The following is a 121,896-nucleotide window of genomic DNA, read 5'->3' on the forward strand; positions in this document are numbered from 1 at the left end:
GTGAAATAAATTCATCAGTGCTTGCCCTAAGGATGTGCGTGTTATTTACTGCCTTGGACTACGCAAAATAAGTTATTTCAGTAGAGAGCTGGGCTTTGTGTCTCATGTGCCTGAAAGGAAACACCAGCTACACCACTCAAAGCAGCCTTTCCAAAGCCAGCAAGAGGAATTTTCACAGCAATAGGGTTCCCCACATCTTTATTTCATCTTGAATTTGTCTTTCATTAGTTTCATCCTGCCTTTTCATGAAACATCTACATATTCTTCTGAAAGCTTTACATTTAACATTTCAGAAGCCAATGGGAATTTAAAAAAGAAAAAAAAAGTCTTTCTCTTGAAGAGCAAAGTCAAGGAAGATGAAATTCAGGATGTGTAAATGCCTCCTAAAAAAGTGAAACGTGGTGGGGAATAAACTGAAAAGTGACCAGAATTTTATTTTCACTGAAAATATTTCATCGTTGCAGCAAAACAACCAAAGATTCATCCTTAGCTTTTCATAGTGTAATGAACACTGACATTTGAAGTCTTCTAAATGTCTTCAAAATTTTGCAAAAAATCTTTTTTTTTAAATACACTTAAGACAAATGTCCTTCTTCCTCCCACTCATTCATGTGAGAACGAACAGAAGGCCACACTGGAGCAGGCTGATTTCTGGTCAGAATAGTGAAGACTGGCTGCCTTTGGAAGTGTTTCAGCGTAAGGTGAATAAAGAAGACATCTGGGAAAGAGAACATCACCAGGTCCAGAACAGAAGCTCCAAGGACAAAAAAGCACTGTCTGAGTGCCATGTGCTCAAGAACAAAGGTAGGGATAAAAAAATGCTTTGAAGTCTCTGTGGCAGGAATTAAATGTGGATTATTTTCTGCCAGAAATGTCATCTTGACTGCTTTAATTATTGGGCTACTGTCCCTGGTGCCAACAGAGGTAGACCTGTCCCCATTTCATTCCTCCTGGCTGTTTGTACTCATGTTGCCATTGCTGAGGAAACAGACACAGGGAGCTGACACAGCCAAAGACCACTCGCTTTTCTAGCTGGGACAGTTTTCAGCTGGGGCATCTTCATGATGTAGGTTTTGTGTCACCTGTCGCACAAAATGTAATGATGCATGACAAGAGGCATGGAAATGATGGAAACATGATACAGGAAAACAGTATCCCCTTATGCAGAAGTAAGATAGCCTTTGGGACTACACTGAAGCCCTAGACCATCTTGGTATAACAAATTGATTCATACTGTAATCACAATTACCTCTGTAAAGAGATTATCTTCCATTTCTTGAAAAAATGATTTTTATTTTCCTTCACCAAATAGTAACTTCTAAGTGAGAGATTGCCATAGAACCTAAGTTGGCTTAGTCTCTTTCCTTCAAATATTTCCTCCCAGGGGAGACTGTTCCTGAAGGAACTTAATTATTACCTCAAAAAAAGAACCAAGCTTGAAACTGAATTCAGGAGGACTGCAGACATGATAGGAAAATCCACAGAATATATTCAGTACATTTGAATGTTCATGCAAGTTGCCAAGTTGCAGCCTGTGAGGGTGAGACGTGGGTTCTTTGGTGCATCCTGGACTTCAATAACCCATGGCAGAGATTTTGTTGTGTCAAGGGACCAATTTCTCTGACTGCCTGAAATAGGAGAGAAAAATAAAACAGATGTTTCCTTAGTAAAATTAAGACTAGGAGATACACAAGCAAAAATCTAAATAATTTCTATCGCATTTTTATGACGCATTTGTGAATTATTTGCATCACGCAATTGTAATTAGAGAGCAGAACAGATGGTAGAGCTTTAGTTTTAAAAAAATAAAGAAAATATTTCTTTTCAGAAACAGTGATGCCAAGGATTTATTTACTACAGCTGAGAGGTGTTTTTCCCTCCTCTCTATAACTGAAGTGTGTTCCACTGACATTAAATGGGAATGCAGTGAGACCTGAGGGCACGCCTGCACTTTAAACTGTGCATTTGCTGTATTCATTCTTAGTGATTCACAGCACACTGCACGTATCCACCATTTTCTTATTTTCTGATGAAAACATGGTCACAATGACAAATGCATTTGTGATGAAAACTATAGGAACTACACACCAATGTCATGTTTTGAAAGGAGCAGATAGAATTCTGGTCAGAAATTCCATGGTTCATTGACTCAAAATTGTGCTGTAGTCACCTTGGGGTTTTTCACGTTGCATGTTGCAATGTAAAGGAAATCCAGGTGATTGTGAGAAAAAGGCTGACCATTGGAAATCATACCGTGTGACCTGAACAAGCTCTTTGCTTTTGTTAGCAAGTGCCACATTGAAAATGTTGATGCACAGAAAAAACCTTCCATTGGTAACTGCTAGAAGATTGCAGAGATACAGATTATTGCAGATCAGATTATGATCATTTTACAGGGTCATGTTTATGTCATTAAGTGTATAGGAGAAAGGAGGAGAAAGACAGCAAAATAAAAACTATCAAAGTAATTAGATCATTCCACAAACATCAAGAGAAGCTTTATAGTCAGGAGTACACCCTGTTCTGAGAGCTGTGCTATAGTGAAATAAGTGCCACTAAGTGCAATAAGTGAGTAAAATGCTGCAGCTTGTCATGTCCATGAAATCGTATTAATTCCAACTCAGCCACAGACTCTGAGTATGTAAACCAAGGTCATAGACTGGTCCTGCTGCCATTGACTGGCATAGTAGCAACACAGTAGGAGGTTACGAGAATAAGATATGCCTTTGCAAATATGTACGAGTCATATAGATTGATTTTTGATATTACCTATGAATGACTACACATGGAAATATCATAATATTAGGAATATTTTCTGGTATTATTGATTTTGTATTCATATTTAAGAAATTAAATACACTGAGATTTAACTTCTAAAAATGAGCAGAATTGCTTTCCAAGATCTCAGCAATCTAGTCACAAAATAGATTAACACATTAAGGAGAAAGCAATATAATTTTTAAAATGTACCCTTAGTTTGCACGGCATCAGTATCTTTCTTTGTTGGTTTATTTTTTTTTCCAAAACCTTTCACCTCTGACTATGAAGACAGCTAAGAAAAGTACCGAAGTCCATAGTATGAACAGCATTTTAGAAAGCTCTTGAAAGTGTTCCTGAATTGGAGATATGGAAAACCACCCAAAGCAGGAACTTAATGAGTCAACATTGGGTTTAGATTAATGCATGGTACATAGCTACTGTAATTCCAGATGTAAAGAAGCTCAGTAAGACCTGTTAAAATTGAAGAATTAATAAAAAAGGATTTAAATAAGAACACCGTGTCAAGGTGAAAAATAACATGAAAAAAAAAAAAGAGTAGATTCATATACAACAACATGAAAGCAGCTGTTAATTACAGAAGCAAAATGAAGATGTTGATAGGGAGTACTAAGTTTAGTGAATTAATCTTTCCAAATTACATATTTTGTCACAAAAACAATATAAAGAAGAGTTGATTTTGGCATGAACTCAAACTCTGTATATGACTATGTAGAGATACACATATATGAATACAATCTTCCACTCGTCCTCCCAACTCCTTGAGCCCTCACTTCAGTGCTGATCACTCACTCTCCTTTCATCTCTACTTCAGGCTGACTTAAGCATATCTAGCAGAAAAAGCCTGCTTTGTTCTTTTGTTATATTGGCTCCTCAGCCATCACTGTCATATAAATACTAGGCCAAAGGGATCTAAGATCTTTAAACTTTCAGTGAACCAAAACACTGGTTTAGCAAAATATTTTGTCTAGAATTCTCTTGCACGGTTTTAGAAGATTATGTATGTTGATTCTATTTTTCAGAAAACTGTCTTTAATGTTTTAGAAATGTATTCTTTCCTAGAGAAATAAGATGAGCCATATCCTTATCTTGTATAGCTCAGGGAAAGGGAAAACAAAACAAATGGGAGGTCAATATCTGTCTGTATAAATTCTTCAAAAATGCAGACACCATAATGGTGAGAATGACCACAAACCACGTGCAGCTTGGCGGTTTAATAGGTCACCACATTTGTATTTGTCAAAGTAAATTTGTGTCTGATGGAGGTGGTTGGATGGCATTCACCAGCTAAACCAAGACAACTAGTTGACTTAAACTGTTCGGTTATATCTGAGTGATGTAGGTATTTTCCAAGAGTCCAGACCAACCATTTACAAGCAAAAAGAGTTTTGTACTTTGCGTGTTTCTCTTCCTTTCAGAAGTAGTGTAGGTGACCATCACTGAGCTCAGCCTTGCCTTGATAAGGCTCTTCCAGGTGCGACCTGACCTACTGCTTTGTATTCCTGTGCTTGACCATGCTCCTGTTTAGGTCTCCTCCTGTCTGCTGAGAGCAATTTGTGTCTGTTGCCAGATACAAGATTCTTGATCTCCTTCTGTAAAACTAGTTTGAATATGTAATGAAATTATTTGTGCTGCACCAGTAAGGCTGAATGTCTGTTTTCCTGCACTGCTGAAACACCTGATCTCTGCGTTTGGCAGATGGAATGTAAGGAAACTCATACAAGAGTTTTGCTAAATAATAACAAGCAAACAATCAAAGAAACAAAGACATAAATAAAAAACAATAAAAATCTAACAGATCTGTGCCCATCTCAAAAGCATTCATGACTGTCTTTTCAAGTTCCAAAAATAAACAAAAGGGATAACCACATCGCATGTTATGTGACAGACTGTCATGACCAAACCAACACCTTTCTGCAGTAAATGAAACATCCTGTTGTAAGGCTCACTGTTGTGTAGCCTTATGATGCACCTACTGCAAGAGACTCAGTTAAAAAGCTTGACCAAATGTTTATAAACAATGCTGCTGTGGTAAATTTTACTAATGCTTTCAACTGCTTCATTCTGTTTCCTCATAGTTCAAAATAACAGTCACAACTGTAATATTGATCATTCTTCTCTGTCTGCCAAGTGGGAATGTTACGTCTTTTTAAAAGGATTCTAAATGATGCTAAGCATCTAGGGACTGTAAGCAGCAAGTAATTTGCGGATATTTCAAGTTTCCAGAGGACGGGACACAATATAGACAAAACACCGGAGTTCAAGAGATTTGGGGTTTTCATTTGCATCTTGAGGACTGAAACCACAAGGAAAATCAGCACGAACAGAAGGATCACTGGGCAATGAAGAAACTACAATGCAAGTTGGATACAGCTCCAGAACAGATGTGTGCAGCAGTTGGAGGAACAAAGGGCCTTTCCTCACCGTTGCTGTTCAACAAGAATATCATTTTAGGTTTGTTGGAGCTTCTGCACTGTTCTACATCAGCACCCTCAAACTCTGCCCATGCAATTTTTCTCTGCCCTGTTCAGGTCCATCCCAAAGCTGAATCAAGGATGAATGCAAAGTAGAGCCTTCCTCTACCTGATATTCCTGCTCGTATCACACACATATATGCATATATCCTATGAGAAAGTCTCCTTATTTACATAATTCCATCATATGCTATTCACACAGGAAGAAATATTGTAAATCACAGACGAAAATATCATAAAATATAATTTGTCAGAATGGCTCAAATGCTTGAGGACACTTTCAGATGACCGACCACATAGTTGCTTCAACAACATAGCTCTGAACAGCCAGCACAGCTCTAGAAAGAGATGTATATGTGTAATGCGTGGGAGCAGGGCTTGGTCCAAATCCTGATCTGAGCTCAGCCATGCCAGCACAAAAACGTGAAAGCAAAGTGATTTCAAGCTCCATTAGTAGCATAGACAAAAATCAATAATCTGTATAAAAGGAGCATAAAAGAAGCAAAGAAATTATACTTCTGAGGTTATAATATACAATGAATAATAAAAAATACACAGGCTGTTTAAAAACTATTTAAAATCAGTCTTAAAATATGGTGATTTGGGAGTTGAGTTCTGGGGAAATTACTAGATGCTTAAAGCAGAATTTCTTCCCTTTTCTGTAACTGTAAACTCTCTCCTAGTTTATCCCCAGACACCTAAAAGCTACAATTGTCTTAGTCTTTTTAAAAAGGTAATGAGAATTAATCAGTTTTATTATACAAGTTTAAGAGTGTTTTCTTGAATTAGCGCAATTCAGAACAGTTGTTCAACAGCAAATACCCAAATCTCTTCTCACTGATAACAAAGAAAACAATTTGCAAGACACATTTTATATATATTATTCTCTCTCTCCACCATATATGCTTGTTAGCTTGATGTCCTGATGAGCTGAAAACCATCAACTGACAATTTGTGACATTATTTGCTGGCTTATAGGGCTGTTGTCTCAGACATGAACCTTCTGTACTGAAGAATTATTTTGTTTCCTTCTTTGTGATTAAAAAGATGATCAGCTGTTTTCACTCATAGTTCTGTTGCTGTTGGTATCTTCAGTAATCCTATCCAGCAGGCTTTGACTTGGGTGGTTTAGGCCTCTTTTGGGTAAGTAGCAAAGGCAGCCAATGAAATAATAATCATTCTTTTTAAGTAAATATAGGAGTTAAAGAAAAAATCTTTACGTGACAGAGCAGTCTTAGTTCTTGATCTTAAATTAAATGAAGACGTATGCTATTAGTTTAATCTCAGAAATACTTGTTTCTTTGTTCCACTGTTTTCTTTGTGCTTGTTATCAACATTTTATTAACAATAATTATCACTGTTCCTCCAGGGAAAAATAATATGAAGTAGAGCCATCTACTAACCTAGAAAAATTTTAAAAATTAAAAATGCAAACGTACCAGAACTTTTTGGCCTGTTTCTGGCATCTCATGAATCTTAAAGACACCTGACACACTCACTTCAGCACTAATATGAGATTATTCTACTAAAAATAATACTGAATTTCATTTGCACCAGTAATATCTCAATGTAACTAGCCCTGCTCACATCACATGCCAAAACCAAATTAGATTACTTTTTTTTTCCTGTTTTTTTTTTTAAAGGATCATACTATTTTGGAACAGCAAAGTATCACAGGCTGCATGTAATCACTGATGTAATTCCAAGTGAATCAATACAAGTTTCATTCAGGACCTAACACGTACATGACTTTAAATATACTTGAAGGAACCATCATGTGTGATGTTTCTTACTGAAGAGAAGGAATGTCAAACGCAAACTGAGTTTTCATTTTCCAGTTTCGCATATGCCATAATCCGAGACTGAATCAACTGAGCTTGATTCAGCCTTGCAATGAAGGAAATGCAAATACCTGCAAGTTCTACAGGAAGAAATAACATCTTTCTCATTTTTTCATCTCATTTATATTTTTTACATCATCACAGCTATAACAAAGCTATTGTTGTGCCTTCAGGAAGGGATCTGCTAGCATGTGCATTCAGCCCTGAGAGCCAGTAGGGACTAATTGTGCTATTAATCCATGTGTGATTTTCCTAAGACAAGTTGCTTTAAATTTCATTAAGTGTACAGTACAAGGGAAAAATATTCAGCAGAGTCTCCAGATGTAGTGCTACTGTGCACTTCTGAGATGTAATGAATGGAGTCACGTGACATAGGTCGTCAGCATTTGATGATTATATTAATTAAGTAGTTTAGAAAATGTCCTATCCGTTTTACAGGAGCAACCTGTGTTTCCTCATAAATCTTTGCGAAGATTTCCAACGTTACAATAGATTGCCAAATTTTAACAATCCAGAAATTGTCCAGAAACCCCCTCAAGCACAAAATGATGAGCAACCTTCTCTAAGAGCGAAAGAGTGGAGCAGTTGCAAGACATGATATAGAGAAATACACTTTTTAAATAAGTGATTAAGCTTGGATTGTCACATGATCTAAAAATACTTGGTTCTCTATAATCAGTGGCAAAAGCTAAAATCTTAATATTCGTACAAAGTACTTAAGAAACTTCTAGATGTCGTTCCTATCATGCTGTTAACAGAAGATATTTGTGGTTTGAATATTTAAAAGTTAAGTGAAGAAAACTTAAGAAGAGTTTCCTTTCTGCAAAATTGCAAAAATGCATAACAGTAACACCAGGAAGATGGTGCACTGAACTAGGGTGGATTCACAGAAGAACATCAAATAAATGGTTTATTACATCATCCAAGAATTAAAATTCTTTGCTTGCCCTGCTGGTACTTTGTCTCCTAGTCACATGCTGCTGGTGTTGTCCTAACAAGATGATCAACAGAGTGGAACTTTAGTCCAGCCTGGGGCAAATGTCCAAATACCTGTAATTAAATTAGAGGAAATAAATGATAAGAAAATGAAAATTTGAAATGGAAAATAAGTAAATGTGAGGAGTGATGTTTAACTGTGGTGGACAATACTACTGTTGGAAAACTCTTTAGTGGATTTGATCTGTCAGTCCTTATCTATGTATTTTATCATTATAGCATGCAGCTACAATGCACAGAGAGTTTAATTATTTCCTTAATAGTGTCCTGATTGTGTTGGAGAAGATATCTTTAATTAAAGGTCAAGCACACTGTATCACTGAGTTTCCAAAAGCCTTCTTAAGAGACACTTACTGGCAGTGGAACTCAATGAAGCTTCCACCGTTTTTGAAGAATACTTAAAAGCTGTGCGTGAAAAGTGTGGTATAAATGTCAATGATCATACAGTGTCATTTGTGTGCTCAACAATGCCATGACCCTTTTCTCCCTTCAAAAACTGTGATAGAACTGAGCCATTTACTGGACTTCATGCCAATTCAAGTACAGTACACATGCAAGTACAACAAAAGACATTTTTAGCTCCACATAACTCTGTTGATTGCTGGACTGGTAATATTTGATTTCTGCTCTAACTTGTTTAATTACTTGATTCACATACTCTGAAATGAAAAATGGCAGGGTCTAGACTGACTGCATTCAGAGTTCACTGGTGTTTATTCTCTTAGGTTACAGGTTCTGTGGGACATTCTACAGTGGAGAAACTAAATAAAACAACATTTTTGTTATTAAGGTTCTACTGCTGAGTTAAATAATCATACCTAGTGACATAGTGACATCTAGAATATTGTTAAAACCAATGCTTCCCTAAATTGAGGATTTGTTGCTGCGTTGCTGCAGTATTTCACTAGGCAAAGATACTCTGTATAGTAAAAAAAAAAAAAAAAAGGAAAACTGGAAACTGGAAGTAATATCTGTGTTTCAAATATTCTTGGGAACTGTTACAGGTCAATGTTCTATCCTGTGCTATCAACATCCTACACAACCTCAGCGTAAATACAAATTCTGTTACCATATCCGTTTTCCTCACATGCATGTTCCACAATCATTAGCCAACGTTAAAAACAAGGGATGGATGTAAAAATAAATCCTGATGTAAAAAATGGAGCTGTCCTACAGGAAAAAGAGAAAAGTCTACTACTGTGTATCCCTTATGTCAAGCTGTATTGTTAATCAATCGAAAGGACTTGTCAAATTAGTTAGCAGTGTCAGTACAGGTAGTATATTAATGCCATCATTTAACAGGAATTGTTTTCTACACAAGAAAGATTGCAAACACCAATCTGCTGGCAGATCCTTTCCTATAAAAGTGTCTGGGCTGTGCATACTTCATGTATATTAATTGCCTACCTGACTAAATGTGAGGGTGGGTAAGATATCTAGTTGACTGAAGTAGCAACAAATACGATTACATTGCCAATTATTAATTTATTTTACTACAGTCATGTAGTACTCTAGCTTCAATTATTGCTCAGAGCACATTTTTTTTAAATTGCGTATGTAATTTAAGTCAAACTGTTGTTGAAAGAAAAAATATTGGTACACGTGAGTATTAGAAGTTACAAAGGTTCAAAGATAATCCTTCTAAATCTGAATTCATGAAGTCAGTACAGCTCCATGAAAGCCCACTAAGGTTAGATTGAAGGATGTGGACAGCAAGGTCCTCATCTTGACTGATCTTCAGCTACAAGTTTTGTATTTTCTTGTTTTTTTCTAAAGTTCACGCATATATGCCCAAGTGAAATGTATTTCAAATTTTTTAACGTTTCAATAATTTAGTAATTCATGATTACACTATTTCTTCATCATCGTTCACTGAAAGGTCATCTATGCAGTACAAATTTCATATCACATTAAGCTAACTTTGTTTTTCAGAGAGAGGACAAGTAACAGCTGGTTTTTGGTAGTTCCCTTCAACACCTAAACCCCTGCTTGCCTTGGCGAACTTCCTTCAATATGATTATAATAATTAATGTATCCAGACACATTTATGGGTTTTAGATGGGAGGGGAGTTCAAGTTCCTTGGCATTACTGGGCACTACTAAGGTGTAAGGCAATGCTAAAGTGTTCTTCAAGAAGCAGCAAGAGAACTGTTTAGAAATAGGCAGCTTAGGAAGCTGTTGTTGAAGCCTCTTTTAAATGATACAGGAAGTTTGTATGCTCGTCAGATTAACAGGTTTTCATCTCCGGAATTTCAGGAATGCCATTTTTATTTGCACTTTCACGTGAACCTGAGATTCCTTAGTCATGAAATACAGCTGTTACTGGAGAGAACTTGGCTTTGCACAACAGGTCTGCAAATGTGGTGAGGAAAAGGGAAAGGGAAAGGGAAAAGGAAAAGGGAAAGGGAAAGGAAAAGGAAAAGGAAAAGGAAAAGGAAAAGGAAAAGGAAAAGGAAAAGGAAAAGGAAAAGGAAAAGGAAAAGGAAAAGGAAAAGGAAAAGGAAAAGGAAAAGGAAAAGGAAAAGGAAAAGGAAAAGGAAAAAAGGAGAAGGAAAAGCATGCTTAAGGGTACTATAGACATCACTACATTTCCCCAGGTTTATTTCCATCAATATAGTAGTAGGATTAACAGGATTTTCAGAATTATTATCATAACATTCACTGAGAACAATGCAATATATTGGTCCTACTGTTCTTCTCAGGAAAACATCAGGAAAACCAGAGCCCCAAAGAAAACGTGAGCTTGAAAGGCTGCATACTTGAACTTTTATGAAGAATGGTTTTCTTATGTACTCTATCCAATCAGTGTGCTTGGAGAGATGGTGGAAGCAACGACAGTTAAAGTAACGTAATTATCCATCTTTTCCGTACAACACAGGAAAAATCTGTTCCCAGAGCTTCTCAGGGGTTTGGTGGAACATGTCACAGTCAAACACGGGGTCTGAGACTGTGCTGCTCTCTCATGGAGATGGACTTCTGACTTCTCTGACTTCTTCAGCCTCAAAATGCCTTCTTCTCTGTTCCAAGTTCACACTACCAAAAATATTTTTATATTATATTGAAATAATTGTCAAGTCACTTCACACTGTTGGAATGAGATGAACTGAATCAAGAAGGCTACATAGATGCACTGAGCAAAGAAGAGATCGGTTTCACTTCTTTCAATGCAGCAATTCCTGTGATATCTCCACACATGTAACCAATTGCATATTTTACTGCAAGTGAGATTGCACTCTAAATATTCATGATTGGTGCAGTCTTTAACATGACCCGTAAATTCTATTGACATATTTGTACTGGTAATCAATACCCTGAACATGTGGTGATAAGTTCAAAATATATTGTCCTGTTATCATTAACTGGAAATGTTAAAAGCTTGTTGTTGATCATGATTAAAATGTTGATTTATTTTCCAAAGATTGTGCAGGTCTTTTTCAGGTACACATCTGTGTGTTGCTAAGCAGTTCTTAACATGGACATACAAATCTACAAGGGCCAATCTCCTAAACGAAGTATGGAGGTTTTCATACATCAATTGCTGCCAATCAGGTAGTACCGACTGGCTGCTGGTGCTTTGTATAATTATCGCCACAACCATGGAAACCTTGCCTTGAGAAATTTGTAATTAAATGAACGACTGCAGTACCCATTAGAGCCCAGAAAATTTTGTCAGGTGATAAATATAATGGAGATCTTTACATGCAACATGTATTTGTCAAGATTATTACAATACAGATTTGATGTGTGTATTAAAAATAGAGGGGTTTTCAGCTCAATTTTTCTATGACTAGTGATGACCATTTTAAATGTTAACCTACGTGGAAATGAAAATAATGAGCTGTCAGGTCAGTACTTCTTCTCTATTCCCTTGTCTTTCATTTACTAACAAAACAGACAAGTTTACAGGGTTTTTTTGCACATGTGTAAACGAAAAGATGAAATGCAAAGGAAGGGAAGAACTCAGCCCATTTGCTTATGTACAAAAGCCTGTAAGTATATAATGAATTTAACCTGTACTGTAGATAGTAGACATAAGGCTAGAAGGCATGCATTAGATGTCCATTATCTTCCAGAAACAAGCTTTTGACATTAACCTATAACCTATAACCATATAACACACTCACTATTGAAAGTATCTTATGTGGCTTGTACAAATTCATTGATCTTAAAGGAGGTATATACCATATGGTCTTGGGTTTGAAGACAGGTGGATTTTTTTTCAGCATTATATTTTTACAGAATTGCCCACATAATGTTTATCATACTGCCCTGTGTTCTTTCAGGTAGGACAAGTCCAAATCTTCTCACATGCCACTGGAACTGAGAAGTGCTGAGGCTTGGAGCAGCCACTAATCCCTCCAGATTTTTGTTCACAGCTTTTACAGCTGCCTCAGAGAAAGCTTCGTGTTGGAGTTTCCATCTGTTTCCATCTGCTCCTGAAGAAATGCGCTGTAAGTCCTGTCTTTGTTTTATGCTGCCAGACTAATCTTTGGATGTATTATGCCACACCATTGAAAGCTTTGAAGGAAGGAATTAAGACCTTGAATTTGACTAAGTAATTTGGGTAAAGTATGATGAGAACGAACAATGGATCTGGTAGGTTTGTAATAGCTGTGTTGCTAGAAACTTGTGCAGTAGCATTTTGTTTGAGCTGATTTCCCGTGAGGTGATGGATTTCTTTTGCAGGTTCAGTCCACTGCTATAATCAGAGCGACTGTGACAAGCACACGTACAGCTCAGGAAAAATCATCACCCGCAAGTACAGGACAATTTCCATGCCAGACAGAGGTGGTGGGTAATATTCCATACAGCAATTGCTGTGCAGGACCTTAGATAAGCAAAAATACTAGAAGCAATGTACCAGTATTGTATGTGCTTATATAAGTTTGTTTATTTATTGATGTATCTTTTCATATAAGCTTATTTATCTATCTACATTCAAGTCTTCAGACCAGCTTTTCTCTGCCTATGAGTGCAGTACCTGTCAAAGAAGTTTGGAATCAACGCAAGAGCTCAGCACAGCTCCATATTGCTGTCATTCATACCCTAGACATATATTGCTTTAGTGTTGACCCCTTCCCACTTTCCCTGAAATGAACAACAACTCTTCCATGTCAGCAAACGTGAGTGGAAATGCATTTGTTATGGATGTCTGAGGTTTTTAGGGAGCCAAAGTTTATGTATGTCACAGCTTTAAGATTAAAGCATTCCAGAGTCATTAAAAAGCTGCTTGAACAATTTTGCATGTTTTACACAGCAACCTTAAGCAAAAACTTGTTCTCCTCTTCATGACTCATTAATCTTTGTTCACAAAGCATAAATAAATATTTTTCACACATACGTTTCTAAGGAGGTGCAGCTCCAGGTAGATCTTACAGGAAATATCAGGTTGAGGTTTTTTTGCTCCTGACATGACTTTTCTGAAGCAGCAACAAAACAGTAGTAAATGTGCATAAACTAATGTGCATAAACATTTGACGCTAAATGCTGAGCTATGATGTTTTAGGGGGAAAGTTCCAACTTTCTTTGTGGGTCATATTCTACTCATTCTGACATCAATAACAAACCAACAAAACTTGGAATGGTAATGACTACTTCTAAACCACAAATTACTTTAGTGTCGTGATTTCACTCTGTGATATAAATTCTACACCAAAATAATCACAGAATGTCAGGGATTGGAAGGGACCTCGAAAGCTCATCCAGTCCAATCTCCCTGCTGGAGCAGGAACACCCAGATGAGGTTACACAGGAAGGTGTCCAGGCGGGTTGGAATGTCTGCAGAGAAGGAGACTCCACAACCTCCCTGGGCAGCCTGGGCCAGTGTTCTGACATCCTCACTGAGAAGAAGTCTCTTCTCATATTTAAGTGGAACCTCCTGTGTTCCAGTTTATACCCATTGCTCCTTGTCTTATCATTTGTTGTCACCGAGAAGAGCCTGGCTCCATCCTCCTGACACTCACCTTTTACGTATTTATAAACATTAATGAGGTCAGCCCTCAGTCTCCTCTTCTCCAAGCTCAAGAGACCCATCTCCCTCAGCCTTTCCTCACACGGGAGATGCTCCACTCCCTTCAGCATCTTTGTTGCCCTGCGCTGGACTCTCTCCAGCAGTTCCCTGTCCTTCTGGAACTGAGGGGCCCAGAACTGGACACAATATTCCAGATGTGGTCTCACCAGAGCAGAGTAGAGGGGAAGGAGAACCTCTCTGACCTACTAACCACCCCGCTTCTAATCCACCCCAGGTACCATTGGCCTTCCTGGCCACAAGGGCACAGTGCTGGCTCATGGTCATCCTGCTGTCCCGCAGGACCCACAGGTCCCTTTCCCCTACACTGCTCTACAACAGGTCGTTCCCCAACTTATACTGGAACCTGGGGTTGTTCCTGCCCAGATTCAAGACTCTACACTTTCCCTTGTTATATTTCATTACATTTTCCCCTGCCCAGCTCTCCATCCTGTCCAGGTCTCTGGATGGCAACACAGCCTTCTGGCATGTCAGCCACTCCTCCCAGCTTGGTGTCATCAGCAAACTTGCTGACAGTGCACTCTGTTCCCTCATCCAAATCATTGATGAATATATTGAATAGCACTGGTCCCAATACCAAAATTTACGGAGTGATCAAGTGATCAGGTGAGCTCAAACACAAAAATGGCACTGGGCAGCAGAAGACCACAGTCTCCTTTCCACACACACACCTAAAAAAAAAAAAAAAAAGGAAAGAAAAATACGGTGTTCTTTTCTTTTTATGGAATATAAATGTGTACATTTGTATTCCAGCAGAGAAGTCTAAATTCTGATTGATTCAGCAGAGTATACTCTAAACAAATCACCATCTGTGCATAAACAAAGTAAATAAAATGAGCAGCAGTTTCCAAATAAATGCCCACATACAAAGGCTGTGGATGCCAGACTGATACATGGGACTTCACACACCAGCGTGACAACAAATTCAATATATGCACATTGTTACCGCTGCCCCACAGCTGCTGATGTCCTGGATGTGGTGGGGAGTCCAGCGTTCCTGGACGTCTCATGTCCAGCCCTTTGGTTCCTTCCAGCGCCCAGGAGCTGTGAAGCACACGGCTGCCCTGCAGAGCTGGGGACATGGCTGTGACTCAGGACCACAGTCTGCACTCGTCCTCTGGCTGGGGACATCATAGCCACAGCAGTGTTTGGCACTTTTTGGGCTTTTTGGCTACCTTTCAGGCTAATCTCCAGAGCATGGCCTCGGCAGGTTTGGGAGTTGGGGTCCCTGCTGTGTGACCCAGCTTCTATTCAGACAGTGGCTCCTCCTGGGACAGGGAAGGGTTGGTTTAGTTGACACTGTCACAAACCCATGAAAACTGAGAGCTACAAGAGCAGCAGTCTTCAAATGCTATAGTGCCATCTTCTAAACCAGATCAAGTCTTGACAAAGAACAAAATTCCTGGGCTTTGTAAGTTGTTACAGCTTTTTGAATCAACAAAGGAAGAAATCTGCAGCAGCAGGATGGCATTTATTCATTATGCATAAAAGGTGACATTTCACATCCTTGTAATTCTGAAATTAAAACTTGTCTCACAGGTCAGTAAGTGCAAATATCTCTGGCAGATCAATTTCTCCTGCCTTTTTCTTTCCTTTCTGCTGGTGAGATACTTTTATATTCAGTCATATTTGCTATTATAATCAGCTTTACATTGACCAAAGGATAATTGGCTGCAGTGCTATTGTGGGCAAAGCTGGAGTTCGCCTTTAAACTCAGAGAAAGATCTCACACATCAAAGAAAACGTGTAAGAGAGGATCACTTATTTTTTATCATTTTTTTATCAGTACAACCTACAATTAGATGGAAGGCTTAGTTCAGATACTAGTGTGAAATTGTACAAGAAACATTCTTGACCAGGGTGAGAGAAAACACTAATAAGCACATCTTCAAATGCCGGCAAGCTGGGGAAGAAATGCTCCTGAATGTAGAAATGATCCAGGAATGTTTCATATCCATTATATGCTTGTTTTGATCACAGCATATATGACACGAAAAATAAAAGGACAACCCTTGAAATACCCATATATTTGCTTAAAGGGAATCAGAAGTGAGTTAGTTCATTTTTGCTGAGTTTTAATACTCAAAGAGTACTTCCATGAAGGACTGTAGGCAATAATACTCCTAGTAGGCTGACTGTAACAGTGGCCTCCAAGCAACCATCAGTAAACATGTTCCGAGCACTCCCCCAAAATACATATTTATTTATTTATTTATAAATTGTGTACACGAACTATTGAATTTCTAATATCTTCTTCCTACACTGCTCTTTGGACACCGCTGGACTATAGGCAGGCAAATAGACCCAGAGGAGAGGCAACTGTGACTATGTCACATAACTGGACAGTAAATCCACGCCTGCAAATCAAACAAAACAAGGTTCTGTCAAGATAAAGCAAGTTCTCTGTCAGGATCTTTTTTTCTTTGTTTTTTTTTTTTTTTTTTTTTGTTTCATACTTCTCACTCTCTGTATTCTTTTGGCAGGATTTCATAGCACCAGAAATGGCAAAGATACTTATATGGAAAGCTACACAGACATAAAGCTTTGAAACACAGCTCTCTCATAAGAAAATGTCAAGATTTGAAAAGTGCTCCAAACATTTGGAAAACATGGAAAGTGCTACTAATATCAAAAGACTTTTTGCCCTAAGTGACTGAATCAGACTAAAAACAGAATGAGGATCCCACAAGTCCTAGCTGGCTCTTCATGCGGTAAATGTACAGCTTAAAGTTAGGCATACTGTCAACTGTCTGAATCAAGGTTCTACTGCTCAGCAGTATCAAATATCCATTTAAGGGGAAAAAAGTATTAGAAAAATGTCATGCTTCTTTTAGGCATCTGCTTCCAGTAACCAAAAATGCCTTCATTTAACTTAGTTTGCTTTTATCGAATCAAAGATACTCAGGTCATAAAAGCTTTTTCCATATAAGATACAGAATAGAAAGCAGGAGCAGAACGCCACTCAATCAGGTGGAAGACTTTATTAGGAAGTTATTAATTTTCACAATTTGGCTTGAGAAACATAACAATCAACAAATCCTCTCTCCTTCGAGTTTTGTGGTTTCTTCAGTTAATTGATACTAGTTAAAAAGCAAAATAACTGGTTTTACTATTATCATAATCATTATTTTCATAGGTGCAATTATCATTATTAATATTTACCTCTCCCCTTCCTCTCTCACCACTCCATAAAGCCATTCCTGTGCCTTAGTACTGATTTTCTGCTGTTTCCAAAGAGATCTGAGTCATTGTCTCTCTTCCAAAACTGCTTAAGAAAAAGCTTGAAGGGACCTGAAATTGTCATCTCTGTTTGCCTTTCCATTTCCAAAACAAGGTCAGCTACACTTAAGGACTTACAGCGACATGTGTTTAACCTCTTCAATTCAGGTATGTAATTAACATCAAAACCAGCTTTTAAATATGAAGGAGGGAAAGCAAGATGGTGGAGGCTATGTTATTTTGTGTTTTAATCCTTTTTACACATATTTAGTTTGTGTATCAATTTTGAGAAACAACAAACCTTCCTGAATTCAAAGAGTAAATTTCAACCTCTCAGAGCACATGGTACCACCCCATGGGGGGGTGTCACTGTCCATTCGATGATGGACTCGTGATGGATCTTCTACCTTGATCTCAGAGCGCAAAATTAAGGCGACCAAATTGCCGAGGGGTTATAATTCAATCAAGCAGTGTTATTTTATTAATTTGCCCGTAAAGCGGCACACGATAGAGGGAGAGAATAAGAAAAAGAAAAGGGAAAAGAAATGGGGAAAAGTAAAAGTAAAGATGAGAAATGAGGTTGCGGTTCTCACCAGTCCAGTTCCAGAAGTGTCCCTCTTGCCTCCGGGTCCCGTGGAGTCCTGCCGGTCCTCCGTCGTGGTTCAGGATCTTCTCGTGGGAAGATCTTCAATGGTGTCCATTCTGGAGTCACCTTTTATGCTTCTTCACACCCGCCTTGCTCCCATTGTTTTAGGCCAGTCTCTGCCTTGATTTTGCAACCCAGGCTTGTACTACACAGGCTCAAAAGATTCACGCTTTCTTTTGCCAACGCTTATGTGTCCAGCGTTCAGGGGTCTTTCTCTGGTCCATTGGGTGACTTCAGGACCCTTGGTGAGCTTCTGAGCATGCTCCTTTTCATTGGCCATTGTTTGGGGGAGTAGGTGAGGGACACATGTAACTGAGGCTGCAGGTGAGAACACATTCTTCTGGACAGCAGCTACTGTCCCTGGTTCGGAGAGACCCTCATAACAATAGCCTTCAGGAGGCTGGGGCTGGTTTTAGCTGAAGCATCAGGCAAAGTCCACACAACATCCATTGTAAGCAGCAGCGCCCCATATCGGAGAAAACAGTGCAACACAATGCTTCTCCTCGGGCCTCTCTCCAAGTCATTGTCCATGCGTTCTTTCTGTCAGGGCCTCAATTCTCCAAGTTCTTGATGGCGATGTTCAGGCAAATACTGCTCCATCTTCAGACCGACTCTCACAGGAGGCCAAGGAAATCTGCCAAGACATGCTGCTCAAACAGTCCGCACCACTGCACTGAGCCAGCCTGCCCGTGAGCCTGTCACCATTCCTGAAAAATGTCCACATGAAAGGCAAGATTCAGGTTCATGTTGTTATGAGCTTCAGGTTACCTGTAGACCTGTAGACTACTACTAGGAGTGGTGTTATTCAGGTACTAGTGTTTCAGTTTTCATCTCTTTAGGACACTGTAATACTAGAAGGTGTAGGTATAGTATGTACTAATAATACATGTGTAAAATATGTATGTATATTGTCTATGATGCATAGAATAAGCTTCTCTATATGTGATGCTATATTTATATATATAGTACTATAAAAACAGTATCTCATTACTAGACAGGCTTCACGCTAAGGCTTCAGTCAAAATATTATTGTGTATTATTGCCCTTTTCTGGGGCACACTAATGAGACACCCATATCTATTTACAGTTCATGAATGAGTTAATGAAGAACAAAAACTTAATATATTTAAGTACTGTTCATTTCAATAAAATTGAAGGAATAGAACAAGAACCCAATACAATGTCCTCAGAAAATAATTTGATGGGCTTTAAAATCCCTTCAGGAATTCTAGGTGTTCAGTTAACAGTTATGGGAGTCACAGACAGTGACCATCATTTGTCCTCTGGGACAGAAAGTGTGTTGTATATTTACAGGCAAGTCAGAAGTGTTACATGGAAACTGCAACACAAGGAGACTTTGAGGAATCGCTCTGGTATGTTTGCACCTAGAAAGGTGCAGAACACGTGCATTCCTGCCATGGTTTAACTCCAACTAGCAACTAAAACTGTGATAGCCACTCACTCACTCTCCCCCACTGCCCCAGTAGGACAGGGAAGAGATATTATAATAGTAATAGTAATAATAATAATAACAATAATATTAAAAATAGTAGATTCTCATTGCAATTACTCATGAACACCAGCTGCGTCGAGCAGCCGTTCCCGGGAAGGGAGCATCCTGGTCCTGAACAACCGGCCATGGGGAGAGACAGACAAGTCAAAAGGTAGAAAGGGCAAAGGACAACTGCAAAATGTCAGAACGGCAAAAGGCCCAACTAACACTGAACTCCAACTGGAATGGAACAGAATGGAACTCCCAAACACAGTGACATTAGGGCTGCAGAACAGGTGTTTATGGGTATCTCACTATTTAGGGTATTATACCTTTCCTACTTTTTATAATCCTGTTTCTATGATGAAAATCTTTCCATGCAGCTAATTTTGTATTTGCCTCCCTGTCAGCTGATTTCAATATCCCCCTAATTTTTCTCCAAGGTTAAATTTAAAAGTCAGACCACCACGTTCAAACTGCAGCCATGCATTTGATTTATACAACAATATAAGCACTATAGTATTTTTCTCTTCCCCTCCTAGGAGCATAGTAAAGCGTAGTTTTACACTGAAGATTGTCTTTGAACAAAATGGTCTGCTCTGACTCAAACAATCCTTCCTGTACACATGCAGATTCATATCTACCACCTTTGCTGAGTGAAATAAATTATAAGCAACTCAGCAGTGCCAGCTCACCTACAGCAATATGGGCCGGATTCTCTCCTTCCTCATGCATCACTTACGGATTCAGCAGCAGAGTGCCAATTACAGGTTCTTTATTGCTGTCTTTGCAAGAGACAAAACGAACCTGGCTTGGCTTTCATATGGAAAATTGAGTTTGTGCATTTGCAATTTTAGGAGCAAAAATATTTTTTAAAAAGCAAGCAAAGTAATCTTTTCCACAGACATATTTAGAATTTGAAAATAATATGATAAACCAGGACTCAGCCATTCCTTTTTATAATATACTTTAGAACTGGACTGCATGACTGCTGAGGTGACAGATGAAAACATGAAGGCAATAGCTACAAACACAGTTTTGACTTTAATTGGGATCCAGGTGCTATATCACATTGATAGATATAGATAATTTTGAACGACAATTTTCAATATATTAGATACTTCCATTTTGCTTGAAGTGATGTACTAGATTAAGTGCATTGCTGGTTTGGGGCTTATTTATTCAAGGTGTCCAGTTTTTATGTTGAAGGTCATTCTACAAAACCCAAATCCTTCATAAGGATGCTCAAAGCAGTTCATATTTATAAGCCAGATTCACATTTTGGGAGTCGACTGATGTTTCATTTGCATAACTCCTTTATCTTGCTTCATCACATAGCCAAGGAAATTAATTGTGTGTTTGTTCAATTGAAGTTTTTATTTTACTTAGGGTTCCCTAGAGTATTCTGATTCATCTGCTACCAAAAGTGAAATTTCTTCCTGCTGTAAAGTGACACAAAACATAGTTACTTTCTCTGATTTCACTGAAATGTATCTATGTAAAGTGGAGGGTTTTTTAACGGCCTTGGGTAGTTCACAATTCCTTGGTTTCAAAAAAGAAGCTGTGTTTTAAATAAATTCCTGGAACAATTTCTTCCTCTAATTATACTAGAGAAATTCTCAGCACACCTCCTCACCTTCACTCACTGGAGACCTTTGTTGGAAAATCTGGGTTGGCTGTTGGCTAACCCCGTCATTAGCAGAACATCTCCAAAGTACATTTCATTTTTGACTCTGGTTCTCTAAAGCAGACTATTAAGATTACCTCGTGAAGCAATATTTGCATAATCTGAGTGTCATCAGAGAAGGGAGAAAATGCTACTACTTTATTGCTAACTTAGTTTACACTTTTCTTCCTGCACATTTCAAACCCATCCATTTAAAACATTTTGCCAGCTGCAGTGCAACTCAGAGTTGCAGACATTTACAGTCAGTGAATAATTGTTTGTCACGTAAAACATCTGGCATGCAAGTAGCTTAAAGAATCACAAATACTACATGGTGTGACCATCAGGCTGGTCAGTCCTACAAAAGTCTTAGTGTTTTCTGTTCCTGTTGTCCGTGATAAGTGTCCATAACACTGTCATGAAGAAGCCCAGAGGAAGCCAGCTGCACAACCAGACAGCTGTTGTTTTCCTTTGCAAAGCCTGAATGTCCCTTACTACTCATAATTGTTGTTTAGGAATCCAACATTTTAATTGGGTACTGAGGCACCAAAACATCATTAATTTACTCCTCTTTCCCAAACCTTTTTACCATTTCATTCTGCTCCAGTGCATTCACTGTGTACTCCATCCAACTTCCATTACCCCATTTTAATTTTCTGAAGAAAAAATTAATAAACTGTCCATACAGAGAAATAATTGTACTGTAACACACTATTAATATTATTGCTTGAGGTTTGCCATTACCTTTGTTTATAGATGCAGGATGATGCAACTGAAACTAGAGCAGTTCTGTCTGTATAAATACATACTTCTGGTCTATTTTAGTAGCCAGTATAGGATGAACACTCAAAAAAACCCATAGACAATAAAGTTCACAGAGGAGGAATGTGCAAAGCACATTTGTTTTTAAGTGGTGGCATAACAAAATGTACGTTGTGTCCTGTTGCAGCTGGTAATTCAGTCTTCACAAGAGGCATTGAAGCCTTGCTGCTTCCAAATAGCCACAATAGTCACTGATGTTGTAGTTACAATCAAATCTAGCATTTGATGCGCTAGATACAACATTTATGGAGAGGGTGAGTAGTAACTCTGGAGCCAATCTACCAGCTGAAAAGGAGGAGGCTCTTCTCCCTCTCTCCCTCTCCTCCTGCCACACGCACACTGTGCACTGGTTTGGGTACCTTTTGGATCCTTTGCTGATCTGAGTCAACCCATAAAACTCCCACTAAATAAACCTAACAAAAGCAAAAATTAGGGAAGAAGCAGCTGATTCACCTCAGTAAAAAATAAAAGGAGAAGCAAGAAGGAGGGATGGAAAGAAAAGTAACCATGAAATTGGAGCTGAGATGGGGAGAAGACAAAAGAGGAATAGCACTTTTCAGAAGTTGTAACCTGTCACATGCGTTCAGGCGTAACAAGAATATTCAGGGTAAGTCAAACTCTTTAAAATGCCGCCCAAGGTAACTGGGCAAAGTAAAGTAGCACACATTCTTTGAGTTATGCCTCCTTCCATGAAGAAGCCTATGAGGCTCCTTTAAAGAGCATACCTGCTATAGGAGAAAGACATTCATATTTATATATTTATTTATCTGTACACTAATGTGTTTCTAGCTGCCAGTGGGCTGCAGCAGCGAGCAGAGAGCTCAGGTGTTCAAATCCAGGGCGGAATGGCACTGGCTGTCAGTGTCAACCTCAGCAAAGAATGTGCATGAAGCAGATGGGTAGAGTTGTCTTCTCAGCACGGTGCAGAAAAGGAGCAGGAAAGTCTTCTATATTGTTCATTGCTCGTAGCACAATACCCCAGAGAACCATGTTGGTTTCTGAGTATTAAAAAATAAAAATCACTTTGTTTGTGGTGTACAGGTGCAGGCTGATCAGCTTCAGTTGCTAGACACAGTTCTGAGGACTGAACATCTGCAAGCAGTTTTAACAATTAAATCTGTATGCTTCAGAATATATACATGAACTGTTTTTTTGGCTGATCTCAACTAGAAAGAAATCTTGAAAATAAGAAAAATAAGGTAAAAAAGTACTTTAAAAACCTTACTTCAGGTGTAGAGAATATGCTTTTAAGTCTCTATTAGGTTCCAATAACTCTTGAAGGGGTATGAAAGAAGGGTATGTGGGCACAAAAGCGATAGTGGAAAAATGGATGGGGTTCAGTTACTCAATAATTCTTTACGTAAGAATGTAGCCAATTCAAACTACGACATTGAGTTAAAAACAAATTAAATTATTTATCTTCACCCAGCAGATTATTCAGCTATGTGGTTCTTTACCAGGGGATGTTATGATGCAGATTTTAAAATTAATCAAAAGGTAACTAGAGAAATACATGGAATAACTTGCGTTAGATATTATTGAACAAAACATGCCATTTGTCACTCAGGATGACAGTGAGACTGAAATTCCCTGCAGATGAGAGAATTCAGTGGGATTGTGGGGCTTGTTTTACTACATGTTCTCTTTATTAATTTCTTCTTCCCCAGACATCTCCATCTGGCCATGTCAGAAACACTGGACGATGCTGCATGGTGCTCTGAGGTGACATGAGACAGCCAGTCTAACACCTTAGGAGACCAATAGACGGGATGGTTATTGCAATAGAACTAACGAAAGGCCCTTTCCATCCAAGCATGTGGAGATCAGAGAAAGAAAGACTGACTCAATAAAACAAGAGAAATAAACATTTAATCTGAGGAGTGGTTAGGCCATTTTACTGCAATCACTGATAACATGGTGAGTGGAGTTCATTTTATTTTTTAGGTTAGAGTAGAGATATCCATGTTTATTTTGCACTCTTAAATGTGATGGTTCTCGTGGTAATACTTGAGAATCACAAATTTGATTCAATATTTTCAGTAAGGGGCTTTCTGTCTCGTTTTCTGTGAAGTTTTATCACACAGGAACGTGAGGTTCCTTCTGAACTGTAAAAAAAAAGTGAGTTTATTGTTAGGCAACAGGTAATTGGTATCTAGAATGCAGCAGATCTTGAACGGTTTGTGATTACTTGGCTTTAAGGCACTGAGTGGTCTGACAGACCATTTCTACACTGTTTAACAAGTAAATGTATCTTTTCACTATGTGAAGCTTTCTGCTGCCAGTACAGCTCTGCTGATAAGAACGGTTACTCACTTCACTGCAGTAGACACTACTGTGGGTAAGCATTAATTATCTATGGTAATAAAAACAGATACAGGAAATATTGTCTGAAGCAGTCAGTAACAAAGCCATCAATATTTTCAGTTCTTTCTGTGCTTCTATTCAACTCTTATGCAAGCTAACACTTTTTTTTATTTAGCTGGAGTTTATTATTTTCAGGTCTTCAGACACATGCAATTAATTCTAAACACACCTGAGCCCTTCCCTTTGCTGAAGAAAATCTTGTATAACAGTTTTTCTGATGCACAGCCAGCATTTTAGAATCTTCTCATGTTTTCTTGATTTTATTGCACGGTGTTAGAATGTGTGTGAATAATCAGTTTTCTCTTAGAAGCTATATTTTTCCATTTAAGTAGCATGGTATTATCACCAAACCATTGTCCCAAAAACCGGTGTCTCCCAAGGCACTGCTTTTCTTCATCGTACCCACCTACAGCTTCTCCACTGAAACTGAGATATTACTGGAAGTGACAAAGACAACACACATTACATCAAATTTACTTTGTATTTTTAACCTGAAAGGGTAACGTGGGAGAAGTACAGAGATTTTATCTGAGCATGCAGAGTTGAGATCAGGAGAGACACAGCCCAGATGGAATTGAATCTGTCCAGGGATGTCAAAGACAACAAGAATGGCCCCTATGAGTACATGGGTGACACAAGGAAGACTAGGGAAAATGTGGGCTCCCTACAGAACAAGGCAGGAGACCTGGTTACACAAGACATGAAAAAGACTGAGGTACTAAATACCTTTTTTGATAGTGAAAATGAATTACACACTCACTGGATGAACAAATTCTCCAAATAAAACAGCCTGAGGCATTCACCAGGTCTACATGGTTTTGCTTGCCATTTGTTTGTTAATTTTTGTTTGTATGTTTGGTTTTGATTTGTTTTATTGTTTGTTTGTGTTTGGGGTTGTTTTTGCTGCCTTTGTTGTCGGACGGGCTGCGGGGGTTAATGAAGCAGATGGAGTTTCATTTTACAGTGCTAGCAGGTGGAAATACATGTGCAAACAATACCAAGATTTTGTAGAAATCCATGTTTACTGGTTATTAATGCAATTTCCAAAGATATCTCAAAGTTTCCCTTTTTAATCCTTCTGTCTTTGACATGGACAGGAGTTGCAAAAGAAAGGAATTAAGAATTAAACACACGGAGTCCCAAAGAAGAGACAAACAACTTGGATTACTGTGGTTTTCTTTTTCTTTTCTCTGTTTTCTTCCATCTGTTTATCTGCAAAATCCAAAACTTACACAAAAAAATGCTTGTCTTGCACAAGAGAACATGCTGAGGGATTTCATAAGTAAGCAGATTTTTATCCAATTCTTCAGAAAAAGTGTCAGTTCCAACCCTTTTCCAAGCAAATGCAGACAGAAATTCATCTGATGCCAACTTGTCTTTCTAACTGCTTTCTGGACAGCCTGAGTGGGAGTTTTACCCGTTCCTGACTTCAGGACAATATGGACATTCACCATGGGACCATTTTTCCATTCCAGTTTTGCTTTGTTTTCTTTATTTTGCCATTGCAGGGAAACATTCACACTGACTGCAGAAAGAGACAATAAATCCAATGTAGATATAGACCTTCTTGCTGCTCAGAATAACCTCTTGCCTATTCAGAAAGAGAAACTCCCAGGCTCGAATCTAGGCTGTGCTTGATTCAAAGCTGTTTTTTCTGTCCGTCCTTTGGAACACAGAAGACTTGAGTGTACTGGCTGGTTTGCAAGGCTGCAAGAGGCCCCCATAAAGTCATACCAGACACATCATGAAATATCACATTCCCACACCTTCAGAAAATCATTTTTCCCTGCGTCAATGCTGTAAACACTCTGAGGCAGGAAGATACTTCAGAACGCATTTTGTATGCTCCATGCAGCCAAGGTGGGCTTCCAAATGTTTGTAAACACAAATAGTAATCATCACAAACCTAAGATTAATTTATTTTAAAGTTGCAATAGCAATTAACAGGTACTACTGTGTTAGGCAGTGCATACACACAGAGTGCTCTTCCCCAAGGAGTTTCTGTTGGAAGTGTGAGACACAGAACAACAGACTGATAGAGGCAAAATGCTACATCTTACGTCTATATGTATTTCAGCATATCCTATACTCAATTCCATCTTTTAATCTGATTATTAAGCCTTATAAACTAGACAACGAGGTAGAAAATTTATTGGAAGAGCACAGATACCAATCCTGTCACCTGTAATGTTAATATGTATATTAAAAAGTGCAGATATCAGTCTGGTCTCCTGCAATGCTAATACATCATATGTACCCTCTCTGGCCTCTAAACCCTTCCAGATACATCCTCACCAGAAGTGTTCAATGAACTCTAGAAAAGCACTTTGTTGGCATGTGTGTTTTGTTTTCACTTGTTGTGACTGTATCCAAGTTTGTACTCAAGACCTGAAACTTAAATTTTTTGAACAAAAATGTTGTTTTCTCTTATAAGCTTGTTTATCAAACATGGATGTTCCCTTTTCCCTCTTACTTGACACACTGAATTCGTGTACAGCAGCCAGGCTGTCTTCAAGGACAGTTATCGAAATTTCAGGTTCCTAAGCTCTGAGGGCCATCCAGCTCATGGTATCTCCCAAGTACAGGCAGACGCACACCAGTCCTGCTCCCGACATAATCAGCAGCACTGGTGCAACCTTAAATGCATTTCTTGCCTCCCAAGACACAGCAGAAATCTACTTACCCTGAATTGTCCTGGAATGGCAAAGCTACACAATTACAGCATTGAGCATTTCCCCTCTTTGCATATTAAACCATAACATCGCATTTTATCTGCCACAAGACTTTGTTCAGGGATTGTCTATCAATGAGACACTAAGAAAAGCTACTTCTGCTGGTCTCATCTCACAAGTACCTTAACCTTTGGGATTTGCCTGGTTGCTTTTACTTCTTCCATTTGAGATGACTTTTTTATGCCTTTTCTATGGTGTTCTCCCACAGAGTGCACAATCAGTCACAAACATTTGATGAGTTTGTTATTAAAAATAGAATTGTGATGTCAAATTTGTTGTAACAGTTTTCGCAGGGAGACACCGAATTCATTTGTGTTCCATTTTCAATGCTTCATTGGCTATTGCTTAAAAAATTCCCCATAAAGTTTTTTGCACATCACTGAATTCTCCTACCACTGTGCAAAGATTTGGAAATATATGTGTGTATGTATATATATATGTATATAAAATTGTACCCCAGTTGTTGTGCGCATCCCTCCATTTTAGGTGTGTAGCTACTTGAAAGCATAGACCCTACTGCTGTCAGCGTCACCTGTCAGCAGGAAAACATCACATCTGAACTATCACGTTCCCGTGTGAAGAGAATGCCATACATCTAAATGGTTTGTTTGTTGTTTGTTTGTTTTAAGCTTGCTTGTGAAATGATGAGTGAACACTAAGCAGGACGACCAAACAGTCTGTCCATCACAGCAATGTCCATCAGCAGTGCTTAGTAATCCTTCCTTTTTCAGTAGCTTTAAAGTTAGGCTGGATTGTTTTTGCCCACAGAGAAAGATGCTGGAGAGACCAGTGGGCTGTGGGAGGATGAGAGGTTGGAAAGGAATATAGCGAGACAGCTGACCAAAGCTGACCACAAGGATATTCCACACTGTAGGACATCATGTTCAGCAATGAAAGCTAACAGGAAGGAGAAGAAGTGAGGATGACATTTGTTATTAAGGCATTTATCTTCTGAAGAAACTGCTATGTGTATTGAGGCCCTGCTTCCCAGGAACTGACTGGACATCACCTGATGATGGGAAGTAAAGAATAATTTGTTTGTTTGTTTTGCTTCTGTGCACAGCCTTTACTTGTTTTTTCATTAAATAGCTCAAACTGTAAATCAAATTTGTCCATGTTTATTAATTTTGAGACCAGATCCAAATGCTATTGAAGTGAACAGTATTCTGTTAACAGCAGTATACAGTGTGTTAATCCAGAGGTGCAATGACTTTTGACGGCAAAATAAAGCATGGAGGACTTGATTCAAAAGGTATTCAGATGTGAATGCATTCCAGAGTAACGTTATCCATCTCGACACTGCACAAAACTAAGATTTTCACATTGTAATAACTCTCACAAATCCTTTTTCTAGAAAATAGATAGAAAGCTACCTCAAGTGATAAAGATTCCAATAAAATTTCAAGAGAAGTGACGGACTTGTAAGTTAGAATTGGCTTCGAACTAATTTTCTCCTCAGTCACTCCTACAAAAGGAGCCCAAACACAGACACAGACTGGGCTGTGTTCTTCGGGACTAGGGATACAAGAGGAATGCTCATTTGTGGATATGACTACGAGGTCACATAACATTCTGCTAAAGTGCCTCCTGGCGTGGGCTCACGTCACAGATAAACATTTGTCCACATTCAATGCTCTAAATTCACGTAGGTGCACAAGCAGATCATGCTGATGAGCACGCTCCATTCAACAGAGCGTGCAATAAATTATGGTCTTGTTTTGATTGCTAGTTCTCCAGTTTACTACATTGTTCAAATGAAGGGCAAGAAGCAGTAACATAACAATATCTCACAAGATCACTTGCTCCAGCTGTAAGACAATGTCCTAACCATGCATACCTACATGTGAGTGCCTTGGCAGGAAAACCTCCATCAATCTGCAGGAGAGTCCTGCTGTGGTGGATATCTGAATTTAATTCCTGCAGATTGATTTGCCCATTACTATGGTGTATGTAGCATTAAACTTTCTGTGCCGTTGTACAAGCCTCCTGAGGACAACGCCAGTCACGCTACTAATCAGACTATGCTGCCTGCTTTAAATGGCAAATACAAGTAAAACAAGTCACCTGCTCTCGGATCATCCTCACGTGTCCACCTGGGGTCTGCACCCCCAGCACAGCCTGCAGGCTCCAGACTCCAGCACGACTCAGACAGTGAATCTGAACCGAGGAAGCCCAGCTGGCACAAACCGTGTTATAGTCATACACATATTCCCTATAATTAGGACTTCACCACCTGTTCCAGCCTGTAAACGCAATGAAAGTGAACATAACTCACAACTCAATCATGTCATAAAGAGTAAAGTATAAATGATTTAACTGTAGGTCCATTATTCAATACAGCCACTGTCTTTTCCTTTACAGATGTTTCAAACTCAAATCATGAAAGCATTCTTCTTCCACAATAGTTATGTAAGAAACCTAAAATCCTTTTTTTTGGATTTCTTTTCAAACCTTAATGGAAAATTCAAGGATGTGCTCATAAAAGAACGTTTCCTCCTGCTGCCTGAGTTCCATGTGCTGTAATACAAGACATATTATTCCCCATGCTTCTGTTTTCCAAGCTGCTAACAAAAACCAGTATTCAGCAACCCAACACAGAGCACATCATACTGGATGTCCAACCCGTGGTAGGTAAGCATTAAAAGGACTCAAAAATTAAAAAAAAATTGCTCTATTCCACAACCAGGTATACAGACAGAACTGCACTAAAAGAAACAGCAGATATTGGTCCAATCTTATGAATTCAGTAATAAATTTTTCATCTGAGTTATGAAGGAGATTTTATCCAAAGACACGTACCCAAAGAACTCCTCTCTGATTTAGGGACTTCTCAAAGAACCTGTGCACTGTTTGGCCCCTGAGCTAGAAATGAAGAGGCAGAGATTTATACCATCATCCCTGGCCTAGGACACTAAATCAGGAAAGGTATTCAACTGGAGGTAGCACCAGCTGGAGGTCCAATTTAACCCAATTATGCACAGAGGATTAAGCGGTGAACTTTTGCTCCTGTGTGTATTTTCTGCCATCACAGCATCATTTATGTAGGGGAAAAATACAGCTACTCCAGAAAAAAAGATATGAAGCTTAGAATACATACGTTGCAGATGGCTGTGTACACAAACATTTTTACTGATACAAAGAACACAAAATCAGGTGACCGCAGACACTGTGCCACGGTGGCAGATCTAAACTTTTAAAGGGGAGGTTAACGTGTTTCTGTCAAATATAATACAAACAGGTTATTTTGTAGAATGTTATGCATACCTCTCCAGCAAAACAATTTACATTTGATGTTAATAGAAGTGTAGAAGTGAACAGCTTTGGCATAAACACAGAATTTTGGCTACCTGGTAGGATCTTCAGGGATGAAGCTCTAATGCCACAATCCTACAAAAACATGGCTAATGCTGTCATCTCACAAAAACAATCTTAATGACTCCAATTTTGTCTAAGTTCAATATCATTATCTGTGTGCTTTTACTTGACAAAATACCTTTACTTGACAATACACCTCAAAATAGCAGTGTAGAGCATTCTCTGATCAGCATGGCTGACTTTGCCATCTATCCACATCTGTAAACCCAGAACTCTTTCTTTGCCAAGTGAAAATACTCTCAGCTCTGGTGCCAGGTGCTTCTCCCAACATGGTATTATCACACTGACAGCACTGTGAGTTGCTTTTCCAATGACCAAAACAAACAAACAAACAAACAAACAAACAAACAAAAAATTCCAAGCTTGTTTCATGATTATTTTAAAATTCACAGTTTTAAACAGCATACACATACATGCTCTCCCTCCCAGGCCCAAAGAATAAGCTTTCACTGAGGGATAAAATAATCCCATGATACCAGTAATTGTAGGCTATGCCTGTCAATCACAAACCCCTCAAAATCAGAAATTCAAACCCACAATTTTACTCCCACTTATCCCTGTGACCCATCGGAGAATGGGCTTTTCATCAGTGTAAAGGACCACTCATTTTGAAAATACGATCAATTTCCTGATTCATACTACTAACAGTCTGAAATAGCCAGTGTGGGACCAGATGTAGCCAAGCTGTGACCAAATGGCAAAAAAGTAATTAGGGCTTAGTTGTTTATTTTGGTAGGACACTGGACTGGAGAAAGTGAAGTGCAAGGGCATCACTTGAGGCTGAAGACAAGACACCACCAAGGCCTTGGTGACTGGCATGACCGCCCATTAGGATGTCACCGTGTGGTGGAGGGGAACATCAGCGGGCGGTGGATGGTGACATCACAAGCGATGGACTGTGACCTCACGTCCCTCGCTGCTTATCTTGGGGTGTCAGCAGAGCCTGGCCCAGCCTGGCTCGTGTCTGGACTCCTGCCGAGCAGCTTGCGAGGTCTGGAGCTCTGAGCGAGGCTTCTCGTGGTGCTGGGTGGTGCTTTGGGGGCTGCTGTCAGCAGCTCTCGGTGCCGATTCCAGAGCCATCCGTTGTGTTTCCCCGGCCCTGCCTGGTTCAGGCAGCCGGGCACTGCAGACACGCTTGCAGCAGCAGAGGTGAGCTGTGTGGGGAAACGTCCCCCGGGGTGGCCATGGGTGGCTGATGGGTCTCCGGGAGCCATGAGAATGTCCTTCTCGAGGGGCCTGGGCATTTCTTGCTCTCCTCCCTGGGACAGCAAGTGACCGTGGCCTCTCTCACTTCTGCAGCGTGCAAAACCCTTTGGCAGCGCTGGTACCAGCGAGTGGGAGCAGCTCCTCAACCTTTACGCTCATCAACCTGTTGCAGAGCAACACCATGGCCATGGAGCCACAGTGGAGCTGCCCCATCTGCCAAGAAACTCGAAATGACGTCGCTTCTGCGTTGCCCTGCCACCACCAGTTCTGCCTGGGCTGCATCCTGCGTTGGACAGAGAGGAAACCAAACTGTCCACTCTGCAGAAGACCCATAGACACTGTCAGGTTTTCTGAGCAGGAAGAAGGCGACTATCTACAATTTGTCATCGCACCCTCTGAAGAGTTGCCACATGCCAGCAGCCAGGCAGGAACAGCTCCTGGCAGCCCAACTGAAAACAGCCGCCATCACCCTGTGCCATCCCCTCCCTCTTCTCCGGAGGAGATGGCGTCCCTGGCTGAACAGGGGGCTGCAGGGCCACAGGCCGTGGGTGGCCTCCTGCCAGAGGTCTGGGCAGAACTGTTCCAAAATCAAGAACATCTCCTTGACCCCGTGCTGCCTTGGCTGCGCCAGCAGCTGGAGGCAATGTATGGGTCCCAGTGGTGGCTTGCAAGGAGCGCAGAGAGCACCATCCTGCACGCCCTGTGCATCTGCGGTCTGGATGGGGAGGCCATGGTGCAGATGATGCAGGACTACCTGGAGGAGCACACAGAAGAGCTGGTCCATGGTGTGATTTCCATCATTGTGAGCCGGTGCAGAGAGGAGGCCCAGAGGCTGCTGCGATCCCAGGCTGCTGGGGAGGAGGACAACAGCACCGCAGCCACCTCCAGCTCCCGCAGCTCCAGCCCCAGCAGCTCCAGCATCTCCTGCGGTATCAGCTGCACCAGCTCCCGGGAGGGGACTCCCAACTCCAGCTGGGCCTCCTCCGGCAGCTTTGCAGACTCTGACATGGAGGAGCAGCCCAGCACATCGGAGGCTGCTCTGCACAGAGTTCCTGGCCGCCCCCCATCTGTGCCCATCCCCGCAGAGCAGGAGCAGCCCCAGGAGGAGCCGGGGCAGGCGGTGGCAGCAGGTCCCTCTGCCCAGGGCTGCAGCCACAGCCCCTCCTCTCCCGGCCGGGACAGGGACCGCTCGCCCGGGGGGCCCCGGCGCCCCTCAAAGAGGAAGAGCCCCAACCCCCAGGACTCTCCCCAGCCCTGCAAGAGGCCGCCCTACCGGCGTCACTAGCAGGGCTTCATTATCTCTTTATTCACAAAAAAATGAAATAAACAGCTTTTTGCCTGACACAATCTCTGGGTTCTGCTTTCCCTCCCTTCTCCTGATGCTTTTGCTACTCTTCTGTCCCACCACTGGACACAAGCCCTGGAGCCCCAGGGCCATGTTCACAGAGTTGGAAGATGGTGGGGAATGGAAACTGGTTACCTCTCGGGGTGGCAGGCGAACACACCCTTCAGTCTCCTCTTCTCCAAGCTCAAGAGCTCCAGCTCCCTCAGCCTTTTCTATCATGGGAGATGCTCCACTCCCTTCAGCATTTTCGTTGCCCTACGCTGGACTCTCTCCAGCAGTTCCCTGTCCTTCTGGAACTGAGGGGCCACAACTGGACACAATATTCCAGATGTGGTCTCACCAGGGCAGAGTAGAGCGGCAGGAGAACCTCTCTGACCTACTGACCACTCCCCTTCTAATCCACTCCAGGTACCATTGGCCTTTCTGGCCACAAGGGCACAGTGCTGGCTCATGGCCATCCTGCTGTCCACCAAGACCCCCAGGTCCCTTTCTCCTACACTGCTCTACAACAGGTCGTTCCCCAACTTATACTGGAACCCGGGGTTGTTTCTGCATTCTCTGGAGACATTCAAGACCCACCTGGACACATTCCTGTGTGATCTACTCTGGGTGAACCTGCTTTAGCAGGGGGGTTGAACTAAATGCTCTCCAGAGGTCACTTCCAACCCCAAACATTCAGTGAAGAACTGTTCATATGAACAGTAATAACACATGTGGACCTTGCAGGTGTGTTTACAGTGAATGCATAAACTGCAACAACAACAATAAAACAACCAACCAACTAAACAAACAAAAAACAAAACTCAGAAAAAATATCAGTTTGGTATTCTTTAAAAATTCTCATATCGCTTTGTATAAAATTACATTTTTGAAAATATGATCAATTATATTTCATAATTCATACTAACAGCATATACTCATTTTTTGAATTAAAATATACCACATGGCATCTTATGATTTGGAGCCTCCTATCCTATAAGTGACATGGATAATCAGCTTACACACGAAGCAGAACTATGATTCATCAGCAGACCTGCACATCTGAAAAAATCAGGATGCTGGTGATTCTCTTGTGACTGAATCTCATCAAGTTTTTCTCTGTCCTGATCTGTATAAAAAGAAGGGTGACCAGCACATGTTGAGGGATGTTATTCTCCCCCACCCACATGAGACCCCACCTGGAGTCCTACATCCAGCTCTGGGCTTCCCAGTAGAAGAGACACATGGGGCTCCAGAGGTGGGCCATGAAAACAATCAGAGGGATGGAACCTCTCCTGTGAGCACAGGCTCAGAGAGTACACTCTTAATGTGTAAGCCAAGGCTAAAGTGTTCATCAGGAAGAAGCAAGAGAACTGTTTAGAAACAGGAAAGCTAAGAAGCTGTTGCTTAAACCTCTTCTAAAAGATACAGAAAGGTTATATGCTCAGCAGATTAGCAGTTTTTCATCACTGCAATTTCAGGAATGCCATTTTTATTTGAAATTTCATGTGAACCTGAGATTCCTTAGTCATGAAATGTTACTGGAGAGAAGAACTTGGCTCTGCCCAGCGGGTCTGCAAATCTGGTGTTTCACTGACCCTGGTGACCTGCTAAATCACATACACATTTCTGCTGCTTCTTATCTCTAAAGAGTGAGATGGATTCAGGAGATTTTTCAGACAGAAACAGTAAAATAATGTCTTACCTTTCACAGCTACAAGGTGGGCAGGGTACAGAAGAGAGAGTAAATGCTTCTCACAGGTAACAAAGTAATGCATACCCATGTGCACCTAATACATACTAGCAAACTGTTTAAATTCAAACCATACCCGCTAGACTCACAGACACCCTTCAGTACTTCTTCAGATATATGCAAGCATGAATATACAGTCTCAGTAAGAGGCACACAGAACTTGGTAAAGAGAAATAAACCTTAGTACCCTCATCACTCATCAAAATTACTTTCAGGCTGCTACCCACATTTTTCCAGTGCACTGAAGACACAGTCTGAGGTTTATTCCATTCTTAGTAGGTTTTGCTCTTGTTGTTTTGTTTTCTGTTAAATCTTTGAGGTTTTGAGCTGGTTTGGCTGGGATAGAGTTAATTTTCAAAGGAAGCTGGAAGGGGACACAGCCAAGACAGCTGACCCAAACTAGCCAAAGGGATTTTCTTTATCATACAATGCCATGTCCAGTGTAAAACTGGGAGTCTGGCAAGGGGAGGGACTCACTACTTGGGGAGTCACTTCTGTCTGGGTCTCTGTTTTTTTCCAGGACCAGCTATTCAGCGTGACCGTGTTTGAGCACAAACTGCTGTTTGGGTCTCCACTGTTCTGGGATTGGTTCTACAGGACCGGTGTTCACAATCGCTGCTCAGAGATGGGCTGGCCATCAGTCTTCTGTGCTGGTGAGTGATTGCATCATGCATCCTTCACTTTGTACGTTCTTTTGTTGTTATTATTATTGTTGTTTATCTTTTCCTTTGCTGTTCTGCTAAACTGTTTTTATCCCAAACCCTGAGTTTTAACTTTTGTTTCCTGATTCTCCTCCACATCCCACCAAGGGGAGAGTGGGGCATGAGTGAGAAGCCACATGGTTCTTGTTGCAGCTGGGGCTAACCCATGACAGGCTTTGACATTGTGCTATGAATTATTGCTATTGTGTGCCTTCCACAAGGGAAAGCCACCATAGAAGAGATTTACAGAAGATATCTTGATCAGAAGAACCTCATAGTCTTGATACACACGTACGCACTTGACTTCAGTACAAGAAATTACGAAGCCCAATAAGGGGAATTGACTTGGACTGAAATCAGTGACGTGCTAACAAAAAGGTGGAATCTTGCAGAGAAGGAAAAACCTGACTGAATCCAGACAGAAGACCAGTAAGGAGAAAATTTCCCTTAGTGGGAAAAGAGAGTGTGTTTCTTACTGCTTGTCCAAGCTGAAAGCACAGAGATTTGTTTCACATACTTCACCAGAAGTAAAGGCATGCTTTGAAACCCGGTGAAGAGAGATTAACTAGAAGCAAGCACTGCTGCAAACCAGAACAACTTTGATAGGCAGGAGGGAAAAAAGAAAAAAATAAAAACAACTGAGCAAATCCAGACTGTTGTGTTTGTATTGCCTCCAAAGTTTTAACGAAGAGGAGCACACTTTTTCCAGGAGTGTATGACTATGTTCTTCTTATTGATGGACCATCTGTTTATGCAGTGTGCTGTCGTGAGTTTATTCCTTGCAAGAACAAAAGTAACACAAGGAGGTGGTGATGCTTGTCCTCCACAAACAGACCCTAGAAGCCAATATCCAAGTATGCTCCAGAAAGGCTTCTCAATCCCTCACAGGTTATCAAGATATGATGTCAAACGAGATACACCCACTACATCAAACTGGTCTTGACAATAAGTTCAGTTCTTGGCTTGTGTGTTTGTCATGAAAAAATGAACTTTCACAGTAGAAAATTTTAATGTACTTCACTCCATGCTTTACTGAAAGTTCAACACAACGATGGAAAACTCTACGTCTTCTACCCAAGAGGTTTTCTTCCTTGATGTTTCTGTGTCTGAAGCTGTCTGCAGCTCTGAGTTAATTCTCAGATTCTTAATCACTTTACACAAAGCAATAACCAGTGCTAGGTGAAAAGTTTAAATTTCATTAAACTGTGGCCAGCATCTTTGAGAAAAACGTATTTCAAAGGCTATGAGTCGTTCTCCTCCAAAACCTGCTTGCTATGCAAAAGTTTAACAACTTTCTTTAGCAATAAGCATTTCCTTGTCAAAAACTTGCTCTTCCAGAACATATCCATTATGGATTATTTAAGTAAGACAATGCTAATAAAAAGCATTCATTACTGCTCAGTCTCCGCATTTGCCTTATTGTTTCTTAGCTCTGGAGTTTGTGAACAATAACACCCTCAATGGAGGCTAATGAAAGTTTTTATTACTGCAGTTAAGCTAGTACATCTAACTAGAAATGAAAAGTGCTAAAAATATCTTTAAAGTACTAATGATTCTTTTCCAGAACTTCTATTGAGACTAATTTTTTTTACCAGTGACCATATAAAATAATTAATTTAATTTTTATTCTATTATTCATTCTAGATATCTGAAAGAATTTCACATTTTCACTTTATCTGAAAAAGTTATTTATTTCACGTTAGACATAAAAAGTGGTTTTACATTGCTAACAATAACTAACAGATGTTGATGCTCAGCCAAATTATTTTATGGATTGAAAATTAAATTTAATCATTCACTGTCTATGGTTTTCCCACTGTGAGGAAAGTCTCAAGAGTAAACCCGTAAAGGCCACAGCAGGTGTGTGGCTCAGGGCCCTGAGAGAATGTGGAGACGCTCAGAGAAAACACCCTGCTCCCACACAACAGGACAGCACTTCCAGAGACTGACAGTTCAGTTTGCAGTCCTGAGGACCAGGGAAAAGGCATTTGTTTATCTTCATCTTCACATTACACTGTATACACACCAAGATGAACGTTTCAGATACCACACGTTCAAACATTAATGGAATGGTTGAAAAGGTGTAGTGATTGCAGAGATGAGGAAAAAGAAAATTCCGTGTTTGTCTGATACAAGGACTTGAAAGTGTTTAATACAATCTCTGGGAATTTTCAGATTTTCAGCAACTTCACACTTTGCTGTAGGACAAAATGCAAGTTTGAGACATACCTGCGTTGGAGGAGAATTTTTGAGGGAATTGCTGCCCAAAGCTACAAATAAAACTGGTTTGTGTTCATGACTAAAGAATTCATTAGCAATAAAAAAATAGAAAATGTCTGTTGTGCAGCTTTTTGTGGATAAAGAAAATTAATACGTATAATATACAACACAATCCTTCTATGACTGCAAACCAAATCCTGTTTAAGGACTGAGACACCCAGTCTCCCTTCTCTAGCAGAAAATTTGCTATATCACAAAGTTAAATTTTTGCCATAGGAGAAAATCCTAAATTTTGAAATTGTATTATTTTTTCAAGTCTGAGAGAACTATATTTTAAAGCAACTGGACAACAAACATTGTGCAGGAGAGAAAGAGTTTGGGGCCAGCCCGGAGGTCACAGCAGGGCTGGGCAGCTGCAGGGACCAGGAGCAGAGGTGGCACCGTGCGGCAGGAGCAGCGTCCCCATGGCAGGGACACACACCTGTCCTGGCTCCTCACACCCCTGCATCACAGCTCAGCTGGGCTCCTGGACACCAGACCCAAGGGTTGACGGCTGCCCCATGTCCAGGCAGCCTTGAGCAGTGGCTGCCTCAGCTGGGATACTGCTTCTTGAATTATGTTTTGCTTCTTGGTCCATCCCTACTGTTGTTACTTCACAAAAAGAAAGTTGTCAGGTTGCTCCCATGGTCTTGAGTGTTGGCAACAGCTTGACTGAGATGTTCATTTACTGTAAGGTCTGAGCGGTCAATTAAATGAACATCTGCACAAAGGAAGAAATACAAACCACTCTGTTACGTTGTAGTGAAAGTTCTGATGATGTGTGGTGAGAAGAACAACATCTGTACCAGTCAAATCTCTATTAAAAAAAGAAAACAAGGTCTCAAAAGTATTTCAACTTGAACCAAAAGAAGGCAGGAAAAGCAGCTCTTGAAGGAAACAGTAATTTCTTATTCTCTCTTTTCAGCTTTTTAGTACAATAATCCAAATTATCTGCTGACAGAGCCATCTAAACTTATGACATGGGAAGGGTTGCCAGAGGTGAGTCTGTGCTGCCCATGACAGCAAGACATGAAATCTTTCTTCAAGTGTACTTGTATGATCATGCTTTTCAGGTTCTCCTCTCATTTACTCTCCTTAGCTTGTCATCAGTGTCTGCTGGAAAGAACTGATCATTTCATTGCAACCATTCTTTAAAATATTCAGTAGTTTATTTTGTCTTTGTGAACACCTTTTTTTCATTTTGGAGCAGGACTGTATTGTTAAGGTTTTTGGAAGCAAGAATTCACCTCCACTACCCAAAACTGTGTAAATATTTGTTTGTGTGTATGTGTGTGATTTAGCTCTACATTAGAACAATTATTTTTATTGATACCTGCCTAGCCTGTTCTTCAGAGCCAGTGGATAAAGCCTGATTTCCTCCTCAAGCTGGAGAGCTCAAGACACTCTTGTAATATAACACACCTGTATCCACTATTTTAAATGTATTAAACTGTGGTACTGCCACTCGTTAAATCTCATGTATTCTTTGTTTTACCTCCACAAAACCCCAGAGGAAAAGCCGGGGCGGGGGGAGGTGGAAATGGTAGAAAAACTAGGCTGAAGTGTATGGAAATTCTACAGACCATCACAGGATGAGAGGAAATTAGGAGGCAACTCCTCCTCCTGGGTCCTACATGGAGAAAATGCTGTAACTGACCTCGTTCATTTCTGTTGTGCAAAACTGACCAGTCACCTATGTGTAAATTTAATTGACCGCTCAGACCTTACAGTAAATGAACATCCAAAAAAATCCAGCAGACAAGAACTTTCATTATTGAAAAGGCAAGTTGCACATTTAATAGGAACCCTATAACCATGACATGAATAGAGAAAACAAGTTCTGAGCTGCCTCTTCCAGTCCCAGAGACACTGAATGGAAGTGATTAGTAGCTACTACAGGATGGTATGCCTATAGGTTGAACAGGACTGGACCTAACACTGACTTTGGGGAAGCCCAGTACCTACAGGCCTCCAGCCAGGCCTTCTGGTATTACATTATTTTCCTGTCCCTCATATGCTGTACCTCTCCTTTTCCTCCTGCCCTTCTGTTATAACACTCATTTCTACAACGATTCATAGGTCTATTTTTCCCTCCATGATTAAATGACCTCTTATTGGTCTTCAGGTTGTAAATTTCCACTGATTCTAAACTGTATGGTTTTCAGTTTTCTGTTATGCAGAAATTGTGTGATGTGTTAGCAGAATTTTCCTCTTCTTGCTTGAGTAATGTTGGGTCAGTCTTTCACTCATTACTTCTCTATGAGCATCTCACTGGTGCTTTTTCGGAACCTTTTCCTTTGCTGGGGCTTCAGCCGCATTTCCTGTGAGAGAAGGCTTTGCCAACATGGCCCTAGGACTCCAGGAGCCCTTGGCTGATGGCAGGACCAGGGGACAGCAAAAGACATCAGGAGAAGGGAGAGAAAGCAGAACCCAGTAACTGTGTCAGTCGAAAAGTTGTTTATTTCAATGTTCATGACTATAGACTAAATGCAGCCCTGCTAGTGCCACCGGTGGGGTGGCCTCTTGCAGGGCTGGGGAGAGTCCTGGGGGTCGGGGTTCCTCCTCTTTGGGAGGCGCCGGGGCACCCCGGGTGAGTGGTCCCTGTCCCAGCCGGGAGCAGAGGGGCTCTGCCTGCAGCCCTGGGCAGAGGGACCTGCTGCCACTGCCTGCCCCGGCTCCTCATGGGGCTGCTCCTGCTCTGCAGGGATGGGCACAGATGGGGGGCGGCCGGGAACCCCGTGCAGAGCAGCCTCTGATGTCCTGGGCTGCTCCTCCATGTCAGAGCCTGCAGAGCTGCTGGAGGAGTCCAGGCTGGAGTTGGGAATCCCCTCCCGGGAGCTGGTGCAGCTGATACAGCAGGAGATGCTGGAGCTGCCGGAGCTGGAGCTGCTGGAGCTGGAGGTGGCTGCGGTGCTGTTGTCCTCCTCCCCAGCAGCCTGGGATCGCAGCAGCCTCTGGGCCTCCTCTCTGCACCGGCTCACAGTGATGGAAATCACACCATGGACCAGCTCTTCTGTGTGCTCCTCCAGGTAGTCCTGCATCATCTGCACCACGACCTCCCCATCCAGACCACAGACACACAGGGCGTGCAGGATGATGCTCTCTGCTCTCCTTGCAAGCCACCACCGGGACCCATAGATTGCCTCCAGCTGCTGGCGCAGCCAAGGCAGCACGGGGTTAAGGAGATGTTCATGCCTCTGCAACAGTTCTGCCCAGACCTCCGGCAGGAGGCCACCCACGGCCTGTGGCCCTGCAGCCCGCTGTTCAGCCAGGGACGCCATCTCCTCCGGAGAAGAGGGAGGGGATGGCACAGGGTGATGGCGGCTGTTTTCATCTGGGCTGCCGGGAGCTGTTCCTGCCTGGCTGCTGGCATGTGGCAACTCTTCAGAGGGTGTGATGACAAACTCCAGAAAGTCGCCTTCTTCCTGCTCAGAAAACCTGACAGTGTCTATGGGTCTTCTGCAGAGCGGACAGTTTGGTTTCCTCTGTGTCCAACGCAGGATGCAGCCCAGGCAGAATTGGTGGTGGCAGGGCAACGCAGAAGCGACGTCATTTCGAGTTTCTTGGCAGATGGGGCAGCTCCACTGTGGCTCCATGGCCATGGTGTTGCTCTGGAGCGTGTTGATGAGAGCGGAGGTTGAGGAGCTGCTCCCACTCGCTGGTACCAGTGCTGCCAAAGGGTTTTGCACGCTGCAGAAGTGAGAGAGGCCACGGTCACTTGCTGTCCCAGGGAGGAGAGTAAGAAATGCCCAGGCCCCTCGAGAAGGACATTCTCATGGCTCCTGGAGCCCCATTGGCCACCCCTGGCCACCCCAGGGGGACATTTCCCCACACAGCTCACCTCTGCTGCTGCAAGCGTGTCTGCAGTGCCCGGCTGCCTGAACCAGGCAGGGCCGGGGAAACACAACGGATGGCTCTGCAATGGGCACCGAGAGCTGCTGACAGCAGCCCCCAAAGCACCACCCAGCACCACGAGAAGCCTCGCTCAGAGCTCCAGACCTCGCAAGCTGCTCGGCAGGAGTCCAGGCACGAGCCAGGCTGGGCCAGGCTCTGCTGACGCCCCAAGATAAGCAGCGAGGGATGTGAGGTCACAGTCCATCGCTTGTGATGTCACCATCCACTGCCAGCTGATGTTCCCCTCCACCACACGGTGACATCCTAACGGGCGGTCATGCCAGTCACCAAGGCCTTGGTGGTGTCTTGTCTTCAGCCTCAAGGGATGCCCTTGCACTTCACTTTCACCAGCCCAGCCTCCTACCAAAATAAACAACTAAGCCCTAATTGCTTTTTTGTCCTTTGGTCCCAGCTTGGTGACATCTGGTCCCACACTGGCTATTTCAGACAGTATTATGCTGTTATTAGTATGAATTGGGAAAACTAATTGATCGTATTTTCAATAATGTAATTTCATACAAAGTGATATGAGAATTTTTAAAGAACACCAAATTGATATTTTTTCCGAGTTTTGTTTTTGTTTGTTTAGTTGGTTGGTTGTTTTATTGTTGCTGTTGTAGTTTATGTAAACATACCTGCAAGGTCCATATGTGTTATTAGTGTTCATATGAACAGTTCTTCACTGAATCACAGAATGTTTGGGGTTGGAAGTGACCTCTGGAGATCATCTAGTCCAACCCACCTGCTAAAGCAGGTTCACCAGAGCAGATCACATAGGTGGGTTTGAATGTCTCCAGAGAAGGAGACTCCACAACCTCTCTGGTCAGCCTGTTCCAGGGCTCTGGCACTCTCAAAGTAAAGAAGTTTCTCCTCATATTCAGATGGATCCTCATGTGTTTCAGTCTGTGCCCATTTCCCCTCATCCTGTTGCTGGGCACCACTGAAAGGAGTCTGGTCCATCCTCTTGACATCCACCCTCGAGATATTTATAAACATTGATGATAATCCCTCTCAGCTTCTCTTCTCCAGGCTGAAAAGATCCATCTCTCTCAGTCTCTCCCCATGAGAAAGGTGATCTAGGCCCCTGATCATCTTCGTAGCTCACTGCTGGACTCCTTCCAATAATTCCTTGTCCTTCTTAAACTGGAGAGCCCAGAACTGGACACAGTACTCCAGACGTGGCCTCACCAGGGCAGAGTAGAGGGGAAGGATAATCTCCCTCGACCTGCTGGTCAGTTTTCCCAATGCACCTCAGGAGACCATTGGCCTTCTTGGCCACAAAAGCACATTGTTGACTCAGGGTCAACCTAGTGTCCACCAGAACTCACAAGCCCTTCTCTGCAGTGCTGCTTTCCAGCAGTTCAACCCCAACCTGTTCTGGTGCCTGGGGCTATTCCTCCCCAGGTACAGTACGGTACCCTTCTTTGCACAGTCCTCCAGCCTGTCCAGGTCTTGCTGAATAGCAGCACAGCCTTCCGGTTTGTCAGCCCTTACTCCCAGTTTGGTATCAGGCACCAAGGTAAGTGGTAGTTTCCAAAGGCCTCTTTATTATTCTTTTCAAAAATGGGTGCAGTTACTCTTTTTCCTGTCACTGAGGACTTTGCCTGACTGCTGTGACTTTCCAAATATGATGGCAGTTTGGATTGGAAATGACATCTGACAGTTTCCTCAGAACTCTGTGAGGCTTCTTGCTGGGTTCCATGGAGCTATGCATGCTCTCTTCAGACCAGTTTGCCATTTCCTTCACTACACTTGTCCCGTCTTTCCAGCAATTCTGTTTCCATTGCATGTCTTTTTGGTTTGCCAGTAGTGTGGAGGACACATTTTGGGTGTTGCTCCATTCTGTGAGGCTGGTTTGGGCTTCAAATGACACACAAGCTGAATACCAGAAGCATTGCAATAGCAGCAGAGCATTTCAGCAGCTCAGCACTCAGTAAAAGGCTTCAGGCCTGCTGTTCTCAAGACCCAAGCAAACACTGGACTAAAGACTCAGGGGCAGTAGTAAACCCACGTGACAGAAATGTCTGGCTTAGCTGCATATGCAACTCTTCGTGCTCTTCACCCTTCCAGATCATGGCTTTCCTCTTCATGCTATGGTATACCTTGCCAAAAAAGGATATTTTCACTTTCAAATATTTCTCTCCTCAATGAATAAAATTTCTACCAAGAACAGTTCCTGGGGGTCAGCCAAGGGGTTGAGTAAGGAGTGTCTTCTATGAAGCACTTTTCTCCATGCAAGTGTAGCTCTTCAAGGAGCGTCAAACCTACCTTTTTTATTTTCCCAGCCCAAATCTGCTCTGAGAGTGCACTGTGACCAGCCATAGAGCTCTGGTTACCCCTACAAGGTTGTGTTTGGATGCAGAGAAGCTGTACTCTGATGTACCCTGTGCCCTAGAAGGGACACTGCTCTTTCTGTTGCATGGCCTGTCATGACTGGCTGGCAGCACCAGTGGCCATGGCCAGTTTGCCCAGAAACCCCCCGACCAGGGGCTGCAAGACTCCCGCTGTGTCCTTGGCTGTAGAGAAAGGCAGAACAGGCAGCAGTAGGGTCACTCCAGCTGAGCACAGGCACTGGCAGCCTTTATTTAGCACCTTCCCCGTTGCAGACAAGCTCCTTGCCCTGACCATTTGTTGCTGACAGCTCTCCTGCTGGTAAAGGTGGCTGCCATGATGGCTCAGGCTCCTGCCCAGGGACTCCCGGGGGCTGCTTGCAGCTCGTTGGCATGGCTGAGAGTTCCTGGGCTTTGCCACGGCGGTCAAACAGCCTCTTCTTCTCCCCCTTGCTAAAGGGGCAACAGAAAGGGCCTCAGCTCTGTGGCTGGGAAGAAAGGCTTACAACACCCAAAGCCTGGCTCAGGCCAGGAGCTCCTGGAGGTGCTGCTGAGGGCAATGGCTGCTTTGTGTGTTGTCTCATGGGCCCCAATGCCCCAACCCCTCTGCAGCCATGGGTAAAGCAGGGTAGGGCTGAGAGCTGGGGACAGAGCAGCCATCGCAGCTGCCGTGCCTGGGAGTTGCTGCTTGGGGAGATCAAGTGCAGGCTGCCGGCTTTGGGAAGGCAGAGCCCAGCAGCTGAGCCAGGTTTTCATCTTTAGCCTACACGCCTCTGGTGCTGGAGCCACACAAAGCTTTCCCTGGCCTCTGCGGGAGCTGGCACACACTTACACTTCCCATGCTGTCTTCAGGGGGTGCAGCTCTGCCTGCCCCTCTGGTGTTCTCTGCCTTGTAGGGCCTGGGTATCTCTTGTTCTTCTGGAACCTCTCCTTCAGCTTCTCAGCATAGGCCTTTCTCAGGAGGTGGGGAGGGCAATAGGGATCCTCATACACATAGCGGCAGAGGCTCTGCAAAGGCAGAAGAGGCTCTCCTAAGGCACTGCCACTGGTAGCTGGGGCTGCTCCAACAGCTTCAGCCCAAGTGCAGCACTTGCACAGTCTTGGATTAGTTTTCACAGCAGAGATGCTATGATTCTGTGAAGTATGGGAGTGAAACAGACTGCCAGTGTCACAGCCAACTGCACACTTCAGCCTGGGGCATTAGGGACAGCTGCTCTTGCAGGGCAATGTGCAGGGCATGGGCAGACACCAGACCCTGTCTGGGCAACTGGCCATGGCACTGCTGCCATGCCTGTGCCAGGAAACCTGCCCTGCTCCCCTCCCAGAAAGGGGAAATGCGCTTTTCTTGGGGGCTGAGAAGCTCATGCCATACCTGGCCTTGCTCCATCTTCTGCCCTGCTCTGCTGGCATGGTATTTGAGCCACACTTCTGCCTCCACCTCTTGGCGCTTCCATGCCATCAGCAGCTGGAGGCGTTTCTCTGCCTTGTCGGCACTTGTTCCCTGGAGGCCACACACAAATTCATTGTTAGTCCCCTCGGCCTTGGGCAGGGCAGGAGGGCTGGGATGGTGGCCAGCTCTTGCTGCCTCTTCTGTCCCAGCCCACAGCCCAAAATGTGACACTGGCTGGCAACCCCTGGGGCATACCATTCTTGAGGACTGCAGAACACCCCCAGGGAGCTGCTCAGTTGTAGGTCTGGACTGCTTCAGCTCCTCCTGGGATGCCTCGATTACTGGCAGGAATCTGAAGAGGCATTGGCAGGCTGAGCTTGTGGGAGCCCAGTCTTATCTGGTTGCTCTGGGATGGGCTCGCATTCTGCTCCCCGTCACTGGCACCATGAGGCGGGTTGGCAGGAGGACAACATGTCCAGCAGGACAACATCTTGCAATGTCTCCAGGGCCTTCTGCATCAGCAGAGGCACCCCAGCCAAGGAAAACATCTCACTCACATTACAACAAGGGCATGGTGTGCCCCTGAGCCCCCACACCACTCCTCCAGCACGCTCACCTGGTTCGGCCAGGTTCCCTGGCTTTAGTCCACCCAACTGCCCTTGCCAGCTGCCTGGCAATAGAAACCCTTCGCCGAGCCAGGAACACCGGATCCAGCACACTCACTGCAAGAGGGAGGCAAGAGAACAGCATAAGGGCATCTTTGGGACCGTGCAGGCCAGCGGGAGCAGCAGAGCTGCTCTGTCATGCCACGCAAGGCTCGCTGACAGTTTGTGCCACCCCTGGGAGCCACGTGTCCGGGAATGTTCTTGTCCCTTGCCCACATTGGGTCTGTTCTAGCACAGAACTCCTCCTGAGCCACCCACCTCCCTGGCACATGGTTGTTTTCCTGCTCTCTCTCGCACCTCTGTCAGCAGCAGGGACACACTACTGGGAACTGGGAGGTGCTGGGAAACCCCAGGGGCCCGCTGGGCAGATACAACTATCCCATCACAGGTGAGTTCTCCTCCTGACATCTCAACACATGGTTTGCAAGAGCAATGTGGTCCTGGCCTGACCTCGCCAACAATTGCAGGTAGAGCTGCTGGAAGGCAGCCCCCAGGCAAAATGGGAGAAAGAGCCCTTGGCTCCGTTTCACAGTGTGGGGCTGTCCAGCTCAGAGCCTCTTGCACAACAGGTCACCCCACATGGACTAGGATGGGTGCCCAGGCTGAAAGAGCTGCCTCCTCCTCTGCTACACCCAGCAGAGCCACCTTGGCTCTGCTGCCCTGGCCAGGGCAAGAGGAGCGCTCACAGCCCCCTGCCAGCACTCAGCTGGGAGTCACCTCTGCGGGCACCCCTGCCCCACGGCGTCGAGTCCCTCCTGGGCTTCAGAGATATCACAGAGGCCGATGCTTGGTGAGGGATCTCGCGTGCAAGCCTGCAAACAAGAAGGCACCAGCTGGGCAAGAGAATACCATGCACCCTTGGGGCTGACACTGCTAAGCTGCTGGCCGGCATCTTGGGGAGCCGCTGCCAAATCCTTGGAGGACACAGCTCTCTGTGGGACATGAGAGGCCCTGCACTCTCCATCAGCCCCTGCTGTGCTTCCCTCATCTTCCTGCCAGAAAACTGATGGTTCCAGCACACACCTTCCTTGCTGCCCCCACAGACCCTCCCACCTCTCTCAGAACACATCAAGAGCAGCCTGTCTGCTTTATAAACTCTCTCCAAGCTGGAAAGGAGCAAGCGGTGGGCAGACCAGGAAGCTCTCCTGGGTCTTGTCCAAGTTTGGCAGGAAAGGGACCTTGGCAAGAGGCTGTCCCCACAGCAGGGCCTGAGCAGCTGCTCCCTGGACCAGCCGACAGTTGCAGAAGCCATCCTGCTCACCTTGGCAGTGTGATGACCTCATCTCGACTGAAACGACTAAAATCGTTTTTGCCTGTGAAGGCCACCAGACGCATTATCTTGGGGTCCTGCAAGTGAAAAGAGACCTCAGCAGGTGCCCAGGACGTGTGCTGGTTGCTCATAAAGGCAGCAAACAATCATGCTGCTCAAGGATGCAAAGGCTGCCTCTCAGGAATCCTGGCACCACCTTCTCCCTTGATGTCAGTAGCCCTTCCTCAGAGGACCCAAGGCGCTACCGAGACATGACCCAGCTCATCAAAAGCGTGCCTAGGCCAGGAGGCAAGGCAGGTGACAAAAACCAAGAGAAAGCAGCTGGAGAGAGGTCTGACAGCATTGTCATAGAGCCACGAGGAGGATCCCAGAGAAATGAACAGCTCACCCCTATGAGAGCTGCCAGCATGTTGCCTGTCGTGTCCAGCTCCAGCAGGCAGTCATCAAAGAAGGTCATGCTGATGGTTCTTCTTCGCACAGCAAGGATGCCAATGCCTCTGAAGGAGAATTCCACCTCCTTCTTGTCTCGGATAGCCCCAGCAAAGAACAGCAGGGTCTCGTGGATGCACCGCTCCACGATTTCTGAGCGAAAGTGGATGGCTGTGGCAATCTCCTCGAAGTCCAGCTGAATTAATGGTGTCTCATCTAGGAAACAAGTGCAAAGCAACAAAGTTCACCCTCAGCGTGGTTCAGCTGACTATGAGACCATTGCCATCAGTGCCCAGCCCTCGGGCGATGGTCTTCCAGAGAGTGCTTCCCTTTCACCTTCAGCCATGTCTCCAGAATGGACCTAATAGACATGGGAAGACAAAGAGAAGCTTTGGCTCCTGCTGCGAGCAACCATCTGGAAGGTAAGATGAGCTGGGGAGATAAGGTTGTCTCCCTAGGCACGGGCAGGGTGCTGGGCCACCATACCTGTGCCCACACTCAGTGCTCTCCAGCTTGGAAGAGCCTTTGCTCAGCCATGCCACAGAGGTTGTCAGCGCCAAGCCAAATGCAAGGGCTCTGCAGGGGAAACACCTGTCTTCTTACCAGGAATTTTGGTCTTTGCACACTTGAGCTTGTAAAATTTCTTCAGAAACCTGCATGGCTGGAACACGGGTCTCTCAATAGCCAAAACCTGGCCCTCTGTCACCGAGGCTTGTGCTGGGACAAGTGCAAATGTCCCAACTCCGATCTCCACCGCCTGAAAACACAAGCAAGAAGATGGAGCGCTGGCAGGGCTGTGCAGAGGTGGGAAGGCTGCCAGATGACTGGCGTGGTTCTGGGGATGGCACTTTGTGCCCAGCTCCGCAGGGCCAGAGAGGCAGAATGGGGCACAGGCAGGAGGCAAGGCTCACCCTCTTCTGTGAGAGCTCTTTCCTGATGTACTTAGATGCAGAAGCCCAGACTTTGCAGATCTCTGAAAAGCAAAGACCAGCCACGCTCTGAGTCAGCAACAGCACAGCATCCAGCACCCATGTAGGCTGCAGCAGAGTCACTCATGGATCCCTTGCCCTGAGCAAACACTTGCACCACTGGGGCTGCCCCATTGCATTCTTCACCCCCCCAGGCTCCAAGAAGCCCACCCTGTGACCAGGACCGGCCTGGGGAGGAAAAGCAGGTATCAGTTATATTCTGGGGAGGGAGATCCCGCCCTTTGACATGGCCAGAGGCCTGTGTTATCATAGCCACCCTTGAGCCTGAAGGCACCATCAGGCAGGGCTTCTCCAGCAGCTGCTGGTCTCCTCCAGAAGACCCTGCTACAGCCCCAGCCCCAGCTTCAGAGTTTCCACAGCTTGTCTCCACTTCATCTTGGCTCCAGTGGTGCTCCTGCAAGGGTCCCCAGAGCCTTACCATTGGTGGTGAGCTCCCTGAGGGTTGGAAGATCATCAGGCTCCAAGGGTTTAAGCAGCAGGTACTTGATCATCTTTGCCTCTGTGCTCTGCAGCTGCTGGGGCAGAGGTGCTTATCCTTCTGCAAAACCCCTCTGCTCCTCTCCTCCTCCTCGCCACCTACCCAAATGTCATCCCCAACGCTCTCCCACAGCCTCTTCTGGGCTGCTCCTGGCAGCAGGACAGCTCCTGCGCTGGAGAGAGCAGCCTTGGTATTGCCCAAACCTGGTGGAAGGCTGTGGTCCCGGGACACAGTGGGGACAGGGAGTTGTCACTGTTATGTATGTGTCCCACTGTGATGCCACCCCACATCACACAGGGCTGTGTGACCCCACGCGTGTTTGGCCCCAGCATGGGCAGGGCAGCCCCGCTGGGCACCTGAGGCTGCTGCGCTGACACTCCCACCTGCGGATCTCAACTCAGCCCCTCGGCTGGTGTCACCATGTCATTGCCAGGTGGCAACTAAATACTGCTTAGCGAAAAGGAAGCCCAGGGACACTGAGGACCAGGGGTGCTCTTAACTACTGGTGACCACCGCGCCCTTGGTCCCCAACCCAAAGCACAGCTTATTGGGCAGGAAATCTTAATCCCTTGAAACAGGAAGATCCTCTCACCATAACAGGGTCAATGGATCAATTGGTAGAAAATGTACAAAAAGCAGCACATCTGCAAATGAGCTTAAACACAGACAAGAGACTCCTATGATGATGCCTGTTGACCCTGAACAGATGACACTCTTGATAAGAGATCTCTCTGAACCTCTAGAACCTATTGGCATACAACTGCAAAGCACTATCAAGTCAGTACCTCCAAGTGAAAGGGTCTCAGCCACTTTAGAAGGGTTGGTAAGCCCTGATTGTAGTACTCAAAGGACAAAGGTATGGACTTGGGGAGAGGTCGCTCAAGAGTTCATTAATTATGGGCAGAAATATGGTCCAGTTAATTCAAAAAGTTTAAGGCCTATGTTAAAAGACCCATGTATCTGGGTAGATAAAGCCATTTATAAGAACCACCAGGCATTCGGTCAGTGGCGCAATAGGAAAAAAATGACTCTTGTTAAGCTCTTGGGTGGGAGGGACATTATCGAGTGAACAGAATAGTCAGAATAGTCTTTGGACTAAAGGTTGGAGGTATTCCCCGAGGTCTGATAGACAGATTAACAACTGATAAAACTGAAAACCTAGCTTTAGGATGACCCAAAAAACCTTTGCCCAAAATAGAAACCTTTGGAGCGCCAAATCCAAGTGCCCCCTTGGCAGATTTAGTTGATTTCACTGCCCTTGCCAAACCAATGGAAAACTAACTCCTTTGCCCTGTAACAGTGAGCAGCAGGGCAAAGGGTGGATAGTAGACAGTTCACTGTAAGCCATTGAGGCTATTTGCTAGTCACCTGTCCTGAAGCCTCGCTATAACATCAGCCAACTCTCCAAGTACCCTTGGATGAATCCCATCAGCCCCATTGACTTACAAGGATTTAGCTGGAGCAGCCAATCCCACATTAGTTTGGGGTTGGCTGGCAGTTTATCATTCTCACAGCCATGGTTCTCTGGTGGTCCCAGGGGCCATCATCAGTGTCGAAGACTGAGGTAAAGAAAGCATTAAACATCTCTGCTTTGTCTATGTTCCTATTTGTGAGGTGACCACACTCATCAAGTAACTGGTCAGTGTTATTTCTGGCTTGCCTTTTGCCACTTTTAAAAGGCCTTTTTATTGTCCCTCACAGTACTGGCCAGCTTCATCTCTAACTGAGCTCTGGACACATGGATTTTTTCCCTACAGTGCCAAGAAGCATCTGTGCAGTCCTCCCAGACCACCTGGCTTTGCTTCCACTGGCCATACATATTTTTTTTGCCTTAGTTTTAGAAGATCCTTGCTTAGCTAAGCCAGCTTTCTGCCTCACCTGCTTGACTTTCAACATTTTGTAATTGCCTGCTCCTCTGCTTTTAGGAGGTGGTACTTAAACAGTGACTGGAACCCAGCACTTTCAAAAGACTTTTTTTCCAGGGGACCTTACTACTCTGAGTAACTTGAAGTCTGCCCTCCTCACAACTACAGTTGAGGTCTTGCTGGCATTTTTCCTTGGCATAGACTTTAAATCCTGCTCCTTCATGATCGCTGTGGCCAAGGCAGCCACCTATTGCCACGTCACCCACGAGACCCTCTCTGTTAATAAGGAGAATATCTAGGGAGGCACCTTTCCTGGTCACACACCTCGTCACCTTTTGGAGTTGAGGACGTGCATGGGGCTGCAGCAGGGAGGCCAGAGCAGGTCTCTAAGCCTGGTTGTTCCTGCACCACAAGGAGCTGGTGGACACCAATCTGCATAGCTCAGGGAAGCCTGGGCCCCTCTGGGGGTCAGAGCCACCCAAAGCTTTTCTCAGTCTCTGCAGTAGCAAATACACACTTGCTCTTCCCTCATCTCTCACTTTTCCTCCCTGAAAGAAAACATGCCAGCAGCTTCCTGGGCCTGGCAATGGAGGAGCACCCTCCTGCTCATTACAGCCCCTCATCAAGTGTTAACAAGAGCCTTCCCTGGCAGTGCTGCCTTCGCAGTCACTGCTGAAGGGCAGCCATTGCTGACAGAAGAACAAAGCCTTTTGTAACATGGGGTCTCCCCTGGACATCCCAGGACAACAGTAGCACAGGGAGAACACACACACTATGGAGGCCACAGTGTGAGCCCAGCGCCCAGCAGCCCCATGCCACGTCCCTGGCAGAGACACCTGCCATCCTGTCACAGGGCCTGTGCTGACCCTCTGGCAGCACCAGTGGCCCAAGACACTTTGCCAAGAAACCCCTCAGCCGGGAGCTGCAGGGACCCTCCTGAGCCCTTGGCAGCACAGGGAGCAGCAGGGTCGCTCTGGCTGGACACAGGCAATAGCAGCCTTTATTTGTCACCTTCCCCTTTGCAGAGACACTCATTGCTTTTCAGCATTTTTCAGAACCTCTTTCACAGTCTGGCCACAGCCGCATTTCCTGAGGGACCAGGCTCTGACAACATGGCCAGAGGCTCCAGGGGCCCTTGGCTGACAGTGGGGTCGGGCGTCAGGGAGAAGGACCAGGAGAATATGGAGAAAGCAGAACCCAGTAACTGTGTCAGAGGAATATTTGATTATTTCACTTTTTGTGAATAAAGAATTAATGAAGCCCTGCTAGTGTCGTCGGCGGTGTGACCTCTTGCAGGGCTGGGGAGAGTCCTGGGGGTCGGGGTTCCTCCTCTTCGAGGCGCACCGGGGCCCCCCGGGTGAGTGGTCCCTGTCCCAGCCAGGAGCGGAGGGGCTGTGGCTGCAGCCCTGGGCAGAGGGACCTGCTGCCACCGCCTGCCCCGGCTCCTCCTGGGGCTGCTCCTGCTCTTCAGGGACGGGCACAGATGGGGTGCGGCCGGGAACTCTGCGCAGAGCAGCCTCCGATGTGCTGGGCTGCTCCTCCATGTCAGAGTCTGCAAAGCTGCCGGAGGAGGCCCAGCTGGAGTTGGGAGTCCCCTCCTGGGAGCTTGTGCAGCTGATACAGCAGGAGATGCTGGAGCTGCTGGGGCTGGAGCTGCTGGAGCTGGAGGTGGCTGCGGTGCTGTTGTCCTCCTCCCCAGCAGCCTGGGATCGCAGCAGCCTCTGGGCCTCCTCTCTGCACTGGCTCACAATGATGGAAATCACACCATGGACCAGCTCTTCTGTGTGCTCCTCCAGGTAGTCCTGCATTATCTGCACCATGGCCTCCCCATCCAGACCGCAGATGCACAGGGCGTGCAGGATGGTGCTCTCTGCGCTCCTTGCAAGCCACCACTGGGACCCATACATTGCCTCCAGCTGCTGGCGCAGCCAAGGCAGCACGGGGTCAAGGAGATGTTCATGTCTCTGGAACAGTTCTGCCCAGACCTCCGGCAGGAGGCCACCCACGGCCTGTGGCCCTGCAGACCCCTGTTCAGCCAGGGACGCCATCTCCTCCAGAGAAGAGGGAGGGGATGGCACAGGGTGATGGCGGCTGTTTTCAGTTGGGCTGCCAGGAGCTGTTCCTGCCTGGCTGCTGGCATGTGGCAACTCTTCAGAGGGTGTGATGACAAATTGTAGATAGTCACCTTCTTCCCGCTCAGAAAACCTGACTGTGTCTATTGGTCTTCTGCAGAGTGGACAGTCTGGTTTCCTCTGTGTCCAACGCAGGATGCAGCCCAGGCAGAATTGGTGGTGGCAGGGCAACGCAGAAGCGACATCATTTTGAGTTTCTTGGCAGATGGGGCAGCTCCACTGTGGCTCCATGGCCATGGTGTTGCTCTGCAGCGTGTTGATGAGAGCGGAGGTTGAGGAGCTGCTCCCACTCGCTGGTACCAGTGCTGCCAAAGGGTTTTGCACGCTGCAGAAGTGAGAGAGGCCACGGTCACTTGCTGTCCCAGGGAGGAGAGCAAGAAATGCCCAGGCCCCTCGAGAAGGACATTCTCATGGCTCCCGGAGCCCCATCGGCCAGACGTGGCCGCCCCGGGGGGACGTTTCCCCACACAGCTCACCTCTGCTGCTGCAAGCGTGTCTGCAGTGCCCGGCTGCCTGAACCAGGCAGGGCCGGGGAAACACAAGGGGTGGCTCTGCAATGGGCACCGAGAGCTGCTGACAGCAGCCCCCAAAGCACCACCCAGCACCACGAGAAGCCTCGCTCAGAGCTCCAGACCTCGCAAGCTGCTCGGCAGGAGTCCAGACACGAGCCAGGCTGGGCCAGGCTCTGCTGACGCCCCAAGATAAGCAGAGAGGGACGTGAGGTCACAGTCCATCGCTTGTGATGTCACCATCCACCGCCCGCTGATGTTCCCCTCCACCACATGGTGACATCCTAACGGGCGGTCATGCCAGTCACCAAGGCCTTGGTGGTGTCTTGTCTTCAGCCCCAAGGGATGCCATTGCACTTCACTTTCTCCAGCCCAGCCTCCTACCAAAATAAACAACTAAGCCCTAATTGCTTTTTTGCCATTTGGTCACAGCTTGGCGACATCTGCTCCCACATTGGTTATTTCAGACAGTGTTATTTAGGTAACACCAAACTTAAGTGATGTTACGGATCTGGTCTGTGTTTCACTCATTACTCCTCTATAGGCATCACCCTGGTGCTTTTTCAGAACTTTTTCCGTTGCTGGGACTGCAGCCGGAGTCCCTGTGGGAGAAGCCTCATAGAATAATAGAATGTCCTGGGTTGGAAGGGACCCACAAAGATCATCGAGTCCAACTCCTGTCCCTGCATATGACAACCCCACAGTTCAAACCATGTGTCTGAGGGCATTGTCTTGTCTCTTCTTGCAGACTGCCACACTTGGGACCATGGCTACCTCCGCGGGAGCTTGTTCCAGTGCTCCATCACCTTCGGGGTGAAAAATCTCGTCCTAGTGTTCAACCTGAACCTCCCCTGGCACATCTTCCTGCCATTCCCTCAGGTTCTGTCTTTGGTCACCAGAGAGAAGAGATCAGCACATGCTGCTCTTCCTCACCTTGTGAGGAAGCTACAGCTGACATGAGGTCTCCCCTCAGTCTCCAGGCTGAACAAACCAAGCGACTTGAGCTCTCCTCATACGGCTTTACCTCTAAACCCTTCACCAGCTTCATAGCCCTCCTCTGGTCACACTCCAGTAGCTTTCTAACTTTTTACCCTGTGGTTCCCAGCCCTGCACACAGTGAATGCCCCAGGTGAGGCCGCACCAGTGCAGAGCAGAGCGGGACCATCCCCTCCCTGCCCGGCTGGTGATGCTGTGCTGGATGCACCAGGACACGGGTCCCTCTTGGCTGCCAGGGACACTGTTGGCTCATGTTCGACTTGTTGTCGACCAGAACCCCCAGATCCCTCTCTGTGGGGCTGCTTTCCAGCATCTTGTCCGCCAGTCTGTCTGTACATCCAGGGCTGCCGTGTCCCAGGTGCAAAATCCAGCACTTGCCCTTATTGAATTTCATGTGGTTGGTGATTGCCCAGTTCTCCAGTTTGTCCAGATCCCTCTGCAGGGCCTCTCTGCCCTCAAGAGTCATCAACGGCTCCTCCCAATTTTGTGTCATCAGCAAACTTACTAAGCAATCCCTCAAGCCCTGAGTCTAAGTCATTTATAAAGACATTGAAGAGTGCTGGCCCTAACATGGATTCCTGTGGAACCTGCTAGTGACTGGTCGCCAGACCAACACGACCCATTTACTGGAACCATTTGAGTCCATGAAGAAATTCAGTCAGCGAGGCACAGCAACGACAACGGTCAGTCCTGCAGCTGAACATGACATTGGGGTGGACAGTGGGGATCCCGGAGCCAGGATGGAGGTGATGGGTGGTTTCAGAACCGTGATCCTGTAGCCAGCACCACTGAGAATGACACATTTGCAAAAGCAAGGCTCCACCTCAGTCTTGACCCTCCAGCACAACAACTAGAAACACATATGAAGCTGTTAAAGCAAGGTCTCCAAGAAGAAACTGCACCAGCAGCACACAGTGGGTACCCTAAAAATAAAGGAAGGGTGCCCATAGTGGGTGGCTCTCTGCTAAAGGGCACTAAGTGCCCATCTGCTGTCCCAGCAGGGAGTCACCAGAGACATGCTGCCTTCTGGGACCTGACATCTGAGATGCTGCTGAGAGGGTTCCACAATTTGTCAGAAGCACAGACTACCATCCACTGCTGCTCTTTCATGTGGGCGTGAATGACTCTGCAAGCCAAAATATGGGCAGAATCAAGAAAGATTATAAAGGCTTAGAAAGAAGGAGGAAGGGGAGTGATGGCATTTGTCTTCCCAAGTAACCATTATACGTGAAGGAGCCCGGCTGTCCTGGAGATGGCTGAACACTTGCCTGCCTGTGGGAAGTGGTGAATGAATTCCTTGTTTTGCTTTGCTTGTATGTGTGGCTTTTCCTTTCCTTATTGAACTGTATCTCAACTACTCAGTTTTCTCACTTTTACTCTTCAAATTGTCTCCCCCACCCCACCAGGGGGGATGAGCGAGTGGCTGCGTGGGGTTGTGCTGTCTGCTGGGGTTAACCCACACCAACAGTTAATATATTGTCTTACTGCTGGAGCATATAATCTTGTGAGATGTTGTTATTAGTGCCTGTCATTCTTTCAGACAAATATTAAACTGCAGACGAACTGTTGCTAATTACAAAAGAACTAGCAGTCAAAACAAGAACACAATTTATTGTAAATGCTGTTGAGCAGAGTATGTTCTTCAGCATGATCTGCTTGTGCACGTGTGTGACCTCAGAGTGCAAATTACAGGCAAATGTTTATTTGTAACATGTGAGACCATGCTGGGAAACTGTTTATCACAGGGTTATGAGACTTCATGGTCATATCCACAATTGAGAAGTCCTCTTTCTGCCCCAAGTCCCATTAGTAATTGAATGCAGAGACTCTAGCCCAGCTGGTGATGGCATTTGGGCTCATTTTACCTAAGCAGCTGAAGAGAAGTTTGTTGATAAGCAAATTATCTCTTACATGCTTTTCTCTAACTTGTCAACAGATATACCTTCCATAGCTTTCTAGCTATTAAAAAAAAAAAAAAAAAGTGAGGGTTATTAGAATGTGTAAATCTTAGATTTGCGCAGTGTCAAGAGATACAACGTTACTCTGACATGCATTTAGTTGAACATATTTTCAGTCAAGTCCTCCTGTACACTGTCTAGATTGAGAAATAAGGTAGGCATTGTTGACATGTTTGAGCAGCAGGAGAGATTTGCATTTGTTCTAGTGCTGCAGTTTTTAAGTTGGTCGTCAAGTATGTAGCTTCTTCTAAACTAATAGCATGTTATTCTGTTTACTCATAAGGAGACAGAAAATAAAGTTACTGTTTGTGCTTTGAATCCTACAGCTCCTGTAAGATCCCGGATGTTTCCTATACATTGGAAGCTTGTTGAAATGATGGGGAACTTGGATGTGCTGTGCTAAAAGCTGCATTTCCTCATGCTGAAAACACTGCAGGGGCGATGAGGGGGGAGGAACAAAAATGATGTTTCACTTTATTTCTCAGTGAAAAGACATTGGACATAAGGGTAAATAATTCCTTTTTTTTTTGCCATATCTTTCCTAAACCTCTTTTCTGATGTTCATGGGTGGTAACAGAGAGTTTTCCTTCCGCAGTTAACACTTGGTTTGGAAGTTTCATTTAACACAGCAATAACCCGTGACACTCTGCTTTTAGAAATTCCTACCTGTGCTTTTGGATACCTCAGCAAACCTTGTAAAACACCTCCACAAGCCTCTTTTTATCTTCATTTAAACCATGAACTCCTTTGTCCAGGGCTGTGTTTTATTATTTGTTTGTGTGCAGAAGCGAGAAGTCGTCTGGGCTTACAGAGACTACAGAGCAGTTCACAGTCATGGTCACAATGATGGATTTCTGTGGCTTGACCCTTCTGCAGGACATGAGAGAGGTCACCACTTTATTCATTGCAAGTCAACACGGCAAGCTGGGGGCTGCACTAATTCATGTCTAGATCAGTGTAACAAGAATAAAATCAACAACCAGCATGAACTAGCTCAAGGCACCGACTTTGGATGTGACACCTTTTCACTTAGCCGTGTGGATGCTCTCTCACACAGCAGTTATCCCAAGTAAGATTTCCTGTAGCCTCTTTTGTGCATAAACACTGCTACTCTCTGTGGTAAAACTGAATCCTGAGAAATTGCAATTATTAGAAGACAAACCTGCCGCACAGCACCTGCGTGGGCCATCAGTTAAGGAAGGTGGGACAGCAATCTCAGTTTTTACTAAAGGAGACATATGCAAACACCAGCCTCAGAGGATCAAATACTCAATTATTTCGTTCTATCTTCTTTCCCTTTTGCTGGCAGTGGATGTAGTATGATCAAATTCTCCTTTTTGAGAAGCTGTATGATTTGAAAAGTGCCTTCTGGAGTACCAGGGGCCTGTATTTTTTATTGGAGGTTTAGTCTCGTTAAAAATCCAATGAAATCTCCATTAAATATGAATTACAGATGACTGGTCACAGAGGTGGGAGGAGAAGAAAATGGAAAACAAACACGCTTTGTTAAGACACTTGTTTTACACATCTCTTAGAGAAGGACACGGCAGATGAGGAGGTTGAGACTCCACTCAAAGGCAGCATCCGGGATGCTTGGAAATGCCAAGCCTCAGGAAAGGCTCAGACCTTCCTTCCCTAACACTTTACAAGTGAAGGGTTTTTTCATCAAAATATACCCTTCACTATAGCTGGGAATCCACATGTTCTGCCCCTTTCTAGATGCAACCGTATCAGAGCGATTCCTCACAATGTCCTTGTGTTGCAGCTGCCGTATAGAACACTTCTGCCTCCTCTGTAAATACGCAGGCACATTTTCTGTCCCAAAGGATAAATCAAGGTCACTATCCGTGATTCCCACCACCTCACCTTCCTGAAGGGTTCTTAAAGCCTATCAAATTATTTTCTGAGGACACTCATTTGGTTCTCCCTTTAGCTTGCAAGGTATAAATCCATGTTTAATGCTGTAATGTCATTTGCACCAGGAGCCCCCCAGGAGCGCAAGGGGTCAATCAGTGTTTCAGTGACACACTATGGCAGAAGGCACGAGCAGCATCACCCCACCCAAAGCTCCCAGAGAGGGGGAAAGGTGCTAAGGGGCACCAACAGCCAAAACCACTTACTTTGCTGTAATGAGTATAGCTCCAACTTAAGAATTAAGGGACAAGTTTGACTCTTCAAAATTAAACGAGAACTATAGATGGAAAGACGACACTTGTCTCTTATGAAATGACAAATCTGAACTTTTTAATAGTGGTATTAATTCCAAAATTACGGTGGATAAATGCATATTTCTTCTACTAAACTTTGGAGGTAAGCAATACAGAAATGCAAACATACATTACACAAAGTTGTTCGGTTTTTTCCTTATTCCTGCGGTATCACTCACCACAGCAAGGTACTAAGATCGATCCGTGTGGACTGACGTCAGTTACAGAAAAAAGCTGAAGTATGAAACAGTCTATTCGGACAACCACAACATCCTTCTCACTTGTCAGTTACCCAATCCAGGGTTATTCTTTCCCCCACCACAACTGCAATTTGAGGAGAAAAAACACACACTACACCATTAACTTCCTACAGAACACAAAACCTGAGAAGGGCTTATGCTTGATTGCTGTATTTTCCCCTCCATAAATTATGAAAATATCTTTTAAAAAGGAATCCCAAATAATCTGTTGTGCAACGTATGTTCAACTTACAAACACATAAAAATGTGGCAAAACCAAAACAGTATTGATACAGTAGTTTTATTTACAAGATCAGTACAGGATATCAAACTTTTTACATGTACACTTCAGTCTCTTCTTTTAGAAGGGCCAAGCTTCCAAACAGCAACTTTTTTGAAGGTATGAATTTTAATAAAGCCTTCAAATGCTGACAACTTATCAAATGTGTACTCAGCGAACACACAATTGGAAAGTAAATTGTGTAAAAAATAAAAATAACTTAAAGAGTGACACTGCATACCTACAGTCTCTTTCACACTAGTTTCAGTCATCATTTATTATCCCCTTTTTATCAATATAGATTATTTCATGGCTCAGGAGAGGCAAGGAATAGCTTGTGATTCAGTATTCAGCTCAAATCTCATCCTCCAAAGTTAAGAGGAAGTTGAGAAGAGCTGTCTTGATGCTGACACAGCATGTTTAGACTTGGCCTCCTAGCCCACCTAAGTATCTCAGGTGGTACTTTTGTGCAGACCACGCTCTCTTTAGCGAAGAGTGGCCGATTAATCTATTCGGGCAAGTCAGTGGTTGATATTTTGTTGTACTCAGTCACTATCGTATTCCTCTATTTTTAATTCGTCCTCCTCCATGATTGCTTGGGCTGCAACAGGCTGAGGCTGGCTGCAGGGCAGCTCACTCCCACTGCACTGGCTGGAGGAGAGAGGGAATCCATCCGATTCGTTCTCATTCCTTCTGGTTTTCTCCATCTGCACAACCGTCTCCACAGCAAGCACATCGGCTCGGTCCTCCTCACAGCTGACAAGTGAGTCTGGTATCCCAGGGTCTTTGTCGGTAAGCGTTTCAAGCTTTAACCTGTAAAAATATCATTGCAACAGGAAGTTACCACCAAAAAACGACTGCTCTCTCACACAGAAGCTGTAATACCACACAAGTCACCCCTCTTCACTGGTGCCAAGCAGCTCCCACATCCGACTGACCCACACAGCCTCACACTGCAGCAACAGTGGAACACCAGGTCCTCTTTGTGCTCTGGAAGCTTCTTAGTTATTGTGACAGTGGGTTTGGTGAGCTTTCCTCACACTCATGAGCTGCTAACCATTAACTTACTGACAGCAGCCCACGGTGCATGAGACCTTTCCCAAGCAAAACTGAAATCCTTTAGGACAGGAAGCAGTTTAGCTTGAAATAGGCACATTAAAAGAAAAACAAAAAAAAGGTGGTGGAAAATAAATCTTTATATTTTATAATTTCTTTTCTATTTGGATTTCTCGGTCTTTCTACCATCTCTGTATCAGTATGTTACCAATGCTCCTTTATTGTTTTTCCCACTTTACATGGGAATAATCATAAAATAAAATAATAAGTAATAAAACAAGAACTTGCAGAGTTATTGACAAAAACTCATCCTGATACCAAGGCCAGCTGATCAAATACTGTGCACTCTCCTCAATGTTCATTTTCTTACTACAGTACCATTCCCATTCCATTAATAAATATAACAGAAAATAAACAAAAAATTCATATTTCCATTGAAACCGCGACACATAAGTTATTTTAAGGACTCCTTAATAACACAAAACAAGTTATTTTCATTTAGGATTCCTGAAGGGCACAAAACTTTAGTAAAATGCCTACATTTCTCTCTACTTCTTTTCCAAAATAGTGACCAAGTGAAAAATTACCACGTTTTCAGGATAAAGTTACTGCTCAGATAACACTCTAAATGACACACACTCAACTTATTAACGCAGATACAAAATGTTTACCAATATTTAAAGGTACGCTGCAGACAAAGTTAGTGGCATAAGAAAGTCTATAATCAATTCATAAAGTTACAAACGTTTTGTCTTAGACTAAGGAGATTGCAAAAAGTGCACCAGTTAGGGATGTGGGCTTTTTTCTTCCTAATAAGCAACCAAAATGGCTTTTAACACGATGTTGTGCAACAAGGTGGTTCTTGAGTAACACAGCTTTTACCTTACAGGCCAGTGTTTCATAGTTAAACCCACACAGCAATAACACAGTCATAATCACGAGATGCTTTGTCTGATGCCCTAACAATCTCTCTCTTGGTTAAGCATCGAAAATGTTAAGTTTCATTCCAGCTAACTGTGATCCTTTATGAGAAGAACACACTTAAAACTTTTATTTCAGAGATATCAAAGTTAAAGAAATATAACTGAGGTCCTACTGGTTTAAATAATGCCTGTGATTCAGAAGGCTCACTAGAGTCACAACATAACATATTATGCCACGTCACCCCACAATCGCTACACAATCTATAAGCAGAGCACTACAGTCTCTCTGTTGAAATAAAAAGTATTTTGTCAGTATTTATCATCCAAGACAGAACAACTTCAGCATATAGTTTTATTTCTAAAATGCATTCTAAACAAAGGCTTACTTTAAGTAGTCCAAAAGGCAAAAATTCCACAAAATAAAAATCAGTGCTGCTATCTAATTTCAGAGGAAGCACTCATTATTTTGTAGTTCCACAGATATACAGCTGCTTCAAAGGAAATAATTTTCAATTATACTTTATCTTTTACACCTCTAACTAACATACATGTGATCACAGATTGTTCTATCAAGCTTCCAGATAAATGTTTTATGTCATGATAAACAATAGGCAAAGCACGCTATAGTCTTTGAATCAATCCAGTTTTTTTCTCACGTAGATGTTCTGATTGTAAAATACTTTATTCAGATAATGCATGGGAGGAATATAGATATGTCCAGGACAGAGCTAATATTTGGGGCACAGAAAAGAAAGCTAAACAAGGGTCAAAAATAAGACTACAATTAAAATGTTGTTATTAACATTGTAATGATAAATACACTTCAACTGGAAAAAGTTTTAAAAGGAAAAATATAAAATTATCCTGCTGCAAGTGAGGGAAAATGTCACATCATAGATGTACATTGAAGATGTTTCTCTATAAAATGGTTCTCTTCCTCAGTATATTAAGAAATAAAGTCTTTTGTTAAGAAAAGACAGAAGTTAAGTTTACCTCCCAAAATGTCTTTTCAGTGGTAGCCTCCCGACGTCTTGGATAAAAGCAATCTGAGCTAAGAACAAAGAATCACCAGTATCATATTGGGTAGATCATAATGCACATACAATTAAACATACCAAAGCCCAAATATTTCATAAGTTAAGTCAAGTATGCCTGTATTATTTGCAATATTTTGTAAACCAAAACACTGTGCACACATCTACACGGGTTTTTTTTGTTCCGAACTGTCACATTACCGTAACATATATACAGATTGCCTACACATAAAAAATAAAAATAAAAAAAATGAACCACACAAACCTGACATTCATCAACCGTGTATTATAATGCAGAGTTATTATTCCATAGCCTACAAAATGAATTTGTCCTGATGTCAAGGTCTCGGTTAAGACATAAAACCTTTTATTAGAAGTAATTAACAGAGCATAAGTGATCCAGCTGTGTAAACAGTAATTTTTGGATGATGTAATTTTCCTTATGAACTGTGTGCTATTGGATTAGCTCAGGTTACACAAATGCACTGCAAAATGCACTGAAAAAAATGCAGGTAAAGCCTTTTGCAGTGCATTTACCTGCGAAAGGCTTTTTAAAGCCTTTTAAGTCTATTGATGTTACTGGAAAGGGATCAGTAAGCAATCAAGATCCAGTTAATATTGCCTGCTAGGTTTCCAAAAGTCTTCTCAGAAAATCCTCTAATACAAGCTTTTAAAAGAAGCCCTAAGCCTAAGATAACAATATAATTAGTTAAGTCTGATAAATAACTAATGAATAGGAAATGGGGAGAGGGCTATGAGGTAATGGTTGACTCCTTCAATGGAATAGATTCACCAATACAGTTCTGCAGAAATCTGTGCTAGGACGTGGCTATCCAGCACATTCTTAAACATAACCATGTGGAAAAGAGGGTTGAAGTGAGAGGAGCAAGTTTGCCAATGCTGCCCTGTTAGGCTATTAAGGATGTGGGCAGACAGAAAATCTGTGCAAGGACCTTAACAAACTGAGTGAAACGGGCACATGGCGAAATTTGAAAGTACAGAGATGCCACAAATCCACACAGTAAAAAAAAAAAAAAAAAGGAAAAATTGTTAAAAATACTCCAACTTGAAGACCCCATCTTAAAGATTTATAAAGTATCACATACACCTCACTTCTGTCAAGGGAGACACTTATTTTAATTATTTCAGTTATGTGAGTCTTTTAAATGTCCTTGATGTTGTTTCAAACCTTGCAGGACAACTTTATTTTTTGGCTGTGGTACTAGGAACATTTTTGGGTATCAGCTATATGCATTTACTGTAAGTATTTATTTACTGAGGCATTGACATTTTGGTTTACAAAATTTTTCAGTATGCTTTAATCACAAAAAAAAAGTGTCCAAGATCAAGAGTTAGACTCATCTTACCTTGGTTTCTCATTGGATTTGCTAACATAGCAAGATACGGCAATAGCTCTGTCTGAAGACACTCGGGTGGTAAACAGAAGCTTGAGAAGAGAGATTTTGCAGCAAGGCAGTTTTCTTGATACTGTAAGAGTTGGGGCGAAACGAAACAGAAGTAAAAAACTGGTAAATTATTATTAACATGGATATTCTGTAGCACAAAAGACAGACTCTCTTCTTGCTTGCTCAATACTGTATGGAAGCTACCGAAAAATTAGACCAGAAAAAAGATAAGCAGTGCAAGTTACATACAGAGATCATAAAAATGATTAATTCCTTTACTGTTGTTAAACTTACACAAGAATTTAATGTGATTTGAAGTGCACAAAACCTTAAAACTTACTTTTAGGAATATTTAATAGTATTTCAACACTAACTGTGTCTCCACTAACTAGGATTAAGACTCTCCCAGCAGTATGCTAACTTGGGTACAAGAATCAGACTTTGTCAGAGAACTCCAATTTATTTTTCCATTAAAGGAATAATTCAAACACAACTCTTCGAGCAAGTGCTTTTAGAAGTAGCTTATATCAAATAGGATATTTGACAAGTTTAGCACTGTGAGAAAAATCTCACCTATACTACTCAAGCGTTGTATCTTACAAAAAAAAAAAAGGCAAAAAAAACCCCAAACAAAACAAAAAAAAAAAAAAAAAGACAAACAAACAAAAACCAAACAATAAAACCAACAAAGAGTCAAGAATTTACCTTTTTATTGATAAAGAACCACTGGGGTTTATGCAAAGGCCGGAACCCCATCCCTCCTCCCTGCTGGTGGGCAAAGGCTCTGGATGTATTTGAATGTATCACCCCTCGGGTAGCCACAGACCCACTGTATTTTTCCATTACAAGCCGTGTCTGAGAGAGAAATCACGCATTATGTGAACTCCAAGTCTCTGTACAGCATGTCTCATCTGAATTAAAATACACTCTGTAATTGCAGTGACATGACGCGCTCAGAATACATTCAGATTACTGTGAAACTTTCACTCAAAGCGGCTGAAAGAAAAAGCTAGCTCAGTTACTGCAGGGAAAAGGCATACAGGCTCCAAAATATTTTTAGCATGTGTTCGACTTAAAAATACTTTGTAGAATATTTTACAAACACTATAACCCACTACAATGAAATACTCACAGAAGCTGGACTTGCATCTCTTCTGTATTTTATGTACTTTAGCATTAACAAGTCACTGTCACCTATGCTGCGAGTTTGAATTGATACAGCTTCATTCTTACCGAGTTGAAAGAAAATTGCTTTGTACCATTCATAAACACTTACAGAAAAAGTCAGAAGCTTAATGTCAGAGCATTAAAAAAATAAAAGAAAAAGTGTGTATAAAAAGATAACACTTACACTCCAGTTACTACAAAGGACGTCAGCAGTGCTCAAATATTCACTGGCTCTCACTACATCATCTATATCAGAAAAAAAGTCTACATAGTTCTGGTGAAGGTATAAATTAAACATGCTTTCAGACATATGCGATTTTTCCACAATATCCTATTAGGAAAAAAAAAAGTTCAAGTTTTACACAGTGTATAAAGAAAAGCAACCTATAAAAGTTACGATACATTTAGATAGTTAGGGAGCTGTCAGACACAATCTGCAAAGTGATGCTTATATACAAAGGGAGATGGGTTTGCTCCCAGAGAACGCTAATGGTGGGGATGGAGGGACAGAAACCACCGTTGTCTTCAACTCTCTCAATTGGTGGTTACAGAAAGATGAACTCAGACCCCTCTTGGCAACACACAGCAAAGGATGAGAGGTAACAGCCACAGGCTGCAGCAAGGTAAAGTCCACCTTCCACAAGTCTGTCAGTGAGGTGAGAGAATTTCTGTTCCTGGAGATGCTCAAAACTCAACAGATCAAGAGCCTGGAAACTAAATCTGCCTCTGGAGGTCCCTTCGAGATTATTCTATAAATTAAGACAGACTGAATATGTACATATAAAGACCAGTGACAAAGCCACTGTGCTTGAGAATTTGCATCAATCACTGAAGAGTTTGGTTTGTTTTTTTCACTGCAGAGGTACCTCAGGCTGAATAAGCAAGGTGTCTCGACGGTATTCTGATAAGTGAGCAGGCAGCTGAGGAAATTCTGAGTCTGACACTGGATCTCCTACAAAGGATTTTACAATCTTTAGTCTTTTAGCATCAGAAATGTTGTTACATTTCTGCACAGAAGCAAAAAAGCCAGAAGAAAAATGCACACGTTCTAGATTAAATATTCAAAATTAGAATAAAAATTAGATAAGAGCAAGAACAGAGATGTGTAACTGCATGAACAGTAATTTTCACATATACTGAGCACCTTTTTAGCAACTGTCAAGTCCACCAGCAACCAGATTACACCACTTTCAGTTCCCAGAAAGCTCTTGAGGCAAGCACAAGTACTTAATTATATAGTCAATATTACACTGTCAACAACATGTAATTATTTAATTACACTTCACATTACAGATTTCATCTAGTTATTTTCATATTCCCTCATCTCACTATTTCTCCTCAGTTGATTTTGGAACAGATATTGTGAATTGTTACCAAAATGCGGACAGCCAATTGCATTCTGGATCCTGATTTAGCTGAGTGCAGATAGCAGCAATCTAATAAGTACCAAATGCTTATCAATTATAGTTTTTAAATGTTAAAAAAGCAGTACAGTAATCACACACAGGGAGCAGATAGATTTCCTAGATTTACAGAATCTGAGTGTATAAAAGGCAGAACCTTCTTAGTAGTAAGGTGGGAAGTATTTTGGTGAGATGAAAAGGGGAGAGTAGAACAGAGGAGTGGAAGAGGTTTTAAAGTCAGAAAGGAGAAAGCACATATGTCTGCTAACGGGAAAAAAAAGCTGAGATAAAAAGGAGAAGACAGCAGAAAGAGTCAAACTCATACACATAAACAAGGGAGGCAAGAGCTGTGAGGCAGCAGGGCTGTTCTGTAACCTTTAGGAACACAGATGAGGACATAATGTAACTATACAACAACATATAATTCTGCACAAAACCAAAATTTGCTTTTGTAGAAAGCAACAAATGTGGTGGCTACCTGTCTAGCTTTGTGTGCATGACAGCACGTGGACCTAATGCAACTAGAGTTATGTAATTTTATTACATACCTGTAGTACATCTTAATGTTTATTTACCTAATAGATACAGACAGCTGCAATCACAGCTACTACAAACTTTTATTACAGTTTTTATACTGTTACTAATGACCAAACGTGAATTAAAGCTCACTCTTAAGCCGTATTTTAGCAAATCTAGCTACTAGCAGCTGACACACTTTGCCAATTGAAAGGAAAACTAAGTCAGTTTTCTTACTTTTGCAGTAAATTATTTTCCCCAGAGCATGGAAAAGAAAGATGGAAGCATCTTTGCCACCAATAGCTTGTATCTCCTTGTCTTCTGAAGTATCGGATTTACTTTTTTTCCCTACTTTAGATACTGTTGATGCTTTACATTTTAGTGTGGAGCTCCTTTTCTTCCTTGACCAAAACTCCTCCTCCAATGAGCAGTCTGTCAATAAAAGCAAAAATACAGTCAGGGTAACACACATGAATCTAAAAACATTTTCTATTTTATTGCTACTGCTAATGGGGGGGGGGGGGAGCAAACAAAAAAAGGTTATTTAAATAGGGGCACTAACCAGTCACCTAAACTAGCATGCTTCGTTCCACTTCTGTCCCTTACACCACAGCTAAGGTGCCACATACTTTTTTGAATAGTATGTGTCTTTTTAAAAAGCCAGCATTCTTGCTCATTCATTCTACTTCTGATGCATATAAAGAAGAAATTTTTAACAAGGTCAAGTGCAAATACACATAAATTTTATTTCAGTTACATTCTGTTCACCTATCAATTTATTTTCTATTTGCATTATTTGTACAATACTATCACTCAAATATGAGGCCTAGAAGAAAAATTTAGGTGATTCTTCCAACAGCAACAGCCTACTAATTTCCATAATGTTCAGAGCTCCAAAGAATAAAACCCTTCTTCTACTCTAATTTGAAACTCAAAAACTTTCAGCCACAATTTGATTTAGGGTCAGGTGAATGTTCCCTATCAAACTAAGATAACTTATCTTTTAACTATTTACCTTTCTCTTCTCCCATGACTACCATGGATCCATTTTACCCACTAATATTACCAAAGTGAATGTATTGCTTGTATTTACACACATACGCAAGTGATGAAACAAATTCTATATATAAAAACTATTACTGCGTTGTCAGGAGATCAACAAGGATATGAGGTTTCAACAACACTTAAATAATATCACTGGCTGACAATAATTTACCTAACTGAAATACATGAAAAACTGAAAAATTTCTATTCAATATGAAGGCACCTTTTGTCAGTCTGTTAGAGAAAATGTGGGAAGAGAATGTTCAGTGTGGTATGACTTGAGTACATTATTCTCAGATGTCACATGCAGAAGCTGTCAAGCCATATGCCTTTGTTTTCTCGCAAGTTCTCTCTCTAACCCTCATGTTTTTGTATTTCCAAGGTAATTTAATAAAAATTAATCAAGATGGTAATTTTAAGACTATTTAGATTTTCTACTGTACATAGAGACTGCTTGGCATCCAGCAGTGAGCTACTGCAAACTGAGTTTACTAGAAGACAACATCAGAATAATTTAGTTTCCATGTTTGCAAATTAAACTAAGAAACTTGACTCTGTCCCTCATGTGATTTCAAACAGCTAAGTTAGTTTCAATATACTCTAAAACTCAAACTACATTCTTAGAATAAGGACTTGGAACTACCTTTAATCCTGTATTCCATAAGCACATTTTCTATTTGCAAGGTGGATGGGAGGGAAAATGAGTAAAAGCAAGAAGATCATTGCTAGCTTTAGAACACACAGCAGAACACAACTGCTGACTGAATTCGCTTCCTTATTTCTAGGTTGAATGTTGGCACCATTTAACAGTTCTTAGAATGAACTACACATGCCAGAACGCTGCTTATAAAAATTCTGATTATGTAACTCACATACATCTGTTTCTTAACAATTACTGGCTTCCAATGCTTCCTGTTTTCTTTCCATGTTGGAACACAATCCCATATTAAGTCCCATATTGTCCAACCAAGTACTTTGAAAACTACTACAACACTGAGCCTCAAACTTTTCCATAATGTGCTCAATAACTTCACAGTAGGTCATGCCACCTCACAGCTTTTCAATTTACAAAAGTTTAGGAAACTCCAAAGCAAAATCAATCATTACAGAAATGCCATATATAAAGTCAACAAGTTACCTGAGAAATGCTCCAAGGGTAAAGATAAGGACACGGAGAAGTGTAGAGAACTAAGCAATAAAAATAACCCTTTCTAGTTAAGGTTACATCATAAAACATTTGATCAGTAAACAAGCACCAACAGCAAAGATATCAAGAAGAAAATAAGGCATTTCATTAAAATTACATCAACACACACATAGCAGATGTTACTCAGTTTTCAGACTACATATAACAGTCACGAAAAGGAAAACTTTCAGCCTAAAAAACAAGAACAAAACCACAAACCACTTTGTGCCTTGTATTCCTGCTCCAGAGCAGCATACCAAAAATGCTTTGCACAGCTCACCCAGCTGCACTGCTACAATGAACAGTGTACCTTTACAGCAGAAATGGTCAAAATGTCTTTCACTTAACAAAATCGTAGGTATTTACCTTTCATAGAAGAAAACTGAAGACTGTTTATTGCACTTCTTATATCACCTGAGCAACCTCTGCAAAGCAACTCCAGAGAAGTTCTATCAAGAGCATAATTCTTTTCTCTGTTCTACGAAGAAAAGTAACATTCAAAGTACCAAGAAAATGTAAGAAAAGGAGTATTGGAACATTATTCTGTCTGTGGGAACCTGCCTCCAACACACACTCTAAACACATTACATAAGCACCCATCATGTGCACAAACTATTTAACACCACTAACTTTAAAATATCTAATCCATTTAAGCACATTGACACGTTATATAGCAACAGTAAAGGGAATGATGCACTTTATTCTTTGCAAGATTCCACTCAATATCAGACTTGGTTGTATTTGATATAGAGCTCTGGAACAATAAGAGATTTAGGTTCATGACCTCTTCCAGCCTTGCTGAATACAATGAAAATCAGTTCTATTCCTATTACATGTTTCTTATACATAGTTTCCATAACAGGCAGAAGAGTTTCCAGATGTAACTCTGAAGACTTGGACAAGAATCGAGTGGAACTAATCTTAAAAATCACATCTTTCCAGTTTGTTTCTTGTTTTCTGTCAGGGGGATTGGTGAGGGCTCTCAAGGGATGTGAGCATCTGCTATCAAACATCAAACAAATACAGTATCCAATATAAATATTTCAGATATTAAAGTCTGAAATCTTTTGATCCTGCACTGCACAGATTTTATCTGTTTTACAACTTACCATACTAGCTTCTGTTGCAGCTATTCGATTAAGAACTTTCATCATATTTGTTGGTGCAATAGGCTTGAAACTGTTGAATTTCATTTAAGAAAAAATAATTAGTTTCTCATTTTTTTACTTATTTCAATCAAGTTTTAATAAGATAAAAGATCTTACCTAATATTGGATATACACAACTCCTCTAAAATTTCTGTTGGGAATAGTAGCCTCTGGTTGCTGTCTCCACTGAAGTTATCTGAGATTATAAATATAAGGGGACATCTACTTGTACGAACAAATCTCCTAAATTGAAAAATAAACAAACATAACAAGAATCAAACTCCAGTTTACTGTAAGTGGCTAAAGCTAATTATTAAAAATTCATTTGCAACTGACCTGAGAATTTCATGTAGACTGCTGGGGTCTCGATAGAATTGGTTAGGTATGTCCTATTCAAAACAAATGAACAGCTGTCATTACATTCAGATGTAAATATTCTCTCCCACACACTGACTGTTATGGCACACTATATTGCTACACATTTTTTATTATTACTTACAGCTAAATTTGAATGCAGCTACACTGAAGATAACTGGGGTTACTTTATGAAGATAAGTCAAAGAAAACCACGCTTCCTAAATTTTACAGTACATCACATTACTCAGCTAGAATTTTTGTCTCATCTATTCTTTCTCTTGCAAGTTTACAGACAACTTGACTGCCGTAACATAAAATTCCTCTGTCAGTAAAAAAAGCTCAACAAGAAAATGTTATTGAAACACACTCCTGAATAAAAAAATAAAGTCTTCTGTCCCTCCCATTATGGCTTGCAAACCCTCAGAATTTACATCTCTGGCCTAATAACACCCCCTGCACAAGACCAGAGAATGCTAAATTTCAAATGCTGTCTCACCGCATTAATTCTCATGTATCTTCTACACTCTTCTGCATCCTTAAGAAACGTGAACAGTGGGTTTTTCCCCTCTTACTGTTTATAGGCAAATATATTTCTCGAAAGCTAATCATACAGTACTGTTTTGATCTACTTTTTGATACAGTTACTTATTACTGTACACAAACTAGTCTCCAATTTCTGCCTATTGGCTTATATAGTTTAACTATAGGTAAAACTTGGTTCTAGTCTGCTGCAGAGCCACAAAAACTAATAAAGAACTCATGTGCAGTATAGCAGACTAGCTTTTCCACCAGCTGAAGGTAGTTAGCATGTCAGTGTTATAATAAAGGTTATTGTTTTCAAAACAAGGCTTCACAAGTTTTTACTTACTTCAATAAGAATCAGCTTTTTATCATTTTCTGAGGACTCCCCAAGCATCTGAAGTTTGTTATATTTATTTGCTCTTAATAGAAAATCTTGAAAGAGAGCTGTTTGGGCCTGACTCGGAAACGTATGAAAATTTGAGTCTGAAAAAGAAAACAAATTAAAAATATCTATTCTATATTATACCAAGTAAAATATAAATACCAACAAGAACTAAAACCCACCCATGCTATTTTCTGATAGTAGCCACTGAACACCAGCAGCCAAGTCCTTTGACAAACATGTTACAAATACGAGAGAACTTTTAAAAGACCCAGACAAAGACAGACTTACCTATTTTTATTTAATTGACTCAAATGATATCCATGCTATTACATAGCTCTCTATGCTGATTTGAACTGCAAATTGTTTTGTTGTAAACACTGTAAAAAGATCTAATCCCTTTGCAGATAAAAGCAATAGAAAGATTCTTATTAAACACTATAGATCTGGCTTACATGGATGTGGGTCTGACTTCATACATGACGGAGATACAAAATACTAAAAAATACAAAATACAAAAAGCCAGACTGGAAGAGAAAATAAAAAAAACTAAAATACTTACCATGGCCAAACATATTTCTCAAGTCTTCTTTTGTAAAGTCTAAAGATACTGGATTGGTCCATTCTTGCACCTGAACACCAAGACCTTTTGCTAATATTTGTATAGTTGCAGTCTTTCCACAACCAGGAGGACCGGTTAGCAGTAAAACAGAGCCACCCTGTCACAGGAAAAACAACCAAACAAAAAACAACTAAACCCACAACATTATAAATATGAGATAAATATGATAAATAAAGACTGAAAGTTGGCTGTAGATTAATATTAGCTTAATTTCTTCTACAGTTTCCCTGGTAATTATTCTCTTTTCCCAATAAAAACTGAGTTAAATATTTTGTGTTATGAATTTATTTACCTGTTGAACATTCAGCTATCAAAAGCTAGACCTGAACTCTTGAAAGCCTCACTCTTGGTTTTTACTGTACCTGTTAACAGCACACCACGTAGACTACCAACATAACATATACTGAACTGGAGAATCAGGTCTGAAAAGCACTAGGCAAGACTGCTAAATGACACATTTGTATAAAATACCTCTTATCAATCAAGAGGCTAAAAACACTTTATATCAAGTCAGTGCAACTGGAAATTTGCCAAGATACTTAAAATAAATCTGTGGGAGATAAACTGTAGCTACAAGCACACACTGAAGAGATATGAAATTAATGAATGCTAGAAAATAGTATTTCTGAGCAAAAAAACATAATCCACCTTTTAGTGGCACAAGCCATAAACAAAACTACATGTTCTTAACAGATTTCTTATAATACAATATATAATCATGAAGTTTCTCACTGAAATTAAATAAAATTGAATCCAGCTCATTCATATGGGTTTATATCTCTAGCTGCTAATTCTAGCAAGATTACCTGCTTTGGCTGTCTCTGAAATATGTGCCTTTTTAACCAAGTTTCAACTTCCTCAATTTTCTTCTTTTGCACAGCAAGGTCACTCTAAAACAAGATCAAAATATATTAAATTCACATATATACCTCTTGGTCTCTAAGACTGTAATGACAAGATTCAAGAGCACAATATATGCTGACTATATAAAATATTACCAGCCATGTACATGTCTATTCCAGTTACATATGTTTATGCTATGTAGAGGTAAGTGCAACCGTTAAGGATAATCACTCAATCCTGTTTCTCCAAACAACCAATTTTCCATTGCTTGCAGCTGGGAAATAACGATTTATAATTTCTAAAGTGACAACATTACAATTTCTACAGCTATTGCGGGGCTCGAAACTTTTTAGGCTCTACTGACTCTAATATTACACAAATTTTTGGAACTTCTGCAAATCTTGTGCAGCTTATTCACCTTCTAGACTTGTAACTCAATTCCTCTACAGCGATGAGCTATTAAATATTTAAACATAAAACTACAAGTACTACACTAATTTACCTACATCAACAAGCTAGGAGTCAGTTAACACACATGTTGATGCCTTTGAAACACGCTGTGAAAAAGCTGTTCCATGAGCAGAACCAGTGAAAACAGGTTTGCTACAGATTTGAGTCCTTTCTCATGGAAGCCCTAAGGTACCACAGTACCCCACACCTAAGGTGCATCAAGCCAGACACGGCATAAACTGCAGTTAGTCAAGTAGTCTGAACACACCAACTGCTGTCCAGTAACGTGCATGATAATTTCTGCTATCTTTCTCATAATGAGTGCACTAACTCAGTTCTCTCTCCTTTCTTTAGCTCTGGATTTTCCTAGTACTTGGAGCTGTAAGATCTGGCTGAAGTTCAGCAACAGGTTCAAAAGGTGGGGAGTGGATGGGCAGGAAACAAGAGCTCATCGGTAGCTTTATCTCCTCAGGAAGGCTGGGGGAAAAAATGCACCTCCTATGGACAAATAGCTCATTAAAATCTTAAGCACATACAGTGAATAAAACAAACTAGTACTTCACCGCCCTAATAAATTCAGATATACTTAGAATCTGACCAATACAGACTATGAACAGAAGTACAAGATGTTACGCTATAACATTACTACTACATTATCAGAATAACTCTCACACCTGAGTTTCAGGTTTGTATCTATCTACCCATGGCTCATCTTGAGACTGGCTCTGGTTTCGTCTGGACTTGTTACAGGGCAGATCTACTGAAGATGACTTTGCTCTTTTTTTGGGCAGAACTTTGGTTTTGCCACTTTCTGGCACTGAATAAAGTTCCTCCTTCTTTTGCTGCTGGTTTCTTCCAGAGTTGACATCAAGTGGCTTCACAGGAATGGCACTAGAAGAAATATCTGTGTTTCCAAAGAAGTCATCAAACAAACGCGGCAACCAATCTGATACCTGGTAAAACACAAACATTTGCTATTAATGTAGCACCCTCCTCCCCTAAATTGGGTACAGTTGTATCTAGAAAACTGGAGATTTTTATCAAGTGTATTTAAGAACATATCGTTTCATTAGCATTGAAAGGCATACTACTAGTTAGCAACAATGCTTTTTGAACATGTCAACTGCATGCTTTTTCAGTATTAAAAAAAAGCTACATGTTGTGATAGAGTATTTTGCAGCAAATTGGCAAATCAGAACAAGTTGAAAATTCTACAAACACAGATTCAAATTAAAGAAGAAAAATTAAAACGGATATAAGAATGAAAAAATAGCATAAGCTTATACCAGTTTTACATCAAGATCCTGTTCATGTTGTCTCCGTAGAGTCTTCAGTATGTGGTGTTTTTTCTAGTTCTGTTTTTTTCTTTTTTTTCTACTTACAATGCAGTTATTTGTGTTTAAGAGTTTGAAAGGGGCAACAAAGTTATTCTGGCGGTACAATAAAGCCAAGCATTATTACTTGTTTGCTGTGCGAAGAAGCTCGGACTGATGTAGAATCAGACCGCCATGCGTCAGAAGTCTGTCTGACTGTGACAAGGAATGAAACTGCTAAAAGCATTTAATTTTAGATTGAAGAAATACCCTGCTGGGGCAGGCGTACAAACTTACGCCCCAGAGCCACTTTTCAGCCCAACTACAGTCCCAAAATAACACCCCAACAGTCACACACTCTCCACTGCCAACAGCCCCACAAGAACCTTTTTGCACAGGAGCCATAACAGGCTACAAGCTGAAACAGACCTCCATGAAAACTGGAGTAACAGAACAGATAAACCATCTCCAAAAAATGTCTGTGAATACTCTACAGCTTATGTCTTAGAAACTAAGGCAACAGACCATTACCAGGCAAGAGATTACCTGAGAGTAAGGGACACTAACAAGTGGGAAGAGGATTTGTATCTGCACGGCTTGCTTCTTATGTTATTCTGACAACAGCTATTTTTAGTTGAATTTGCATATTTACTAGCGGGCCGGATACCACCGTGTGAAGAGGTTTTCTTTCCACACGTCGCACCAGTAAGAAAATAAACGTCTTACACAGTGAAAAATCGCAAGTGAGGAGGAACTGCCAACACAGAGACCAAGGAGTCGCTAACGGGCCTACACATATCGCTAAGCGGAGCCACCGGACTCTTCCCGGAAGCTGCAAAAAACTCAGATTTGCGGCGCCCGGGAGCCCCTCAGGCCGTTCCCCACCACCCCCCACCGGCCGTTCCCCACCCCCCCGCGGCCTACCTCCGCCTGCCTTCCCGCGGAGCTTCCAGACATCCTCAGCCCGTGCGGGGCCCATCCGCCGTGCGACAGCCAGGCCTGAGGGGAGAGCCCCGCTGCCGGGGGGGCGGGGGGGGCGGGCGGGCGGGCTGAGGCGGCGGCGGAACCCGCTGAGCACCGGGCCGCCCCCTCGCACCGAACTCCCCAGGGGTCCTTCTCTGAGGCGGCTCTTAGCTGTCCAAGGCGCGCCTGCCTGCCCGTCGGTCCGTCAGGCAGAGCAATGACGCGGTCGGCGTGCGGCGGCGCGGGAAGCCCCCGCGCACGTGTCTCCTAGGCGACCGGCGGCCGCGGCGGGATGAGGCGGCCGAACGTTCTGCTCACCGGTGCGGGACGGGACGGGACGGGGCGGGACGGGACGGGACGGGACGGGGCGGGTTCAGGGCCGCTCTGGGCCGGCGCTCAGCGCGGGGAGGCCACCGGTGACCGGGCCGCTTGGCCCCCGTGGGGCTGGGAGCGGCGAGGGAGGCCCCGGCCCTGTGCGCGGCCCGGGCGGGGGTTGGGGCGGGAGGGCCTTGCGGAGCCGGTGCCGGCTGCGCCGCATGAGAACTTGGGACTTCTCCGTGCTATTGGGGCTTTTAAACGAAGCGAGATGGCATCATCCCGGTTAGAATGACACTTCTGGACAGGGTGAGAGTTTTATTGGTAGGGTTTTGTTGTTGTTTTGTAGGAAACTATTCTTTTGCAAATATAATAGGCTCAGGCAGGATCTCTCAGCAAAGCAATTTTATTAATAACGGTATTGTAACCACGGGTGTTCTACCTAGAGGCAGGCACACATAGGGCAAAAAGCCACTGCTTATATCCCCCCAAAATCCCGGCCGCAGTTCCCTCCCCTGTTCCCCATTGGTTGGTACTTCAGTGTTTACAGACTATTCCGACGCTTGCCTCATTTTATATACAATACCCTTCCCCTTATCAATCTATTTAAAATGTGGATTCCTGGTGCTTTAGCTACCCTTCCCCCTAAATTAACCTGTAAATACAGGTATCAGTATATATTCCAGGAAGAGACTGTGTTTTACATTGAGGATTCATAGTGTGATGTCTTTCGGTCCTTCCCTCCTGCTGGGCTCAGGTGCCAGGTCCTCAGTTATGTAAAAACAACAGTTCTTCGTTACATGTTTCTTACAGTTTGAATCTCTAGACTTTGCTCTTTTTTTTAGCTTGTCACGCAGCTTTTTGCCCTCATTTTCTTATATAAACTTGCCCTAACTGACAAAAGCTTCCTTTTTGGCTCCTTAGAAGGTTACTTGAAGAGGATTTGTACTCTTCTCTTGCCACTTTATCTGGGTTTGTGTCCATAGGTACTCCAGGCGTTGGGAAAACCACGCTGGGAAAAGAACTGGCCTCAAGAACTGGGTTGACCTATATCAATGTGGGTGACATGGCAAAAGCAGGTAGGCTGTGTTAACAAATTAGTCCATCAGAGTACTTAAGATAGTTTGCTTTGTATAGCTGTGCTTCTAGTGCATGTCTTACGTATTAAATGAAGAGGCAATTAATTTGCTCTAACAGAAATATTTTGGTGGCAAGAGTTAAAAAAACATTTATGTAACAGTAGCATACTTTGTATATTACTTAACTCTTTAAACCAAATTTATCTTCCTATGGGTTTGTAAGCAAAGTGTTGCTTGCTCTGAACACTATATTTTGTATGCACGATCCTGAAATAAACGTGACAATAATTTTAGGAACTGGTGCTACTTCACAAACTTCCACAAATTATTTTTGCTGCAGGAAAACTGTACGAAGGTTTTGATGAGGAATACAATTGTCCGATTTTGGATGAAGACAGGGTAAGTCCAGCTTCAGAACCTACTGTTTTTGTATTTTGACCTTCTATAATTTCAGATAAACTTTCCTGTCTTTGTTTCTTTTGTAGGTAATTGATGAACTAGAAGATAAAATGAGTGAGGGCGGAGTTATTGTCGATTACCATGGCTGTGATTTTTTCCCTGAACGGTGGTTTCATATAGTGTTTGTACTTCGTACGGAAAATTCATTTCTGTATGACAGACTTGAAAGCAGGTATGTCAGTGGAGTAAACAAGGAGTGAAGCGTGGTTATGTGACTTCATCAGAGATTCTTCTAGGGTATAAATTACTGACTCTCTACAGAATATTTCATAATTCTCTGCATATCTAAGACCGTCTCTTGGTACCGTTCTTGTTTTCTAGGGGTTACAAAGGGAAAAAGCTGCAAGACAACATTCAGTGTGAAATTTTTCAGACCATTTATGAGGAAGCTGTCTTGTCTTATAGAGAGGAAATTGTGCACCAGTTACCCAGCAACACTCCAGAAGACCTAGAGAGAAATTTGGATCAGATTACACAATGGGTTGAACAATGGACAAAGGACAACAATTGACATTTGGGGAAAAAATAAGTCTATTGGATTGCTTCCTGGGGAGAGGGTTAATAAATGACAATCATAATTGTCAGGGAAGTTCCTTTTCCATATGTTTCCCGCAGCAGAGATTCAGGCATGGATTGCTTAAATTCTTCTAAAATAAATTATTTAGCACTGCACTGTGCTGCACTTGTACATATGAAATAAAGGGCTTTGCATAACCTGGGAGTCATGGAGCAGGAGGTAAACCCAAACATACCAATAATCCATTTGTTCTGGGAATCTATTTCTGGGTCATGTTGCAAGAAAATACATTTCTGGTGATCAAAGGATCCTTGCAGTGGCCACCATTCTGCTGGGCTTCCAGTTTTAGTTATAAATGGCCACCTTTTTGACACAAGGTTCAAGCTCCCATCCCCAATGCGTCACCCTGGGCCAATTGCAGAAGTATGAGGTCTGCATGTTCCTCGCTGGATCTCTTCATTTTCATCAGACGAACTGTCAAAGTTCTGACCTTCAGTTGCTATTTTGGACCTGCAGCTGGAGAAAATAAGTTCTTGGTAATAGCCCAAACATGCTTCTGTTAGATGCCATTCTGTTCCTTTACTTATCTCCAAGGAGTTATATCTTATAGCTTGAAGGCTCTGAGGCCTTTTTTACTTAAAGAAACAGAACATTCAAAGGTTCACAGCTTGCAGAGGTTATGCCAAGCAAACTCACTTATGCTAAGTGAATTCTATATAAGCAGTTTCTAACGGAGTTCTGTAAGAAGCCGTATACTCAATAATTCAATGAGTGAAAGCAGTCTATTCCCTAACAATAATTATTGTATAATAAAATAAAAATTAATTTTATTGTGGTTTGGTATGGTTGGGGACTGGATAAGGGTTCAGAATAGCCAGGCTGTAAGGCTTTAGCAGCCTCTGAAGCGCTCGGGGAGAGGCACACAAAGAGAAATGACACAAGTGAAAATTCAGCAGTGAACGAAAGGGTGAAAATCACACAGTTGCCCTTAGTAACAGCAACTGGGTTCAATAACTGGGAATCTTTTAGAGCTCACAATTAAAACCAAACCTTCTACACTCCTGCCCGCAAGAAAACTGTAAAATCCTGGTAACTGATGGTAGTTGAGGAGCTTTTGATTTCTAAAGGGTAAAGCAGTATCCTGAGAAGGAGTTAGTCTGTTTCTGAGCTGTTACACCAAAACCTGCTACACTTCACTGTATTCTTGAATGTGTGGAGTCTAATGCAGAGTGCAAGGTGTATGATATAGTTGAAGGCTTATTTGCTTTATTTTGGAGGGAAGAGAAGTGACTTGGTAAGAGAGATGTTTTAAAGTCATCACACAGAACTCTGGGAATTACTTAGAGCGTAAGGAAACATTGATTATGTCTGCACCAGTGTGGAATATTAAACAATAAGGTTTTTTTCCTGTGTTTTCTCTCTGTATTCTCCATCACCAATTCAAATCATGGAATATATGTTTATCAATGTAAGTTTATCTAGGATATAGATCATTTAGCAGGGTAACAAACTTGCAGTGATCCAAAACATGGGTACACTTGAAATACTGGCAGCTACCTGTTCTTATCCCTTGTAAAGCCTTGATCTGAGGAAAGCATGGCTGTGCAAAGCAGAAATAACCTTTCTTCACTGTAAAGATGGCTTGCAAAGCCTCACAAAAGATTCTGTAGGAAGTGCTTGCTAAAATACTTTTTTGTATACACAAGTTTGAATAGTAAAACTTACTGCTTGAAAAATTATTGTAAAGAGTATTATGGTTACATATTTAGGATGTTTGGGTTTTTAAATTCAGAATTTGTTGTAGACTTTTTGTGAGAATATTGCATCAGCAATTCATCCCTTGTATAAACTGCAACCGTGAAAAATCTGGGGTTTCCTTGCAGAATAGGGACCAAACATCATGGAAACACACACATACATGTATTGCTCTTGAACAGCTGCTTTCAGGGTTATTGCTTGAATGGGAAACTGGGTGGAGGGTGGTTGATCGCTGGCATGAAGTGTCTGGACAATACCAGTTATACCAGGTACTGAGCATGCTCTGAATGACCACATCTGAGTCGAGTAAAATCGTGTTTTGAAACTGGTGGACAGGATGTAGACAAGGAAAGGAAAGGAAAGGAGAGGAGAGGAGAGGAGAGGAGAGGAGAGGAGAGGAGAGGAGAGGAGAGGAGAGGAGAGGAGAGGAGAGGAGAGGAGAGGAGAGGAGAGGAGAGGAGAGGAGAGGAGAGGAGAGGAGAGGAGAGGAGAGGAGAGGAGAGGAGAGGAGAGGAGAGGAGAGGAGAGGAGAGGAGAGGAGAGGAGAGGAGAGGAGAGGAGAGGAGAGGAGAGGAGAGGAGAGGAAAGAAAGGAAAGGAAAGGAAAGGAAAGGAAAGGAAAGGAAAGGAAAGGAAAGGAAAGGAAAGGAAAGGAAAGGAAAGGAAAGGAAAGGAGGAAAAAGGGAAAAGGGAAGGGAAAAGGGAAGGGAAAAGAAAGAGAAAAGAAAGAAAAGAGGGAAAGGAAAGGAAAGGAAAGGAAAGGAAAGGAAAGGAAAGGAAAGGAAAGGAAAGGAAAGGAAAGGAAAGGAAAGGAAAGGGGAAAAGGGAAAAGGGAAGGGAAAAGAAAGAGAAAAGAAAGAAAAGAGGGGAGGGAAAGGAAAGGAAAGGAAAGGAAAGGAAAGGAAAGGAAAGGAAAGGAAAGGAAAGGAAAGGAAAGGAAAGGAAAGGAAAGGAAAGGAAAGGAAAGGAAAGGAAAGGAAAGGAAAGGAAAGGAAAGGAAAGGAAAGGAAAGGAAAGGAAGGAAAAAGGAAAGAGGAAAGGAAAAGGAAAGAGGAAAGGAAAAGGAAAAGGAAAGGGAAAGGGAAAGGGAAGGAAAGGGAAAAGGAATGGGAAAGGGAAAAGGAATGGGAAAAGGAAAGGGAAAGGGAAAGGGAAAAGGAAGGAAAGGGAAAAGGAAAGGGAAAGGGAAAGGAAAGACAAATAACTGACCCCAGCTGTCCCGCAGCCTCCGCGCTCCGGGCAGCTCCGGGGCCCCTTTCCGGGTGCCGCCCCGGGGCGGGACCGGTGGCGCCGAGGCCGGGCGGGCAGGTGGGTCCGGGACTCCGGGCGGGGACCGGGACCAGAGGGGAGTACCGGGAGGGGGTGGGGGAGGGGTTGGGGGGTTCACCGAGGCGCTGTCCTCTCCCGACTGCTTCCCGGCCGCAGACCCGCCGGCAGCCGGGGGTTTCGCCACTCCCACGTTTTACCGGGTGGCCGGAGCGATGTTTTTCTGGCAGCCCGAACCTGTACGGGAAGCGGCCACGCACCGACAGCTTCCGATTTTTTTATTTGAATGTTGTTTTATTGCTTTAATTATGGAGTTTTTCTGTTGTTCTAGGTAAAATACTTGTTTTGTGGGACCTGCTGTTCACATCGCCAGTAAGTGAAGTGCCCTCAATCAGGGAGAAAAAAAAAAGCACGAAGATGGAGGAGGCAGAAGATGATGACATGACATGTGGAGACTTGGGAAATGGACTTGGCAGAAGGCCTGGAGGTGTTTACGAAGGGGGAAATTTACAAAACACTTACTCGTTTAGGTCTAGGAAGGGATCTGGAAAGGTTTGTAGTTCTCTCTTGTCAGCAAAGAGAGTGGAAGAGGGTGATGCTGCAGCTCTTCCCGGCTCAAAGCGAAACAGTTTAAACAACGGATCGTCCAAAAAGCCTGTTGCTAGTTCCGCCCGACAGTATAGCTGCGGTAAGAGTAATTTATAAGTTCATTATTCACTGTGAGAAAAATCTCTGCAAAACCAAGCAGTTCAGCCGCTTCACAAGGTGTCATCGAGTTTAATCAAAACCGTTTGCCAAAACACTCTGAAATCTGTGAAGGATTCCAATGCATGTGCACTGCATGCCCGCTGGCATCCCACCAAGCCTTGCAGGTTTCCTTGCTGCTCTTGGTGGCCCAAAAGGAGATACTTCATGCCACTGAGGCAGCAGAAGAATCTCTGTTCCTAGATCTTCCTCCCAAAACGCTGACAGCAGAATTGCTTTTCCCTAAATTAGGCTGTGGCCCTTCTTAGCGTAAAATGACCATTTGGAAGTGTTCAGTTTTACATTTGAAAGTGATATTTAGCAAAGAGCAGCCTGTGGTGGGGGACAGCATTGGTTTTTTTTCTAAATACATACATGAAACTAAATGGAATTGCTTGGATTCCTAGTTTAAGCATGATTTCCTATAGACTCTATCTAAAGCTTGTGGCTAAATATTCAGAATCCTGTTTACTGATTAATTGAAATTTGCATGGCATACTTCTGAGGTTAAGAAGTTGTTTTTAGAACTGCACATCTCTTTGACTCTTTTGTGACAACAATGCTGTGTATAAAATGCAATATAGGTAGTGCCATTCATTACACTTTAGCTACTTTCCTGTATATTTTTAACCATTTAAAATATTTTGACTGAAGTATTTCCATGTAACTTGATTATTTCTCTACTTTAGAGCAAGCCCCCACTATCTGCTCCCCACACCACAGTAAGCTGAGCCACGTAATTATTGGTTTCAGCACCTTCAGTGACATGTTAAGAGAACAGCATAATTCTTATTGGTTTCAATGGTGTTCTGCTGGTTTCTGTGTGGTACTTGCCCTAGATCTGGGTCTTTCACAGCAATACCCATGAAAGCATGAGTAAAGTCCACGTGAACCTGACCTTGATTTAGGAGGAGGCTGCATCTTGACTATCTCTGAGATGCTCTGCTTAAGAAATACGGTATAATAACTGCTTGTTTAGAGCAATATTGGACCTTGTGGGATATTTCACCACCATACTTAATGTTTGTCGTCTTCATCTATTGAAAATTGTCCCTACTGCCAAACAGTGCTACCTGCTGTTGTGTTGAGTTTGGTTGTTGAAAAGTTAAAATCTAAAAAGAATCTAAAAGAATGCAATTATTTTTTTTAACCAATATGTCAATTTTGGTGTGTTTTTAAAAAGGAAAGTCTAAAATAATTGTCCTTATTTTAGGTCTTTTCACAACTGTTCTTTTTTTCCCACATTTTACTACTTTAACTGTGAAACAATGTGTTTGAGTGTAGTATTTATGTTATTCTTAAGTCTGTGTATTAGCTCCAGACCAACAGAAAACACAAAGATGAAAATTTACCTCCACGTTATTTTTTTTTCAGGGTAAAGCAAATTCTTATGTTTCCTTTTGTAAATATTTTAGTATCTCATTGTTTCTCCTATCAATCTTACAGAATCTACTACTGAAGTGTCGAATGAGGAACTAAAGCAACAACTTCAGGAAGCTCTACAGGTTTGTAACTGTGCATTGAAACCTGCATTTCCTTTTCATGTAGCAAAGTGAAGCACAAAGTGAGTTTAGCTGAACATCTTGGTATGTCCAGAACCTCGGGTGGACGCAGGTTCTTGAAATCAGAGCACTAGTTGGAAGCCTCATTAAATTTTATGCCAGGAAATCACAGTGGGAGATGCAGTTTATACTTGATTTATTTGTTTTTGTGTGTGTAAGGGGGATGGCAGTTAGAAGTATTTTTAAAGATGTAGAGAATATTAAAGGAGTTGTACTCATTTTTTAGCAGGTTTTCTTTTTTCTTTTTTTTTTTTTTTTTTTTTAATTAAGCTTTGGGCCTGAACAGCTGCAGTGTAAACAGAATAGTTTTTGGGGTTTTACCGCATTTTTGTTCAAAAGTAGTTACTCCTACATTTTACATTTACTGTGATGACATGTGTGGATGTATTGGCATCAGTCCAGGCAGAAGCATGGGATGATCTCAGCTGCAAAAACATACATTTCATTAACATCAGGATAGCCCACGGTAGGTAATTTTTGAGCTGTTTTAGGATGAAAAAGCTTCAGTGCACAACAAGTTAAAATGTCAAGGAATCTTACTCATTTTCAGTTAGACAAAACTGATCAATTGGCACTGTCCCAGATATAATTTCAGTATCAATTGCTGCAGGAACAACTGGAAGAACTATGAAAAAAAGGGTTGTATGACCACAAGTGAACAACTGAGTGACCTACATAGGGGTTAAGGAAGGAGAAGTATACAAAGCAGTAGATTTTTCATTTAACTCTTGGAAATTTAAAAACTGCTTTCTTCTGAAGTGGGGAATGTTGCATCAATGCATGATTGGCACGTACTTGGAGCAGGAATCTATTTTGATGTTGTTATTTTGTTCTGGACAAGTACTGGTTTTGATCTGACAGTTCTAATATATCTGCGCTATAGAATATGGATATTTTGTATAGTATACTTACAGTACTTCATACTAATATAGCGTATCTATTTTAGTATATATTTGTAATATTTACAGTATTTTTTGTATCTGCTGCGTGTATTCTGTTTTGATTACTTATTTTAAAGCTCCAGCCGTGTTGGTATATGCAACTTCTTTAGCAAGGCAGAACTGCAATATTTAGTGGTTTATTTCCAAATATGCTAGAAGAGAACAGAAAGAATAATAATTACAAGCATTCCTTAAGGGTTTTGTGCTAACATGCACTGTTAACATGTCTTCATTGAAAGCAAGCTATTAGAAAATCATTATATAGGGTAGCAACAGAAGATTGTTTTTTGAAAGGAGCAAATCTACATTGCTGTTATAGTCTAGTTTTAACAGGGTTAGCTTGGCTTTTACTCAGTCTACTTATTTTGCTTCAGGAAGTTGAAGTTTTGAAAGTTGAGCTTGAAGCGTCTCAAAGGCAACTTGAAGGAAAAGATGAAGCCCTAAGAATTCTGCAGAGCATGGTAGGAGTTGTTCAAAAATCTCTTACTTAGTGGTAAAGTGAAGAAAACAGAATTAATCTTCCTGTCGCTCCTCCTCAAAACCCCCCAAACATTAAGTTCTTCCCAGGGCTATAATTTAAAGCATTGAGTTTACAAGAGCCTACAGATTTGGCTTCTACAATTTACTACTTTTTCTGCATCAACAATTGCAGTTACTTGAGACTTCACTGTTGTAGCAAATTTTCATCATTTTATGTTTGAGGCTCTTTTAGGATTTATCTATTTAGCTTGAAGATCAAAGCTTTCTTTCCAGTCATTTAAATTATAGGTTTTGCCAGTGCTTGAAATTCTACTGCAAAGCAGAGATATTTTCAGTTAGCTACTTTGTCTGTTGTCTTAGAGGACAGAATGTGTTAAGCATTAGGTCAGTCTTTTGTTCACAGTTTGTAATACTTTTATTCACTGTTCCAACGAATGCTGTTGAAATCAATTCCTGTTGCCAGCTTGCATAACCCATTTATATAGTTCTGCACTTTTACCCTCAGACATTTGTAGTAACATACACCTGGATCAAAGTATAAGTATGTTGTAAGCAAGATTTTTAAGAGCTGATTTTGTGGACAAGCCCTAAAGAAGACATGATCTTATTTCAAATGATGCTATTTTTTTTCAATAGAAAAGACTGGGATCAAAACACAAGTTTCTTATGCCATGTAGTTATTTAGCGACTTGAAATTGGAACCCACTGGGACTTACAAGCAAGTTACTAGTATTTGTAATTCTGCACACTCCTCTTTAACTAAGAATGTGAACTTCTCTTGATGTAAAACTGAAATTTGGCTAAAGCCAAATTAAGTAAACTTAGTTACAGTATTTGATAGAGTTATGTTTTTTTGCAGGCAGTATTTGATAAAGCTACTAGTCATACGAAAGCAATGCTTCAAAAAACTGAGGAAGAAAAGAGAACTTTAGAAAAGGTAAGGCTGCATGTTTCTTCCACAGCTGTGCAAAAACATAGAAGTCCGTTGCTATTAATAAGGGGTTAACAGCCTCTTTTATTTGAATCAGTACATATCTGCCATTCGTTCCAGATTTTGTTGAAAGTGTTCTTATTTCTTTTTAGTAGAAGGAAAAGATGTTAATGTACCACTCTTTGCATCTAAATGTTTTCTTGCTGTAGCATGTACAAATCATATCTGAAAGTTACTGGAATTCTCTCTGTACTTTCAGCTGGTCTTTGTTGTGAGTTCTGCAGCCTTTCATAGTTACTTGCACTGCTTCTTAGTCAAGCTGGAACTTCCCAACGAGTCTGAGAAACAGGAGCCCTGTTTTCATAGAGATGATGGGGAGGAGGAGGAAAGTGGCATTGAGTTATTGTGTTAAACTGAGTTGTACGCTTTGATTCTCTTCCTATGTGACCTTTCCACAGAACAGTAAGGGGACAGGGAAATGGGGCGGTGTGGGGTTGTTGTTGTAATAAGCCACTACAAGCATCAGTTCAGGCAACACATCCTGGAATCTGTACACCAGGGATGCAGAAACTTTTTGGTGCCTGGCACGAAATATATTTTTAACAGTATCATAGGTTGTCATTGTCATTGGTCACCTAGATCTCTGCCGATGTCAAACTCAGCACCAGAAGTTGCTCTTCGTCCTTTCAATATGGGGCTTGTAATGAGCTGCTGCAGGTTTGTCTTGTTTCCACAGGAAATAAATATTTTACAATGGGAAATTGAGTTTGATCAGGATCGATTTAAAAACATAGAAGACACATGGACAGAAAAGTATGACAGGTATTTGACTTACGCTGCACACCATTGGGGTTATTTTATTTGCATTGAATGCTGTATGTTGTCTTTTTTGTGTTCTAAGTTTGCTTCACTGGGTTTTCTGGGGTTGTTGTGTCTTCCTAATCTCCTTCCAGGTTTGGGAATATTTATTTATTTATTATGCTAGTCATAATTGTATTTTTCAATTAGAACTACTAAAATTACTAAGTCTCCATTCTTTAGCATCTCTATAGGCTAGCTTTACTAGGCTGAGTTTTCATTTTCATCCTATTACATGTTAGCCAGCTGGAACCAGACTCTCTTTATTTGCTTCAAATATAAATGAGGCATAGAAAATAATGGTATGTGCATGCATGTGGAAATATCACTTGCTGGTTAATCATTGCTTTATTTTTATGCATTGTAAGCATGAGCATATGTACAGGTAAAACTAAACGCTTTTGAGAGAGAATGATCAGCTGGTTCTTTGTTTAAATACAAGTTACTATGGGCAGACAGCAGACGTGGTCAGGCAAGCGGAAGATGCCAGAGGCACTAAACCAACAATGCGATAACAGACCTTGAAAAATAGCACCAGCAGGCCCGCTTATTTAAACATAGATATGATATCTCTGAAGTCTACCCATCAGAGTTGCAGTTCTTTCAGTGGAGGTTTTTATTCAAAGTTTTCCAACTTGTGATTAAAAAATCAGCCAAAAGTTTCCAAACTGTGAATTGGTGAGAAGAGTTTTGTTAAGATTTTGTGTCTTGTTCACCTCTTAATTTAGTTACAGTTGTCGAGGGATATCTCTTGAAAAACCCTTTGGCTTCCCTGACTTGAGAGAGTAGGAATTGTAGGACAGGTAGTTTAGAGCGACAGAACTACTGTTAATTGTTGAAAGCTAAAGACATGGCTTCAGAAAACTGTAAGCCAGGAGCTCAGTCTGCTTTGCTAAAAGGTTTTCTGATATCTGAGAATGCAGGATAAGAATGCATATTTCCCTTTGTTTATTCAAGTGAAATAATTCAGGTTACTATTTAGTTTTAAACAAAACCATGAATTTACAGTATGTTGCACGCACTTGCAGCTTAAGGATGCACCAAAAAAAAATGTATTGCTTTAAAATTTAGGACTTTAGATTGACACTTTTCTGTTCAAGAAGGAAATACTTAAATACTTAGTGGAAGAATGCATTATAAACGTGTATTGTATGTTCTCAGGTTGCAACGCTTCAAAGTACAGCTGTTCTTGAGAACAGTAGTGCGAATACAGGAAGTTTGCTTTCTAAAATTAAGTCCTAAGCTGTGTCCTTATATGTCCAATAACAATTTTGTTCCTTCAAGGAAGTAAGAGATTTCTAGCAAGTGTTCCAGAGGTTCATAATTACAAATTTATTCGAGTTTCTAATGGTAATGTGGTACTCAAACTCACATCCTGTTGAAGTCTGGCACCATCTATTTAGACATGAATGATTTTTTTTTTCTTTTTTTTCTTTTTTTTTAACATTCACTTGAACATACTTGGACACATTTAGATTGCTTGTTTGAGGGTGTGGTTTCATGAACAAGGTGAGCCTGTTTGAACAGTGTGTGCTACCTGGATTGCAAATAAACCTCTGAATGAGTGCAGAGATTCTTGGTTTTGCTCCCTGCAGAGCCACCCCCAGCCCAGATAACCAGCAGTGGCTCCGCAGAACCCAGCCTGGCGTGTCCTGCTTTCTGAGCCCTGGTTCTGTGCCAGTCAGACCAAGCCTGCACACAGGACTTCCTGCAGAGAGGTAGCCAGGTCTAGTTTTATAATATGTTGCTTATGGGCTAGCAGATTTAGGTCTAGCAATATAGCGCATACTATAGGTACAGATATGGAAAAATTTTACAATCTTTTTTCAATAAAAAATGTTACAAGTGGGGAAACCGCTTGTATAATGCAGCATGTATAAAATCTGGTCAAACCGTATGCCCGACTCTTTTCAGTTTTTATTTTTTTCTTCAATCTTTTCAGAAATCCTAACTTTAATTTGCAGAAATATTAGATGTAGTGTTTTAACAGGCTTCTTTTATTTTCATTTAAGCACCCATTTAAAAATATTTTTTTAAAGATAATACTTTCTGACTTCTGCAGGATATATTGTGAAAATGCAGCTCTTAAGGAAGCATTGAAACTAAGAACAGAAGAAGTTAAAACTCTTAAAGCTGAAAATGCAAGTAAGCCACTAAGAGCTATTCCTCTTTGCATAGTGTTTCTCAGGAATAATTCAGGATTTAGCTATGAAGGAAGCTTTCTGTTGGGCTAAGTATCTTAGTACTTCTGCTGATATTAGGGGATACGCAGAAAACCTTTGTAGACAGACAAGCTGTGTTTGTTTTTCTTCTCATATTGTCAAAGAGCAGCTGCCTTAGTTGTCAGTGTACAAAGAGATAAGCCCATAGTACTGAGGCAGAGTAATATATGAAATGGTATCTCTGTATATGGGTCGTTACCTCTAGGAAAACGCAGAAGGAAAGACAACTGGGGTCTGAGTTTCTACCTTTACGTAGTCTTATCACATTCCAAACCTGGTGCTTAAACTACAGAACCGCTTAATTTGGGTGTAGTTGGACACAGAAATTAAGAAATGAGAGCAACAGACTTTATAATCACTTTCCTTTTTTTATTTCATAGTCCTGAATCAGCAGTGCTTGGAATTTCTTGCAATGCTAGATGTGAAACAACAGAAGGTTGTTCAGGAAAACATGTCCTTGAATAAAAGTGACATTACAGATTTTACAGGCCTTGAAGTAAGTATGGCTTACATGTCTTTCAAAATGGATCATTCAAAGATATATAGATAAATTTTGTTTACTGATTATTTAGTTGTTTCTTTGGGCCCATTTTTAGCTAATAACAATATACCTTTGCATTCCTGCTAATCGGTTTTCTAATTTGTGGTGTGTCATGATTCCTATTTTCAAAGAAAAGGTTGACAGAAGGAGTGTCAGCCTATCTTTCACAAGCCAGCATGCTGCTTTTTTTTCAACCCAGTATCTTAGTTCTTAAGTCCTATCCCTACTGATTTATTTTATCGAGTGAAAATAAATACTGAATGAGGTTTGCAGGGAGTAGCATACACAGCTCAACAATTTTTGTGTCTCTTGCTTTTCTTGCAGAAAAATATGTTTCATGCATATGGTTGTGAGTCAGAAGAAATCATGCCTAAATGTCTTGTAGCTTACTTCCCTTGACCCTTACACTCCCATTGTATTTTCAGGATGGTTTTTTTGCCAGTCATCTGCATCTCTTGGATTGTGTTATGTAAGCAGATAGATATTTAACTGGTGGGGTTTTTTTAATTTTAAGCTGGCGGTTCTTGGAGCCTGCACCTGCAAAACTTCTGGAGGGCAGCCTTGTCCCTGTGCTAAAATGGCAGCTGTAACTCGGAAGCAACTTCTTCATCTCAAGCAAGAGGTAATGCTGCTTGGCATAGATATGCAGAAGCAGAGGAGTGTTTGAGCTCAACACCAAACAAACCCTGAAACACTCCACTGCAGCTTACACAAACTAATGTGTCTTAAAACAATAATGCATTTCAGAAATAACGTTCCGGTCGTACTGATTGTAATGCCCGAACTTTTGCTGATTAAAAAAAAACACTATTACAATACAATCAGCTTTACTAGTTAGAAAAAAAAACAACTTTATCATATTTTTTTCCTTCCGCTCAGATTTTTTAATCTAAAAAAAGGAAAAAACACTCTAAGCGTATGCACTCTGTAAATGTGCACATATTGTGAGTGTGGACTACTGCTGGCCCTTTTCCTTCCTTCCTGGCCCTGATTTCCACCCCTCCCTCGCATTGACGTCAGCACTCACAAGCCTGCTCACCCAGCTGGGTCAGGAGCCTGATCGTGCTGAAAACTCTGTATTTACATCACGCTTAAATCGATAATGTGACTTTCAGGCTCTTAAGTTTTTTAATTTGGTAAAAATATATAGTTTTAGCAATTTTACTCTAATTTGTATTTGACTGCAAATGTGGTAACCATTCTTGTGGTCCCACTGCAGAAGTTCCAGCTGATTTACGGGTTTAGAAAAGGAGTACTGTCACGTCCTTTTTGGTTTTTGCTGCTTCCTTGACTGTATTTATTTAGAAGTTGTCTGTGTTAATGGCTTCAGTCTGTCTCTTAATATACATTTTATATCTGCTATTGCTTCCAAATCACTTATTATACTTTAAATTTTCTCTGAATTAAAACCAGATTGAAAATCTGAAAAAGAGTAAAGAAGAAGCTTACATAATGGCAGATGCTTTCAGAATTGCATTTGAGCAGCAGCTAATGCAGAGGAAGGACCAAGCCCTGAGGCTTGCAGAAGTGATAAAGATTAAGAAGGAAATGAAATTTATAAACTGGAGACGTCTGAAAGATGAAGGTAACTGGGCATTCTATGTATCTCTAATGGCTGAATAGAAGTTAGCTGAAAAGTGGCACAGGCAGACTTTCTTACTGTATTAAATGTACAGCTGTGGTTTGATTGCTGACTGAGGTTTCTGAAGATTTGAGAAAGAAGGAACAAGGTTATGTCAAAACTGTAAATACGTTAAATAGTGTGTCGTGTAGATGAAGAATTTCTGCTGGAAGTCTCGCATCTATAATGTAGGATCTCTGTGTATTAGTGGACTATATAAATACCATTGTAGATCATAGGAGCTACCAGTCTGGGCTTTCAATGTAGCCTTTTTTTATTACACATTCATGAACTGTATTATCTGAGTGAAAACACGCTAGAATAAGTAAGCTGTTCTGTAGATGACAATAACATTTGGGATACTAAAGATGTTATGAAAACAGCACAAAAAAGCTAATATCTGGCATGTTTATCCTGGCTATTTTAGATGCTACTAGCAATTTAATGTGCTGGGTTTTTTTTCCAAGTGATCTCTATAAGAGTTAGGGAAGGAAGAGAAAGGGAAAAAATATATACTGAGCTTTCACTGAAATACTAAATACAGCAGTTTTTTATTATATATGTGTACCTACATCAATATTTATTACATTTCTTATACTTCTCATGGTCATCTGTGAGTTACAAAGCACTCTGTAAATGGAAGAAATCTCTATTACCCTTTTATTCTTTAAGAAAACGAATAACAGAAGGTATTTAAGTGCTTATGTCATGGTCAGAATGACACTTCAAGGTGTATTTGTGTTAGCCATTGAACTGGAGCTGCCAGGCTTAGAGGTTTGGTGGGTCTTCTGGATTCCTTGGGCAGCCTCAGGATGTAATATTAAAACAGCGTACATCTTGAATATGTTTCCCCTCAACTGATATAATTTCCCAGCTCTACATCCTGATACATGTGTTTCATAACTTTAATGTATTTTAATGTTTTTTACAACCTGAGGAATTTTTAAACAGGGTGTGTCAAAAAAAATTCTTTTTCAGGATACCTACTGTTTAAAAACAAATTACCACAACTGTTTGTTTAGCAAGAAGTCTTATGGTTTATTTTGCATACAGCAAAAATAATTTTATTTTCAATTTAGCCATATATACGATGAAAGGTCTGTTTAGCCTTTAAGTGATGCTGAGGGTGCTGCTTTACGCAGGTCATCCGCCACATCATGTACAGTGGAACAAGCTACAGCTTGAGTTGTCTTTTAAGAGGAGATCATTCGGAATGCAGTTTTATGCATGTCCATTTTACCCAAAACTATCTTTTCCTCTTCCTAAACCCCACGATTTGCGTACTTTTGTTTTCCTTAGGACATGTCAAGTTACCGGGGAACAAGAACAGTCTGGGGCAAAAACTGTCTGGACTCCTCTCGTCAGACGGGGACTGCAGGAAAGTGAAAGAGTTGGACAATCCCCATGAGATCCTGAAGATGTTAATAGATTTGGTTCGTATTTTGTTAAACTATTCGTCCTGTGTCCTTAGGGGAGGAAATATAGCTGTCGATTAAGACAGACTGCCTCATTCTTAGCTTATAAACCACTTTGTTTTCTTTCTCTTTGAAATTAATAACCCAGGTAAATGACAAAGAGGAGGCTCTGGCTCATCAAAGAAAGGTGAGTTACATGCTGGCTCGCGCAATGGAGGCAAAAGAGGATGTTTTGGAACAGGATAAAGGACATGTCATGCTGGGGAGTTGTCAGGACAAAACCCCAGAGTCATCGGGCCCCGTCCGCACCAGCTGCCAAAACCCCCATTCTCAGAGCCGGAATTCTTCAGTTCCCAGTGCAGAAACACTTGAAAATCCGGTAAAAATGCTCCGAAAATCACACTCCTGGCCATCTGAGATGACACACTATGAAGAAAATAATCCTCGTGGAAAAGTGGATGAGACTGTAGTGATCTCTGTATAGTTGTCTGCTGGAATAAATTTAGTTTTTACAAAGAAATTTATTGTGGAAATGCCTAAAAATGCACTGTGATGACATCACTGAGGCCCGAACTAGGATGATGCATTAGCTCATACCTTCTTTAATGACACTGCAGTAGCACAGCAACTGTTGCTTTGGCGGAACAGCCTGATTTAATTGATTTCGCAGAATCCCAGAGTGTCAGGGATTGGAAGGGACCTGGAAAGCTCACCCAGTCCAATCCCCCCATGGAGCAGGAACACCCAGATGAGGTTACACAGGAAGGTGTCCAGGCGGGTTGGAATGTCTGCAGAGAAGGAGACTCCACAACCCCCCTGGGCAGCCTGGGCCAGGCTCTGCCACCCTCATCGTGAAGAAGTTTCTTCTCAAATTTAAATGGAACCTCCTGTGTTCCAGTTTGTACCAATTGCCCCTTGTCCTATCATTAGTTGTCACCGAGAAGAGCCTGGCTCCATCCTCCTGACACTCACCCTTTATATATTTATAAACATTAATAAGGTCCCCCCTCAGTCTCCTCCAAGCTCAAGAGCCCCAGCTCCCTCAGCTTTTCATTTAACAGTAATTTCCAAATGAGGGGAAGCAGCTCTCAGTTGCCTGGAGCCCTCACTTTTTCCCGCCCTTTCCCTGATTCCACCTTGAGCTTCACGGAGGCAGGGTGACGTCACACCATGGAGTGACGTCAGCAAGAAAGGCGGGGGGGGCGTGATGGTGGCGCCCCCTGCCGGCGCGTGCGGGCGTGGAGGGGCCGCGTCAATCACGCGGCAGGCTCCGTTCCCCCGGCAGGGCGCTGCCTCTGCGCAGGCGCGGGAGGCTGGAGTGGGCGGGGCCGCGCAGGCGCCGAGCGGCGGCCGGGCGCATAAACAAGGCGCGGCCGCTGAGGGGAAGTGAAGCGCTGGCCGCTGGGGTGAAGCGCCGGCGGGGGCGCCGCTGCCCGCCGCGCAGCAGGAGCGCGGCCTTCTCCAGGTCCCGGCAGCCCCACGGGTGAGGATGTGGGTACGGGGCTGGCGGGACGCGCGGCCCGGTGGCGGTGACGGGTGTCCGCGCGGCGCTGCCGGGTGCTGGCGCCTCCCGAGGCTCCCGGCTGGAGAGGCGGGAGCCGCTGCGGGCCAGGAGCGCGAAACGAGTTTCCTCAGAGACGGCTGTGACCGGCCCCAGCGCCTCCTGCCTCCGCGGTGGGGTCGGTGCAAAACACCTTTGTCTTACCCGATCTGGTGCAGATAAGTATGTGGGTTGAGGAAAGTGTCCGAAGCGGGCATTGACCACTGAAGTGTGTTCCAGGCCTGGAAGAGGCCTTGTGTACCTCAGAACCGATAAAGGCCGTTGTTAGTCAGAGAAACTTAGTGCTGTAAGGATTTTACAGTCACAGTAGCATCAGATATTAGGAAAATTAGCCTATTAGGAAAAAAATTCGTCATGGTGAGGGTTGTCAGACATTGGAACAGGCTGCGCAGGGCGATGGTGGAGTCACCATCCCTGGAGGGGTTTAAAAGGCGTTTAGACGAGGCTGTTAGGGACATGGGTTAGTGCTGGAGTTGGGTTATGGTTGGACTCCATGGTCCTGAGGGTTTATTCCAACCCAAATGATTCTGTCAGCAAATGTACTCTTTGGAGTGGAAGACAATAATGAAACAAAAACAAGCCCTTGTGGTTTTTTAGCATACAGTTGCTGCTTGCACACTGTAGCAGCTGTGTAGTTCTCTTACAGCGATTCATGCTGTCTAGTGCTTATTAAGTTGCTTAGGTGGATTAATTGCCTCTGGAGGTTTAGAGATATTAGTGGTGTTTTTGCTTACTTTTGTTCCATTTATTTTTATATAGGGTACAGTGTATAATGGACATGTTTACACCATACAGGCATTAGATGTTTTAAAACGTGCTTCTGGACAAACTGGGAAACGTTCTTTGTATTTAAATACAAGCTATAATGGCAAATGACTAGTTATTAGTACACTCTGCAGAAAGGCATAGAGCACAGAAAAGGATCCACTTGTCTACTGATACTAGATGCTGTTGGTGTCTAGTGCTACATTGCTGAGGTTGTTTGATATAAATGACTGGCTATTAGTAATGTAAATCAGAAGATGATAATATTGAGGGAAAGCTGGTTTCCATTGAGGAAAGATCTTTCAGACCTGATGTAATAATCATATTCTCATGACTCATTTTCAAATGCTGAGTAATAATTGCTGATACAACTAATGGCGGTGGCACTGTGGGCAGTATGTGAGAGATGTGTCTGTTCAGTTGGGCAAGTGGATTCTTCAGCTGTGGGCCTGGCTGCTGAGGGTACTGCTGATATGTTGGAGCACAGCTGAAAGTCAGTAGTTGTTGACAGACAATTGTTTGTGTTGTGTGAATGATACCATTTTCTGTTCAAAAAAGAACAACAACAAATTACTGTGTATGAACGAAAGAAAATATTCGGGAGCTGAGGATGATGTCGGGGTAGAGTTGTCCGATTCATGCTAGTGGTAATATCATAATGATGTTGATAGTTTTATTCTTCTCAAGAAATTGTAGTGAACTAACAGAGTTTTGCTCTTTAAGCAAGACAGTTTAGTTTTTTTGCAGTATGCCATGTAGGCTTTTCCTTATGTTTCTGAAAACTTCTGCAACTTCTATCTTCAACCCCTGATTCAGCTAGTAAATGTGCTGTGGCAGCAGCTGCTGCTGGTTTTGGGTTGGATAGTATGTTGTCTTGCTCAGCAAGAATCGGTTTAGTATTTGGTTTATGTCATTTAAGTTTTTAACAAAGCATTTGCTCAGTTGTAATGTACTTCCTTGTTAAGTTGATTGCTGATGAACTCTGTATGCAGTTGTATCCTTACATTTTTTTTTGTCTGTAGGGAATCAAACCTATGGGTAGGTGTGTGGGGTAGAGATATTGGAGCGGGTCGAGAAGTAAAAGGCTGGTAGTTAAATACATAGACCCTTAAGGTGGGAGAAGCAGCGTACTGTGCTAAATGCAGCCCTTCATTTCTGCGGCGCTGTGAAATTAGATCATTCTTAATGGTTGTGTTTCTATCAGAGGCTTTGTCCTAGTTATTGTAGTTGCTGGGTAGTAAGCTGGAAAAAATTACTTAAACCCTGTGTGAGGATAAAGGCTTCAATATAGCTTTCTGTTCAGACTAAATATGATGATTAAACACAATGATGGAGTTGAAATAATGTAACTTTCCAGGGAGCAAAAAGACTTCTCTGGTAACCTAAAATCAAGACGGCTACTATGGTCAGCTTTCTGGAGTGAAGACCTGTGTGTGTGTTTATCACTAAACCCGATCTTGCATTGTTCTAGCTTGCTCCTTATAAAAGCAGGCCAGGATTCTGCAGTGGCGATTAGCTGTGACGAGCTGGAGATCTGGTAATGCCTGTCTATATTAACACTACAGAGAGTGTTTTTCAGGCATTCTTTCAAACATCAAAAGGCAGTTTGTCAGACATTAAGCTGATTAGCTGATAATAATTAACATATCCATTTTATTTTACAGGTTATCATAACAGAAAACTACTAACTACCACCATTTGGAGAGACTGTATTTGAAAAAAAAAATAAAAAATTTACAATCCATCCCGTTTCTTGATCATACGCTATCCCAACACACTTGTTTTAGCTTTGCCTTTAAATAAGAGTGTGTTGAGAAGTCACTAGTTGAATGTTGGTTTTGAACTCGGGAATGTGTGCCTATTGTATTAGAAGCAATTTATATGGGGTATGAAAGAAGTGGCCCATTAAGTGTTTTTAAATTCACCAACACACTTGCAGTCATTGCAGTTATCCAGATCAGAGTATTTGCTTCCCCTAGGTAACAATTTATATAGTAAAATTGTTGCCTCTATTTCTTAAAATACTATTTTTATGCAATTTAAAGTGCAGTACTATGAGTTGGTCAGAGATCAAGCCTTGTCTAACTGGGCAAATAACATAAGCAAACTTTCACTATTTTCTTTTGCTACATTTTAGCTTGCCTCTTGGAGGCCTTAGAAGGTCAAGAAGGTCATTTGACCAGGTGTCCCTGTGGCCTAAATATTAGCTGTTCAGAATCCTCACCAAGATTGCCATAGAATAGCTCACTTCATTGCTGTTCATGCCAACTGTTGTAGGTTCTGGCTTCCTGGGTTCACCATGGAGACCACTGCCTGGTGTAGCAGTTGAGTGTTATTAGTTTTCCACTAAAAAAACTGAGTAAGATAATGAAGAATGCTGGCCTTGAAATTAGGGCACAAGTAAAAGCTTTGAAAGACTTATGGTGAGCTTGTTTAGAAACATATCAAATGTTTACCTAGGAAAGTGGTGAGTACTGGTAGTGTGGGTTTTTTTGTAATATACCAACAAAAAGTATTATTCTGTCTTGATGTTAAAAACGACAAGTTGAAGAGTTGAGTGTTAACTGGAAAAAAAAAATAGATCTTTGCCAACCCATGTGCTTGAAAACCCTTGTGATCGGTGTGTTCTGTTGTTTCAGTGAGATTAGCTGCTGCTTAAGGAAGTGAGGGGTACATAAGAACTAACGGTGTCATGAGAATTGGTGACCTGTAACAGTGTAAAATGTTCAGAATTTGACCCATGTCTATCCAGTAATATGTTATCTTTGGTGTATTTCTGGCTGAAGAAGTGGAAAGTGAGCACTCCAGCATTTCTCGTGGAGTCAGACCTTGTAGTTTACTCATACAGCAGGCAGTCAAATGTCTTAAGGAAATAACAGCCCTAATTAGCTCTTACATTTATACGGTCCTAAAATTACATCTGGTAACCAGGAGACTGATGTGGCCCCTGGTGAAAATGAGTTTGACACCCCTGCTCTAGGCTGTATTCAGAGTACATAGAAGCTGACAGTCTGTAGCCCTGCTTGTAGTTATGTTTTGTTTACATGGAGAAAGAAGAAAATGCTTCATAGGAGTTGTCTTCTAATAATGAAACTTCAGCTTTGTAAACAGCAAAATTCTGTGAATGAAGTGCTGGGTTTTGCATGTGTTTTTTTTTTTTTAGGTTTAAAGAGGCTAAAGCTTCACTAGAACTGTAGGTAGAATGGACAGTTACTTCAAAGCTGCAGTCTGTGACTTGGACAAACTGCTTGATGAATTCGAACAGAATACAGGTTAGTTCCTGCATGCCTTCTTCTCCAGCATAATAATACTGGTCAAATGACACTGTGGAATCTGAAAGTACTATATGCTAAATAAAAGCTTAAATTGATTAATAAATGTGATGTAGAGGAAGTGCACTGTGGAAAGAGAGGAGTTTTGTAAACTTAGCTTTTGATCTCTTTTGCTTAAAACAGATGAATATGAATGCTGTAGGACACCTCAAAATCCGTATGACTCAGAACACCATGCGCTTTCTTCAGTTCTGGATTGCTTACAACATGTATACCCAACAGCAAAACTGCAAGAGGATGCTGACAGTTATACTTCATCAGAAGAAATCTCTCTAGCTGGCCACACTGGAACAAGTGAAACACTTCTGAGTTATTCACCACAAAATGAGAAGAGTATTTCTGGACCAGATCTTTTGTCCACTGTAGACAGTGGTTCCTTAAATGAAATTCAGGCTTTGAACCTGGGAAGGTGTAGTATACCTGTGTGTGATCTTGTTAATGACACAGGTAACTTAATCCATTCAGTGGCTACTCATGAAAACACTCAAAAGTTGCAGCCAGATGACTTCCAGATGTGTGTTTCATCAGCTGGTTGCAGTGGTGTTTCAAGTACTGAACAGAGTGATGGGGACTCAATGCTACAAGATTCAGGATGTCTTAAAACAGAGGAGGTTAGTAATTTGGCTTTAAAATCAGACAGTTATGCTACAGCAAAGATCTTGGATCCATGTGGTGATCAACACAGGACAGAATCTATAAAGTGCAGTGAAGAATTTGATCAGATTGAACAAACTGCTTGCCTTAATGCTCCATTTGTCCCTGTAACATTGCAGAATTCAAATGCATACAGTCCCAAAGATCAGAAAGCATATAATAAATTGCCTTGTGAAGCACAAGATGAAGGAGCAAGCTCTGCAGTAACTGAAGAGACATATGGAAAAAATATCATAGAAAGGGTAAACTCAGAAGATGAGAGTAACATTGAATCCATGCCTTCAGATCTGCCAAAGCAGCCTCAGTTGCACAAAAGCCATGCAACGTTACCTGGAAATGGTGTTTTACCAGGCTCTTCATGTCAAACAGAAGCTAAAGTAGAATTAGAAGAGAAAATTACTGAAGAGAAAGTAGACAGTGAAGAATTTAATAGCAATGAAATACTAGACAGTGTTTCGACTTCGTGTATTTCAGCTGAGGATGTCCAAACCTCGCTGTCATGTCTTCCGCTTCCTGCATCTATGTGTGGTTCATTAGTTGTAACAGAAGAAGACGTTAATCCTCTACCTCAAAATGAAATGGCGGAGGTTATTAGTGATATTTTGACTGTTCATGCTGAAAAGCCTAAAAGTGATCTCTCTGATAGGGAATCCTGTGAAAGCACTGACTTGCATGAACAGGAAGGCTATGTAGAAATCAACAAAAATTTAGTGGAAAAAAGGACAGAAGGAGAGAAATACAGTGCTGAGAATGTAATTGATGACAGTGATTCTCATCAAATCCAGGCATTTTCTTCTGCTTTTCTAGAATATGAAGCTGAGCCATATGGTGTTGGTCTAGACTCTTATTATGATGAAAGTATGAGCCCAGTTATGGCTGACTTTACTGTTGAGGACAATGTTATTAACAGTGATACTCTAATAAGTGATGCTGAGCTGGATGCTTTCTTATATGGACAAAGTCACCAGTCCAATGTGTTGAAGTCATCAGACAATGATAGTAACTTAATGGAAGCTCATGCAGATGAAGGGAATTTAACAAATGTGAACAACCTGGGTTCCACAGATGTCAGTGAAGAACACATGCAAGAAAAACTGGTGGAGATTACAAGCATTAATAGTAATAAAGTAACTCTTACTGCCAGTGAGTTGGAATCTACAACAAAAGAGAATGTATCTCGTATTCAGGACATGACTGAGAGGAGTAGTGAAACACTAGCTTCTAATGTTTGTACTGAAGGTGCAAGGCCAAAGCAGCTGCTTGGCCTTTCCCAAGGAGCTGTTGGTCAGAGACAACTGGATAAAACAGATGTACTTGAGAGAGAAAATGAGGAAGCCAGTTCTGCTACTCCAGAAGCTCCCGTCTCAGGTGCTAGCACAAATGTTGATAAAGATTCTGACCCTGCGCACTCTGGGGATAGCAGCTCAGAAGCTGGAGGAAATCAAACATCTGAAAATTTGGAATCACTTAAAGTATCTGCAGCACTTTCACGGAAACAACCGTTGTGGGTTCCTGACTCAGAGGCACCCAACTGCATGAACTGCCAAGTCAAGTTCACGTTCACGAAAAGACGACACCACTGTCGTGCATGCGGAAAGGTAAGTTATTGGAGAAGGGTCCTGTGTTACTGAAAGCAAATGAATTATAGTTTAGGGATAATCAAAATACAGAAGGGAAGGAATATTGACAGAGTATTTCTAGGCTCTGAATATTTTATTTAAAAAGTAGTTGTATTTTTTCTTCATAGAAGCTTAAAGACTGTTGGAAAAGGCTGATTAATTAAAAAACATTATTTTTTTTGTGAAAATAATAAAGGGAAGTACAGAGAATGTTCTTATTTTGTCTTCCATTACTGGCTAGACTAGTGTGTTTTGCATGGAACAAAGATGATGAAACAGTGGACTACTTTGTAGTAGTCATAGTGAATCAGCTTTTTACTTGTATTTTAAGTTAAGCTTAAGTATTTAAGCTTAACAAAGGTGATGATCATTATTGGAATTCAGGTAAGTGATTATACTAGCTGTAAAACAGTCTGTGAACCTGAAAGGATTGAGTTCTTTCAGGAGCTGTAATAGCAGTAGCAGTGCAAAGGGTTGATGACCTAAATCTGTCCCTTGTGTGTTTAGATATATAGTTTTCCAGGGGAGTTATCTCAGAGGACAACTTTGCTGCTTTTGTGGGGTGAATGGCACTCACCAACTGAGCAAGTAATCTGTAGAACTTTCTATAGCCCCGTGATTGTCTTCATTGTCAAAGCTTATTCTTAATCCAGCATTCCCTTGTGAGCTGTCATGCCTTACACTTGTACTGGTGCATGAATAGAAATAGTAACAGTACTAATGAACTTATTTTTTCAGTGTTCCTCTGTAAGCTTTATGGATGAGGAGATCTAACAAAAACTAATGCCAGTACTTAAGAACTTTTTGCATCCCCAGTGTTGAGAAACATCTGGAGAGTCTTTGTAACTTTTTTACAGGATGCCTCTTCTAGCACTGTATGTTCAAAAAATAGTACCTGTTTACTTCAACTGTTCTAAGTGTGAACTAAAATGTAGGTCTAGTTGTGGGTGCCAAGAAAATTAAGAACTCATTATGACAATGTTGAAGTCATTGAACTTAATCACTTGTCAGAATATCCTCTTGGAAGTTTTGTAACAATTTACAATACAGTTCTTCAGAGTGGGTTTCGTTTTGGTCATAAGACTGAGTTCAAGTTCGTGTTTACACTCGCTGTGAAGTTTGTTGTGCCTTGTCTAGGGATGGGGATAGAAGCAGCCTTCACTACACAGGCCTGTTGACAACTATTGGCTGTTAGTGTTGCTGATCTTGTGTGTTAACAGAGGGGATTTGCCAGAAAAATTGAGTAGTTAGAGGGAGCATCACAACACATGTTCATTGGGAGGATGAGGGCAGTATAGATTATCTGAACTTTAGGTATACTGGAGCGCTGTGCAGTTATGACTGTCATAGCTTTTTTGATTGTGCAGCAGCTTAAGTTTCTGCCTTTAAGACTGTCTTCTTTTTAGTAACTTTTTTTGTCTTTAAAAGAATAAGACCCATTCCTTGCAAACATGTTGTGGGTTGTGTTTTCAACCACTTGGACGTAGGAGAAACTGGTAGAAATTCAGTTGTCCTCTGTGGAGTATTATGGAAGACAATTGTATAGTTTTCAGCTTACTTTATCAATGAAAATGGCAGCATTTGTCAATTCTGGCTTCTGTGCTGGAGGAAAATGTGAAGTTAGTGGTCCCTGCTCTCGTCCCTGTCTGCGGCATTTGTGATGTCGAGCAACTTTGCAGTTTCTTTGTTTAGATGTTTGGCTGATGTGGTACCCTTCCTCTTCCCAGCTCAACCATAACCAATTTCTTTGATCAGCAGCCTTTTCTTCATCTCCTTTCACTTGTTACATTACTTGTCCCTCTAGTTTGTATTCACCTCTTGTCTGCTGCGCGTTAGGATGAAGCTCCCTCCTCTGTTATGGGTCCCAGTTGCACCAAGTGTGAGAGGAGAATACCAGTTGCAAAGGATTATACTGCTCAGCATTCAAAGCCCTAAGGTGGATTAGCAATTAATCTTCACCAGTCACATTCTTCAGATCTTTACTGAGCATGTGCATTTTCAGGTGAGGTGAATTGCATGTGACACTAATGCAGGAGCACTTGGAATGGTTTCTTTTCTGAGCTCGTATTGCACCGCTCAGGTATTACTGGTTTTACAGTGACTCTTTCTGCTTCAAGTAGGTCACTTGTAATAACTTTTTTTTCCTCTGTCACTACTGTTTGTTTGTTTCTTTCCGCTTAATCTACCTTGTTTTCTTGGAGATAATTAGGAATAGCAGAAGACTTTGGTGGTTTTTTTCCGCTTTTTTTTTTTCCACTTACTTAACTCTGGTCAGTGGCAGTAGGCTTTTTCAGACCAAGGTTTCAAAAGATACCTTTTGTAAAGGCTAATACTGACTCTAGAGTTTGCATATAGCTAAAAATGCTGTGACTCTGAAAGCCTGCAAATCATCCTTGAAATAACATAAGGGAAAAGTGAGAAAAGCAGCAGACATTTATCAGAACTCTTGCAGAAAACAGCCGTACTAGAGATATAACTCTGAGTGAGATTGTACAGGTGTAGTCCAGGCTGAAGATAGGCACTTTTTTTCCATATCCCTCCTTAAAAATATATATGTCCTGTTGGAGTAGAAAAGCATATTCTGTTCTTTCAAAGCAGTCTTCAAGCTTTTAAAATGCTATGCTGAGAGAGCTAGTAACATGATGGCAACTATGCTTATTCTTTCTGACAGAGTTGGGGAGCCTGCTAAGCCAACATAGTTTCTGAAGCCACATTAGTAAATAGCTTGGGAAGCAGTGAGGTCTTGGTTAAAAGACCTAGTGTCATGTCAACAATTACCTGAATCCTAATGCGAGACTGCAGCAGTTATCTTCAGAGATAATACTAAACCAGTAGAGCAAATCTGACCCAATTCTGGGGCTCAGTCCTTGTTCCTGTCACTGTTGTTTAGTATAGAACTGTTGTAGGAGTGAATTTGGGAGTAGGTGATGCAACCTGGAATTCTTTTCGTCACTCTAGATAAGAATATTAATATGATTTGTGGCCTCCTCATTGCTGCTCCTCTTTATTGTGTAAATATTACGGGTTTGTTTTTGTTTGTGTTTTGTTTTGTTTGTTTGTTGTCACAAGGAATTAAGATATAGGCTAATCAAACAAGTGTATTTCTTGGAAAACTTTTCTAATTGCTATACAATTGTATACCAACTGCTTCTAATTATAATGTTTTTAACAACAACAAAAAATCCAGTTTTAGGCATTTTGTGAGCATCTGGCCTTATGTGATGAGATCCACTCACAGCAAGAAATTTTAGGTGCTGCTTGGTTTCATCATAGAGTCTGAGAGAGTATTGGCAAGAGCCCTTCTCTGGGCCTGCTTTAACAGGTCTATGTCTTTGCTGGGGATCTCAGAGCTAGATGCAGTAAAAACCTTTTTAGTCTAGCACTTTGCCTTCTCCCCAAACAGAAATGTATTGTAAGATACATATGCTGAAGGTCCTTTTCTCCTTCCCTGCTTCCAAAAATGTGTATGCATGCATTATATAATGCGATCTGGTTTAGTAAAATTAGTAAATAATAATAGGAACTTAATTCAGGAAATACTGATATTTTCTCTAATATTTAATTCAGCCTTCTTTTGGTTCAGGTTTTTTGTGGTGGCTGTTGCAAACGAAAGTGCAAACTACAGTACATGGAGAAGGAAGCAAGAGTCTGTACTGGCTGTTATGATGATATTAATAAAGGTAAAAATGTGTTTCTTGAGTAATTGTAGTAATCATTAAAGAATAGGTACAGCTAGTATCTCTCTAACCTTTGGTTTCGGGGAGCTTCACTACTTCAACTGGTGTATGTTTTCCTATTTATGTATGGAGGGAGGAAGAGAATAATTGTACCTCTTAGCTGGATTTCAGTTCTTATTTTAAACTTTGAGTAGCAAGCTGGTTATTTTTTATTTAAAAAAAAAGTTTGTACTTCATAGGAGTAAACAAATATGAAGTTATGCTATCAGTTCGTCTGTGGCAGGAGTCTAACAAAAGTGATCCTCCTTCCACAGTGGCCTTCTGTGTGTTTGAAGGCCATACCCCTGCTTACTGTCACATGTTATTTGCTCATGTTATGTAGCTTTCTGTTGTGATATTTTTACAAGTCACTTAACATTGCTACAGTAGTTGAAAACTAAGCATGGATGCTTACAGAAACATTGGGAGAAAAAGTTGAGGTCATGATTATTCATATTTAAGTAACAAGTTGAAAACATAACAGATTTTTAATAAGCCACCCGAATGGAATTCGACTCGATAAATGTGATACATGTATTTGCACAGGAATTGCGTGCTTCAATGTAGTCATTGCAACAGTAGCAAGATACAGGAGGAGGTCTCTTTCTCTGTTTGGGACGAATTAGACAAATGTGCTAGTAGAAAGACCAAGAGATCTAAATCTAAATTTTCTTCTGTACAATAGCTTGATTGTTAATTTTTTATAAATAACAGTTGTGCCCTGATCTTGCAAAAAAAAAAAAACCACCCATATTACTGTACTGCAAATGAAATTGGATCAATTGTGAAATATTAAAAACTAACCATGTTTTTTTTAGCACAGGCATTTGAAAGAATGATGAGTCCAACTGGTCGTGTCCCCAGTTCCAGTACCTCCTCTGAGCAGTCTTCTGCTGTTCCACCTTCGGAGGAAGCCCAGGTGTCTGGTAGTGCTAGCTCTCCTTCACCTTCTGCACTGTTACCTATCTCAGTACTTAAACAACCTGGGATTGAAGGTATGCTAAATGTAGTATAATTTATCTAACACTTTCATGATCTCTTTGGAAAGAGTTTTTTGTTGCATCATAGACACATACTTGTTATACTGATATTTTTGTAGGAAATTGAAACTCTGTAAACTGGGACTCTGGAAAGTTACTTTTAGCTCCCAGTTTTGATGCCATGTATAAGCCTGATCAAGTCTGTTTTAAAGCTCCATTTATGAAATGTGGATGTTGGTTTTGTCACTATCCTTGCTGTTTATATTGTAGTCTTTTGTGCAGATATTAATTTCATCATTTTTATGTAGCTCAGGAGATCTCTGACTTGTGTTGCTGCTACCAGTATTACAATAAAAGCCAAAAGGGAAAAGTTTAGAGAAGAGTTGCTGGGAAGCATCAGAGGTTCATTCTCTGTGTAAATACTAATTATAAGTAGCTAAGTATTGTCCTTGTTCCACTTTTTTTAAACTTTTGACCTCCTTTAGTGAAAACGAACTTTTAAACAAAGTGATAAGCTAACATTTTTAGAGTGTGTGTTATCTTTTAGTTGTGATACGTGCTTCATTTGACCTTAGTACAGAGGCATGATTGAGGAAGTAATCTTCCTTATATCAGTGTTGACAGGTTTAACTATAGCATGGCAGCTTCATCTGCAAGCACGAGATTTTTTTGCATATATTTGCCTGACTGCAGACTGGCTGATGTCAAACTGTCTATCTGGGCTTGGTTCCAGTAAACAGATTCTCTACATATTTGGGGGGGAAAAAGGGCTTAATTTTTATCCCTTTCAGCTATGAGAACAGTACAATAATATGAAGTCAGTGTTTTCTTAACCTGTCCTAGGACTGTGCCCCAAAGAACAGAGGAGAGTTTGGTTTGCAGATGGTATTTTGCCAAATGGGGAAGTGGCTGATACAACAAAACTTTCTTCTGGAGCAAAGAGATCGTCACAGGACTTAAGCCCAGTAAACCCTGACTTGCCAGAGATGCATATGGTATGAATTGAGAAGTGTGTGTAGGTGCATGAATTACCTCTTGAAATACTTTTGCTATTGGTGGGGGCCCTTATATATAGTAATACAACTTTTGCTTCACAGCTTTTGAAATCTGAGCCAATATTTTATTATCTTTTTGAGTGTGGCTGTGAAGTCCTTGGATTGAAGTATTCTGTAGACCATACTTGAGAGGAAACTGCATTTGTTTTGGGGTGTATGTGAACCTTAAAAATGGTATGGTGGAAAATTTTCCAGAATGAGGCTTTTTTTTCTACACAGCCTTTGATTAACTGCTTCTATGAAGGTAACCTCAGCCATAGTCATTAACAACATGCTTATAGCATAAGTTTGTGGATTTTTTTGTTGTTTTCAAGCGACTTGCTATTATTTCCTTGTTGGATTAGACTAAGCAGAAGTTGCTTAATGCCTTAGAGCAGGGATGTCAAACTCACTTTCACCGGAGGCCACATCAGCCTCATGGTTGCTCTCAAAGGGCCGAATGTAATATCTAAATGTAGGAGTAGTTACATTTATATGTTTATACAGTACCTAAAATTACATTGGGCCCTTTGAAGACAATCGCGAGGCTGATGTGTCCCCTGGTGAAAATTAATTTGACACCCTTGCATTAGAATATTACATTATAGGGTGCAGAAAAATGTACATATTGCTTCTGATGTTGAACTGAGAGGGGGATTGGCTTTTTGTAATAGATCATGCTCATGGTGTTGAACTAGTTGCACGTGACAAGAAAAGTCCAAAGACATAGAGTATGTTTGCTGTGAAAAGATTTGAAGAGGTTCCTAAGCTGGAGCCTTTTTAAAACGTAGTTCTGAAGCATTGTCTCAAGTGATAACATAACTTCTATGATTCTAACAGCATTTAAGAGTTCTTAAATTGGAAAAGCTAACAATCAGACCAGGTCATTATTATTAATATTTGTATACGGAGCCTTAATTCAGCAAGAATGGATAACAGTAAATGTGACTTCATTTGAACTAGGAAAGTCTCAGAAGGTACATGCAGTAATCAAAAGGCACAGCCCGTCTTCTATTTTGGGGAAAGACTAGGATATTTTCACTTGCAAAAGATGAGCAGCATCTAAAATGAAAAACGGCATGGACAGGAGACAATTGGTTATGGTTCTTGTATGCAGCTTCAGAAGCTCAAACAAAACCACTGTACTGCATCTCTAAAGCAAAGGATGTACTTTGCCAGGTAACGCATAATCCTGACTGTGCTGCCACGGGATGCTATGAGGGTCGAAAGTATAAAGTGATATGAAACACCAGCAAGCAAATTTGTGAGGAGAAGGTCAATTAGAGGGCAATTTAGTCCTCTTTTTGTGTTTGTGGGATATTCCTTTTGGGGTTTTTGGTTTGGTTTGGAGTTTTTTTTGACACATATACTCTATAAGCAGTGGATTTGCTGGAAGCTGATGGCATACCAGGAAAATTCTTACAGGGAAAGCATAGAGTTCTTAGTTTTTTTTTTTCCTTGTTGCAATCCAGAGTTGTCCCTCTTGAGATAGGATGCAAATCTAACACTGAAAAAATGATAGTATGCCTCTTTTTTTCTCTAGTAACAGCTCACATCCTACTGTGTCTGTGCTCATTTCTTGTCACATCTGTTTTGCTGGGGAAACAGCATAGATTTGACTCCTAACTGAAATGAATCAGACTGCAAAACACTAGACTCAGCTACTAGTACTTAGGGTAGAAGTACACTTGCAGTGCTCAACTGCTGATCCAAACGATAGAAAAATTATAGTGATGGCAATGTTCAGTAGCTATGAGTGAGGAAACAGTAGTACTAAGCAGATTCTTAGAGGGGTACTTGGTTTATTGTTAATTGTATTACATCTCACTGTTTTATGCTAAACCATCTGTAATGTTCTGATACAAATTTTGTGTTACCAAACAAATAAGTAAATGATGCATTTTAACCTAAAATAGGGACTAATGTAACTTCTAAAGATGGGGTTGGGGAGAAAAGGAAGATCCAGGAGAGATTTGTTGGCTTTCTTATCAGTATTTATGATAGATTTTTTTTTTCTTTTAGCTTCTAGAATGCTAACAATTTTTAGCTCATTGTGAGGTAGACGTGTAGTATTGTGTTGGTTTTTTTTTCCTTCTTCATAGACTGCAAACCCAGAGGAATATGACACATTAACTGATGTAAATTCAAAACACAAAGAAGAAATTGATGTTGTTACAAGAAAGGAGGAAGTATGTCCTGTTTCTTCAGATGATGCACAACAGGCCATTCCAGGCCCGAGTGAGGTGGCACATAGTTATAAACCTGTAACTCTAGAAACTGAAGGGTGTTCTACTGCAGAAGCTGAGAAGACTAGTTCCAGTTCAACTAATCTGACTACAAGTGATATGCCTGTTAGTCCTTCAAGTTACAGAGCACTATGTGGTGTTGAAAACTGTGTTCCTAAAGAGATCAGCCTTGTTCCTGATAGTGATAAACTGCCACCACTTCTGCTTGCAGTGGGTGAAAAGGGAAAAGGTAAAACTTGAGAAATTTTTTAATACTGAATCACCTGATGCAAGATTTCTTAATATGAGCTTGTGTATATATGTGTCTTTCAATACAATTCTAATCTCTCATTTTTTTGCTGCATGTTGGATTGCTGGATAATTGAGCATACATTATTAACCAGATAATTGAACATGCATTATTAAAAAGAGCAGTATGTTATGAAAAGAATACTTCACCACTTAAATGCATTATAGTACAGACTGTGCTCACTGATGGTAACTAATAGTCCCAGTATGCAGATGAGGAGACAGTGTACACGATTTGTCAGTAATAAGTAAATGAAAATGAATGGTAGCCTGTTTGCACCTTTGTTACAAGGTAATGCTTTATTTTTTATATGTTCCTTGAATCTTAGGGTAAACTATTCATTGGTTGATCTGTAGCTATTATAAGTTTAATAATAATTACCACCCTGTTAAGACAGGAGGATGGGACAGTCTTTCCTGTGCTGTGATCTGTAAGTCTTTTTTAGGTAGTTGACTGACTTGTTGAATTAAATCAGATGTTAATTTTTTTTAGATCCTCTAGTGGAAGAACATCCATCTTGCCAACAGGTCACCTTGATTCTTGAGGAGGGAGGTCCTAATCCACTAACTTTTGTCCTAAATGCAAACTTGCTTGTGAACGTCAAGCTAATAACTTGTAAGTGGTGCACATTTTATTGTTCCATTAAATCCAGCTTTTTGTTTCTGACTGTAAAACAACATTACTGTGGTATCTTTAATTAAAGATTCTTCAGAAAAGTGCTGGTACTTCTCAACAAATGGACTACATGGACTGGGTCAGGAGGAAATTATCATTCTATTGCAGTGTTTGCCGAATGAAGAGATTTTTCCTAGTGAAATATTCAAATTATTTATTGACATCTATAAGGATGCCATGAAAGGTATGTAATTTTATGTCTAGCTTTTTACTTTATAATACGTTCCTGCTGATCTTTAAAGCTGGAAGTTGATAGGTATTTTTTGTAGGTATCTAATGATTCTGTTGAAAAAGCTTGCAGTGTTAGCCTTGGGTTCTAAATAAACAATGGGAAGGAAAGAATTTAGGTTTCTTTGTTTCATATACCTCTACAAACATCCTGTTTGCAGTGGTTTTTTTGTTGTTCAGTCATAGTGTTGGAGATTATGGGTTTAAGCCCTTGAGTCCATGGGTTAGGACATCTGGAATTTGATTTGTAGAAGTAGAATACTCCTTTGTATATAAATACTTGAGGTCTGGTTAAGTGAAGTTCATCAACTGGTGTGAGCCAGAACATTGTATACATTGGGGTTTTGCTATTTGTTTGGAAAAACCTAGTTTCATATTCAAGTTAATTCAGTTAATAAGTAGAGAGTACTTAGTCTGTGGGTTTAGCTATCTGTCAGACTTTCAGGAAGATGCAAGATGCACTGTATGGCTTACGAGTCTGTAGGAGACCACTGGTCAGAGTAGTTTTCTTGACAGTAATGTATTATTTCTCCAGCTGTGCAAAGACTCTGTCACTCTTTCTACAGGAAGATTAATAAAAAACATGGGAAACATTACTTTTACTGAAAACTTTCTTGGCAACAAAGAGCATGGAGGATTCCTGTTTGTTTCACCAACTTTTCAGAAACTTGATCATCAAACTCTACCAGATAAGCCTTTTCTTTGTGGCATTCTTATCCATAAGCTGGAAATACCCTGGGCAAAAGTTTTTCCAATCCGTTTAATGTTGAGATTGGGAGCAGAATATGGGGGTAAGTTTTAATGTTTAAATAGCTGCATAAATGTAAGATTCCCTTGGGAACATACAAGTTTTTTAGACAAGCAAAATATTTAAAGTAATCTTTGCAGTATTTTGTTATATTTGTGTAAGACTGCGGCTTCATAAATAGGAAGCCAACTTTGAGACACTTAGGAATTTACGTTGTACCTACACTCTTTCGGGTTTTGGTTTTTTTTTGGTTTGGTGTTTCGTTTTGGGTTTTTTGTGTGTTTTTTTTTGTCTTAGCTGGTGAGAAATCTTAGAAACCAAAACTGACAGAAATATCAAAGTATCTAACTTTTGTTGTAAGAGAAGGATTGAAGGGAAGTTCAAGCCATATTTACAACTCTTGACAAATTGCTTTTTTTAATTAAATAGCTGAGTATATTGGCAAAATATTACTGCTTCCTGGATAAAAGGCATTCATTACTTACAAGGGTAACTTACTAATGTTAGAAATCTTTAGGCTTGTAAACATTCAGGAAGCATTCTTCCAAAGTGAGGTGGATGGAGAGCATGTGAACGTGCTCCACCAGAGGTGGTGCAGTGACATAACCTCCATGTGGGAGTTTTCCACGGCCTGTTGCAGACTGATGTGAGCATCTTCTGCTCTCTCAATGAGATTTACATTCACTCTGCTCCAGGTTCACCAAAGGAGAGTGTTTACACAGGTTCCCATTGCCTTGAAGAACAGATAAAGCTTACTTGAGCAAAACCAAAAGTAGATACTGTCCTAAATGCCTTCTTGAGTTGCTTCTGTACTTGCTAGAATAACACAGGCATTTAATTTAGCAGTACAGGTGCTGGTTTGTTTCCTGTTGCACTGCTGCTTATGATTTAGAGAGCAGGAGTTTAGATCAGATGCGGCAGTTGCTGAAGTGGAATGAATCTCAAAAATGCATCATACAATTTTCCTGACCTGAATGCGTTTTTTTATAAGCCCTACCATTGTAGAAGCTGCAAGTCCATAAATGTGTATCACTGGCCTGTGTATGGATTTCTCGAGTCAGGGGCAGATTTCTACTGGCTGGGCTTCTATGTTTGTATGTTGACAAGGGTCGTAGCTTCTTTGTCGTTCTTCTTTCTCTTACTGAACTACATTTTTTGTTTTTCCTTACCAATTTTCTGTCTTCCACCTCAGAATCCTGACTTTGCTGTGCTACATGTTTTGCTTTCAAGCTGCTTTGCATTGTGGCTTCCTACATCTCATTGCCTTCCCTAATTTCCATCTGTGTATGTTTCAAATTGCAGCCATGGGACTTTAAAGCATGTACAAACATCCTCATTTACTCTCTTTTTACCAATACTAAGTGGTACTCCGTTTTGTATGACAGCATTAATATAGCAGCAGATGTAACCTGCATGGTATTCTTATTCAAGCAACTACTGAGCCTTGCAACCCCTCCCACTGCTGGTGACCCAGAGACTGAACCCAGGATGTTTCCATCCAGACCTATTGCACAAAACACAGCTGACAAAGCACAGAAAGCAGCAGCAAGTCTCTGCCACAAAATTACTGCCACTAGGAGAGTGACTCCATGCAATTACATTGCAGTAGGATTTAACCAGGGGCGGGGAAACCACGTAGTGGGCTGAAGGACAGTCTGTGACAGAGAATCAGACAGGGCTTCTAGGTCCTTTGGCTGGTCAGATACTGAGATTAAGAAATGTAAGTTATAATAACTGATAATAAAAATAAATACTTGGGTTAGCAAGTCTAACAGTTGCCCACATGTAAATGTGACTCTTTTTTGCTTTCTCCACTCTAGTGTATCCAACTCCTGTTGTAAGTTTCAGGCACCGGAAGCCACTCTTTGGAGAGATAGGACACACAATTATGAATCTGCTTGTTGTGAGTAGATGTTTTATTCTCTTCCCTTTCTGTTGTACCTCAGATTATGTAAAAATATCCTCAAAGCCCTGATTCTTGAAAGCAGAGTTCTTTTTGGCAAAGGGCTAATGTTTTTGTTCTTTGTACTTGACTCGAAGCTTTCTTACCAAGGAATATTTGTAAGTGAATTAGGAAAGCTGTCTTTCATGTTATATTGTTACGCTTCAATTCTGGTAGTAATAAATGGCTTTAAAAGAATGAGAAAAATGTTAACAGTTACACTGAAACTGGTAGGAATCGTTCAGTTGCATTTTTTGCTTCCAAGCATTGGTGTGGTGCAGGAGTTCTAGTCTTAAATTCGACATTTTTTCAATCTGAAGAGTTGATAGGCAGATGCTGTGGTCCAACTGTAACAGTAATTACTTGGTCACACAAACATAACCTTACCACAATTAACCAGCCTGACTGTTTATGTGAAGAATGTTAGGTTTGGCAAAGTCATCACAGTCAAGTCTGGAAGTCATGTCATTTCCTCCCTGAGGGTTTTTCCTCCATTACTCAATTTTATTTAAACTTCAGAAAGCCTGTATTCCTGACCAGTAACCTTCTTTTAATACTTAGACCATTTACTTAATGCTGTGATTAAAAAGTGCTGGTTGTGGAGATAATTGCACATATTATTTAGGTGATCGCTATATCTTGTCCTAAGGGTCTAGAGACTGTTACAGCTGAAATGAAACTGCAGTCTTTGGCTCCTCTTTCCTTTTTGCCACTGTTACATGGCATGTCATTACATAAGGAATCAATCAGAGGAGCTGCACCATATGAAAAGTAGTGTGTTTTATTTTTTCCTGATGGAGGAATCTTGCATTTTAATTCCATTGTGGAATTCCAATGTGGAATTGCATCTTAAGACCTGAAGGCATCTTGGTGTTGTGCTGCTGATGAAGGGGGCTTCTGTTTATTTTCAACTGGATTAGAGTTACTCTGATTCTCCCTTGTAACTGTGTTTGTAGTGGCAGTGGGAATGTGTGCTCCTTGGCAGGATTACCTCTCCTGGTGCAGCAGGAGTTTTAATCTAAACTTTAATGTAGAGACATGTAGGTGTGGCTCTTAGGTACATGGTTTAATGGTGGACTTGGCAGTGCCACAGGTTAATGGTTGGTCTTGATCTTAAAGGTCTTTTCCAACTTAAATGATTCTGTGATTCTTGCTATAGAGTTGGGCTGATTGAGGAAGATACTGATTATGTGGCTCAGCTGGTGATAAAAGCCTTCTCTAACCTTTCTTCGACCGAATTAATGAAGGGGAATGAGAGCATTTAACACCTAATGTTGTTCTTCTGTAATAAAACAGAATAGGAGAATTTTGCAGAAGTGGCTGAAATGGTGGATGGTAACTCCATTGGAGTTAGAGAAAGGTATAAGAAACGGCATTCCATTTATAACTCAAGAAGCTAGAGCTGTAGGGGCCAGGGTGTGAGGCTGAAAACTAATGTAGATGGTAGCTTCTATGGTTTGTGTTTCTATTGGAGAGAGAGGGTGTTGAAGTATTTTGTTGCCTAAAGCACTAAGATCCTAATCTGCATAAAGTAGCCGTAGCCTAAATATCCCCCTGGTAAATAGAGGTACCTTGTCAGTGCTATACATTTGTTTATATATTTGGTAAGGTACTGTTCACATACGTCACAATAGGAAGAAAGTTATCACTAGGTCTTTAGCGTCCCTTAATGTCATTTCTCTTTAGAAGTCTTAGATGTATGTAAAGTACTTTGTTTAGGTAGTATTTGTTATAAAAGGTAAGAAAACTATACTTGTCTGCTAACATAACTTTTTCTGTTACAGGACCTTAGAAATTACCAGTATACTTTGCCTACCATAGACAACCTATTTGTTCATGTGGAAATGGGTAGGAGCTGTATTAAAATACCCTCAAGGAAGTATAATGAGGTGCGTAAAACCGTCTTGATTAGCTTCCTAATCCAAACTGCTTTAATCTTTATTTTTTGTAGTACCAGTCACATCTTTAACATGAGCTCTTTAAGAACCACCCTCTCCTCCCTTTGTTTTTGTGGTGGTGTTGGTTGGTTAATTTGTTTTCCAGAGGCTGTAATGTTTTTATTCTGTAATCAGTTTCCAGGCACTTCTGCAAGTGGATTCTCCACATGATAGCAACTCTCTAGATTACTTTGCTATTTGTTCTGCAGTAGGCTCCTTGAACTTCAAAGTGGTGTAAGCACGTGATGGAGGGAGGGCATGAAATTCTCCAAACGCACATTTCCTTCTTCCTAGAGATGTTGGAAGGTGGACAATGATGAATGAAAAGCGAGCTTCAGGAAAATTGCTAAATGCTGGAAAAAAGCTGTTTCTTTGAAGTCTTTTAGCATGTATTTTCCAAGTTTATTTCTTATACAGTTCCTGTTAGTGGTATTTTGCCTAAAACTTGAAAAATAAGTCTTTCTTGCCAGTTAAGTTTTTATTACAGTTTATTTACTTAAGGTTTAACAAAAAAAAAGTGAATAGTAGACTGCATGAGGCTTAATACATGTTTTAGCCTTAAGACAAACAAAACCTCTATAACTCTGATATTCTGCATTGTCCAGAGATACTCAGATTTACTCTCTACTGAAGTAGTATTTTTGATCATGCTTAGTGTTCTTCCAGCTAGCAGTGGCAAACAGTGTTGTTCAAACTCTTTGGAATAGACCAAGTGAATAACTGTTGGAATTTGTTTTGAGAGCTGGATTGTTCTAAGGTCTTGTATTTAAAATGAGTACTGCATAATGAGATTTGTCAGGTTAGTGACAAATTTTGCATTGACAGGTAATGAAGGTGATAAACTCTTCCAATGAACATGTAATTAGTATTGGAGCAAGTTTTAATACTGAAGCAGATTCTCACTTCGTGTGTGTGCAGAATAAGCATGGCCTTTATGACACACAAGCAATCAGTGCTACTGGACACCCTAGGAAAGGTAAGCTGTCTAGTTTTGGTTTTTGGAGAAAAATCACATTTCTAGAGCAGAAATGCAAGTTCACTTTTAGGCTGCAAGGAAGATATGTATTCCCAGAAAACTTTTGAGACAAAGTTGAGTGTTCAACCAGCAAGGTAATTTAAATGCACAAAAAAATGTTGCAGGTTTGTATGATCACTTGGCTACCTTTTACAAAGCATTAAATAGAGATTAACACTTTTTTCCTCTTTGTTTCCAGATTTTTTTAATATAATCTGTGTTTTCAGATATGAGATACTTTACATATTTCAAAGTCTTAATTTAGTGTGAATTGGGCAAAATGTTTACATAGTACTCAAATAGTCTCAATAATTGTGTGTATGGAAATACAATAACAGTGAGTACCTCTTATACAACACCTAGAAAACTGCTACAACCACCTGTAGAGATAAGAGAGCAGAGGTACCTTTTGGGTTCTGAAAGTAATGCAGCTGTACTGCAGTAATGCATCTGTGTCTTGGCTATTGATGGGTCATGCTTTTCAACAGGCCCATAAGTTGGGGGGGGTTACAGCTTGACAGGGCTGTATTCTTACCCTCTCCAGTGTCAGCCTGAAATGTTGTTCTGTCCTTCATTGAGCATTGCTATTTAGTGTATTTCTGTCTGAAGCACTGTGTGTTAACAAACAAATGTATTCAAAGGTTTGTGGCGTAGAAATTCACTTACATCATCGTTTCTTTCTGTTGCTTTCAGTAACACTGAAAATGATCTAAACTTCGGAAATATCTTCTGTAAATAAGTTCAATTCAAAAGTTGAGTGGCATGTCGGTTTTAATTTTAGTTTTTAATTCCCCTTTAAAAAACACCACCACCACCACACCACTGTTTCTTCATCTGTCTCTTCTTTGTGTGCAGAGCTCTTTGGCTTGCCTGTGTTAGCTTGCCAGCAATATCTTAAAAGGATACTGTATGCACTCACCAAATAAGTTAACAAAGCTGGTCTTTTTTTAACAAGATCTGATTAGAAAAAAAGTCTTCTCTATTTAGAAAGCTGTTTCATATAATCACGTCAGTAAGGGATTTGTCTTAGCACTGTCAGTATCGTAGTACCTTTTTCAACCTGGCTTTATAAAAATGAATGCAAGTTAAATGCTAAAGTATTACAAATTTGGGTGATATAAAGTGGTGCTCACTTTGTCCCTACTTTTTCTAGTTACAGGTGCGAGTTTTGTGGTGTTTAATGGAGCCTTAAAAACATCTTCAGGATTTTTAGCTAAATCAAATATAGTTGAAGGTAAGAGTTTTGTCCTATGTGGTTTCTTATTAAGAGAACTTAAAAAAAATAGCAGCAGTCTTGTGCAATATCTTTGTTCATCAGTAAGCTAAACTTTTGGGGATTTTCAACTTTGTAGAAAACCTACTGCAGACAAATGCTGTATTAAAAATAAATGCTAGTTCACCTACTTGTTTTAAAACCTACTAAGTTTTAATTCTTCTTCCATTAATGCAAGTCTTTCCTTTATGGCTGCCTATTTCTGAAACTATATTCATTGCTGCATTGACAAAATACATATTTTGACATACATATGCAAAAAGCCTTCTAAGATTAGTCTAGAATTGATCTTTTCTTGTTAACAGAACTAAGACTTAGTTTTCATTACTTCCCCTTGCATATAACATTTAATGCTGTAGTTGGGGGATGGAGTCCATTTGACTAGCTGCAGGGGAGGATTGGTCCCACTAGGATTTAAGCCAAGATTCTACTAAAAAGCTGTGCTACTCTTTCTGTAGATAAGTTGGAATTTCAACTGTTTTTCTTCTAGATGGACTAATGGTACAAATAACACAAGAAATGATGGAAAGCCTGTGTCAGGCATTAAGAGACAAGAAGGACTTCAAAATAACTTGTGGCAAAATGGATACACGAGATGTAAAAGAATATGTGGATATTTGCTGGGTAGAAGATGAAGAAAAAACTAACAAAGGGTAAATGCTTTACCAAAGAAAAACATCTCAGATAATTCTTGTTCCCAGTTTTCAAATATCCACCTTTTGATTTCTTGAAACTAAACTATGCTATTTTTATTGAAAGAAAGTACTTGATACTGAAACCTGAAAGGGAGTAGAATAGTAACCTACCTGCAGTCCTCTAGATGTCACTAACAGAACGATTTTGCTCGTAGTTCACCAAAATTAATACTGTTTTCTCTCTTCGGGAAGCTGACAGGAAGAGTGTATGTAAACCACCAGGTTTTCTTTCTAAATCCTCTATCAAATCATTAATCAGTTTGTGTGAGGATGCAGTTAATTCCTTTAAGCTTCCTTGTTGGGGGAGGCACTTGAAAATGCATAGAACTGCCCTTGGCTGCTCGCTGCATTCAACAAAGCAAAATGAGATGCAAGACATCTTTATTGGATGTGACTTGAATGCTTGTTTATGTAGCTTCAAATTTCTAATTGTACATAGCTAACTCAAAACTTGTCTCATCTGAAGTTGTTTCTCAGTCCATGGGCTTGTCTTAGTCTGTGGCTCTGTGACCAGATAGAACAAATGTTGGCTTTACCTTAGATGATTTCTTCAGCCTCTAAGATTAGGTTTTTGTCGAGTAAGTGTTGTTTGTTCCCTGTTTAGGATATTTATTTTTGCATCGTGAAAATACAGATGCTGTAAGTCCTGTATTATATCTTGTTGTGAAGCTGTTTAAATAGCCTTTAAGGATGGCTGAACATAATTTTTTACAAGTTATTCAATCTAAATCATAAAGTTTTGTTTTAATTATTAACCATACTGTTATCTTCCATAGAATTTTAAGCCCAGTTGACGGAATATCGATGGAAGGAACTCTGGGTGAAAAGATACCACAAGGCAGAGACTTTGAAAGAGAAGGAAAAATATTGAAATGTACCAAAGTCAGTAAATTACATTGTTCTTGAGCCTTTTTGCTACTCTTTAGAATAATAGTTAAGTGGTAATGTGATTGTACTAAGTGATACTACTAAAGAAACTAACTTATTTGGTGTGTAGCCATACTGATATCTAAAATGTTCTTCATAGCTCTTCTAAGTTTACATACTTTTCATTTTTCTACTCTGAAAAAGACAAAGTCTGCTAGCACTGATAACTCTATAAATACATAATGTAGATGTTCACATGATCACTTAAGTATTTTGATTAAAGATACTAAATACTACTCTGCCAGTAAAAAAGCGTTGTAGCTTGCTCTCTTCTGCATTGTGTGTATGCTGAATTACTCTTTTCTTTACTTTGTAATAAAACCATACTGCTGACTGTCCTGAAATCTCTGTAATTCCAGGTATACTATTTCCTGAAGGACCGTGAACTATCCCGTCCAGTTCCTCAGCAGTTTGCTAAAGAGATTGCTATTGCCTGCAGTACTGCTCTTTGCCCGCACCTTAAAACCTTGAAAAATAATGGGATGAGTAAGATCGGCTTGAGGGTTTCTGTTGACTCAGATATGGTAATCTTTCAACTTTTATTGCAGACACTCCCATTTCACCTAAAATCTCTTTCATGTAAAGACCTTAGATCTCTTTCTGAATATGTTTAGTTTTTTGACCTACTTGGATCCAGACTAAGAATGAAGTTTGATGAAGAAGCTGTCTTAATTACTAGTGTTTCTTAAAAGGAATAGTCCTGTTTCCTTATTCTGCTTAAATTCCCTAACAGTTGCTTGCTGTAAACTGTCAGTCCTTCCCTAGTTCTAACCCTCTCGGACACTCACCTGCCTCCGAGGTGAGTCAGACAAAACAAAGAGCTAATTTTCCAATGCTTTTCTCAAAGTGTGAGGTTTTCAGCTCGTTTTGCTCCCTCATGTAAGGGATATTTGCACCAAAATCTGTACAGCAGGAGAGGACAGGTTTGCTCAGCTGAGGATGGGTGAGAGGGAAGGCAAGGCTGTCCAGCATGGGGTGCCCCTTGAAAGACTACAGAACTGTCTGGCAGTTCAGTTCCTTGCCTCTGGAGGCATTCTGTTACACCTCCTTACCTTTCCTGAGAGAAGCTGGAAACACAGTCATGAAAAATCTAGTTTTCAGTAGCATATTTTGTAATTAATCTAATAGTAATTGTGTTACTAGGATATAATTAGGTCATCCTCGGACATCAGACAGGAGCAGCCTTGGACACAGAATCCGGGGCCCTGTGAATGCAGGAGTATGTACACTTCTCTGTAGCAAGCCTAATCAGTCATGATTGACTACGAAGTCCTTCCAGTTGTCCGTGTTTGAATGTTGTCACTTCATGCTAGCTGAAATTATTTTTTTTTACCAAGATACCACAATTTTGTGTTGTCTAGTTAATACAAGAAGTTTTAATATCATCATGGATGTGTTTTCCTTCTAGGTTGAGTACTTAGCTGGATCTGAAGGTCGCCTTCTCCCGCAGAACTATCTGAATGAACTGGACAGTGCTCTGATTCCTGTGATTCACGGTGGAATGGCAGATCCTACCAGTCTACCACTGAAAATTGAATTAATATTTTTCATTATAGAACATCTGTTTTGATGATGCTGAATACAGGCAATATACTGATTTACTAGATCTGAACACCAAAGTTACAATTCTACAAACACTAAAAATGTTAAAGTTTATAAATCTGTTAGGCTTAAATAGATTTTCAAACTGTTTCTTAAAACTGTCAAATCCTCTCCGGTTACTTCACCACAGAAGACTTGTAGTTTGTAATTTTTCCTAAAGTTCTGAAAGTTTACACTTAATACAGATCCAGAAGAGGGCAGGTTTTGTTGTTACCTCTTTACACAGTTGTAGCATTTACTATATGTAGTGTAACTTCAAGCCATACTGTCTTCCCTCTTAACCTCAAATAAATGAGTTACTAAAATGGCTGTGGTTACCTCTGATCTCTGCAGCGTGTGCTTTCCATGTGCAGATGAGCTCATCGCTGAAGTAGAAGCCGGCACAAAACTGTTTTATTGCCATTTGAGATTCAAACAGGAGATCTTTTGTAGCTGACTGCAGATTTCATGTGTCAGTATGAAATGCCACTGCATGCCTTCTGACACGTGTTCATGGTCAGCATGAGGAAGAATTTTGTAGGTATGTCTATATGAAGACTTTGTAGTTGAAGCCTTTAATATTAGGATATTGTGCTGGTGCTTCAGGAACAACATATGCTCTAAATTATTTTTCTTACAGAATGACTCATTTCTTTCTTGTATTTATAAGAATTTATCTAACTTAAATTGATGCTATTTTTATAAATACTGGTATCGTTTCTTTACTTTGTGCTCAGAAGTCCTGATACAATTTGACCTTTCAAGGATTAATAATAAACCAGATTACTGTTGATGTAATCTACATTTAGCAATAAATCAGACAAGAATTCTGCAATATCTTTTCTGTTCCTATCTACTGCTTTTGCCACCTCTGAGTAGCCACCTTTACTTTCAGGGAGAATTGATGTATTAAGTGTGAATTTTCATGAACAGGTTGATTTGTTTGTTTTTCTTTTTTAGTATGCCTGAGGATCTTGTATATTATGTATTTTTGATATTGGGTCATTAAGATCTATTTATGTATTTGTGATGCATGTGATTTGTACGGAGGTTCAGCGAACCACAGTTAGGGTTTGGTAACTGTCACGCAACTGTTGATCAAGAACAGAACCAAAACTAAATATTATATATATGCAAGATACATATTGTTTTCAGTAAAAATGCTGGTACCATTTTATAATGAGACTATTAAAAATGTTGATGCCTTCTTTATGCTAATAGGGGATACTTCATGTTTTTGTATCAAAAACAATTTGTAACTTAACCTCATCTGCTCTGTGGTTACCTGTGCTTCAAAGTACCAGCCCTAGAAGGGTTCAGGCTTCAGGATCCTTCCCTGGAGGAAGCTGAGGCAGCATTTGGGATGGTTAATGTAACTTGAGACAAACTGCAGTTCTGGAGAAGCACCAGTTCCTGGCTGTTGTCCCAAGTGCGCTGTCCTGCATGGGGCAACCAGCAGCAGAGGTGACCAACGGAACAGGTGACTTGCCACTCACCCACTACTAATGTTAAGTCAAGAACAATAAAGTTAACTAAATATTTGATATCTGAGTCTGGTTATTTATTTTTTTAAGAAAGATGACATTGTGGGGATGTGTGTTGACCTCACAACCCTTTGAGGATTTTCCTCACAGCACCTTTCCCACCACAGCCAGAGGTGGGATTGTGGGGGGGGAGATCTGCCTGGGCTGGAGTCATAGAATCACAGAACGTCAGGGATTGGAAGGGCCCTGGAAAGCTCACCCAGTGCAATCCCCCCATGGAGCAGGAACACCCAGATGAGGTTACACAGAAAGGTGTGCAGGCGGGTTGGAATGTCTGCAGAGAAGGAGACTCCACAACCTCCCTGGGCAGCCTGGGCCAGGCTCTGCCACCCTCACTGAGAAGAAGTTTCTTCTCAAATTTAAGTGGAACCTCTTGTGTTCCACTTTGTACCCATTACCCCTTGTCCTATCATTGGTTGTCACAGAGAAGAGCCTGGCTCCATCCTCCTGACCCTAACCCTTTATGTATTTATAAATGTTAATGAGATCACCCCTCAGTCTCCTCCAGATCCAGAGCCCCAGCTCCCTCAGCCTTTCCTCACACGGGAGATGCTCCACTCCCTTCAGCATCTTGGTGGCTGCGCTGGACTCTCTCCAGCAGTTCCCTGTCCTGCTGGAACTGAGGGGCCACAACTGGACACAATATTCCAGGTGTGGTCTCCCCAGGGCAGAGTAGAGCGGCAGGAGAACCTCTCTGACCTACTGACCACCCCCCTTCTAACCCACCCCAGGTACCATTGGCCTTCCTGGCCACAAGGGCACAGTGCTGGCTCATGGTCATCCTG

At 41.4% G+C, this 121,896-nt stretch overlaps 5 protein-coding genes across 8 annotated transcripts; 3 read left to right on the plus strand and 2 right to left on the minus strand.

The window, feature by feature from the left end:
• Window positions 1–43,906: 43,906 nt before the first annotated feature.
• On the minus strand, window positions 43,907–49,564 carry LOC110355536 (uncharacterized). The gene is made up of 11 exons (XM_021281285.2): window positions 49,062–49,564; window positions 48,566–48,627; window positions 48,258–48,411; window positions 47,614–47,870; window positions 47,217–47,302; window positions 46,673–46,767; window positions 45,907–46,012; window positions 45,546–45,642; window positions 45,273–45,401; window positions 44,733–44,908; window positions 43,907–44,353 (listed from the first exon to the last, which is right to left on the minus strand). The coding sequence occupies exons 1-11, from the start codon at window positions 49,132–49,134 to the stop codon at window positions 44,152–44,154; spliced, it is 1,437 nt and encodes a 478-aa protein (XP_021136960.2). The 5' UTR covers window positions 49,135–49,564; the 3' UTR covers window positions 43,907–44,151.
• A 9,748-nt stretch (window positions 49,565–59,312) lies between these two features.
• Window positions 59,313–75,761, minus strand: RAD17 (RAD17 checkpoint clamp loader component). Its single transcript, XM_065046419.1, has 16 exons — window positions 75,604–75,761; window positions 74,041–74,319; window positions 72,880–72,963; window positions 72,014–72,170; window positions 71,416–71,552; window positions 70,527–70,579; window positions 70,308–70,433; window positions 70,152–70,221; window positions 69,409–69,520; window positions 67,050–67,244; window positions 65,760–65,845; window positions 65,078–65,224; window positions 64,432–64,581; window positions 63,688–63,808; window positions 62,280–62,337; window positions 59,313–60,120 (listed from the first exon to the last, which is right to left on the minus strand). Exons 1-16 carry the CDS (start codon window positions 75,634–75,636, stop codon window positions 59,853–59,855), a joined length of 2,076 nt encoding a protein of 691 aa, XP_064902491.1. The 5' UTR covers window positions 75,637–75,761; the 3' UTR covers window positions 59,313–59,852.
• Window positions 75,762–75,802: 41 nt separating this feature from the next.
• Window positions 75,803–79,748, plus strand: AK6 (adenylate kinase 6). The gene is made up of 5 exons (XM_065046421.1): window positions 75,803–75,962; window positions 76,944–77,036; window positions 77,377–77,435; window positions 77,522–77,667; window positions 77,817–79,748. The coding sequence occupies exons 1-5, from the start codon at window positions 75,935–75,937 to the stop codon at window positions 78,004–78,006; spliced, it is 516 nt and encodes a 171-aa protein (XP_064902493.1). The 5' UTR covers window positions 75,803–75,934; the 3' UTR covers window positions 78,007–79,748.
• Window positions 79,749–80,942: 1,194 nt separating this feature from the next.
• Window positions 80,943–92,870, plus strand: CCDC125 (coiled-coil domain containing 125). 4 transcript variants are annotated; one of them, XM_065046422.1, is made up of 13 exons: window positions 80,943–81,077; window positions 81,367–81,723; window positions 83,226–83,284; window positions 84,657–84,743; window positions 85,622–85,699; window positions 86,430–86,515; window positions 88,147–88,269; window positions 88,614–88,696; window positions 89,154–89,269; window positions 89,829–89,936; window positions 90,728–90,899; window positions 92,235–92,368; window positions 92,499–92,870. In XM_065046422.1, the coding sequence occupies exons 2-13, from the start codon at window positions 81,453–81,455 to the stop codon at window positions 92,832–92,834; spliced, it is 1,653 nt and encodes a 550-aa protein (XP_064902494.1). In that variant the 5' UTR covers window positions 80,943–81,077; window positions 81,367–81,452; the 3' UTR covers window positions 92,835–92,870. The 4 variants fall into 4 exon arrangements, with proteins under 4 accessions (XP_064902494.1, XP_064902497.1, XP_064902496.1 ...); XM_065046425.1 differs by lacking the exon at window positions 88,147–88,269; XM_065046424.1 differs by lacking the exon at window positions 84,657–84,743.
• Window positions 92,871–93,690: 820 nt separating this feature from the next.
• ZFYVE16 (zinc finger FYVE-type containing 16) lies at window positions 93,691–121,111 on the plus strand. Its single transcript, XM_065046426.1, has 18 exons — window positions 93,691–93,833; window positions 97,840–97,948; window positions 98,132–100,260; window positions 103,865–103,961; window positions 104,816–104,992; window positions 105,821–105,972; window positions 108,114–108,486; window positions 109,039–109,161; window positions 109,250–109,405; window positions 110,016–110,240; window positions 112,018–112,100; window positions 113,924–114,028; window positions 114,902–115,052; window positions 116,245–116,325; window positions 116,855–117,017; window positions 117,836–117,941; window positions 118,346–118,510; window positions 119,395–121,111. The coding sequence occupies exons 2-18, from the start codon at window positions 97,879–97,881 to the stop codon at window positions 119,554–119,556; spliced, it is 4,518 nt and encodes a 1,505-aa protein (XP_064902498.1). The 5' UTR covers window positions 93,691–93,833; window positions 97,840–97,878; the 3' UTR covers window positions 119,557–121,111.
• The last annotated feature ends 785 nt before the right edge of the window (window positions 121,112–121,896 follow it).

Source organism: Columba livia, chromosome Z, assembly GCF_036013475.1.
Source record: "Columba livia isolate bColLiv1 breed racing homer chromosome Z, bColLiv1.pat.W.v2, whole genome shotgun sequence".
Classification (NCBI taxonomy): domain Eukaryota; kingdom Metazoa; phylum Chordata; class Aves; order Columbiformes; family Columbidae; genus Columba; species Columba livia.

What these genes read in the sequence shown, in the direction of transcription:
- LOC110355536 (XM_021281285.2), bottom strand. Translation starts at nt 49,134, where the DNA reads ATGATCAAGTACCTGCTGCTTAAACCCTTGGAGCCTGATGATCTTCCA. An exon ending in GGGCAGGGGTGCCCGCAGAG is followed by an intron (nt 46,013 to 46,672) that starts GTGACTCCCAGC and finishes TCCCTCTTGCAG; the next exon opens with TGAGTGTGCTGGATCCGGTG. An exon ending in AGAAGATGGAGCAAGGCCAG is followed by an intron (nt 44,909 to 45,272) that starts GTATGGCATGAG and finishes CTGCCTTTGCAG; the next exon opens with AGCCTCTGCCGCTATGTGTA.
- RAD17 (XM_065046419.1), bottom strand. Translation starts at nt 75,636, where the DNA reads ATGTCTGGAAGCTCCGCGGGAAGGCAGGCGGAG. An exon ending in TCAGTTTTCTTCTATGAAAG is followed by an intron (nt 67,245 to 69,408) that starts GTAAATACCTAC and finishes TTTTATTGACAG; the next exon opens with ACTGCTCATTGGAGGAGGAG. An exon ending in CCTTGCTTATTCAGCCTGAG is followed by an intron (nt 65,225 to 65,759) that starts GTACCTCTGCAG and finishes TTTTCCTAATAG; the next exon opens with GATATTGTGGAAAAATCGCA.
- AK6 (XM_065046421.1), top strand. Translation starts at nt 75,935, where the DNA reads ATGAGGCGGCCGAACGTTCTGCTCACCG. An exon ending in CGATTTTGGATGAAGACAGG is followed by an intron (nt 77,436 to 77,521) that starts GTAAGTCCAGCT and finishes TTTCTTTTGTAG; the next exon opens with GTAATTGATGAACTAGAAGA. An exon ending in TATGACAGACTTGAAAGCAG is followed by an intron (nt 77,668 to 77,816) that starts GTATGTCAGTGG and finishes CTTGTTTTCTAG; the next exon opens with GGGTTACAAAGGGAAAAAGC.
- CCDC125 (XM_065046422.1), top strand. Translation starts at nt 81,453, where the DNA reads ATGGAGGAGGCAGAAGATGATGACATGACATGTGGAGACTTGGGAAAT. An exon ending in TAAGAATTCTGCAGAGCATG is followed by an intron (nt 84,744 to 85,621) that starts GTAGGAGTTGTT and finishes GTTTTTTTGCAG; the next exon opens with GCAGTATTTGATAAAGCTAC. An exon ending in TCTTAAAGCTGAAAATGCAA is followed by an intron (nt 88,697 to 89,153) that starts GTAAGCCACTAA and finishes TTTATTTCATAG; the next exon opens with TCCTGAATCAGCAGTGCTTG.
- ZFYVE16 (XM_065046426.1), top strand. Translation starts at nt 97,879, where the DNA reads ATGGACAGTTACTTCAAAGCTGCAGTCTGTGACTTGGACAAACTGCTT. An exon ending in ACTGTCGTGCATGCGGAAAG is followed by an intron (nt 100,261 to 103,864) that starts GTAAGTTATTGG and finishes CTTTTGGTTCAG; the next exon opens with GTTTTTTGTGGTGGCTGTTG. An exon ending in TAAATCAAATATAGTTGAAG is followed by an intron (nt 116,326 to 116,854) that starts GTAAGAGTTTTG and finishes TTTTTCTTCTAG; the next exon opens with ATGGACTAATGGTACAAATA.